Source organism: Lemur catta, chromosome 1 (assembly GCF_020740605.2).
Source record: "Lemur catta isolate mLemCat1 chromosome 1, mLemCat1.pri, whole genome shotgun sequence".
NCBI lineage: Eukaryota > Metazoa > Chordata > Mammalia > Primates > Lemuridae > Lemur > Lemur catta.
The window spans coordinates 256369604-256513782 of record NC_059128.1 but is presented as its reverse complement, the minus strand read 5'-3'; the positions used below and the strand labels follow the sequence as shown (position 1 = coordinate 256513782).

Here is a 144179-nt window from a genome sequence, read left to right as displayed (position 1 = left end):
AATTTGCATATGAATGCCAAATATTTGGAACCATACCTATATAGAAAATTAATCTTCTCATACTAAGGAAATAATTAAAATCCTTTCTCCCCATTGGGCTGTCACCTGTTACTGGGTTTGGCATGCATTGCAATCATTAATATCTTTGCTAAAAATTCCCTCACTAAAACCATCAAAGTTAATGTAGTTTGTTTTAAGTAACTAACAAATTCTTGAAAACCCATGAGTTTCCTCTGAGGAATCATCATAAAGAAAGCTATAAAATTAGAACCTAAGAATTATTTTTTACCATAAATTAAACTTAGAGGGTCAAATGATAAAATTATATCCCATCAAGCATTTATGAGCAGTTTTAATTGTGTATGGGGATCAAATTGCCAGAAAAAAATTATATTCTTAGAATGATTTTATTAAAGTTCCTTTTATTTTATTACAGATATTTAGGTGTTTTAAGTGTTGCAAATTTACTTGTGCATATTATTACTAAATAGTATTTCAGTAATCTATTATGGTGCTACACACAATCCCTCAAAATTAGTGGTTTTTATTTTATCCATGGATCTACAATTTGAGTAGGCCTTAGCAGTGACAGATTATCTGTTCAATTTGGCATCAAATTGGGTGGTTTATAGACAGAGTTTAGAATCAGCTGAAGGTTGGTTCACTCACGTAGCTGTTGGTTGCTGCTGGCTGCTTCTGGCTGTTGACTATGATAACTTAATATGGCCCCCAAAGATATCCACATCCCATTCCCCAGAACTTGTGAATACATTCGGTTACATGACAAAAGGGAATTAATATTACAGATACAAATATGGTGGCTAATCAACTGACCATGAGATGGACAGGACAGATTATCCTGGATTATTCAGGTGAGCCGAATGTAATCACAAGTCCTTCAAAGTGGAAGAAAAGATAGAAGATGTACAGTGATACAGTGTGAAAAGAACTTGACCCCCCCCCCCACCTAATTAATGGCTTTGAAGGTGGAGAAAACAAACCAAGAGACAAGGAACATGAGCAGCTTCTAGACGTCGAAAAATCAAGGAAACAGATTAAGGACATAGCCCTGCTGATACTTTGATCTTAACATCTGAATTGCATTTCAGATTTCTGACCCACAGAACTGTCAGATAATAATAATTATATATATATATATATAGTTTTAAGCCACTAAGTTTGTGATAATTTGTCAAAGCAGGAGTGGAAAAAGCACAGCTACACAGAGCCATTCCACATGACCTGGGCTTCCTCCTGATACAGCAGATGAGTTCCAAAGACAAGATTTCTGAGGGATAGGAACAAGTGGAGGTTGTATCAACTTTTATGCCCTAGCTTCCAAAACCGTGCAGTGTCTCTTCTGCCAATATACATCAAGGCAGCCATAATGTCCCACTGTCTTTGTCCATGTTGGCCACTATAAAATATAATATATACCTTACACTGGGTAATTTATGAATAATAGAAATTTATTGTGCACAGTACTGGAGACTGGGAAGTCTAAGATCAAGTTATCAGCAAAGTTGGTGTCTGGTGACTTTGATTAATAGATGGTGCTTTGTTGCCACAGCCTTACATGGCAGAAATGGGAAAAGGTCCCTCATGCCTTTTTCAAAAGGGCATTAATTCTATTCACGAGGCTCATGACCTAATCACCTCCCAATGACCCCACCTCTTAATACTATCACACTGGGTATTAGTTTCCAAATATGAATTTTGAGGGGACACTAAAATTCAGATCATAGCACCTACCAAAATTCAATAAGAGGACATTAGAATCTTCCTATTAATGAGGAAGTGGAAATGTTTTTGAAGGGTACATGGAGCTGCAAATATAACTGTCACCATTTTTGAAGTATTAACACAATATACCAAAAACAGTTCTGCTACCCATGCTCATGAACTAACTTCTAAAACCCAAGCAATCTCAAGGATATTATCTTCAGTTGTAGTCAAATAAAGTCTAATCCATTTTACAATCTGAAGTCCTCCCTATCCCCAAATTTATTTCTCTTATACCAAGTGGCATCAGCCTGAAAACTTTTGCCATGATAAATTAATCCTGTGAAGAAGTATGTGGGATGCGTGCTAGGCTAAACGATAAGGTGGTATAACCCCACTTCATCAGCAGTTATAGACTTCGTCACCATACTCAGTTTTGTTTTAGGGGAAACCCCTATGCAGCACAGGGGACATGTGAGGTCCGAAATCCTAATTACAGTACCTCTCACCTGTTTTCATTATCTACACACTCAATGTTGTTCTCAGCCCTTTGGAAGGTGACTTGATAGCCCCAAATCTTCTTTTCTCCACCTTGCTCCTGCCCTGGCGTTTCCAGTCTCTTCTCTAATTCTGAGTCCTTCTCTCCCTTCCAGAAGCCATTGTGCTACTGGGTTTTTGAACCTATCTTTTTTCTTATCATCTACTAGTTTCCTTGCATTATAAATATTTTAAAGCTACAGAAATGTACAGATATAATAAGCATCTTTGTACTACCACCTTGATGTAAAACATGAAACTTTTCTCATTCTTCTCTCAAATCATTTCAAAACTAAAGAAAATGAATATACTCAGCTAAAGCTTCTCACCCCTTCTCTACCTTCTGTGACCATTATCCTGAAGTTGATTTGCATCATTCGCATGCAATATTATTTCACTTTTGCATATTAAAAGATAGATAGATAGATAGATAGATAGATAGGTAGATAGATAGATAGATAGATAGATAGATAGATAGATAGATAGAGTCTTAGTCCATTCAGGCTACTATACAAAAATACCATAAACTGGGTTGCTTGTAAATAACAGAAGTTAATTTATCACAGTTCTGAAGATCAAAAAATTAGCAATTTTGGTGTCTGGTGAGTGCCTGCTTTTTGTTCATAAATTGTACCTTCTCATTGCATCCTTGCATGGTGGGGGGTTGAGAGGCCCTAAAGACCTCAGTCCTCTTATAAGGATCTCATTCATGAGGGATCCATCCCCATGACCTAATCACCTCCCAAAGGCTCCATTTCCTAATACTACCACATTGTGGATTAGGTTTCAACATTTGAATTTTGGGAGAATACAACTATTCAAACCATAGCCTATCTCCAAATTATTTTCTGCTTAATACATTTGTTTAAAACACAAAAGATTATTATTAGGTAAATAAAAGTATATGTGATATTTGAAGATAGCAAAAATTATGAAAGTGTTATATGAATAACTGAAGTTTGAGAAACTTTTTCTTTAATATCACTATCTTCAGGAGATTATAGGAAAACAAGGCATAGTCAGCTATCATCTTAACAGTCAGACTATCTTTGTTTTGTCCCTTTCTGTGAGCATACTGGTCACTCAGATCATGCTAATTCTAAACACAGTTTTCCTCCAACACTTGCTCCATGAAACCACTAGCATTATGCGGTATTTGATGCAAAAGTCATAATTATTTGCCACCCTTACCAGAACTTGTTTTTCAGAACCACAGCTGAGAAAAGATTTAACAGGAAGATGTAGGAATTGAAGGCACAGCAGGAGAATGGACAACAGAATAGAGTCTGCATTTATTAGCTACTGGCAGCTGGAAGGCATGGGGAGGGTGCTGGGCATACTAGGTAAAAGACTAGAAAAGGGAGGCAAACCTGATAGGTATCTGACAACAAAGTTTCTTGCTTAGGAACACCTAGAGGCTTGCTGTTTTTCCTAGAATGAAGTCCAAACTATTTAGATTGAGGTTCAAGGGCTGCATGATCTGCCATGGGCTGCTTATCCATCTATCTATCTTCAGTAGCCAGCAATGTACCTTTTCTCCCACATGCAATCTGCCTTTCCATCACTGGGCTACTCGACTGTTCCATAACATTCTGGGTATACTTATGTCTCTGTGAATTAGGAACCCTGTCCAAATATCCTACCCCTACCCATTCTATTCTCTACCTTCTATTAGTCTACTAATTATTTAAAGCTTAGCCCAGATATTAGCCCCACAGTAAATCCTCACAGCGTATGTCTGCTCCTCTGCTTTTCCATTGTAATTTGTTCATTCCTCTGGTTTGACAAGTCTTGTGTTGTGTGATGGTTACCCATGGTTGGTCCCTAGTTCAGGGAACATAACTAGCTCTGAATCTCTAGAACCTAGCATTGTACATAGAACCAAACATGTATTTGAATCAAAAATTGTCATAGTTTCATCCAGGGAAGACCCTATATTGATAGTTCCAAATGTTTTATCAATGATAAGTAAAGATTTGAATTTTAGTATTATAAGTGGACACTCCTGCTTCCTGTACAGGCTGTTCTTTCCTAGTGCAGTTGCAGAATAAAAACTAATCTTTCCACTTGGGATGTGTTGTAAGAATTCACAAGTGAGCATGTTAATTTTTACAAATAGTGAAATCATGCATAGCAAAGATATCTGAAATATGGCAGCGAATAGAGCAGATAATTTTTCATTTTAAGACAGAAGAACCATTGATTTCAGAAAGAAATGAGGCAGTCATTCAATGAGGTGAATTTATAGAGCTGTCAGATTATAATCTATTTTCTGGCACAGACAGACATCAAGTAACAATTCAAGAGGTTAACTTTTAAATTTGATTTGGGTTTGATTATGGTTTTTTTTTTTTCAATGACTAAGAACAGTTGCTTAGGATTAGAACCTATTTTGTGCTCTTAAGTTTTCTACTTTCTCAATCTGAATCATAGCATCATATCTTGTATATAATAAGTACCTAGTAAGTATTTGTTACCTAAGTGGATAAATAAACAAATGCTTTTGTTTATCTAAGTATAGTCTTTCAAAAAATCATAATGTAGTGTTCTTTAGAACTTATCTATCCTGACCAGAATTCCAGATTACAGCTATAGACCCAACAAAAAATTTCTATGCTAACTATTTTCATAAACATATAGTCATTAGCTGTTCTAAACTATATTAAGTGGGTCTAATCACAAACCATATGTAGTGTACTTTTATTTATCTTTTTTTCTCAGGAATTATTCTTGGGTACAATACATGTATATCATGATTCATTATTCATTAATTTTATATTTTCAATGTCATTTCTTTTGACAAAAATACACTTATTTACCTTAAGATATTTATAGTCTACAGTATTGAAGATGCCTGTGTCTTAGTTTGTGCAGCCTGGTACAAGGAAATACCATAAACTAATTATTTCTCACAATTCAAGAAACTGGGAAAATCAAGATCAGGGGACCAAGAGATTCCGTGTCTGAAGAGGGCCTGTTTTCTGGTTAATAAATGGAGGCTTTTAGCTGTTCCTCACACGAGCCAGCTGGCTCTCTAGGTGTCTTTTGTAAAGGCACTAATCACATATATGAGGACTCCACACTCTTGACCTAATCATCTCCCAAAGGTCCCATCTTCTAATGTATAGTCGGTTCTCCACATCCTTGAGGATTCCCATGGATACCAAATCTGCAGATGCTCAAGTCCTTTATATAAATGGTGGCAGTATAGTGAGCCCTGTCATAGCCACAGGTTTTGATCCAAGGATGTGAAACCTGTGGATATGGAGGACCAACTATAATCCTGATCTTGGGGGTTAGGATTTCAATGTATAAATTTGGAGAGGACACAAGCATTCAGACCACAGCAGCCTGACTCTGAGTTGAGGATTAGACTCAGTTCAGATAGATAGAGGCAAAAATATCTGACAAAAATAAAAATAAATGAATTAGAAAAAACTTGTATATGACTAAAGGGAAATATGTTAAAATGGTAACAGTTGCCATTGAGTTATTAAATTAAGGTCAAGTTTTTTCTTCATCTTTCATTTTTTTCTTCTTTCTAAATTTTCTAGAATGAACATGTATTAATTTTGTAATCATAAAACATTAACCTTGTTACACTAATTAATTTTAATTTACTCAGTGCAAGTCTATCCCAAGATGAATTCAATATGATGGTGGGAATAAAGTGAGCACTTTCTGTTACCCTTCATGGCAGTTTTCCCACCAAAGTGATCTCCAAAATCATTCACTGCTTCATGCGGGATTCAGATAATCTCCTACAATTTGTATCACCATTGGGACGTGACTCAGCTGTCACATAGACCATTGTAAAGTCCAGACTAAATTTTTGTTTTAGATTTTCCTAATCTAGGATTATCCTTATTAAAGACCATTTGGAAAAATCATTTGGTCTCATAATTAACAGCTCCCTTTCCTAAAATTAGGCAGATTGGACATAATCTGTACTACAATCTGCACTGGCTAACCACTTGTTCCCATGTGCATTTTTGAAAGTGATACTCTAATTCATGTAGCCATATGCTATGAGAACTCTGTTTTACTCTTCTATAAATTGCTGTTGCAAATTTTGGAGAAAAGGAAAAAAGTAATTTCCAAAAAAGGTTTATGTCAAAGATTCCTACCATCTCTGCCCAAATACATTGTTTCTTCCTTTTCTAATTATGATACATCCTCTAGGGAATCTTATGACCTTAAAAAATCAGAAAAAATGTTGTCTTTTGTAACTTTCTAAATAAGTTTAAAACTCATTTTGTACATAACTGAATAATGTAACAAAGGAACAACTATCACTTACCTTTCCTGCCAGCCTTGTTCCAGGTAGAATACAAAAATGCTTCCAAGTGTGAGAATATCACAAGGGACACAGTATAGAAATAGAAATTCTAAAATATACTTCTGAGATTTGATTTTGGCATTTATTAAGAGACTTGGAAAATCTTCTTCTATTCAACAAAATTACTTAAAGAGGGGCATACCTGATTAGCCACCTTTGGGAGTTTCATAACTTAAAAAATACTGATTCTGTATTGTTCTGCTTTTTTTTTTACCTAGAATAATCACTTCATAAAGAGCTAAAATTTCACAATATCAGAGATGATATTTGTTCTTAACTAGTGTGCATTTGAGACTGTTAATTCAGATTTGATTGTGTGTAATATTCAAGAAACTGTAGCATGCCCTCTTCCTTTTATCCCTGATGATAGACTGCATTAACAGATTTCATTTCCATGACTACAGATCAGAGAGAAGTGCTTGCATTTGTTTACATTTTATCAGTCAAACACATCTTGGAAGGTCAAGACCAAACAATGTTATTATGAGTTACCAGAATGACTAAGATCAGAAGGTGGCAATCTGTGGCCTGTGAACCAAATTCAGTCACCAACTTTTTTTTTACATGATCCGCAAACCATTACTGGTTTTTACATTTTCAAATGGTTGAAATAAAATCAAAATAATAATACTTTATGATACATGAAAATTATATTCAAATTTCAGTGTTTATAAAGGATGTCTTATTTGAACATAGCCATGCACAGTTATTTATAATTAGCTATGGCATTTATTTATATATTAGCTACAGTGCAATACAATAGAAGGATTGAGTAATTATGACAGAGACCTTGTGGCCCCCGAGCCTAAAATCGTTATTATCTGGCCTGATATGGGCTGAATTTTGTCCCTTCTTAATTCATATGCTGAACCCTTAATGCCCAATGTGACTATGTTTCAAGATATGACCGCTCAGGAGGTAATTCAGGTTAAAAGAGGTCATAAGGGTGAGTTCTTAATCCAAAATGGCTGGTATTTTTAAAATACAAGGAAGAGGTACCTGGAGTGCACACCCACAAGAGGAAAGGCCGTGTGAGGACACAGCGAGAAGGTGGCCATCCACAAGCAAACGAGGAAGGCCTCAGGAGAAACCAAACCTGTAAGCACCTTGATCTTGGACTTCCTGCCTCCAAAACTGTGAGAAAATAAATTTCTGTTGTTCAAGCCACCCAGTTTGTGGTATTTTGTTATGGCAGACTAAAACATGGCCCTGTACAAAAGGTTTACCAACCCCTGACCAAGATGAAAGGCTCAAAACTTCTTAAATTACAAAAACAATTTAAAAATTTGGGGGTAACTCATGGTATTTATTTGGTACTATACAACCCAAAGAAGGAAAACTATTCAACTCAAGCAAAGAAAAAGTTATAAATACAAGGAAAGTGCCTTTCTGCTGGCACTCTCTTAAGGAAATAACAACAAATTTGGGTGGGGAGTGCTCCTGTAATTAAGAAGTTACATTGCATATCAGGTCCACAGTCTTTTCTCCTGTGTTCCCTTGTTTTTGCCCTGAAAAAGTGTATATGTTTGTATGTGTGTGTGTGTGTATGTCTGCTAACTAGAGATTTTTGTGTTAGTTTTTAACTAAAATGACAAGTATCCTTCTGAGTAGATTTATATTGCTTTTCTCAATTATTTTGCTGCTGCTCATCTAAAAAAAAAACTTCATATTTGTTTTTGAATTATTTTGGTTCTTCTGAATTTTTTAAATTTATGTTTTAAAAAAATTGAATTTCAGATAGTTTCATTTTGCTGTGTAGCCACTTGTAATATTTTACTTTTTCTACTTTCTTCAGGAAACATTCATCTGAGCCAAAAGGACATAGAAATGTAGCCCAGAGCTGGCTGATAACAAATCAAATCAAACCTAAGCAGCTCAGTTTTCAGACAGAGTGCTCCCAAGAAGTAGGAACCTCATGATATTTCAGGATGACAAGGAAACCAGAAACTCTGCTTGTGGGGTGTGTGTGTGTGTGTGTGTGTGTGTGTGTGTGTGTGTACAGGAAGCTTCAAATGAATTCTACTATATTGTCTATGGGTGACTAGATTCTTCAGATTCTTCATATAGAAAAGATGGAATTGGCCGGGTGCGGTGGCTCATGCCTGTAATCCTAGCACTCTGGGAGGCCGAGGCGGGTGGATTGTTTGAGCTCAGGAGTTTGAGACCAGCCTGAGGAAGAGGGAGACCCCGTCTCTACTAAAAATAGAAAGAAATTATATGGACAGCTAAAAATATATAGAGAAAAAATTAGCCAGGCATGGTGGCACATGCCTGTAGTGCCAGCTACTTGGGAGGCTGAGGCAGGAGGATTGCTTGAGGCCAGGAGTTTGAGGTTGCTGTGAGCTAGAATGATAACACGGTACTCACTCTAGCCCGGGCAACAGAGTGAGACTCTGTTTCAAGAAAAAGAAAAAAGAAAAGAAAAAGAAAAGCAAAGATGGAATTATCTACTTTCTTATGCATAGATTCATATAGAATATGAGGAGTTGGAAACAACTTTGATAATTATCTAGTCTAGTTCATTCTCATAACTTTATAGATGAAAAAGGATTTTGAATAATTTGATCAATGCCATTATCAGTCATCCTGGGCTACATTATGCTACAATAAAAACCAAACCCAAAATCTCAGTATTAACAAAAAAGTTATTTTTCCCTTATTTTCCATGCTCAAGTTGGTGGTGGAGGCTGGAACTGGGGCTCTCTGTCTGAGCATAAGCTTCCATGAGCACTGTGCCAAAGAAAACACAGCACTAGCTTGCACTACTATTCAGATGATTTTTCTCAAGAGTAACATGCCACTTCTGCTCTCATATCAGTAGTCAGAGCAAGGTACAAGACTATATGACAACTGCAAAAGGAACAGAGACATGTCATCCCATTGTGCCCAGCCCAGAAAGACAACTAGAATACTTGTGAATATTCAGAGGAGGAGGAGGATGAAAAGAACCAATCCAAATAATATGAATTAAAACCTAATATATCTGCTTCTGAGTCCTCAGTTCTTTTTTGGTGTGGACTTGTGAAAATGATTGAAACAAAAAGAAATGGCTAATAAGCCATTGATAAGAAATTGATGGTAAGAACCTTCAGTGTGATAACTAGGGGTTTATTGAAGAAACCTTATTTAATTGTTAAAATATAAACTGGCTTTGTCTAACTCTGGGGATGAGTTTGAACAGAGAAGAAAATGTACAATTTTAGGATGATACTTTCCATGAATAAAGTGAATGTGAGAAAGGGCTATAAAATCTCTCTCTCCTGAGAACTTCTAAGAAAGAAAGATCCTCCTACTTTGATGGTACTGTTATTAGAATTGACACTAAAGTGGTATCTTTCTTTCCATAGAAAAGTGTAAGAGCTCAGAGCAAAATTTTAAATTCTGAATGGATTACCTATAAGACTCATTTCATCTTAGTCAAGCCTCAATTTGCCATTTGCACAATGGAGATAATATAACAATAATATTAACAACAATGGTGACAATGATAAATTCCTACTTTTTAAAACCTACATGAGATAATTGCTGCATAATATTTGTCTGTGTTAACAAAAAAATATTTAATAACTTTTTGTTATCATCATAACTGTGACACATATATGCTAAAATGCTTTTTACCAAATGATTTGACAAACTATGAAGTTAAGAACTATTAGATACCACACTAGAACCCAAATCTTTAAGGCCCTATCTGGAAATTCTTTAGCTATACTTCACTATTCACAAATGTTTTAGTGGCTTGAAGCATGCAACTAGTATTTTTAAATTGTATCTTATAATCATTAAGTCTCTAATAAGTGAAATGTAACAATGAGGCATTCAGAAAATATCAGAGAAGTATTTTCCACTACACATTTCCAGTCATTCCCACCTAGCTGTAGTTATTCAATAAAGACCTAATGTATAAACAGGTTGATTATATCTGAAAGCATTTAATTCAACAAGGCTTGAGGAGAGAGAAGCCCTTTAGGAAGAAACCATAAATCAGTAAAGTCAAATGTAATAAGCCAGTACTATGATGAAACTAAAAGAATAATTGTAAACACATTTAATAAGCAGATTAAACACAAGGAGGAAATTGTTAAGGAATTCTTAATGATTCATGTTGATGGAATGCCTAAATAACAGAGCAGACAATTAATCAAAGACAAGGGGATTAATGCTTGTGATTTGTGGCCCGGAGTTAGAGGTCTAGTAAGAAAGAAAGGTGGAATGGCCACATAAAGGAGAGAATGATAGGGAAAAAAAAGACGTAGAATAAATATTGTTGTTTTTCTTAAAACAAAGAGGTTGGTAGACTGCAGAAAATCTCTAGGTCAAAATAACTCATTACTAGCTAATAAAACCAAGGTACTTACTTAAAATTATCTAGTTGCTGAAACAACTCAATGCAAGACAGGAAAATCTTCATACAATGTCAGCAATTACATTGTAACATTTGCAACTTTCATCTGGGCCTCTATTGGGTTGAGGCTTGCATGGGCTGAAAGTTCTGCCCAGATCCTGGAACAGAATAGCTGTGATCTACTTCAAAGACTTTCTTTATGTCTTCATTTATTCTTTTCTGAATTTCTGCTCCTAAAATGAAGCATTTTATACACAAATATTTTGTGTCAACGCTCTTATTCCACTGAGATAAATTTAAATAAAAAATTAAGAATTCTCACAGAAATAATAAAATAATACATAAATTCCATCATTTCCTCAAAAATCAAAGGAAGTCTTTTGTATTCTCAGAGCAATTTTCCAGCTAAATAATTAGGCTTTATCACATATTTTGTATATATCTCTAGCTTTAAAAAAAATAACAAATAAAAAATAGGAAAAAGAAAGTTAAATTTACATAAGGAATTATGGTTAAAAAAATTCAGATAAAGTACAAAGAAACACTTCACACTTAATTAAATGACATAATGCAAAAGTTATGAGAAAACTCCCCTCTGTAATTTGTCAGTTTAGGGTCTTTGATTTCTCTCTTGTTTGTACAGATTGACTCTTTTTTGGATAGTGCACCTCCTTACTGTCGAGCTCCAATTCATTAAATGAAAAAACCTGTACCACATTTCTACAGCAACTCCTTCCCCTAGATTAGGAGTTCTAGGGTCAGGCTGCACTGGGAGTGGCAAGAGCTGTCCTTGCTTCCCTTGATGTTTCTTTTTCTTTTTTTTCCAGACATGTTTCTGGGAAGGAACTAATTAATCTTTTCCATTCCCTTACCAAACTGGCTAGTTAAGAGTTGGTACATGACCCAAACGGGAACAGTAAGATCAAAAAGAGCCAGTATTAAGACTTTTGTTTGAACAGTCACAGAGGTGGACTCCCCTTTGATGAACTGCATTTTAAAATGATGTGAAATTAAAGCTGATAGCTACTATTATAAGAAGGCTTATTATTGGGCTAACCCAGAGAAAGTAGAACTAAAATGGTGGTATCTTTGAAGATTTGGATTAAAAAAACTGGAAACACATAAATTTGGACTAGTTGGTTACATAAATCTGCTATTTATTATTATTAATATTAAGTCAGGGCTATATTTTATGATAGTTTAAATTTAAACTATCTAATTGCTATGCCCTGAGATAAAAGCATTCCTCCAGAATTGTATCTTGGTAGAGATGGGCAAAGTAAAACATGAGGGAAACGTATAGATATGATATCTAAATTTTTGCATTACAGAAAACATGTATAAAAAGAATCTCAAGGTTGTGCTAGTAATAAGTTCCAGGGTTCTAATAATAGGCATTTAATAAATGTTAGTTCTCTTTTCTCTTTTGAAATATGCCCTCTTAATGAACTATAAGTACTTAGTGATGAAGTAAAGGAAGCCTCTTCCCCCACACTCCTACTGTATTCATTTATTTAATGAATTACCTGAGAAATCTCAGGCAGAGTTTTTCAACTAAGACACAGCATTTGCTCTGTATGGGTTACAGGTAAGGTGAGATATTGATCATTTCAGTCTTTGAGGTATGTTTTAGTTAATGTATTGCAAAAAGCTATAAGAAGCCCCAACAATCTAGTGAAATAACATAGTAGTGGTTTATTTCTTGCTTATGAAAGAATCAAAATTAATGTTTCTGGTCAGAAAGTAAAATAGTTTTTCTCCATGGGATGATTTAGCCACCAAGGCTCTCCTCACCTTGGGTTCTGCCACTTACTTTTTTTAACCCCCTTCACTCAAATGTGCCACATATTATTTCTATTCACATCCCATTGGTGATAACTGGTCTCACATAGCTACGCTTAGATACAAAGAACGCTGGGACGCATAGTCCATAGCTGAGCAGCCACTTCCCCAAAACAACTAATCTATGGAAGAGAAATGCATGGTTTAAGTTAGCCAGCTTTGCTGCAAGGGCTTTAGCCATTGGTCTGTTATTTTCAGCCATGAGTAAGCACATCCATTTACCCAACTGGATGATTTAAATAGGATTTTCTATGTGTGCCATGATGTTAAGAGGGTTGAGAAGCATCAATCTAAGCCAACATTCACTGGTACCCATGGACATAAAATTTTTCTGTTTGGTGAGCTTCAATTCTCTAAATCTTTAAGTAACCAATAATTATTGATGAGGTCTAACTTCATTTCTGACACCTCATTTTGACCCTTTTACCATTTGGGTTAGCATGTGTAGGGGGAAAAAATGTCTTTTCTTCTCATCTTAGGTTAATGGCTGAGGCCCCTATGATGAAAGATTAATAAGAGAAAAAGCACACATATCTATTTAATATAATTTTTACATGACTCATAAGCCTTCATAAAAAAAATGAAGACCCGAAGAAACAGATAAGCTTGTGTATTTTTTATGTTAGATTTGGTGGAGAAGTGGACAGTCGAGCCAAGTTCTCAGGACACAAAATAAAACAAACAGGAAAGTAATAGCTGTCCCTGGGGTAGAAAGAATCAATAACTAATAAACACCCCAAAACCAAATTTAACCAGAGAGTCACAATTCAAACAGTTGTTTTTCTCCTGCTATGCTGAATTTGGAAAGGAAGAAACAGAAGTTTTTTACCTTCTCTTGAGTGAGTACTATAGACAGAGTTCCAGGAGAGCTGACCTTGGTAAGAACTCTTAACTTTCCCTGGCTTTTTGTGAGTTGTCCCGGGATCTCACCTGCAGGCTTTGGAGCAAGTGAAGTGTCTCAGTCATCCCTCCCTGAGTGCCAGAAACTGTAGGGAAAAAGAAATATCTTTCCTTCCCCTCTTAGGTTCACGGCTGAGGCCCCTATAACAAAAGTCAGATTAAAAAGAGAAAAGCATACAAATTTAATAAATAAGTTTTAAATGGCATGGCAGCCTTCAGAAATGAAAATCCAAAGAAACAGATTATCTAGTGTATTTTTTATGTTAGGTTTGATGAAGAAGCATATAGTTGCAGAGAAGTATGATTGGATGGAAAAATATGATTTAGTGGTAGTAAACTGGGGGAAACTTAGCAAGGCCTGTTCAGATAATTCTTCCTGTTCCGGTGTCTTCAGAGAGAAGATTGTTCCTTTCCTCATCTTCTCTGTCAAAGGGCATTGTCATTCATCTCATTATGGGAAATCACAGCCTCCTAACAGGGGCAAGAATGATTGTAATGCAGTTATATAGGGGAAAAAACAGAGAAATTACCACTGCAAGTTTTTAATGTCAAAAGCTATTCATCTTTTAATGTCAATAGTTACATTAGAAGAGGTAGATGAAGACATGTAAATGCCTTTAGAGAAGTATTTTTTATGATATAAAAATTAATTAATTAAAAATCTATTCGTTTCTGTTTATTTTCAATCATATCATACTCCTAAATATTTTTCTTATGCAAAAGAATAAAAATATAATCTTTTCTATTGTGTGTATTAGCTAAGTTAGCTAGTTCCTATAGCAAATAAACCCTAAATATCTGTAGCTAAGAGGAATACTTCTTGCTCAAGTTGGTGTTATATATTGTGGGTCAAGGTGAAAAATCTCCATTAACATTCATTTGGGAGTATCTTATTTTCTTCAATCCAATGCCTATAGACTTTTTAATAAGCTAGTGTTACACCTAGTCCTCTCCTGTGAAATCCCTGGGTAGGTGCTTAAGCATATAGTCCAACGCTTTGTGTCCCTTGTTATGGGAGAAGGGGTGTGATTCATATAGTTATTCAGGGACTCAGGCCTCACATACTGGATCATCTTCAACGCTTTGTTTTCAAGGTCATTTTGAGCATTATGATTCAACAGGCAAGAGGGGAAGGAGCATGGAGGATCTCACATGGGAGGATTTGAGGGGCCATTCCTGGAAGGGTCAAGTATCACTTCTGCTCTTTTTCAACTGGCCCAAACTCAGACCTTTACCTACACCTAACTACAGGGGAGACTGGAAATGTGCTTTGGCTGTGTCAACGTGTTTGGCGTACAAATAGTGAATCTGCCACACTGTGGCAATTGGCCTTTATTTTAACTTTTAAAAAATTATCCTCTTCATTTGTCTTGCATATTATAATAAATCCAAGCTTCAGCATATTCAGTCCAGCATCAATTCCCACCTCGATTTTAAGGAATTAATTTCTCATTATACCCTGCCAAGACCTTTCTTTTCATCCAAACTAATTTACTTTCTATTCACCAGTCCTATTACTATGCTTTTTCATAGGTCATTTTAATTCATTCTGTCTGGATACGCTTCCTTCATCTTCTGTCAACCCTTAATCCCTTGAAAACATGACTTAAAACTCATCTTTTCTAGAGGATTTTTCAGGACAAATAAAGCTATATTCCTATCCATACTCACACATATAGCCCTTAAACAATACACAAATTTCGTACTTTTCTCCCCTCCTATTTCTGGGAGCCTTGGAAAGGGTAATAGGTGTGTATTCATGAACAAGCTCCATAATCTATGTGGCACAAGGTAGAACCTTCTATTGACATTAATTTGATGTCATCTTATTTTCTTCATTCAATGTCGATAAACTTCATAAACTAATGCTACATCTGGACCTACCATATCGAATTCCTGGGTGATTGTTTAATCTTTCTATGGATCTGCCTATAATTCTACTCTTCCAATTTATATTATTTAGAATAGGTAGGAACAGATAAGAAACTTTGGAGGAAAAAAGGTCACAGATTTTTAAAATAAATTTAAAAATCTAGAAAAACTTTCTTTACCATGTTAAAATGCTTCAAAATCTGTATATGTGTACATAAATAAATATATAAGTACATAAATATATACAAATCTAATAAAATAAAAAAGTATATAAAATATGTATGTTATATATAAATATGTACAAATATATTTGAGATGCATACCTCTGAGATGCCTCTTTAAAACTATTCATTTAATTTTTGATTATCTATGGCTTTAAGCTACATAGCTTACTGAGAAAAAATATATTTACTTTTTTGACATTTTTAAAAGTAACTTTCTTAAAAATCAAGGGCATACCTGAATGGAACTGGAGATCATCTTCTAAGTGAAGTATCCCAAGAATGGAAAAACAAACACCATATGTACTCACTATTAAATTGGAACAAATTGATCAACACTCATGTGCACATAGGGAAATAAAACTCAACAAAAATCAAGCGAGTGGAGGGGAGGAGGGGATGGGTAAATTCACACCTACCAGGTACAGTGCACACTACCTGGGTGAAGGGCACACTTATAACTTTGACTCAAACTGTACAAAAGCGATTCATATAACCAAAACGTTTGCACCTCTATAATGTTCTGGAATTTTAAAAAAGCAAAGGCATAGGCTAGAAACTAGTTGTGTGAATTTAAGCAGAAAGTGAATAAAACTTTTAGTTCTTTGAGAAATCTCCCCTACTGGTTTCCATAGGGGTTATACTAGTTTGCAGTTCCACCAACAGTTTATAAGCGTTCCTTTCTCTGTACATCTGGGCTAGCACCTATTGGTTTTGGATTTTTTAATAAAAGCCATTCTATCAGGAATACAAGAATATCTCCTTGTGGTTTTAATCTGCATTTCCCTGATGGTTAGTGATGCTGAGCATTTTTTATGTTTTTTGGGCGTTGTCTGTCTTCTTTTGAAAAACTTCTCTTCATGTCTTTTGCCTACTTTTTAATGCTATGTGTATACCATGGTGTACTACTCAGCCATAAAAAGGATGAATTCATGCCTTTTGCAGCAATCTGAAAGGAATTGGAGACCATTATCCTAAGTGAAATATCTCAAGAATGGAAAAACAAACGCCACATTTGCTCGCTAATAAATTGGAAACAACCAGTTTGTACATAAGTGCACAGAGGGAAGTCAAAGTCATTGGAAAACAAGCAGTACAGGGTGGGGGATGGAGGGGAGGAGGATGGAGGGGAGTTGCAAAAACCCACCTAACAGGTACAATGAACACTCTTCAGGTGATGGGCACATTTATAGCCCTGACTCAAGCCATGTAACAAAAGCATTTGTACCCCCTTAATATTTTGAAATAAAAAAAGAAAGTAAATAAAACATAAAGATGATACTTAGGAAAAACAAAGGTGAAATATGCTGGAATGCTAAAATTGAAGTCTACCAATGCAACTAACTGCTTCAGGAGACTACAAGGTGTTTTGTGCAGTTCATTATAATTTTCTCTCTTCAAATTATAATTTTCATGTAGAAATATTTTCACTATTATACACATGAAACAAAGGTACTCTTTTCCCACTAGAGCTATGCACAAGTCTTCTTCAAATAAAAGCATGTAGGCAAAATTTCCCATCAAATTGGATTTCCTGACATAAATCCTGAGTCCCAAATCTATCATCTCAAAGTCAAACACCCTGTTTGTCACTTCTCATTAAAGCAAATGCCTGTTTTAATTTTTCTTGCATGGATGTTCTGGAGCTCAAATGTTTTGGCAGAGAATGGTCAGGTGCTTTTGCTGAGCTGGTAGGGAGGGACACAGCACACACTGCAGCTAAGAGCAGCTGGCTTCTGTTGTGGCCATGAAACCAGGTCTCAAACCATTCCTGTGCTAAACAAGATTTTATTTTTCCTCTCTTTCTCTCCTGAGTGATTTTCAATCCTGTTTCCCATTAGAATCACCAGGGAAGCATTTAAAATGCTTATTACCAGGCTACTCTTCAGCCCAATTGTCCAATTATATGCAATCTCCCCAGCTGGTGGCCTCACCGAGATCCCCACATGTATTAACTGAACATACTAAAATAACTTTGCTGTCTGTCCTCTGCAGCACGGCACTTTCAAAACTCAGTTGACTTCCTTTCTTCTCAAAGCTCTTTAGGCTAAAAGGAGACAGAGCTGAAAAGTAATTTTCTTAAGTCATCCCTAAAACTTGTTTTCTTTTTCATGTTCTAAAAGTGACTCTAGAAAATGGAAAAACAAATGTCCCCTTTTAAAAAGTGAGCTTCCTGAGATTAAAAAAATTATTTATCAACTTGATAATTTGCTTTAATTTTAGGAAATTCATTTTGAATACTTTAATATAGATATTTCCCTAATGGTGGGGGTAAGGGTGTTTTCTAGGAAATAAACCACATTTCCACCTTTGAATGAAGTAATTTACTTGTATTTATGGAGCACCTAGAAAGTGACAAAAATTCTCTGCTTGACCAAAATTTAATCAGGCTTCAGAACCTCCTCCTCGGGCCATGTGTGCATTTTCTTATAAAATCCAGTTTTAGCAAAGATCCCTGCTAAGTCAGTTTGGCAAGAAGCCCCTATCCTCATTATCTGATCACCTATTATATCTGTTCAGGTTTCTCATCCTCTCCCAGGTGATATCTGATCACTCTGTCTTGTCTGCAGCTAGAATCCTGTAGGGTTAGTTTAGCCAGAAGCCCTCTTACCTCTGATGTTTCCTCTTAGTAATATTCCATCCTCTGACCTCACCCTGCTCTTTGGCTGCATATTGCAGTGGTCTCTGTACCTATCTCATGATGGCCCTGAATAAAATCTTCCTTACCATGTATTCACAAGCATGCTTGAGTTATTTTTTTCTTTAAACACGTGTATATTACTTTGTACTCTGCTTTGTGGGAAATGGAACAAAAATTGAAACTAGACCTAATTCTATTTTAGAACAAAAAGGTAGATAAAACTATATAATAGTAAAGAACAATATGTTAGTAAGTACTAAAAAATAATTGACATAAAATAGGTGACTAAGAATTCTGAGAAAGGAGATATTAAGTGGCTAAGAGCAGTGAGGAAAAGCCAGGGGGAGACATCTTGCTAAAATGGGTCTATGGTATGTTCACTGATCTTGAGGAACCTAGATTTCTGGTTGGGAAGGAGTGGAGGACAAAATTTGATTATTAGAACTGGGCCATAGTTAAAGATATTTATATGCAAAACTGAGGAATTTAGACTTTATTCTGTAGAAAATAGCAAAATTGGTTAGAAGAGAGGCAGTTACTTGTGTGCAGTCCATCTGATTAAAATAACAATAGCCTGACATTTATTATGCATTGCATTTTATAGAGTGGCTGGGAATATGTACAGCAAGTGGTGGGAGGGGTGTGAACAAGTACCTGAAAACAAGTTATCTAGGGAGGATTAGACTTTAAAAAAAATTCAGAGCATCTGGGCAGATATATGCAAAGTAACCATAAATATGCAAAATGGCTCAAGTAGTCTAACTGATTCATTAACATTTCTAAAGAAAAGAAGTTCTCCACCAGCAGCATGATAAATAAAGGAAAGAGAGAGAATTGGCAGAACTTTCTCAAGCATTGCCCAGGGCCTGGTGACACTAGCTAGACCTATCTTTGAGTGGAAATTGATGTTTCTAATTGAGCTGTTGGAGCTGAGAACACTATACCCCAAAGAATGGCCCCTGGGCATGCTGAGTACTTTAAATTGAAAGACATTGGAAGGGCCTTAGAACCAAGGTCTCTCTGACTTTCTGCTGCCCTTCAGTCTCCTTCCCTTTTTTCTCCTCCTAAGTGTGTAATAGAAATCAGAATTCCTCTTCCCCAAGGCCGGCCATAGACCCCTCTCTTCCATAGCAAGCTGTAAGACCTAGAAAGGTCATTCTCCTCCTTCTCCCTTGAAGATTCTCATTCCAGAGAGGTTCCATCCCATACCCAGGAGAAAAAAGAAAGCTGAACAAACAGACCTTGCTTGGTTTCCCCCTCAGTCTATATGTTACCCTTAGATCATACCCTTTTGTACAATCATATCTCTACACAACTGTCCATTCTTCATCAAACCTAAGCACAAAAATATAGTTTTCCCTGGGTCTTTAGGCCTTCATTTCTGAAGGCTCCCATATCATGTAAACTTTTAATTAAATAAATTTGTTACGCTTTTCTCTTGTTAACCTGTTACAGGTGTATCAGCTATGACCCTTATGATGGGTGAGGAAAGATATCACACTTGTCCAACTCTACACAGCCTTGTTGACATTTGACTCACAGAACTAACTCTCTTCCCTTTTATACTACTTTCACAAGCGACCTTGTGATTGTGATTACAATTCCCATGTGATTTTCCCTATGGGAAAGAATGGTAGGCCAAAGGTTTACCAACTATTCCCAAAGATATATTAACAAGTCTATTATGATGTATAGATCTATCTCTTAGGAGATTAGTTAGTGTGAATCTGCCCCTAAAAAGTAAAACTGTCATTTATAAGGCTCTTTGGGTGTATAAGCCTTATGCTAAGGACTTCACAGATATTAATTTATTCAATCTTCCATTATTCTATAAAGTAGATACTATTATCCCCATTATCCAGATTAAAAAAAAAATCTGAGAGGTAGTCTTGATCACAATCCTGCAGTTCTTTAGCTAGTAGGCTGTGGTTTTTGGGCTTTGAACTCTCATATACTTCATTCCTATACCTGTGCCCTTAGTCAATCAATGCATTGACAAATTTAAGCTTCTGAAATTGCAAGGGTGGGTAACGTGACTGACAGGGATAAATTTGCCCTAGTGCTTGACAGTATTAGCACCTTCTTGGCAGATTGAGGCATTTTGTCATGGCATCCCAACTATGCAGTGCATCTTCTCATTTCAAAACTGTCTTCCTCATCAGCATCTTCAGAAACCAGTCTCCCCGCCAATCTCCATGTTTGAGCCACTTGGACCATTCAGTTCTTGGACAAAGTTCAATTCTCTCCTACCTGAAGACCTTAACACAAATCCTTGATTCTACAAAATTCACTCATATCACCTAAATTACTAAAATTCCATATCAGATCCTTCCCCCCCCCACCATCTTATTTAACCCCACTTCCCTTCCCTAAATACCACATTGGCTGAACTCCATCCTGATTCTTTATTTTTTATTTATTATTATTATTTTATTTCAAAATATTAAAGGGGTACAAATAAATGTTTTTGGTTACATAGATCATTTTTGTAATGCTTGAGTCATGGCTATGAGTGTGCCCATCACCCACATAGTGTTCATTGTACCCGTTAAGTAGGTTTTCACCTTTCCCCTCTCCCTGCTTGATTTTCACTGAGTTTTGGTTCCCTCTGTGCATATGTGTGCTCATTGGTTAGTTCCAATTTAATAGCAAATACAAGTGATGTTTGTTTCCCATTCTTTAGATAACTTCACTTAGGATAATGGTCACCAGTTCCATCTATATTGTTTCAAAAGACATTAATTCATCCTTTTTATGGCTGAGTAGTACTCCATGGTATACATAAATTGCATTTTGTTAATTTACTCATGAATTGTTGAACACTTGGGTTGATTCCATATCTTTGCAATTATGAATTGTGTTGCAACAAACAATTGAGTGCAGATGTCCTTTTGGATACCATAGTGGGATGGCTGGATCAAATGGTAGGTCTACTTTTAGTTCTTTGAGGAATCTGCATGCTCTTTTCTATAGAGGTTGTACTAATTTGGAATCCCACCAACAGTGTATAAACATTCCTTTCTCTCTGCAACCATGACAGCACTTATTTTTGGACTTTTTAGTAAAAGCCATTCTAATAGGGGTAAGGCAAATGTCTCATTGTGGTTTTAATTTGCATTTCCCTGATGATTAGTGATGGTGAGCATTTTTTCATGTGATTATTGGCCATCCTATTTCTTATCCCGTAGAGAAGATAAGCAACAAAACTTCCATGCCTTATAAAAAAAGAGCATGAGTCCAATGATATTCTTCCTCTTTCACTTCCTCCTCTTTCTCTTTCCTTCTCTCTTCCACTCCAGGTTAGAGTCCTTAGGACTTACATTTTTCCTAGGGCAATGGGAATAAATGTTTAATGCTTTGTTTTTTGAAGAAGTACCTGAAAACCTTCTCTTTCTACTCTTGCTAAGCCCCAGGCAACAATTCAATTAGAGTTAAAAAATAAATAAATAAAAATTATGTGAACCAATCCTTGAAGCACAGGATGTAGTAAAGTCACAAAAATGTTAAAAATTAGATTCCACTAATGTAGAAAATTACCTCTTTGATCTCTTGCTCACATACAGCTGTCTGTAATCAGGCTGATGTGATACAAACACACCTTTTAAAAAATTGCTGTAGCTATGATTCTTTGGTTAATTGTTTAGAGAATTAAAATTTCATTTCAAATTAAAAACACATACGATTACAATGTCTAACTTCTAGCTGGTTTCAACCCTCAGGTTATGTGCTTCAATATCAAGTTAAACAGGACGAGTCACAGGATGATTTAGACATGTCCATACATACAACTTAAGATAACCTTCCTCAACCCTAAAGGTAAAGTATCTAATAATTCACAAGAGAAGGTTTGTGAGTTAATATGAGTGTCAGTAATCTCATAGCCTCTGAATGTGTTTTATTCTTTCAACGTTTAACAAAAGACTTGCTATAGCCTGAAGGTGGAATATCCCTGAATGAAACCTAAATGCACTTAGGAAGGAGAGGGGAGAAGGAAGAACAAGTGAAAAACAGAGAAAGTCACTGAGACGAATACAGGAGGTCTTCATACTACAATGTAGAATGTGAACAAAACTATGTAGAACTACATGCATTCATTCATTTCAAATAGTTCCTCTTCATCTGGGATTAGTAGCTTCATTGTACATATTTTGCGTGTGAATGTAAATAAAACACTTTTTTTTCCCTTTCATTTTGGTATCTGGAAATGGGCCCACTTGGCACTATCTCCTGTAGAATACAGACAGGACTTAACAGGCTTTCTAGATGCTTTTGGCAAAGTACGGAGTATGCAACACCAGTTGCTTGCAAGTCTAAGAGTTTAATGATTAACATTCGGCTTCTTGTTTTCTCATTTACTACTGGGACTTTTTAGCCTTTGATCACCTTTCTGCTTTAACCATTGCTCTTTAGTTTCACAAATTATTCACACACACTACATTTGGTTTTCCCTTTCATCTTTCTCATTTATGTTTCTTCCTATCCACTAGCTAATGTTTATTGAATTATTGAATCATTTAGGAAGACTCCCTAAGGTGTAATGTTATCCCAATCCCATTTTTCTTCACTAAAAGCCATAAAGAAAACACTAAAATTTGCCACAAAATACCAATACCTGGTCCTAACTATTACTTTTAGATCTCTGGGGCTCCAGAGTTAGTATTTTAATATTAAAACTGTGAGAAACTCATTATTGTTACATGAAGTATTACCAGGTCAAGAGAAATGGATTTTTAAAAAAAATGTTAAGGACATTAAATATTGTGATCAATGTATATAAAGAATAACAGATGCAATATTTGGTTAAATAACTAGGAATACCAGTACTGTTTGCCTTAAAGGAGATAGTGTTATGTTTGTTTGAAAAATTATGCTTGAAAAATTAATTCCAGGGATTGACTCTAAAAACTTGCACCAGCCAGACTGTCAGGTTGTAGCTGTCTGTTCTTGGTTCTTGGTGTGCTCTTGGCCAAAGAATGACCAGACACACCAAAAACAAGGCAAACATGAAACGAAGTTTGCTGACGAAGGACAAGATAGGATTATAGGGCAAGAGCAAGATATAGTTTTACAAAGCAAGAACAAACAAGATACATTCGCCACAGAGGATGAACAGACCCCTTGTCATAACAAGAGGTCTCTGATTATGGTCTCGGATCCTGTTTTATAGTGTCTGGATTGGGCGCTCCTCATGTGATTCAGATGTCACCACTGAACCACTCTGATGGACAGTGAATGACATGATAATTAGCCTTAGGTTACTCTAGGTCACTTTCCAGATCCTACTGTGCCTGGGCTGCTGAATTTCCTGCATTCTTTTGCAGATTGGTAGGCGTTCCTCCTTCTCCCTAAAGAGGGCCTTGCCCTCCTCCTTCATCTCAGGCAGGACAATTGCTCCAGGCTGCACCAAGGCAAGGCACCCACCATTATCCCTCTGAGAGGCAAAATCCCTATCTACCTAATAAGACCTAATAAGACCTAATAATAAGACCATGAATTATTTTTAAAATATTTCATACATTTTAAGCCTCAAACAATATACCACATACTGTGCTAAATATTTTACTATGATGACAACTGTATGTGGTAGATTTTATCATTTTCTACTTTATACAACAAGAAATTGATAATCAAGGTAGTCAAATAAAAAACCCAATTGACACAACTTGGGAGAAGCACCCATTTTGGAATCTACGTACTATGGATTGCACAAGCCATATATGTGTCAGGTAACATCATGCTGCTTCCCTCAGCTAGATGTTACCTGACACAGATTTTTTTTAATTTCTCCCTTTTAAAATTATTTTTGTGTAAAATAGTACTGAGGCCAGGTGTGGTAATTCACACCTGTAATCCTAACACTTTGGGAAGCCAAGACAGGAGGATAACTTGAGCCTAGGAGTTTGAAGTTGTCGTGAGCTATGATGACACCACTGCACTCTAGCCTGGGTGACAGAGCAAGAGCCTATATCAAAAAAAAAAAAAAAAAAAAAAAAGGACACATTTCGTAGCCAATCCTTTTCCTTTTTCTCTCTCATAACCTGTCTTGCCATTAAAACCTTTTTTGCCACAATCCAAGCCCCCATTCTTTATAAACTTCTGTACCTCACTGGAGTGTTGAGTCTTCATTCTGAGGGCCCTTGTGTGTACATATTAAATAAATTTGTGCGTACTTTTCTCCTATGAGTCAATCTACATCATGGCAGTGACTTTTCAGGGAACCTTTAGGGGACCAAGGGCATTGGTCCTTACATTGGTTTCTCTTGAGATCATATAACTTTCATATTTCTCAGATCTAAATAATCAGCCATCATCTGAAAAGTCTGCTTCCCATTTTTACAGAATTGCTTCAGATCTGTGATTATAGGTCTCCATGGCTCCTTTGTTTTCTTTGCCCATATGGAGATATAGATATATATAATTCCTTTTAATTTTATTTTAGTGGAGTTTTAAAGAAAGTCAGGATAAAGGTGTTTTCAATCAGCTGTGTTTGATCACAAGTCTAATATACCCTTAATTGTCTTTAGCACATAATATAGCTCTCATCACAGCAGCATGTAATGTTGTTTTGCATAATAACATCATACCTTTTTTGGCATTTATAATATGGAGCAGGGAATTTATTTATTTTATATTATTTACTTGGAGTCTACATTTGTGCTGAGCACATCACATTTTGCAGAGCAGTCACTTTATAATTCTTATTGTTGGCAATCAATGCAGTACTCAACTGATTCTCTAGCCATTCATTAAAAATGAAATATGAGAAATAAGATGGTAGAGCCATTGTTAATAGAATAAGTGTAATCTAAATACAAAGCTTTTTATTTAAAAATTGTATTTGTTTCAAATACTTACATTTATATATTTTTAAGATAAATTTGGGAATTTTAAATGCTTCATGACAAATTGTATGGAAAAAGAAACTTTCTAATATTCTAACATAAAAGAAGTAGGCTAATTTGATATTTAGGCAATTTGCCATTGAACTGACTTTCAACAGAATAAATTATTCTGCTGTTCAGTAAAATCCCTGGCAATCATGTTAAAGGCAAAGAGAAATGATTAAATAAAAATTTCTTTACAACTTTTCTTTTGAAGAAGCAGAGTGCAGGAGTGAGAAATTAAGATATTTTTCTTACCCATAGCAAGGTTTATGTCTGAGACTCCTATAACAAAAGATAGATTAACAAGAGGAAGGAATACAAATTTCTTTAACACAAGTTTTGTTTGACAAGGGAGCCTTCAGAAGTGAAGAGCCAAAGAGACAAGGAAATCTGTGTATTTTTATGGACAGTAGTGCCTAAGTATGATGGGAGAACAACAGCTTATGATCAAATAGTAGTAAGCCAGGGGGAATTTACCAAGACTTGCTTGTTCAGATTCTTCTTGGCTTCTTTGTTTCATATTCCATCTCTGAGTATAGGGCAAGCACCTGTCTCATGAGGGTATTCAGGAGAGAAAGGAGGGAGAAGGTCAGAGAGTGACCTTCCTAGGTTTTATGGCCTGCTTTACAGAAGAAGGGTGAGGGGAAGGTGAAAGTGACCTTCTTGTTTCTTCTGTTTCCTCAAATACCAAGGTGCCATTTCTTGGACTGGTATATGCTGAACCCCATCAAGGATCAGTCTTTATTTAAAAAACAAAAAACAAAAAACGGAAGAATTTCTTTTCGTATCAATTCATGAAGCTAAAATTCTAACCTGTTTATAAAGCTTCATAGTCATGTTTGGAAGAAAATATTCTCTTTAAATACAAAAATAATTTAAGTTTAAAAAGAAAAGTATCAGGAGTGATTTACTTCATGAAGTTTCTATATTTATTTTTTGGTAGAAATACAGGCTCCCAATCACTTGCTTGTTTCATTTATTCTATGATATTCTGGCTCCAGTTAAAAGAATTTTAGAATATGAAGATGCAAGAAAATTAAAATGTCAATAAAATAGTGTTGTGTATTTTTCCACCTTTTAATCTCTCAAGATTATTTTATGATCTGATTTCATTTTCCATGGTTTTAGACTCATTACCCCAAAATGTAGAAAACCTAGTAGACTGTCTTCTTATAGTACTTCTTATAAGGAACTTGAGAAGGTTGGTATACCAAATAAAAGGTGAATCCTTCCCTTTGTATGGATTTTCTAACCTAAGAACCAATGCCCATAACAGGAAGATCCATTTTTAGAGAAAGAGACAGAGAGATAGAGTGTTGCTGATCACAGGTTCGGCTGCCCACCACCTGAGAGCCAGACAGGAGAGGCTAGTGTCGGTGAAAGAAAGGTGGTTTATTCAAATACCAGCAGCCTGAGGAGATGGCGGACTAATGTCTCAGAGTTCACCTCATCTCCTCTGCTTACTGAACTACTTATAAAGGGAAGGGGTAAAGGGGATTGGTGGCAGAAAGCAAGCTTTGTCATCATGATTTGCCTGATGGTTATCAGCAAACAATAGGTTGCCTGGTGGATCTTGTTATCAGCAGTCTTCAGTTGGCCTGTTTCAGATTCTTGATCTGCTTTTCCTAAAGGTCATTTTCTAACCTTGTTCCCAGCAGCTGTGTAAGCAAGTGGCAGGTTAATTCTAAACTTTTAAGACCAAATAAGCTGAAAACATACTGGAAGTAAAATGGCTTCCCTTTAGCTAGCCTAGCATTACAGTCCGAATGGCCCTTTGGGGTGCACTTACACGAGGAGGACACAGAGAGAAAGTGAGAGAGAGGAAATTGGATCCACCCATCATCTCCTTTGCCTACATTTAGATTAAAATTCAAAATTATTTACTTTTAAAAGTTCAAAAGAGAAAAAAAATCTTAACCACATTCAAGAAAAGTGCAATCCTGTTAAACAAATGAAATGAAATTATTATGCTTTTAAAAGGAAAGAAATATTTTAAGTGTAAAAGGCCACATAGAGCAATAGTTGAGACCATAAGCCAAGTAGACACACAGCCTTGCTTCAAATCCTTCTTCTGCTGCATCCTAGTCCCATTGTTAGGTAAATAGTGAGGGATTCTGAATCTCCTAGGGATGAAAGTGGGTGCTGTAACCCCCATCTTGGTCCTGCCCCACCCTTATCTGCCATACCAGGGGAGGAGGGAACACCCTACAAATCTACCAGTCATAACTTAGCACACCAGCTGCAAAAGAATGCAGAGGACTCTCTAGCCCATGGGCCAAGGCTCATAGGTACCATATAGTCTGGAAAATGACCTAGAACAACCCACATGTGTAGTAAGGCTCAGGTCATGTGACTCCCAACTGTCCAATCAAAGTGGTTCCATGGTGACCTCTGAACCACGAGGGAGGTCCCAATCCAGGCTCTTTGAAACAGGACACAGACCGTAACCAACCCTTTTTTTGCATCCTTCCTTTGGCTCTTTTCCTGCTGTGACAATGAGTTCAGTTCTGTGGCATATGTGTCATACTCTGTAAACCTATACCTTGCTTTTGCCCTATAATCCTATCTTTCTCTCCTCAATAAACCTCATTTTCATGATTGCCTTACTTTGGTGTGTCTGGTCATTTTTTGGCCATGAGTGTATCAAGAACCAACATTTTCACACTGAAACCTGACACTGTGACCTACTGTAATCCCCAACATCCTTAAATATCTTTCCTCATTTATAAAATATGGCAAAGTACTAGATTCATAGGACTACTCAGAGGAATCAATAAGAATACATATGAAACAGCATTCTATAGAGAACCTAGTAAACTAGGGAAGAAAAATTAACTACAACTCTTAATAATTTCACTTATTAATTTAACAAAACTTGTTGAACTCTTACTATATAACTATTCTGCATATTATGAATATAGTAGTAAATATATCAAATGTTTTACCCTCATAGAAGTTATATTTTAGTGAGAGAGGGTATATAACAGTAAGCCAGTAAATATAAAAAGTGTGAAAAGTGGTGTAGAGAAAAATAAAGCAGGATAATGATAAATATTTTTCTCATAGGTAACCACTCGAGATTACCTCTACTGAGCACAATTAGTTACTCAATTCATCCAAATGTATTTGCTGAGGGGATAAGATAGACCAGATATGTTCTAGGCACTGTGAACAAAACACAAAAATCTCTGTCCTTGACGAGCTTGCTCTAGTTGAGAAATAAGAACCAACCAATCTGTCGCCACCCACAGCTTGGAAAATATCTACTTTCCACACAGTTTATAGTCTACATTAGCATAACTGTATTATTCCATTCTGTTTATTAACCTAACATGACTATGAGAAAATATTATCACCTAGGCACATAACTTTACTGTTCATTATAGGAACTTTCTCAAAGACCCATCAGGTCGTCAATAGGAAAAATCAATAGACAGTTTACACTCTAAAACACTTTCATCTCTTTGCCACAAAAGCTGTACCTTGTTTTTGATCCTTATCCAATCCTTAGCAAGACTCTCCCTTTTGCCCTACATTGGAAGTTTGGCTTTAAACCAAACTTCAAAATCTCACTAGAAGCCAAGCTTGCTTTTCTTCTCCAAGATGCTCCAAACTTTTCTATGTGGCGTTCTTCCTATAATGGTAAGGAATTGATTCAATTCTGTTTCACCAACAGGTTTTATTGGTTTATTGGGGAGCCAGCATTCAAGGGGGTGTAAGTAGCAAGTATATATGAGTGCTGCTTTTTAATCTAGCATGGTCATTAGTAAGGAAAGACAACTAAAGGAAATGAGGCAGACGATTGTGAAGCAAAGGCTGAAGTGAGGCTGCAGAGTAGAGACCAAAGAGAGAGCAGCAGGGGGTCATACAGGAAACACATAGTGAAGAGTAGCACAAGATGCCACCCTGAAATGTGTCATTTTAGCATAAGGATTAATTTGAGCTAAAGGTAGTTGAGAAGAAGCAGATACAAGAAAATTTCTCTTCCCTCCCCTATTTGACTAAAAATATTAATAAATTTACAAAGGTGTCCGTGTCTCTCTGTCTATCAGAAAGGACAAGCGTTGATTGTTGGAGACAACTTTAGAGCCTTAGCAGCTTGGAGACAGCATCAGAGAAATCTACTAACCAACTTTACTAACAAGACTTCATCTACCATTAATTTCCTATAGGAGCAGAAAGGTTTGATACTTTTCTTCACCCATGATAAGGGTCACTGCAAACACTCCTATAACAAAAGATGGGTTAACAAGAGGAAAGAACAACATTTAATTAAAATTTGTAGGTTCACTGAAAATCACTGACATGAGGCAAGAGATTAATAGATTTACTTAACATATGTGTATGGGAGCCTTCAAAATGAAGACTCACCGCCCCCCCCTCAGTGGAGCACAAAAGCTTATACACTATCTTGAGGTTACAGAAAGAATGGGGGCTTGGATCCTGGCAAAACAGGTTATTGGAGTGGGGAGAAGAGGAATTCTGTCAAGGGATTACTGGGGAGAATTCAATAGGCTTGAAAATATATAATGGTCTGGGGCAAAGTCAGTTAGGCCTGCAGAGCAAACAATGGTGTGTGACAAATGTCTGTCCAGATTTGTTGACAGACTTTAGTCTTCCTTCACATAATAGTGGTTCAGTTAATAAAAGCTCAAGAAAGGGACTGGAGGTAATTGTTTTCTCCTTTTGTTGGTCTGGACTTTACGCAGATAAGGAACTCGACGGGACAACTTTATCCTGTGCTTTGGGAGAGCTGGTGATATAAGCGGAGAGGTCAGAGAGATCTTGAGGCTTCTCCAGTTCCAGATGTCAAAATGCCATATTTTGGAATATTGGTTTCTGAGCCCCAACACGTGACACAGGAGTCTTCAGAAATGAAGACCCAAAGACCCAAGGAAAATTGTTTATTTTTATGCTTAGCTTCAATGAAGAATGGACAGCTATGTAGAAATGTGATGGATTGGACAGAAGAGTACGCTCTAATGGTAACAGATTGAAGAGTGGAATACAGAAAGGCCTGTGTTTTCAGATTCTTCTTGTCCTCTCTGTGTAGTGTTCACAAATAGGCAGTGCCCCTCTGGAATGGGCGTCTTTATTCCAAAAGAATGAGGGAGGAGAGCGACCTTTCTAGGTTTTATGGTGTGCTTTGGGGAAGAAGAGCTCTAGTTCTTATGACTTTCCTTGGAGAAGAGGCATTTTGCTTTCTATGACTCACTTCAGGAGGGAAAGAGAGGTGGGAGATGGGAAAGCAGGAGGCAGAGAGAACTTACCTCTGAGGCCTTCTGATGTCAATCAGTTCAAAGTACTCAGCACACCAAGGTGCTACACTTGTTCTGAGCCCTGATGCTCCCATATATTTGCATTCCCACAATTTGCTGCCCTAGCAACTCAAGGTCCTTTCCCTTTGTCTTGTCACTTCTTTAAATTGAATTGTTCACTGTTAAAGATCCTATATAAGCTGGAGTTCTAAACTACATCTTTGTGAATTACCGTCTAATTTCCTGCCAATCTCCTATGTATATATGAAAAATGCATGTTGATAAATGTCTGTTTTTCTCTTATTAATCTGTCTAATCTGTTATAGGGGTCCCAGCTAAAAATTCAAAGGGGTAGAGGGAAAATTATTTTTCCCTCCCCTACAGTGGCCATAGAAGCAGGGTGGTAGATTTTTGTAATTCATTATAAGAACTTGATCTTTTACTCTGAGTGAGTTGGGAAGCCATTGTAGGTTTTTGAGTGGATATATAACAGATCTGACTTATGTATAAACATGATTACACTGGCTACTGGGGAAAGAATACATTAAGTGGAGAATAAAGGTCAAACTGGGGAGACCAATTAGGAGGCAATGGTGATAATCTAAGTGAAAGTCAAAAGTGATAGGATTTGAGGAGCATGGAGGCAAGTAGCAGTGGAAATTGAAAGAAAAGGCCAGGGTCTGGAAATATTTTAAAGATAGGACAGACAGAATTTTTCAAAAGATTGTAGGTATTTATATTTGAGAGAGAGGGGGGTTACAGATTTCCTGTGTCAATTCCTGCTTACAGGTCAAGTAAGATGAACTGAAAATTTACCATTAGATTTTGTGGCATGGAAATCTTGGTGACTATGGTAAAAACTGTTGTAGACAGTAGAAATAAAAGCCTTATGGAAGTGGATTCAAGAGATAACGGTTGGTGTTGAATTGGAGAAAGCAAGTACAGTCACGCATTGCACTAACAATGTTTTTGTTAACAGCGGATCAAGATGGTAGTCCCATTGTAACAGAGTTAAAAGGTCTGAGAAAGGCAATGAAATATTTTATGATTTGTCTCTTTAGCCCCCCCATCCTTTTATGCATTCCTTCCTGAGGGCACTAATCAAAGGGGCAGAAAAATGTTCTTTGCTCTTTGTTTTCTAGTACCTTAAACTGCAAGAGATGGCTGAATAAAATTGTCTGGATAAGGGTCATGAGATCTTCATCACCAGAAATTAGGTTGACCAAAACTACCAATTATAGTTAAACAACAACAGCCAGAAGCCATGATTTGTGACACTGGTCACGTAGACCTCAGCCCAACTGCTAAACCTGCCCCCCTTTTTAGAAGCCCTGTATTTCTTCTAAACGAAAGGATGGAGGTCTGTTGAGATGCTAGTCTACCACCCTCCTCATTTGCTGACAAATTAATAAACTTCTCTTTCCTTTTATTCCAACCACTTGTCCTCATTCTTTGTTCTCACTGATTCAGCCACAGGGACAAGTACCAAACTTTTGGTAACACCATAAGATTATAATGGAGCTGAAAAACTCCAATTGCCTAGTAACATCCTAGCCATCATACCTTTGTAGTCCAATGTTTGTGGTGAAGGTGGTATAAACAAACCTACTACACTGTCATTTGCATAAAAGTATAGCACATACACTCATGTGCAGTTCATAATACTTTATAATGATAATAAATGACTATATTACTGGTTTGTGTATTTACTACACTACAGTTTTTATTGTTCTTTTAGAGTGTACTCCTTTTACTTATAAAAAGAAAAGTTGACTGTAAAACAGCCTCAGGCAGATCTTTCAGGAGATACTCCAGAAGAGGGCACTGCTATCATGGTAGATGTCAGCTCCATGCCTGTTATTGTGTCTGAACACCTTCCAGTGGGACAAGATGTGGAGGTGAAAGACAGTGATATTGATCATCCTGACCCTACATAAGCTTAGGATAATGTGTACGTATGTATCTTAGTTTTAACAAAAAATTTAAAAAGTAAAAAATAAAGTAAAAAATAGAGAAAAGCATATTTAAGAAGAATATAAAGAAAGAAAATATTTGTACAGTTGTACAATGTTTTAAGCTATGTGTTATTACAAAAGAGTCAAAAGTTAAAAAATTAAAAAAATTATCAAGTACAAAAGTTACAGTAAGCTAAGGTTAATTTATTGCCAAAGAAAGAAACCTTTTTTAATAAATTTAGTATACAGTGTTTATAAAGTCTACTGTGGTGCACAGTGATGTCCTAGGCCCTCACAGTCACTCACCACTCACTGACTGATTCAGCTAGAACAACTTTCATTCGTGCAATCTCTATTCATGGTAAGTCCCCTGTACTGGCTTGCCATTTTTTATCTTTTATACCACATTATTTCTGTATCTTTCTATGTTTAGATATGTTTAGCTACACAAATGCTTATAATTGTATTTTAATTACCTACAGTACTCAGTACAATAGTAGGCTGTACAGGTTTGTAGCCTAGGAGCAAGAGGTACCATGAACTGTACCATCTACAATAGATTTGTGTGAGTGAACTCTATGATATCTACACAACATCAAATTTGCCTAAGGGCACACTTCTCAGAAGTATCCCTGTAGTTAAGTGACTGCATAAACAACTTATAAGGGAAGCAGAGAACTAAGGCAGTGGAGGGAGATGTGAGCCCTATAGAGAATTTTAAGAGTGAAGATATTCTAACATGTTTTTAAGCTTATATACATATGGAAAAAAATAATGAAGAGAAGAAGACAATTGCTGGATTGAAGACCTTGAGTATGTGAGAAGGGAGAGATTCTAGTGGACAAGTCAAGGGACTGGAGTAAAGTTGGAGCATGGAGAGTCCATCCATCTTTATAGGACTGAAAACAGAGTGAGTGGGGACTGATGTGGGTATCCTGGTAGTTGGCAGAAGATGTGCGAAAAATTCTCTTCTGTTGTTTTCCTTAATGAAATAAAAAGCAAGATCATTAGCTGAAGCATTGATCTCACCCTTGGGGAGGATCACTGGAAGGTTTGGGAAATAAGAAAAAGAAGAGTGAAAGGACAGTGGAAATACAGTGGGATATCCAAGAGTGATTAGAATGAATGAGAGCTCATGGAATCTAAGTGTGTAATGAAAGGGAAAAAAGATGTGAAAGGGTGAGGGTATTACTGACTTCTTATTTGAAGGAGCAGAGACTATCTCTGTTTTTTCCTTCCTACAGGGTGTTTGGGTTTTTTAAGTGTTGTCTCTTCTTTTCCCAAATCTCTTCAGAAGACTGATAACTTTTTGTATGCCCCACAGATACAGAAACTCCCTAAACCTTCACTTAAGACAATGGGTTTCTACTTACTCTGCACTGGCATAGTTAGGAGACCCACTCCAGGGATCAGTCCTAGGATAAAGATTTTTCTCCTAAATAATCTTTTGTTATTGCTTATATGAAATATAGCTGCCTTCTCCACTCAACTTATATAGTATACAGTTTATTTTTTTAAGTACTTATTTTATACTAGGCTTTGTTCTAGGCACTGTGAACAAAACAGAATAATTCTTACCCTTAAGGAGCTTTATTTTTGCTGGAGAGCAGATGATTAACAAGGAAAATGCCAAAGGGACTGCTACTATGGGAAAAATTTGGCATGGAAGGAAAAAAGGATTATGGTGGGTGAGGTACAATTTAAGATAGCGTGTTCATAGAAAATCTTATTTAGAAAGCAAAGATGACATAAGGGGCTGAGTCGGGGGCATAGCTAGAGGAAGATTGCATCAATCTCAGGGAATATCAAATGCAAATACCCAGAGGCTGGAGCTAACCAGATTTATTCTTGGAGCAGCAAAGAGGCCATGGGACTGGAGACCAATTATGAGGGGATGGAGGGCTCATGTTGCATTGCCTTTTTACCACGAGTAAGACAAGAAGCCAAGGGAACTTTGAAAGAGAGAAATGATGACCAAAAATATATTTTAAAAGAATATCTCTGGTTGCTGTGCTGAAAATGCATTTGCCTTGCATCAGAAGGTTGTGAGATATTTTTGTGAATCAGAGTAGCTCCAGACAAAAGTCAAACAACACAGGAAAATAAGACCTTGAGATTATGGGAAATTTTGGCTGGAGATGCTGGTTCAACCACTAAAGGTTCTTGGGAGTGAGCTATTCATGGCTCACTCCCAAGATGTTACTCATTCTGAAAGCTCTGGGGAATCCAGTCAAAAATATTTTCTATTTCCTTGACAATGAACATGAAAATGTACTTATATTTTGGGTAGACTCCTAGAAGGTAGTAACACCTGGTAGTTTATAAACAACTGTGCAGGACTAGTTAGAGTGCTGATACCATATGACAAGAGTGAATGTTGATGTTAAACTCTTCAGTCCCCTATTCTTTCTTTTAGAATTTCATGCTTTGGTAAATCCCCTTTGGATTTAGTGATCTCCAGTAACTTCTGGAAAATTTCAAGTGAGGAAAGACTAGCAATTCAGCATGTACAAGAGGATGGGGTTCTTGAGAAATTAATCGGGAAATATATTAAAATATATATGTTCTTTTGTTATGCGGCAAATTCAGGTGATACACTATGATGCATTTCATCACTCCATCAAAATTCTATTTTTATATGTACTAAGCATTAATAAAAGAATATCAAAATGTAAATTATAAATAGACAAATGCAGAGGTTTGATATAAAACTTATTGTAGTCAAGTCTAGAACAATGGAATTTTTGCTTGTGTTTGAGTCGTAGCCTAGTTGTATGACCTGGGCAAGACATACAGCCTCCGGCCTCCATTATCTCATATGCAAACTAATATATTTAAGGTTATGGTGAAGATGACATTTTAAAACATGCTTGAAAATATTTTTTAAACTGCAAAATTCCAGAAATATTATAAAGAAGCAAGAGTATGCTCTACAAGTTTTTAGTTTTATATTTTCCCTATTAAGCCTTTATCCCTACTATGGGGAATTAAAAATTACAATATTTTCTGTTCCTATTTTTATTCATCTTCTTTGCCTTGATGAATTTACCAATAAGGAATAAACAAAAAGATCAGAGGTAGGAAGAGAAAGTGAGAACAATTATTTCATTATTATAATCTAAGTGAATTATTTAGGTCCTGGTTATTAGCAGAAGAATTTTGCCTGAACTTCAGATTTCTCTCAAAACCCTCTTTAGCTTCTGTGACACAAACACCAGGGGAAGGAACATCACATTTCTGGTTTATAAAGTAAACCTTGAGAACCAGTGACTTGAGACACATATTAGGGGCAGCAGATTCTTTACAGCTGGACAAAGTAACACTTGGATCATTAAGGGTGATACCAGATACTTAGTACAGGATTTCGTTTATTATCATCCTGTTTCAAAAACATCATCCTCCCCTCTCAAAACATATGCTGTTGCTTAAATGCCTGGCAACTCCCTTTATTTTCAGATCTTTTCTCTTCCTGTTTTCAAGTTGATGGACTTTCTATTTACTAGAGACATTTAAGCAATTCTGGTTTTTGCTGTGTAACAAACCACCCCAAACATAGTGTTGTAAAGTATCATTAATTTTATGCTCATGGATTCTGAGGGTCAGGAATTCAAAGCACAGCTGGAATAGCTTATCTTGGGATGTCTTTACGGCTGCCCCAGGAAGTCTGGGCCCCAGCTGGGAAATTGTGAATGACTGGGGTGACTCAAATGGCTGAGGTTTGGAATCATCAAACTCCCATGACAGGCACTAAAGCTGGACTGGGTTGAGACTGTTGACCTACACGAGATCTTTCTAGGATAGGCTTTTTACAGCATAGCAACTGGATCCAAGAGCAAGCTTCTGGAGAGCAAATGGGGAATGAACCAGGTGGAAGTTCCATGGACTTTAATGACCTAAACTTAGAAGTCAATAACTTTTGTTTATTGGCTGAAGCAGTCACAATCTTACCATTATTCAAGGGAATGGGTTGTAGACCTTGCCTCCGGGTAAGAAAAATGTCAAAAACATTTATAACCATTTAAAAAAAATTACTACATAAACTATGTATAAGGGCTGAACATAGAGCACAGACTAATTGCTAAATGTATAAGTGAGTATGTGTTTTTTATTCACTGTTGGGTGCTTACCCATCATCCATTTTCCTCAACAAACAGTTCATACACTACAAGGATAAAAATCTATACATTCCAGTAGAGGACCTAATAGGTCTAAAAGAACCCAAACTTAGCCAAATAGCACACAGTATTCCTCTGGACACAGAGTTAGTCCTGGGCAAAGCATGTGTAATAATTTAGATCACTTTGAGAAGTTATCTTGCTTTTATCTCTTGTCTTCTGCATATTATCACGTGTGGTTTGAGATTTGGTCTGTTGCAAGCATCTTGATAGCAGCTTGAGAAAGAAAGCAGCATATGGAGCCAAGTGGCGCAAAGAGATTCACGGACAAATGGAGTCAGACCATTGATTGAACTATGTCTGCTCAGAGCCCCTTTGTTGTACTTTTTAGTTCCATTACATCGTTAAGTTTCTTTCATGCTTAGCTACATTGAGTTGGATTTTATGTGTTTTCTGTCTGTAAAATGTGTTCAAAAGCATCATTATTGACATAGTCTATATAAAGAGAGAAATTAAATATAAAAGAAAAAAATTTAAACCCAAATCCTCTTAATATGTTTTATCATTTAATCCTTTTATGCTTTTGTTGGTGAATTCTTTAAATTTATGTGATTCTAAAATTGTTAGTTGAAGAATGATGGAAACTGACCAGTAAAAACAAACAAATAACCCAAATCACATTTCTCAAGCAATTTATAATTGATCTTTTTGGTTCATCTAAATCTACTTTAATTCTAAAATGTATTGTACATTTTTGTTTTTTTGAGACAGAGTTTCACTCTGTCACCCAGGCTAGGATACAGTGGCGTCATCATAGCTCACTGCAACCTCAAATTCTTGGGCTCAAGTGTTCCTCCTGCCTCAGCCTCCCCAGCAGCTGGGACTACAGGTGTCCACCACCACATCTGGAAAATTTTTCTATTTTTTGTAGAAACAGGGTCTCATTCTTGCTCAGGCTGGTCTTGAACTGCTGGCCTCCTCCCACCTCGGCCTTCCAAAGTGCTAGGATTACAAGCATGAGCCATTGTGCCTGGCCAGAATATGTCTTTAATTCCTGTTTAGAGTTTCCACAAGCTCCTTTATTTCTGTGGAAATACTTCTGTTACATGGTTCATACTGTTGTGTGTTTCTGCCTCCCACTACATTGTGAGTACTTCAGAGTTTACCTTTGTTCCTAGCATATAGCAGTAGACTGCTGAATCAACGAATGATCTATATTGAAATCAGAGTAAGGGGTATGAGTAAAAGTTGATGAGTAATTTAATCAAACTGTTTGATTATCTTGCAGAGAGTGACTAATTATTTAGGATAGTTCAGTAGTCATTTTTGGCACCATACTATAGGGCAGGAAAAGAAACAGTGTTTATTCAAAATGATTGTTTAATTATGCACATTTGAAACATGTGAGGCGTAATTAAAAATTGTTGATATTAAATAATCCAGAGAAAATATATTAGTTTCCTAGTATATGCTAATCCTATGCATAGGTACGTTATTATTCTAAGCAATTTTTTTTTCCTGACTTATTTTTCTCCAAAGTATCGCAAGCATTCAAATGGTAAAGTATTATTATAAATGTCTTAGCTAATTTTAAAAAGATAGATTTTTAAAAATGCTAAAACCTCTCCAAAATATTTTACTTTCCCATAGAGAGAGGCATGGGTGGGAGCAATGGGATTGCTGGGTCAGGAAAAGCAATGAAAAATTCTGACTTAAGAAAAAATGTTCTATGACCTTGAACGACTTCTCAAGTCCTGTTCTGATAAAATGAAGGTAAGTATACTTGAAAAGTTTCATTGCTTTTAAGTCAAATTGCTAAAATCATTTAATATTGGGAATGTTAATAAGGGATTCTGTATCTTTTATGTATATAAATGCACAGTTGCAATGCTTAGAGAATATTATTTATAACTTTTTATTTTTAAAAGTGGCTTTTGGAAGTATAAGAAATATTTTAAGATTTACATGTTAATTAAAGATAAGGACACTTTTATGAAAATAGAACTACCATATGAGCCATCAGTTCCACTGCTGGGTCTATATACAAAGGATGGGAATTTAGTATATTGAAAAGATATCTGTACTTCCATGTTTATTGCAGCACTATTCATAATAGCCAGGATATGGAATCAACCTAAATGTTTATCAACAGATGAATGGATAAAGAAACTGTGGTATGTTTACACAATGGAATATTACAGAGCCACAAAAAAGAATGAAATCCTGCCATTTGCAACAAGGTAGAATCGGAGAACATTATGTTAAGTAAAATAAGCCAAGCACAGAAAGACAAATCTTGAATGTTCTCACTCATATGTGGGAGCTAAATATTAAAAACAGTTGATCTCCTGGAGACAGAGAGTAGAATGATGGTTACCAGAGCCTGGGAAGGGTAGCAGGGAGCAGCAGATAAAGTGGGGATGGTTAATGGATACAGAAGTAGAATTAGAGAATTAGATAGAAGGAACAATATTTGATAGCACAACAAAGTGACTATAAGCAACAATAAGTTTGACTTTGAAATAACTAAAACAGTAGAATTGGAATGTGCCTAACACAAAGAAATGTTAAATACCTGAGGTGATGGATACTCCAATAACCCTGATTTGATTAATTCACATTGATGCCTATATCAAAACATCACATGTATTCTATAAAGATATATAACTATTATGTACCCATAATAATTTAAAATGTAAAGCAAAAAACAATAAAAAGATAATAGCACTTTTAAATATTTGGCAAGAGCACCTTTAGTGCTCCATACATAGGCACCATTTTTTTTCACATTTCAGTTATAGTTAATTTAAGAATGAAAATTGGTTGTTGTTTTAATGTTTATTAACTTGGTTCTCACTCCTGAGAGACAGTTTTAATTTCTGCAAAAAGCACTAGACTTGAAGCTGGATTCATATCCATATTCTATTTATATCTCCCTATTGTGAATTTCAGCAAATTTCCTGGTCTTTCGAAATCTTGGTTTCCTCATCTGTCAAAAGAGATTAAGACTAGACATTCCATACCAATTTTGACTAAAATTCAATTTGATTATATGTTGAAATTATAGCAGGTACACAATAAATGACTCATTTTTTCCAGTAATCTATTTATTCATAATTTATTTCTTGTGGCATTCCTCACAGTAGCTATTCCAAATGCCTTCACTTTCCAAGCCCTTACTGACGTGTAATTTTGTCTTGTACATTTGAAAACAAAAGTTATTTAAAAAATCATTAACTTCATTTAGTCTATTATTGCCTCCCCTCTAAAATCACAGACACACACGTAAACACTGTTACACACAAAAGGAAGAGACATTTTTAGAGATGATTTGTGCATGGCCTTTATAGAGAACAGATAGATAAGGCATTGAATATATAATCAATCCCTTATTATGGAAAACATAAGGTAGACTATAAAATAGTTTATATTCCATATAAAAACTCAGGTTTTTATTAAGCTGGTTTAAAAATCTTCCACTTCCCTATGTTCAGAGCTACCGTAGCCTCGTGTCTAGGGCAAATATTTCTTCAGGGCTGCTATTTATATTACCAATTAAGTCATCCCAAATCAGGCGTATCAGCACCGTTCTGGCAGCATAAACTCACTTGATCTTATGAAAGAAATGTCAGCCAGTGTGAACAATCCACTAACAAGACCACACTTCTGCACCAGCAAGCCAGCTACAGGGCCCCAGGAGGATCCCATAGCCACTAATTCTGAATTCTGAAGCTCTTCAGTTATCATCACCCCCACAGGCATGGGGCTTGAGTCCAAAATGATCACTGTCCGGGATCCTGCACCTGGTCCTGTTGGCACTACCTGCCCAGGCCAGTCTCAGGCATCAGAAGAGGATTTGAAAGTTTAAAGGAAAGCACTGTAAAGCGCAGGAGGCCCCTGAGGTATAGGGGAGGGAAAGAAGCCCTGCTTGCCCAGGTGAATATTGTTGATCCCAGAAACTGAGCATGCTATAGAAATCACTTGAGCCAGAGCTATTAAAAGCTCTGTTTTACTCAAAGATGAAGAGCTTAGAGCTTTTCCCAAATGGAGGGAGAATTTCTAAAAGCTCAAAGATTACTTGATATGGGAGTTAGTGATTATGCCAAAGATCTGAACTTTAAAAAGTTACTTTAGCCAGTTCAAGCTGCTGTAACAAACTATCATAGACCAGGTGGCTTATGAACAACAGAAATTTGATTCTTACAGTTCTGGAGGCTGGAAGTTGGAGATCAAGGTGTCAGTGTGGTTGGGTTCTGACGAGGGCCCTCTTCCATATTGCAGACATTTTGTTTTATCATGGCAAAAAGAGCAAAGAACTCTCTGGGGTTCCTTTTATAAGGGCGCTAATCCCATTCATGGGGGCTCCACCACCACGACCTAATTACTTTCCAAAGGCCCCACCTCCTAATACCATCTCATTGGGAGTTAGGATTTCAACATACAAACTGGGATAGGATATAAACATTTGGTCTATAACAGTATTCAATTCATGTAACTATTATAAGCCCAGCTTAAGGCAATGGGCTTGTGTAAATGTTACAATATTTCATCAAATGCATGGCTCCACTGAATTTAAGAGCATTATTTTATACCACTGTGAAAATGCTACCAATTTTTATTATGAAGTAATGCCACAGTGATGGTCTTGTACAACACATAAATTGGTTACATTATCCTCAACTTTGCTTGCAATTTCTTTTATGTAATTCTGAAGTATTTGGTAATTTTGCCTGTCTTCATTTGGATTTTGTATAGTGAATGGGTGTGCAAGAAGGCACATCTTTAATTATTGTGGATATTTTTATTTCTTAGGTACTGTAAATCTTATTTTGCCAGAAAATGCACAATTGTGGTTATTTCTTCTAAGCATCATTCCCTAACCTTTTTGGCACCAGGGACTGATTTTGTGGAAGACAATTTTTCCACAGATGGCAGGGGCAGGGACGCAGAGCTCAGATGGTGATGCAAGCCATGGGAGCAGCTAGAGATACACAATGAAGCTTCGCTCACGTGCCTGCTGCTCACCTTCTTCTGTGAGGCCCAGTTCACAATAGGCCACAGACCAGTACTGGTCTGCAACCCAGGGGTGGGGTCCACAGCGTCTAAGGATCCAATTCATATCCCACTGCTTGTTTCCATACTTGTTGCTTTTGCTGTTTCAATGCTGATACTGTAAACATTTCAGAATGTCTTAAATAGCTATTAAATTCAATACTTATAGTACCAGCAACTGATAATCGATGAGAACTCTTCCAATGTGAAAATAATTTCAATACATATGACGAATTTCATATGTGCACATTATGAAGGAAAATTTATCTTAAATTTGAAAAAAGGTAAATTGACGATTTCTTAATTTTTTTATAAGATTCTAAAATATTTTCCCATAATCCTGCTAGTAGTAGATGCCTTTGATGGGCTCCCTCTGGCCAACAGTTTGCTTTGAGCCCAGACTCACCTCATCTTGGCACCTTCCCACCTCAAATATCTGCCATATGCATCCCTTCTTTCTGCCTCAGTCTTCCATTCCCACTTGGTCCTCTCACTAGTGCTCGGGAGTTAAATCCCCATCCCCACCATCAATGTGCTGTCAGTGGAGAACTGATAATGTTCTGCGCTCCTTTACTTCAGTGAAAGGCTCTGGTAGGCATTCTGTGCACTTCTCAGAAGAGCCAGGGGAGTCCCTGGCATGGCACCTTCAGCTACTTTGAAGGATCTATATTGGCTTTTTCTCTTTAATTCCCCTCCCACTCTCACTTCCTGGGATTATATCCCCAATAAACTTGCATCCAAATCTTTGTTTCAGACTCTGCTTCTGGGGAAACACAGCCAAGAATATGTCACTGTTTGACCCTTATCTGATTATCCTGGGTGAATGCAAATTATCAAAGTATATTTTTGACTAATAATTTGAACATGATAAAGGTGCAGACTTCATGCAGTCCTACAGGTGGGTGGTTAGTTAACCTAAAGGAAAAAATAGATGTTCTCTAGCCAGTAGAGATATTAATATCATGTTTATATTGCCCTAAAGAAAGTTTACTTACTCAGCAATCATATTTAAGTTCCTTCCACAGCTGTTCTTTGTCTTCCTGCTGTTTCCCTTATTAATGAGGTAAATAAAAGTTTGACACATACTACTGTTTGTATGAAACTTTTTTGTTAGCAGTAAGCAATGAAAACTACGTTAGGATTGTTGCCTGGCTGAAAGTAATTGTGAGACACTGCTGACTGTAAGATTCATTCCAGTTTCAGATATATTACAATAAAATTTATACTTAAGTTGTTGGGGTAATGGTTTCCAAACTATTTTTAATAGAAATGGGATTGTCTCCAAAATGCAATTTTTTAGGCTCCTTTCTTCAAAACTGCAGAAGTAGCTCTCACCTCCTGCCCCAACCAATACACAGTCCAAATGTGGTGAGCAGTTCAACAGAAACAGTGGTATCTTGTGAGGCACTGAGAAAGTCCCAAGTCTCTAGAGCCCCAGCACAGCACAGAAGAGCACATGAAACTCCCATTTCCTATACCTGCCCTACATCAAAGGACTTAGAAGTATCAGGAGAGGGTCAATGGATAATAAACAGCATCAAGGTTGGGAAGACGTGAGTACAGAGGATGGGTCTGACACACGGAGACCATTGGAAACCTGGACAACAGCAATGCCAGAAATCAACTCCTCCAAGTTTTTATACATGGAAACAGACTGGAATTTAGATGGTACCCTCTGGAGAGAGAAAGAAGGAGAAAATCCATATGATGTCTAAAATGATTAAGAAAGCCAGATGACCAAGTTCACTTGGAACTAAGATTATACTTTCTGTCACTAGACAGAGAACTCAAGTGACATGTTTGCACCCCTGAATTGTGAGATATGTGCTGAAAACACCATACCACCACCCATCGTGTGACCCCTGAATTCAAAAGCAACGAAGCAAACTAAAACACCAAGAATTTATTCCATGATTAGGTATTTCACAGTGAATTTTACTCACTGGAAATAAAAACACCCTCATCCTTGTATCACACTTATTCTTTGACTTTCATGCAAGTATTAGGAACAAACTATGTATGAAAAGTGGGGATTGCATGTGTAATGAATTTCAGTCCATAAATATAACAATATCTTGTATTGTTTTTGGAGTTTACAAAGTCCATATCATATACATTAACTCACTAAATCATGACAATAGCTCCATGAGGTAGGTATTATTGAAATTACAGGTGAAGTACCTGAGACTTAGAGGTTAAGTAACATGTCCAAGGAAACACAGCCATGACAAAACTAGGACTCAAACCCAGGACCTCTGATACAAATAATTTGCATGTATATCACATACTATAAATAGTGAGAGCAACTTATTTATAATCAACTCACCAAGGGAAAGAGAAAAATTAGGTCACTAAACATGTCCCTTCAGTTTTTTCTTAAAATAGCCTCTGGAAACTCACTTCTTGACCTGTGGACTTGTTCATCTCTAAGTAGATGCCGGTGATTATTTTCTTTTTATAAAATTGAATTTCAAATTACACCCCCTTTTTCAATTTTTTTCTCAGATTTTCAAAATTCTGATAAACACAAAACTTAGGTAGAAGAACAATACATACATCATAGGAAAAAACCTTCCTTAGATCCTATTGCTCTTGGTACTTCTACGACATGATGTCCACTTGTCCATCCAAAGTTGAATCTTTGAATATGCTGAATTTAATCAATAATAATGTGCAACCTGGTATATGATAGGTATTGTTAAAATTTCATGGGAATTTATAACAAGAAAGTAGATTTTTACTGATAAGCATTTTGGATTTACATAATTTTCTTGTTGACAGAATATAGGTGGCTCAAACTGCAAATCAGATTTATCATAGTTGAATGCTGATTATTTTAGAAATAGATTAACTGAAATTCAGATATACACACATAAACAAAAATAGCATACTTTTAATATTAAAGAGTTACTCTCTGATCAAATGACTTCTAGATTTTAATTCATCTTACATCTTTAAAATTTCAGAGGAGTTAAATGAGAATTTTTCCTTACAAGTTTTACTTGTAAAACTGAGAATTTTTGCTCATCTGATAATTTAGTGGTGAAATGTTAAGACAGAACAACTTTGTGATTAAATGGAATAAATTTGATCAGCACACATGGAAAAAGAAATCAACACAAGAAAGAATGATGTATTTGAGAACATTTTTAATAAATAATGTGACAAAATTACTTTTCTGATTATTGGATTTTCAGTATGCAAAATTATGGCTAAAAATAAGAGGCTTCTTACATGAACATAATGAAAACATTAATCACATGGATTATTCCCTTAGTACTGCATACCCTTTCTATGGAACTTTTCTGAATTATCTAAATGAACACATTTAGTTTTTGGTGAACACCAGCATTTTTTGTGGTTCAGTTTTGTTTGGCTTTGCTTTCCAGTGGGGCCAGGCCTGATACCTGTATATGAATAAATGTACATTTTTTTAAATAGCACCAATTATTAAGTCAAAGAAATTTCTATGATGACAAAAAAGGATCATAAAAATCTAGTCAGAGGGCATCATTTGGCAATTCAAAGCAAGTAATGCCTCCATTTGAGCTTATAAGGAAATTTTGTAAGTTTCAACATTGGCCACAACAAACTTAAACCTTTTTTTCTTTAAGTCCAGGAAAAGCAAGAACCATCTGGTTCATGGCCCACAATAAAGTATGCACATTACTTCACCATCTGTCATCGTTCAAATATTCCAAATACAAACATAGAGCATTAACAAAACAGGTTAAAAACGATTCTCAACATTTTTTTTCAATAAGACAAAAAAGGTTAATAGTTACAATGGTTTACAAATAAAGTTTAGTGATTGTGCTTTTAAAACCAAAAAAAAAAAAAAAAGTTAAAAACAGTGCATTACAAAAACAAAAATCAAATTTCCTTAAGTGGCACTTCCGAAAGTTGAACTGACACTACCAGAAGAAATTTAGGCCAGTTAAGATAGGGATGTCTTTACTCAATTGGTCATTAAAAACATCCATTTGTTTGTAATATGTATTTATAATTGTTTTTTGATTGAAAAATAGAACAAGGTTTTGCTAGGCTTACTTATGACAATGACTAGACAACCAGAGATCCAACTGGCTTAGCCCTACTTATCCAAAAGTATATTTCCAATAACAAATGATGGAAATGATTGAAATGAAGACAAAATATAGTACCACCAGGGATTGCAAAGAGTATATATTTACAATGTTTCTACCCCATTCGAATTGTTTGTAGTTCTGCATTTGCTATATTTTTAGTTTCTCCCAGCAACGGGTAGTATAAAACACTGATTTTAAAATCATGTTAAAATGAAGTATGTTTTAATTTGCATTAGCAGTTTGTTATAGAAAGATTATACTTTCAGAGCCCTTGGCGTGAGGTTGAATAATCAACTTTGCATCTCTGATCAATATTTTGCTATAAATTAGCTTGGCATATAAGCAGTGCAATGCCATATCTCAGGGTCAAAATGCAAAAGAACTGTTTTGTTCTCTCCTGCTGGCTGATGACTGAAGCAAGAAGTCAATACACTTTTTTTTTGCTGGAAGTAAGGTGTAATGGTTTGTTCCCACAGCGAGGGGAATAAGGAGGTTCTTCGTAGGGTTAGAAATCAAACAACAACAATAAAAACCCAATAAAATTTTAAAAATGATATCCCAATAAGAGGAATAAAAACGACAATTTGTACAGTCTGATTGCACTGAACATTTTATCTGGCGTCATGTGTCATCAGACATGAGGCATCTTGAGTGATGATTTTCACATTAGATCTCACAAGCCTCTCTGGTTGTCTTCAGCTTTCAGTTTCCTGTAAAAGATGTATTATTTATTGTCAAATTTGAAAATAAATCTTAAAAGTATTGTCTTTAAATGCATTTATTATTACAATGTAATGTATTTTTCCCTTATTCACTGGCATGCTTTGGAAAGTTGGTATACATTGGAAAATGCTTGTGGCAACTAATTAATTTGTCAACTTTAGTCAGTCTTGTTAGCAAATTCATCAGTTCTCCAACAAGTCCAAATTCTGTTCTGCACTTAGCCTCAGTGTCATGGGGTGGGACACGAGGCTCTGAGAGAGGAGGAGTGCTGATTCTGTACCTCCCTCAGTCTCAACTCAACCTTATAGCTCTGCTCTTATTGAATTTAAATACTGGAGTTAACAGTAATGACTGTTCCCCATAAATATTCTTCTACTTTAAAAACTAAAAACACTTGAAAGATAACTGCTGTAACGTTTGCAGGAGGAAAGTGTTTCTTATTTCAAACCTCAAAATCAAAATAGTTTATAGAACATTAATTTAGATATAATTTTTTATCTTCTATTATAAGAAGTTCTAATTTAATACTCATTTATCATCTCCATAAGGTTAAATATATTTATAAAAAATTATCCTCAACTTATTTTTTATTAAATGGAGACAACACAATCTTTTAATAAAGGGGGGGCAGATTTTATAATATGATATGACTTAACTGCCAGCTACATCTTTTCCTGTTATCTATAGATTCTAACAAGGGAGCATATCTTTGACTCAGGAAGTGGTCTCCATCTGGAAAGGTCAATGTCATACACCAAGTTCACATTTTCAGACTAGGTTCACATTTTCCGAAGAGTGAAGGTGAAAGATAATCAAATCAAATTGTCCTGGTGATCACTAGGGTGACAGACAACATAGGCTGAACATCCTCATTTATGTCATTTCACTCTGTCACCTTACTGGGTTTTTATAGCCTACGACAACACTATGACTTATAATTTAGATCAACCGTTCTTATTTCCCAACAATGTGTTTTCCATATATATTTCTTATCCGAAAATCGGCAAATGCATGTGAGCCCTAGATCTACAAAGAAACTCCAATTAAAATTTAAAACGTTGGAACACATTCCAAGAAAATTCTTAAATTCTCAAAACTTCAGTTTCTGGCATCTAGACATCAGGGTAGTGAAAAGTTTGTGATAAAATAGTAACATTTCCATGTACTTTTATGGATGTTCCTAACTTTGAGGCTGATTTAGCAACCAGAGTCTAATGCTGGTTACCTTGGGGAAAAATTATAAATACCTCTAATTCTTCATTATTATCTTCTCCTCTTTCATATCCTCCAAGTACTTGCATTTCTGCAATATTTCTTTGACCTACATTTGCTTGTTCTCTTTGTCTGCTTCCTGATCCTCTTGATGACATTGAGCTTGAGGAACTGGGATCTCTGGGATTATTTGATGTTGGAAAAGTAGGTCTACAGTAAGGTAGAATATCCTCTGTGTAATGAGATATAATGAAAACGTGAACACCAGCATACACTCACTGTAGAAAAGCATCACTTGGGTCTAACTGTAATTCTGAATAAGGAAGCATCAGTGATTCTGAGGTATAAATAAAGATACTTTATGAGCATAATGAACAATGCAGCACTGGCTTTTGAAAATGAAAATTACAAGCCTTGTTGTTTTCCTAGGAGCAGTCAGGGATTTGGATTGATTCCACTCAGATGCTTTTGTCCATCTCAAACCCACTTGAGACCAATATCACTTAAGGAGGTAAACCAAACCTGGTGTCAGACTTGGCTTCCGATTCTGTCATTCACAATAGAATCTCAGATTATTTTAGACTTTAGTTTCCACTTTTCCAAAAAAGTGATAATAGTATCTATACCTAGAGGAGCTCCTAGTTGTGATATGAAAACAGATGAGATAGCAAAATCACTATGTAACCTATACAGCACTATCGTAAGGAATTAGCAGAAACCAAGCCCAGATTCCTAGAACTACCAAAACAGAGCCAACTCTGGATTTATTCCACAGACATAAAAAAAAGAAAAAAATCAACCTCCATTTCTACATCTTATTTATATTGTGGAACTTTGAATCTCACAAGCCTACCATTATTGCTAATTTCAAAAAACAAGCCATTCCAGTCAATTGGTGTCTCCTGAATTTCTACTTCTATATTGCTTTAAATTTGGTGCTCCTGATGAATCATCAAACAGCTCACTTCTTTCCAAAGTCTGTCCATTCTGCTCTTTGGATACCAAACACATGAAAAACTAACTCTTTGACATCCTTTTTTCCACCTCCCCCAAATGCTTCCTCCACTATCCACACTGCCTGAATGAAACCTGATTTCCCCTGAAATTTCCACTGATGTTCTCTCCAGTGGAAGGGTGAGGAGGAAGGCTTGGCTCTAGCCCACCATCACGGTTCTTCTAAATCATTGCTCCTCCATCCTTGCACCAACATTCTCCTCCATGAGGCCCAGGTCATCTTTATGAAGCCAGTAGAGTCCTCCTTGATGGCACCTTGTATTATTCATCACACTCATCTCAACTTTCATCCCCAGCCCAGAGGAGCTTCACAGTCCAGGAGCATAACTGCTCTCTTCACAGCACTAGATCTCCTGTGACTATCACCTTCTGCCCCTGTTTCATCAACTTTTTTCTCTCTACTGACTTTTGTTTTGTCAAACGACAATAGGATAAAATCTTTCTCTTGCTAAAAACTCTCTCCTTAAGCCTGTGCTCTAACCAATCAATACCTTCGCTGTCTCCTCAGTACTCAGCAATGCCTCTTGAAAAGCAATTTGGATTCAATATTGGTAGTCACAACTCCCATTTACTCCGTATCCCACTGAAATCTATTTATGCTCACATTACTACTATGAAACTAAGAAAATTGGTAATGCTAACTATGTTTCCATCCTTATGCCTCTGGACTGCTCACTGCCTTTAATCAATTTAAACATTTTTATTTTCTTAGCTTCCAGTTCTCCTTCCTACCTGGCAATTTCTGTGAACTCTTTTTTATGATGCAAGTGCCTTTTGCATGTTGATGATCTACAGGTTTCTATTTTCAGCCCAATATTTATATATATATATACATACATACATATTTTCTACTCACTGTATGTGATTTCATCCACTCTCGCAGACTATAATGTTTTCTAGAAAATAACTGTCATAAGGGCAGGTATTTTTGTCTGCTTTGTGTGCTGATATACTCCTATCTTAATATATAATAGGTCATTAATAAATAGTTTTGAGGGAATGGATGAGTGGCTTTAACTACTATTTGCATCATACTGAATCATTAGTTTATATTTTCCACTCCTGCATTATACCCTGAGTCTTAGGCTGCGATAGACAGCACAACTGGACAACTCTTGGAGCATTTCCTGAAACCCAACATGTCAAACACTGACCTCATCGACTCACTTCCCTGAGATTTCTTCCCTCTCTGTTTTCCGTAATACAGCTAATGATATCACTGTTCATTAAGACACGCAAGATAGGAGAACTGAAATTATTTCACATTCTTCCTTTCCTTTCAAAAACATGCACATACACCGTTTAAGTGTACCCTTCCACATATTCAAACATATAACAAGTAAGACTGATTTTGACTTTAAAAACTTTCTTGAATTTTCCCAGTCACCCATCCCTGCTCCCATAGCCTGGTTTATATTCTCTTTCTCTCTTGTCTGGGGGTTGCACACATCTTTGAACAAGTCTCTGCCTCTTGAGCTATTCCCTTCACTCAGCCAACTTCCTTTTACATAATTTACATGTTCTTTAAGCATCACCATTGGCTACCTTTATTAATGAAGTACTGAATTTCTTACAGTTCCTCAATGAACCTTCAATCCTTTAATGCTGACTTCTACACCTGAACAATCCACTTTTCTCACCCAAACTAAATTGCACCTATCCTTAAACACTCAGTTAATGTGTCAGTTCTCCCAGGAAGGATCAAGAAATCTTTCCTTGTACCCATTAGAGGTGAATTTACCCTTCCCCTCTGGGTGAAGGGCACAATTATAACTTTGACTCAAACTGTACAAAAGCAAATTATGTAACCAAAACATGTGTACCCCTGTAGTATTCTGAAATTAAAAAAGAGAGAGAGAGATTTCCTAACATTGCATCTTCCACAAACCTGGACAAATTGTCCCTCTTCTGGACTCTCAAGTAGCATGGCACCATGAGGGTTACACTGAATATGAAAATATCTGTGAATTAATAGATTCTCTCTCTCTCTCTCTCTCTCCCTCTCTCTCTGACTACAAACCCCTTGAGGTCAAGGTTCATGCTTACACATAAATCTCAGGAATTAGTACAATGCTTAATAACATAGTAGGTGCTTGATATATATAAAAATAAATTGAACTATGAGGTAAATGTCAGCAGAAAGATCAGACATTTAAGTCTAGAAGACTACTCTCCTTAATTAAAAATAATCATTCACCATATATGTAAATCAGGGTACCTCTTTCATTACAATTAATGTAAATTGAGTTATGAAGGTGAAAATTATAGCGATGCATAGAAATGATCATTTAATGGCATATATACAAAAGGTTATGATTCAAATAAGAATTTGGAAGAGCAGAACATATAAAATAATAACTGGTCAGTGTATCTCAGTGCTTTCCATGGAATAGCGGAATAGCTTTCCTTGTTTCTAGACTAATGGTCTAATCTTAGTTCTTTAGTTACAAATACTTTCATAACATAAAATACAACTTATTACATTTCTGAAGATTGCTTTTTAAAAATTTCATCTCTTCGTTCTAATTCTGCATACAAGATCTTTCCAGGTTTGTAAAATTGTCTTCTGAAGAATCTCACCTACTTTAGAGGAAGCCTACTTACGAGCAGGAAATTGGTCCATAGTTTCTGGCCAGATATAAATCTCATAATTCACATCATCACATTCTATTTATGAATCACTACTTGGAGCATAGTCACCATGAGTCAAAAGTTCAGAGCCTGATCAACTTTGGCTTAACTGACAAAAATAAGCTAATAAGTCTTTCAAACTTTGGATAGTGGTGATGTCACCAGAGACTTTGTGGTCACAAAATAGAGGTACTCCGTCTGAAATGCACGGCTTTACTTATTAATTACTTATACTGTCCATTCCTGGATTAGGGGTTCAGGCTACAGTCACAGCACAAAGTGAAACTGCCTCCATGTTGAAAGCAAGTTAGCTAATGACCAGATGTCCATAATAAATAAAGCAATACATTGATGTCAAACCTTTCTAAAATATCTCTCTTACAATAAAGTGCCCTATAGCTTTCTAGGTTGCATTCCCCTATCATTGTTCCCTGACTCCTCCATCAACCATCTTCCTTTATTTGTATCTCTTCCTCTTAAATGCTTTCCTCTCCTTAGTCTATAATAATGTTCAAATATTTATCCTAAAACATTTATCCTAAAACACTTCCACTGATTTGGCCTTCCTGTCAAACTCTATCCCAATCTCTCCTCCTCATCCCAACCTTTTGAAAAGAGCTTATGTTCATTACCATTGGTCCAAAATTTCCATTCATTTTCCCATCCCCTACAGCCTTGCTTGTACTCTGACTACTTACTATACTAGAAATAGTTCATTGGAATACCACCCACAGACAACATACTGCAAAATCTTTTTTCCCCTGGGTTTACATCCACCTTTCACTGTTGTGGCATTTTATATGTCTTCCTATCTAAAAATTTCCCACTCCATTCTTTCTAGGATACTATTTTTAATAGCTTGGATATCTTGATTATTATATCTCTGGGCCAGACAATTTCAGTTTCCTTGATAGAATGTTGACTGCCTGCCTGTCCTCTAAGTATAAGCATCCCTAACTAGTGGTGTGCTAGAACAGGCTCAATGTTTCACAAGAACTCATCTCCTCCTACCTCCACATTCACTGACTTCACATTAGTAGCTGGAAATTAGCCATTTGGGGAGTATTTATACAACAGAAGTAAGCATATGGCTACCAATTAGGGTTTTGTTTTGTTTTCCTCCCAGAGAACTTATTGTTAACCATTTACCAGCATACCACTGCTGATATTTAGCATTTGTAATTCATACCACCTCTGTGTTGTGGGTTCTAAAATCCACTCTGTACTCACATTCTTTCTCCTAATTTTTAAACCTAGTTCTCTAAATTCTTATTGATTTTCTTTATATCTGTATTCTTGTCAGCATCTTAATCCATTCAAAATTAACATTATTTCCCCCTGAAATTTATCTTTTTCTCTGTTTTTTTCTACATAGGTTAATATAATTGTGTTTCACTAATCATATATGATCACCTAATCAATATTTGAATTTTTTTTTTGTTTACTCTATTATTTCAATTTACCTTTCTACATTCAATTAGTCACCAAGTCCTATTGGGCCTGTTTCTGAAATACCCGTTTATGTTGTTCTCTCCTTTTCATTTGCACTATTTTAATTCAGTGTTTTCATATTTTATACCTAGATTGTTATTGCAGTGTTCTGATACCTTCATCAACCTGATTCCAGTCTCTTCCTCCACTATGCAGTACCACCACTTATTTTTCTAAAACACAAACCTGATTATGTCTTTTCTCATTCAAAATTCTTTGCTGGCTTACCACTGCCTATATCATAAATCCCAATGCACTGGAATGAATGAATTGTTTCAAAATTATTTGGATACATGCCTGTCTCTTTCCTTAAAGAGCAAACTTCTTAATCTGACCACTTTTCCTGTGGTGCTGTAAGGTCTAACTGTGTGCCTTGGCAAACATATGTTCATCTATGTTTATTTGCTGCTGGAGTAAATTAGTACCTTGGATGAGATGAGTCTTTGCTGGTGGAAGGTCTCGTTTTGCTGCTTTGTTTCCTCGTCCTTTCCCATCATTTTGCTGTTCCTGTGCTTCTCTGGGATCACCTAGATTTGTTCGCATTTCAGCAACTTGTCTTCCATCCAATACTTCTCTCCCCTTGTAACTGCCTCCTTTTCTGTCTGATGACCTATCTGTTCTTGCTTCTACAGAAGGGAGTTTTGGCACCATTACAGGTCGTACCTCCAGCTGTGCCTTGGATTGAACAGTGGGTGACTTTATAGCAGGCGGTGGCACGGGAGGAGGCGGAAGATCTACAAAGAAATATTTAAAAGGCTGTAAAAGTCTGGTATTACAAAATCATCAAATATTAGGATTACTATTGGAGTCCCATTCAGCTGTAAGATATCATACCTTAAAGAACTAAAACAATTGAAGGCAACCAAGAAAGAAGAAAACCAACAATTTGAAGTACTCTCTTATCTAGCACAGAACTATTGAATGGTAGAGTTGGGACTTAAGTGATTGTCCCACTGCTGCGACAGCTAATACTGGGCATATGTACTCTAACTTCCAGTCTCCCAACCATGGAAGACCTTCCAATTGATTTCAGCATAATACTGTTGGTCCCAGATGTATATCTTTCCTCCTTCAGGCAATCACTTCAAAGTGATTGAGGTTAGCACTTGAGTTGAGACCTATTTGCCATCCCTAATCTAACCTAACCCCCTTCTCATTTTATAGATAAGGAAACTCAAACACATAGACCTTAAGCTATTGTCCAGTCTCAAAGCTAGATATAATCAGAACCTGGGCTAATGCCTTTAGATTCATAATTTCTGGTTCAGCGTTCTTCACGATACTCAATTCAATCAAATATTTGTTAATATAATCTATCATTCATTGATAAGATCTCTCCACTCTTTATATATACCCACAGGTTTTAAATTAGATAATCACTGGTATAAATATAGGTTCATTTCTTATTTATGTATAGATAGATATGTACAGTTGTAGTTATATATTAAGTAATAGACATTATATGTAATATAAATATATCATAATTTTCTTTCTTATATCATAGATATACTTAAGGATGAAAGTAGTCAGAAAATTTGACATCTAGAAAATCTATTTTCTTTAAGCAGTGTTATCTTTTAAAATGACTCCAAATATACTCTGAAGAGAAAAAAATACATGTCCTAATAATATTTGGTAAGTTTGTAGGAGAATATGAATATATATATGCTAGGTTTAGGTTGTTATGACTATAGTATGGAAGATGTATTAAAAGGAAAAGTGTCACTCCAAGAGGTCAAGAAGTTGTTATAATAGGTTACATAATTAATGATAGGACATCTAATGGTATTGATGCCTATCAGATGGGTAGCAGAAGATCTGTTTGAGAGAGATTAAGGAAGAAAAAGTCAATATTATTTCATGATCAATGGAATATAGTACAGAGGTGGGAGGAAAGAATCTAAGACGACTTTTAGGATTTTGGTCAGTGTTTACTAGGTGAATGAGAGAAACACCATTGAAGGTATGAAGTGCAGGAATGAGGAAGAGGTATTGGTAAAGGAAGGATATGAGTTCAGCTTCAGAAAAGTGTCACTAGTGAATGATTTTCCCCCTTTGTTTACAACATTCATAGGGTTTTCAAAAACAGTACATAAAAATAAGTACTATGGTGAGAGTCCTCCCTCATCTGCTACTTATTTATTAGAGATAACCACAAAGGGAGAGTTAAAAAACACACTTTGTTGAGTAGCCTGAAGCCAAGAGACCCGAGGCAGAGTGATTCTAAGTTGAGACCCACCCTGGGACTGGCTGCAAAAGGAAGAGGAAAGTCTTAATTCATAATATACCAGGAAGCGGAGGGAGTGAGTGACTGTAGGCTCATTTCTGCACTATCTGCTTGCTATAAACTTAAATTGGATTGCAAGCACAGGTTATCAGGAAGCTGATGACTGCCACCATTGTCATAAAACGTCTGGGCTTATCAGATATCAGGGCTCATAATTACTACTATCATAAGATCGTACAAAGTCTTGGGAATATATGACTCTTGAGACAAAATCTATTAACAGATATTCTAAATAGGTAAGGTGCTATCTACCACACAGATATAAAGGAAAAGAGAATACATCATAATTTTAAGAATTCTAACCTCCTGTATATAATTGTCACTGTATCTACTTGACAATTAGAGGGAAATGCTGGCAGGTTTGATTTCTTATATACACAGACTGCCAAATAAATTTTTCCTTAGGTGTTGTAAAATGATTACCAACCTAAACCAGCGATTATCACAGTATAAACAATTCTGTATTTCATATAGTGATAAATGGTGCTTTCACCCAATTCATAACACAAGTAGTACAAATTAGATTTAACAAATGGGATTGTGGACCTTTTTTTTTATAGAGAGACTTTATATAATCATATAAACACTCATTCTTTATATAAGACTTTCCGAATAACAATATAATGCATGTAAAGTAACACATAAGAACATGTGCATTCAGGCAATTCTACCAGCATTAACTCCATACAGAGATCCAGCATTCTATTTACTTAACTGCTTAGAGCCCCCAAACCATGTAATTAATGATAAATCAAGTCAAAATAACATCATTCCAAAGAGGGGGGTGCATTTATAATTTATGAAAAGTGGAGCTGGAGAAATAATATAGATTTGGTTTTTAAATCAACTATGTAAATGCATCAGAAAGGTGGAAAAGAGGGGTTGGGAAGAATCTATTAGAAGGTCCTAGAAATGCACTTATGCTTGGCTTTAACTCGGTAAGACTCTGACTGATAAATATTCATGTGTTTTAATCCTGTCCTTCATCTGGGTTAAATTTGTAAGAGGCAAATATGAAATAAATAAATAATTAGATACTGCCTGTCAGTGTGACTACAGCACGTAGCACTGCTTTGCATCGAGGACTCCCTGGGTGTTTATAAGGCTTTGTATCGGACTACCGAGCAAGGTACGGCCACAGTGCCATGCATTAGGGGCTGGTGGACTCTTATGGGCTAAATTATGTCCTCTCAAAATTCATATGTTGAAATCCTAACCCCCAGTATCTCAGAATGTGACTTTATTTGTCTTTAAAGAGGTAATTAAGTTAAAATGAGGTTCCCGAGGGTGGGCCCTAATCCAATATGACTAGTGTCATTATAAGAAGAAGAGATCAGGACACACTCATACAGTAAGGGAAGATCATGTGAAGACACAGGGAGAAAACGGCCATCTATAAGCCAAAGAGAGAGGCCCCAGAAGAAACCAATACTGCTGTGAAGAAATATATTTCTGTTATTTAAGCCACCTAGTGTGTGGTATGTTTTTATGGCAGCTCTAGCAAACTAATATAGGGGCTGACTAATAAATACCATCAAAATTATTCTTTATCAGTTCACACATAACCACTTTTTATTCTTATTTATATAGTTTACAAAAATTCTGCAAAGGAAATTGATAATTTGAACAAAATTTACAAAGCAAAGATGCTACAAACTCAACACTGATGTACCATATTCTGAACTTAGTTCATAAAAGTCTATTGACAATAATCAAACTCATCCATCGTAGTCAATACATTTTACTCATTAAAAAGAAAAAAAGTCTACAAAATCCTCCACGTCTTACTAATATGTTTAATTCACACTGTAATGATTTGGAGCTCTTTAAATTCTTTCTTCCTCTCCCTTTTTTTTTTTTTTTTAACAATTATACAAATCATGTCTGCCATTGAGCTTCTCTATGAATTGGTCTGTGAATAGTTTTTCCAAAAATGCAGTGTAGTAATTTCGGAAAATAATTTCTGTGAAATAAGTTAGGGTATACTTTAAAATAATTAGGCCCGTGTAGTGGCTCCAGCCTATAATCCTAGCATTCTGAGAGGCTGAGGCGGGAGGATTGCTTGAGTTAGAGACCAGCCTGAGCAAGAGTGAGACCCTGTCCCTGCCAAAAAGAAAGAAAGAAAAAAAAACCCAGTCCGGCATTGCAGCAGCAGGAGCTTGTAGTCCCAGCTACCCGGTGAGCTGAGGCAGGAGGATCGCTTAGAGCCCAGGAGCTGGAAATTGCAGTGAGCTACAATGATGCCACTGCACTATACCCAAAGCAAAATAAATAAATAAAAATAAAATAAAATAACTAAGAGAGTGGAATTGGAATGTTCCTAGCACAAAGAAATGTTAAATGCCTGAGGTGATAGATCCCCCAACTACCCTGATTTGATTAATTCACATTTTATGCCTATGTCAAAACACCACATGTACCCTATAAAGATATATAAATATTATGTATCTACAATAATTAAAAATAAAATTTTTTAAAAAATAATTTCTGTGAAAATGGTTTTTGTTTCTCTCATTACCACTGCTTTCAAGAATGTACGCATTTCTTGTATCTGGAGCATTAAGTTTCTGCTTTTATGATTTCAATTAATCAATGTGCATTATGGGATATGTATAAAATAATACATAGTCTTGTTATTTTTTTCTTTTATCAAGCAGTAAGCATCCATTGTAAAATTTAAGACTTGTCAGTATAATAAACATAACTTAAAGGTGGATGGTTATCAAAATGTTGAAAGGAAATGAATGCTATAATTTAAAAATAGCTTTAGTCATTTCTCCACTTTATTTTTGTTACTTAGAGAAAATAATTACTGGCTTTTATATTGCAGTATGCACTATGATAACTTTGCATAATCACTTTTGTGAAATGAGCAATTAGAAATCCAAATAATAATTCAGATTAACTTTTGGCTTTACAAATATTTCAATACATTTACTTGGTTATTTCTGAAATTAATTTAAAATAATAACTTGGGTGTTTCATCATTCAATTTAATAGTTATTATTCAAGGATTAGTTAGAATTTATATTTAATTATTAAACACACTGAAATAAGTACTGTAGAATGTGGAACAATAAATATAGATAACAATTTTCAGGCATAGTGTAATTTATAACTGTAATACAATATTCTTTATCTTGGCATGCTTATATTATTTACAACATTTTTTAAAAGCATCAGTCAATGCCAGGATCCCATCCAAACAAGTACAAATAAGAGATGGAAAGATCTACACAAAGCTTTAGGCCAGATTTTCTCCCTTATGTATTTAATTTGGATGTGTTTACATCCAGGCTTGATGTTTGGTCAGTTTTCCAGTTAGAAGCACTCTCTTCTAGATAATAAAAATTGATAAAACAGCTATAAAACTTGAAAAATGCCATTATAGAGGTCCCATAAATGTAAAATTGCCAGTAGACATTGGGGATTTACACCTAGTGTTTGTCCCTTCACAGAGGCAAACATGCACAAAGCCACTGTAATAACCCTTCAAAATCAGATAATATTCTGACAGCTCAGTTTCACTGACAAAAGAGTCCTGGGCAGAAGCCAGGAGGCCCAGGTGCGCTGTGTCATGCCAGTATTTAATGTAGTCTAATATCAGATAGATGCTAGTGAGAGAAAATACTCAGAATAAAGTACAGATAATAGCATGGACAGCCACTCACTGCAAAATTACTCTTGCTCATCATGCTGTGAGCTTTGTATTAAATTTTTCTGTCAAGTGGCAGGAATCACAGAGAGAAGTACCTCGAAAACCTTCCTTGCAACCTTGGATAAGGATCTATAATATTAGGCTTTCATATGATAATGGAAAATGATGCCCTTTTTGAAAAATTGCTGACTGGTAATGAAAGTCCTAATCAGATTGCAGTTGCAGAGGACCAGGAGGTGGGGAAACTATGCCTGTGACACCCTTCTTCCTCCACCCCTTTAGCAAATTTAGCAAACTTGACAAGATGGGCGAGTCTTAGAGAATTTATCTTACATGAATTTCCAACAAAGCCCGTGGGGTTGTTTTATAAAATGAGAAGGTGGTGGTTTAATAAATGCTGGGCCACCTGAGGCACTTTCATTAAAGGCCTGCTCTAGAAAACATCACGATGTTTGCATTACCCTCCCCTGTTCCCTCGAGAATCCAAGTGTTACCTCTTCAGTGAGAGTCGATACTGTATGTGAAGGCATGAAGGAAGATGATTCGATTTGCCTTTTCGTGTCCAAAATAAATGTTTGTAACACCGCTACAGTTAGAATTAATATTCAGACATGTTCACTGTCTTCTATTTGAATGCAGAATTGTAAGAAAAAGAAAATGAGAACACTCTGGAGGATTTATCAGTGAATCTGACGAAGGTTCATCCTATGCCATTCCTTCAACGATAGCAATGTCCATTTGTTTGAAACTATAATATAACCTTTCAAAAATATCAAAGGTATACATTCTTTTAGTGATTTAAATAACCAGCTTATTAGAAAACTGCAAGGAATAGCGGTGCCTGACGAGATGTGGAAGTAGACCACTCCTATAAGTAATATGAAGCTGACTGCTAATGAATTTTTAATGTAATTTCTAATGTCAGTGAATGCATTTTCTAGTCCTAGAGAGGCAGGTTAAATAGGCGAGATGCATAGACGTTTTCATGCGTTTCAATGGACTTACCATCTGTGTAGGCTTCTCTGCGCAGATGTCCTGGCTGGTGTTTTTGTTTCTTGGCTGGTCTGGTTTTCTGCATCACAGCAGCACTCATGTTGCTGTCTGTAGACACAGGACTTGTGGGCCTAGGGCACTGAGATGCATGAAAATGTCGGCGGCCTGAGGGGGGGGAAAAAAAAACACAGAGCCAAACACATCAATGAATTTTAATTACCACAATAACAACAACAACAAAACATTAAAGCTAGAAACAGCCCTAATTTTTTTTTTTTAAAAAAAAACTCAAACAAACTCTTCCAACAAATAATAGGCTTTTTGTCACACTGCTTGTGCTATCCGCTGGAGAAAACACCCTAAAAGCATTTTCTGGTTTTTCTTTTTTTTTTTTTCCCTAACCACAGTGCTTTTCATCTGTTAAAATTCATTACAACTACTTATTAAAGAAAACATTCCAATTATTTTGCAACTAGCTTCCCTAAAATGTTATTCTTGAACAAAAATAGTAATTAATTTTTGTGTGATATAGTCAATGTTTGTTGCTTTCTCAGGAGGAAGAGCCAGAGTCCTTAAGAAATTCATGTTCTAAGAATGAACAGTACTAATTACAACCTTATTTTAATTAAATATATATTTATGGTACTCTTTGAAGGCAGACTCCTAATGTCTTAATACATTCTAAGGTATTTTCTCTCCAGGTGGTTGGAAATTGATTTAACTCACATAGTTAGGCCTACCAAAAATTACTTACACCCCTTTTCTATCTCAAGATATGTGCCTGTTCTGGATACTTAAAGTGACCCCTCAAGACTTCTGTTTTTTGGTGGTGGCAGAGGTAGTTTTTGGTTATTTGTTTTGGTAGGAACAATATTCCCAGGATGCAGTGGGAATTAGATTGACTAATCAGATACGGTGCATTTTAGGGCTTTCAAATTCTCTCGCTGTATAACATAGATGTTGTATTACAACATATTTGACATATTTAATCCATAATGGAAATGAAGAGCTATTGGCACTATGCTTGACCTCGTCTGTTTTGGTTTCTAGAAATTCCAGGCACAAATCCGGAACTTTCTATTCTGCCACAAGAAACTTCAAACAGACCTAGCCAACATGTCTTTTGGCTCTAAACAGGAGAAGCCACATATAATGAAATCAACACATTTAAAGATGCCAACCAAAGCATATTGAATAATAGACATTACTGCAGTGAAGTGAGAAGCAACGTGATTGGATTATTCTTTCATTTTTAACTTCAAGTCACATGATAAGCACCATCTCCTGAAAAGACCAATGTAATAGGCAGAGGCCAATGCATGCTTAGTTCATTAGAATTATGAGACAAATGAAAACAAGAGTGTCACTAAGTTACAACACAATAAAATATTAAACCAAGCTCTCTTTAGCTATCATGGAGACTATTACAATTAAAGTTACATATCCATGAAAACAGAGAAATAGGGCCGAGACTGAATCCATTATTCATTCTATCGTGTAAGGCTATCTACTGCTCATGGACCCTGAGGCATAAGGTAGTTTACAGATGAATTTTCAACATAATTTTATGTTTTGTTGATTTAATGAACTGAAACACACTCTAAATGAAATCTGAAAGCAGTGGTTTGAGAGGCTTAATTTCACTTTTTTTATAGAAGATTAAAACATAAGGAGAAACAAAGCTACACATAAAGTTAGTTGTTATTTATTTATTAAAAAAGATAATTAGGTTTGCATAGTTTATTACATTCAGTAGCTACTGGGGGAATAAAAAGGATATTTGGTTGAATTTCATGACACATAGGCCTAGCTGAAATAAATATAAATTCTATAATAATAAGTGGAGAGATATTAGACATTTTTTTCTGCAACACATTCTTGATAAATAACACACAGAGATGACTTTATAATGATTTAAATTTTCTCTGAATATATTCTATGCTGATACAAAATAATGACTAATCCAATATCTGGAGAGAACATGGAAAACCACCAATTGATAGTTATTAAACTAAAAAATATAAAACAACAAAATACTAATTATCAATGTGTTGTGATAATCTTTTCTTTCTCTGACACGTATCGCTTTCTTGCTGACCATGTTATTTTACTGTACTATTCGTATTTTCTTGGCTATCAGAAATAAACACACATACAGCACACACACACACAAGCACAATGTATATATGAATGTATGTATGTATATATTTGTCCTACAGAAATGAAAGTCATGTAACAAATATATGTTTTAAATTTAAATTCTCTTCTTTCTTAAACTATACCCTTTCTAAAAGGGTTGGGAAGAGGAGGAGATGAGTAAAAATGTGTTAAAATATAAGAATGGCTATATGGTAATTAAAATCAGGCTACATAATGAAAAGAGAAAATAGAAAAAAAATGTACTAAGCCTTTGGATTAGCTTGCTTCCCCAATTATTACATTAAAAATGTTTACTTTAAGTATGGAACATTTATGCTTGAAAATTGATGCACATTGCACACATTCTTATATCTGCCCAATTAAATTAATACTCTAATTTGAAAGGACATGAAGGGAATAGGGATTAAGGAGAAATAGCCCATTTTCCAATGGGTGAGTGTCACATTTGGATATTTACTTATTTCTCCTAGAGAATTTCTAATTAAGTGGGATAAGAGCATTATAACAATAAATTTTATCTTGGTGACTTTCTACATTAAAGAATTATAGCATACATTCAAAAACACAGACTTCATTTTTAACTATGTATAGCTTAAAGAAATTATATCAATTTGTGTTTTTATATATATATATTTTTTTGCAATGACGATCCTAAAAATGAGGATTCCCAGGTAGCTTCCTATCGCTCACATTATAAAAGATTTATTAAATAAAAATAAAATAGAAAATTGAAAAAGCCTTGTCCAAAAAAAAAAAAAAAAGAATAATCCAACTAAGTCATGTTCTTGGACCTTGGTTTCCTTATGCAACATAAAAAAAAAATACGGTAATAATAGTCGTGTTTCATATGGGACACAAGATCATAGAAGAGAATCAGCCACTAACATAAACACGTCAGGTTTTCTTTTCCAGCTTGGTGAAGGGTGTATGACTTACCAGCAGCATCCTGCATTTGACGTCGTGCCACTTTCAGACCAGCATACTCTGCTGCTGCTGCGACTGCCTGGGCAAAATCAGCATCGGTGAAAAAGGAGCCGTCAGAAGAACTAACACTGGAGCGTCCACTGGAAATGTTGTCCTCCTCTGAGGCTGAGCCCCAGCCATTGATCATGGACCCCGTGACAGAACTCTCGAGGTCCCCGACACTTGAGGCAGGGGTCTGCTCAAGCCCACGTAACAAAAGCCTTCTGGTTTGCATCTTGGCTACTTCCATGTCAGCTTCGTCTTCTTCCTCTTCTGGTGCATCTGTATCCATATCTGAGACAAGGGGTCCTGAAATGTAGCCGTAGGTATGTGGCGGGGAAATCGGCCGTGGTGGTGGAGGAGGACTCACAGGCTGCCGTCTGCGTGAAGATAAGTGAATACGTCTGGCTCAACTCATTATTTAAGACAGAAAAGGACAAATTAACCAAGAAATTCGCAAGTACAGTGATTTGATCTTTGCTTCTGTTGAGCTAAATTGTTCAGAAAAAACAACTGGAAATCAAAGCATGACTAAGTTTGATTGCATTTAGAGTTGCACCTCATAACCAGAGGTTCTCCTTAGGCCACCTTTTGATTCAGGTTTAATAGAGATACACTCAGCTATCTATAAGTCTTCTTATGTTTTATTATTTGGATTATGTTCAGTTAAAAAGGAGAAGGAATACTTGTTTTGGGAGCACAGGCCTAAACGCTTTATCTTAAAGCATTTCAAATATTATCCATAGTTTATTATTAAAAAAGACAACAGATATTGCTAGTGAAACAGTTTGGTCCATAAACATCTGTTTCTTTCCCTTTCCTCCATTGCCACTCCTACTATTACATGCAAATGAAGTCATTTATCTTGACTATAAAGGGTAGAATTTCATAGGATTAAAAAATATTACACATTTAGAATATGACACAATTTCCTTTAGATTTCACTCTATTAAAGAAAAGATTATGGCAGCCAAGAACAATTTTTCTCTGATTTATTCACTTACGAGTTCCACTAAATGAATGCTATTGGCTGTTTTAAACTCAAATGTGTTTATTGCTGTTCTATCTATATGTTTAACAAAATGTTTAAAGGTATTTTTTCTTATGTCCTGGAATTAGTTAGGAACCAAACCTGAGGACAAAATAAAGTAGTTTCCACAATCTAGGTTCACAGAGTTACCGATAACTGGTTTCAACCATCTGTTCACAGACTTGAAGAACATCACAATTGAAAAGCAGTCCTTCCACTCACACCACCCAACACCGTGATCCTCAGGGAATATAAGATGACTGAGAAGGTAGAGAGCGTTTGGACTCTAGTGCAAAGCAAGGTGTGTAGAAAGAAGTTACTCCCAAGGGAGGAGAATGCCAAGAGATAATTTCTAAATTAGGAGAGTGCCTGCAAAAAAGGAAGACATGTGGTGATTTCTGATTGGAGGCCAGCTTGGTCAGGGACTTGCTCAACAGTCCCAGTGCTCTTTAAGCAATGTTAGAGAGATGACGTAATGGGGAACTATGAGGTAGAAAAGTCATGACAACACCTCATCAAATTCTGCACTATTGAGCAGTAAAGAGGGTGGATTGCACACAAGCCTGCCAACCTCAGCACTAGTGCTGGAGGGTAACTGAGGTTAAGGTCTAGTGCCATCCGGAGACCTCTGTGGCCTGGGGAATTAGAGGAGATATGGCATGAATGCCACCAACTGGTAGTCAACCTGAAGCTATGTCCGAATCATTCCAAAACTACAAATGCCTAGAGATGCTGCCCAGGATGGAGGCCTTCACCTGTGGGGTAAGGGAGTGCTGGTGCCCCTCACGTGCCAACCTTCTAATACTCATAGATTAAGATGAGATAGAATTGTTATTAGGGCTAACCAAAACGAAGATTGGATCTTCATCCAGTTTGTCCTTTTGTTGTTCCATTTTCCCTGCCTTAGCACCTAGGAGAATGCACCTGCAAGAGGCAGGAGCAGGGAGGTGGTTGAAAGCAGAATATGCCCCCTCACTCCGTGCCACTATAGCCACAGACAGGTGCATTCTGCAAAGGAGGTCTGGGAATACACGATTAAGGTTTTAAAATGAACAGAACTGGATCTTAAATTAAAAGCAAGCAAGCAAACAAACCAAAAAACTCATTTAGGATCTGCTCAAGATTCAACTTAGGTCAAAACCATAAAGGATTTGGTCAAGATCTAACTGAGGTCAAAAGCATGCAGGATCTGGTCAAGATTTCCACTATAGAGAGGGACAAGTAAGTTTGATATAGCATAGTTGTTAGGGTGGCATGGCAGTTTTTGAGAAAAATGTTTTCTGCTTTTTATTCCAATGAATTGAGACACTTCAATAAACCTGTTTTATTAATGTAAATGGAAAACATTAAAAATAAATGATTATAAAAATGCTACAATTAACTCATTTAATGAGCACTTACTTTGTAGCTAAGCACATTTTACAATGTTAACTCACATAATTCCCACAACAACTTTCTGAATTACTTTTTTAATTATCATTTTATAGAAGAGGATATTGAAATTCAGAGCAATCAAAAACCTTGCCAAAGTTGCCACAGCTAGTATATATCAAATGCAGGATTTAAAACTAAATTTTATTTCCAAGGTCATGAGCTTCCTTCCAGGAATGGTATTATTACACACACATATATATAAATGTAAATATATATTTTATATATATACACACAAGTGTGTATATATGTGTGTGTGTGTGTGTGTGTGTGTGTGTGTGTGTGTGTGTGTGTGTATAAAGGCTAGGAGAGATATTTGCTACATACAGATACATTAAAAACCCAAAAAATGAAAAATATCACATTACATTGAAAAACTATGTGTACATACACACAAAAATGTGTGTAAATATATATTATTATGTGTGTGTACATATTTATAATATATATACACATAAAAAATTCTTTAACATAATGCGTTATTTTTTATTTCTGGGTGGTTTTTAATGTGTCTGTGTGTGGCACTAGAAGAAATATGAAAAATGTGTCAAAGCTGAAGTTATTTAAGAGATTAAAATGGATAATTGTTTCAATATGGAGTGTATTATACACATAGGAGAAAAACCATTGTTTAATTTGGAATGCACTAAAATACCACACTTAAAAGTTAATTTACAGCCTTTGTCAGCATATGCATCCAAAATGCCACAAGAAACGTCTTTTTTTAAAAGACATGTAAGACTTTTTAGCACAAAGGGAACAATTTTGACCATCAATAAAAAGATGTAGAATGGCCAACCTCACTATGAAAGGATGCCAGCATTGTTGTGTTTGGATAATTCACATTCTGTAGAGCAAAAATATCTTCATGTTAAACAAGGGCTGGCTTTTAACTACAACCACCCTGTACAAATGTTGAGGGAAGACAGAAAAATTTATTCAAACCATCTGTAAATAAGGCAAGCCCGGGGAATGTGTGATAAACATGTACAGTTTGAAATATGTAATATATTCTATTTGAAAACAAAAAGCTATTTCAAGATGCTACACTCAAGTGGGACTGGTAGCAAATGAACCTCAACCCTCTAGATTTCTCCCCCTGAGGGGTTTCAATGTCTTCTAAAATAATGTACAAGTATGTGACTGCGAATCACAACACTCTAAGCTCCTGCAAAAATGATGCCTTCATAAACATGTTCAAGAGAGAAGCAGAATGATGTCATTAATTTATGAAAGTAGGTGTTTATACAGTTCACCACATTGCATTTACCAGGCAAAAGACAAAAGGGGGGAAATGCATACCTTTGAGATTTTTTCTAACACTGGTACGTAGCTTCAATGCTTTGTACAAGTATTAATAACTATTACCTCAATTTGTCTATATTAATAAAATATCAGTAAATTTCTATTACATACATGAAAATGCTTTTTATTTTTTAAGAGATTTTTGCTAAATATCGACTGCAGTAAACTTAATTGTACCACACAGTTGGAAACAATATATGTGAATAAGTTTAATTATATTACTTTCATAGTTATTGTCTAAAAAAAGAGAAGATTGATTTCTATTATATGGGTCACCTAGTTTATCCCGTTTGGACAAAAATGGAATAACCCAGAAGTTCATTAGAATGCCAAAGTTGCAATATCCACAATAATACAGGTCTTTAATATTTATTTAATGAATATATTAGTGTTATAATGGTTTTAGTTCAGTAATTTTTTATTAATATGTATTGCATTATTTATATATGCCACTGATCAATAAATTTAAAAGTATTAAATGAATTTATCCTTTAAATATTTACTGTCTGCCTACTATGATAAAGACTGCTAAATTTTTAGACCAAAGAGATCACATGTAATAAGAGCTTAGGTAAAGTATAACATGTTTTATACTTCAAGATATGTAAAGATTCAATTTTAAGGCATATATACTTAACACAAGCTGTGTACTTGGCCATGGCAGATTATATTTTGCAAAATGTCTATAACAGTATCTCCCATTCCAAATGCTCTTTTTAAATGAGAACTTGCCACTCCCCCATCAAGAGAGGGAGTTTAGTTCTACAGTCTTGAATCTGGAAGGACCTTGTGCTTTGACCAATAGGATATAGCACAAGTAAGGCTGTATTCCTATTCTGAATGTCATTCTTAACTGGCCTGGCAGCTTCCTCTTCCAGCCTTCTTGGATGCCAGCTGCCACGTAAGAAGTGCCACTATCCTGAGACCCTATGTTATGAGAAGCCTGGGCTATTTGGTGAGACCATGGAGGGTGAGACTCCATGTGGAAACAGAGGGAGGTCAAGGATCATCAGACATATGAGGGACATCATGTGTATGAGGGACACGATGCATACGAGTGACATCTGACATATGAGGGACATCAGATGTACGAGCAAAAAAACTAACTTAGAAGTAGATTTCCCAGCCCCAGCAATGCAGCTTAAGCCCACTGATAGAAGACTAATTGCCCAGCTGAATCCTTTCAGAACTCCTGACCGGTAGGACTGTGAATAAAATGAAATGGTTGTATTAGGCCACTAAGTTTTAGAATAGTTTGTTAGACAGCAATAGAAACAGAAACTCAGGTATCATGTTAGGAGTCAGCTAAATAAAATAGATATGGTCCTTGTCTGATGGGACTTGTAGTCCAGTGGAGGAGATCAACAACATTAATTAAATATGCAATGATAATGCAGTATTATGTAAGCGTCATGACAAAGGATGCACAGGGCGTTTTGGGAACACATAGAATTGGCTCCTATCCCAAAGTCGGGACATTGGGGAAAGATTCTGTGAGGAGGATCAGCAGTATCTAAAGGATTCATAGGTGTTAATTCCAAAAAGAGAGGGAATGATGGCATTCCAGGAAGATGGCACAGCATGTGCAATATCTTGAGGTGAGTGAGAACTGTGCTCAGTGTAGGAACTAGAAGAAACTTAGAGTGAAGACAACACAGACAGTGACTGCAATGGGTGAGGATGGGAGGCACACAGGGGTCAGATCACAAAGGGCCTCAATTGCTACATTAAGGAATCTTGCCTTTATTTTAAGGAAAATGGGAAGCCATTGAGAGATTTTAAGCAGGGGACAGTCTTGATCACTGTCGCATTTTAGGAAGGGGATAGACTGAAGCAGGGTGAAGGCTAAAGGCTACAAGACCACTCAGTGGAACATTACTGTAATTCGGGTGAGAGAAAATGGATGTTGAAACTAGGAAAGGGCATTTATGGCTGGAGATATGTGTATTGCCGAGAATGATATTAATATTTAGGCAGTAAAAATCTGCAGGAAGAAGTACTTGGATACATGCATCTGAAGCTCTAGAATGAGATTTGTAGAGAAATAGCTATCTATGAATGTATACCATTAGGGAAGCGGCAAGTTGACACGAATGAGAAGTCATCTACTGACGTGATGGGGCAGGCATTTGAATAGGGCAAGGGATTGAGAGAAGGCTTCATTAAAAGACAATTAAAGATGGGAGTCACACCGTTGTAAATAGTATCAAAAAGACACAATCTAAATGCCTAATATTAGGAAATTGACAAAGTAAATTATAGGACACATTTTACAAGTGTTTAAATAAAATATTATCCACATAGAAAAATATACTTTTTAGTGTAAAGAGTGACTTATAATATTGGCATATCATAAATTCAAAGCAATGTGAGCATATGTAGAGATGAAATATTGAAAGGCTCTTGCCTGAGGTCTTCATAGTGACTGTTTTTGACTACATAGATCATCAGCATCTTTATATTCTCATTTTGTTCATCTGTATTTTCAAAAATTTCCATAGTAAACATACAGAATATACATTCATCGTAAAAAAGCACTAAGGTTTTTTAATGGTCTTTCGTCTACTTTTTATTAATGCCCAGTGTTATTTCCAGCAATGAACCTAGAAATAAAATTCATTATACCTTTATAAACCAAAAATCATACCTTTTAGAAAGGCTGAATATAGTCAAATTTATTATAAGTTCAGATACTTAGTGTATTTTCCAATTATATACATCCACCTCAAGTTATACAAGACTTCATCAGCCTAAAACAGTAGAAAGTCAACTCCAAATTCTTCTGTAGTATCAGATTCCATTTATCAAATACTTACTGAAGAAAGTTCTGTGTTACTCAACAACATGAGTAAGACATAATCTGTCCTCAAAGAGCTGTTAATTAAATAGGGAAATTGAAAAACAAAGAGCAAATGCTAATGCAACCTGAAAATTGGTTGGCATGGTAAGAGAGATGTGAACAGACCCTCCGGAAGAGTAAAGAGAAGACTGGTTGATTTTTGCCAGGAAACCAGAGGAAAGCTTCACAGAGGGAGTGTCATTTGAGCTGGGCTTGGAAAGATGAAACGTACTTGCCAGGCAATAAAAAAACAGCATGTGTAAGACCTGGATGTTGGTGAGTTTAAGACAAATTAGGTTCCCCTCCCCTGTGAGGAGAACATAATTAGACTCATTGTGTGCAAAGAAGTGTAATGTGAGAGTGGAAAGAAAAAGAGAGAAAGAAGAAAAGAGATTGGTTCAATGATATGGCCATATTTTAAGGGACAGGCACTGAGGGTATGGCCTAGCAGATACATAGGAATGAAATCAAGGGTTAGTTTGTAGTTAGAATTGAAGGGACTTGAATGATTTCATTCATGGAATGGTAGAAAGAGATTAAACAGGACAATTAAGATTATTTTAGAATGACAAACGTATTTTTATGACTTTGCCTATTCCCTTGGCTATTTTACATTGGTGAATAAAGAATAGTTGATAATTCTAAACAAGACATCCATCAAAGTAGGAGAAGCAGCAAGTGTGAAAAATCCACATGGATGACGAATGTGGATTTGGCTATGTGGAGACGTCCAAGTGGAAATATCATATGGCACTTAGGAAAAAGGTCTGGGCTGGCTAAATAAATCCGACAGCCATCAGAATATAAGTCACAGTTGAATCAAGTGATGGGATGATAGCTTAAGGGTGAGCACCATTGTAGGGAACTCATATTTGTTGAATACTTTGCTTCAGACATTTTACATATATTATCTCATTGATTCTCACAACAATTTGTAAAATTGACATCATTACAGAAAGCTTTACTGTGATAACGACTGAGAAGCCTTTGGATTTGACTATCAGGAGCTTACTTTAGGCAGACTGATGGAAGCAAAACATTATAAGCCAGAGTTCAGCAGGCAGAGGTGTGAACAGGAATTGGGAAGGCAGGGGAGTTAAACAATACTAAGCGGTAGGAGAGCGTGGAAATAGAAGGGAGGCCAAGGAAAGGGAAAGATTAAAAGGAGTAGAGTTATCAGTGAGGAGAAGCAAGGACTGAATGAAGGGGAAGAGTCTGTAAAGTTAAGATAGGTAAAGGTAAAACTACTTCTGCTTATGAGGAAGGTACAAAGGATACCATAAGGAAGACAAAAAAAGAGCCAGCCAGGAAGAAGATATTGGATACCACTGGTAACACAGACAGGAATGGTAAGGAAATAGGTAATATAAGACAATAAGAAAGGAAAACTAAGGTATTTCAGAGTTAAATAGTCTCTTTTAGACTCTCATTTGCTTCTAATAAGAGTGGCAAAGATGATCTGTGACCTTAATAGGGAAAAGAGATGCCTTATTTGTTTTCAATCTTCATGAAGTTCCATGGGTTAATAACATTACTTTTAAATGTATGGCAATGCAGACTCCCCCTTGTCACATAGAAGAAGGTTTAACTACTTCCTTCTTTTTAGAAAGTATATTATTTAAATTTGATGATAATCCCTTAATGATATATAATAAGTTAATAAATGTAGCAAAATTCTGTTTTAACCTACAGAGTAAAATTCAAGCGGCATAAACCAGAATTTATTATTCATTCAAGAAGATTGAAGGAAAATCTTCTGACGCAAATAATATACTCAGTTTCAAATGATATTAGGAATACTGAAAGTAATATATATATATATAATATAATGTGTCAAAGGCAATAAAATAGTACAAACAAAATCATCAACAATGAGAGAAGAGCTAACATGATGCAGTAATAGCTTTTATGTAGTAGAAATGACAAGTGAAATCATTGTATATAACAAAAACGTATTGGTTGGGGATGCTCAATATATAGAGTTTGGAAAGTTTAAGCACATGCACACACACACACACACACACACACACACACACACATTATTTAGTAAGCTGACAAAAGAACTCCAACCTAATATCTAAACCAAAATAAAGGTATTATGAAGTCAACCAAAAATGAATATATCAAACTCATTCTTCTGAGACATTATAGCTATAAGGGAGCAAATCATTATGTGGAATTAATTTAAAGGAGCAGGAGAAAATCTATTTTCTGCCAACCAAAGAAGTGACTTACTCATGCATAAGGAAAACTAAAGTACAAAAATATCCACCATCAATAACATGTTACAGGATTAGCAAAGCATACACATGATCTCCATGTGTTTATGAATGCAGTCATCATTAGTGGGTGAGTATTAATGCACATTATTTTATGATTGCCAGTTCACTATGATCAATTAATGCAGTGGTCAACAATACTATATGCTATGTTAATTACCTAGGCTTACTGTGGGATGACACTACAAGAAAAGGCTTACTACGTGGGATAGTATTCAATAACTGCCACTGAGGAGTGGAAATTATCTGATCGTCAGCAAAAAAGGCTAGTGACAACGTACCTCCTGTCCGGTTGGTGCTGCAGGTGCCCAATCTCCTCTGGGCAATCCTGTAACATGGGCTGGAGCTCTTCCTGTGGGGAGGGAGTCAGAGTGGCAGTGGACTGATGGCTATAGGACACAGCAGCTGGAGAAGAAGCTGCTCCCCGCACAGGGGGAGTAGGGCCTCGTTCATCTTCCTCCTCTTCTAATTCATCTTGTTGCAAATACATCCTTGCTGGTGGTACAGGACATGGCATTTCTTGGTCATAGCTAAAAGAAATTATAAAGACATGTAGACGTAGTTCAGGTTATTCAAGTTTTGTATAGTAAGTGACATATCAGCTTTGAATTTTTTTTTCAAATATGAATGTTCTGGGTCACAGCAAGGAGGTTTTGTTAAAAAAAATAAATAGTTCACTAGCACATATTACTACCTATGCTTTTTTTTTTTCCTGAGAGGCTGCAATGCACATGAGGTTATTATACGGTCCGAGAAGTTGTGCAATAAAAAATCCCACTCAACACAGGTTAACTTAGCAAAGCCCAAATGTATTTGGTCCATTCTCCCCCTCCAATTCTACATGTTCTCTAAAATAAGACTCAAAGATGGTATTATAGATGATCCAAAAAATCCAGAAAAATTACTCTTGAAAATCCTTTCAGAGGAAGATATATTGGAGATCAACTCATTTAGTCCAATATCACTCATTTTTCCTCTGAAATTATAATAAATCACTATTTCTTCAGTAGAGCATAACATGAAGAAGTTGGCTTGCATTTAGCATGGTGAGTGAAAAATACAATACCATTAAACAATGAAATGCCCCTCTATTCCTCTGCTAGAGCTGTGTGGAAACCAAGATGGATGAGGGGAACATTCATGCCTTTCTCTTTTCTCTTACCCCAGGGCATATGTTTCTTGATTAGAAGGGCAGTGATATATCGCATTATATAAATTGTGTTTTCATTACTCATCTCTCATGTTCATTTTCTACCACCTGCCTTGTTTATCTGAACTCAGGAAAGTTCATGCTCAAATAACATGATTTCTTTGTATCTTCCTTCACTTTCCTAATCCCACCATCTCTCCCTTTATTAACAAACAGCATCACAATTTGCTTACTCGTCCAAAGTCCAAACTAGAAATCTTGTAGTCACCTTTGACTTCTCTCTCTCCTCCCTCAAACTATTCCCCCAATTCAATTCTATTCTATCTGTAAAAACTCTCTGGAATCTATTCTCTTATTTTTGTCTGTTGTATGTGCTACTATAACAATCTTTTAATTGATCTCTTAGCCTCCAGTCACTCCATTGCTTCCAAAATTACTTTGCTATTATATACATCACTTGAAGGCTATTCATTTGCTCTTCAAAGTAAGAAATGACTCACTAACTGCATAGGGAATAAAATATAAAAGCCTAAGTAAGACATTCAAGTATCTGCATAGTCTGGCTGCCTTGTGCCTTCCCAGTGTCCTCGCACTCCCTTCCATGTGTTCCATGTTAGTTCTGCAGGAGTTCACATCTCTGTGTGGTCCCAAGTCCGTAAACCCCTTCTCTTAACTGGGAACCTTCTCATTTGTCCAGGTCACGAATCAATACCAACAGATCAGGAAACCTTCATTCTTCTCAATTAGAATCAGTTTTTCTCTTTGAGGCACAGTTATATTTCCTGTATTTGTTTTTATTTTTTAGCTACATCCACTTATTTCATTTTAGTCCTCTTTGGGGAACTAAAATAGCAATAAATGTTGTTAAAATAACCTAGAAAATGAATTTTTTAAAATATAGTCAATCTCCATTACTTGCAGATTCCATATTTGTAAATTCACTGAACCCGTAAAATTTATTTTTAAACCTTAAGTCAATATTTGTGGCACTTACATAGTCATTCCATACTTGCACAAAGAGGACCAAAATTTGAGCTAGTTGATGTGCATGTTCCCAGCTGAGGTAAAACAAAGTGACACTTTGCTTTCTTGTGTTAGCTCTCACATTGTAAACAAGTGTACTTTTCATGGTTTATGTAGTACCATTTTTTTTGAAACTTTTTACTTTAATTGGTGATTTCCCTGCTTAAAATGAACCCCAACAGAAGTGCTGAAATGATATCGAGTGTTCTTGAGTGCTAAAAGGCTGTAATGGGCCTTACAAAGAAAATACATCTGGTTAGATAAGCTTTGCTTGGGAATGACAGTGTGCTATTGGCTGTGAGTTCCATGTTAATGAATCAACAATACATATTAAGTAAGGCATCTTCAATTAAGACGCAAATAAAACAAGTTATGCAATGTCAGTTGACAAAAACATTGTGACCGGAGGTTCAAAGGAACCTAAACCTGTATTTCTCCTATGAGTAATGTTTCAGTATTTGCTAATTCAGTGTTTACAGTAATTTTATAGAACATAACTACTGTGGATAATAAGAATCCCCTGTAAATATTTTTTTGTGTGTAAGAATTTTATTTGAAAATGCATTTTATAAGAAGATGATTGGAAAATAGAAGCACTGAGGCTTTGTTTCTGGGTATAGTTGGAACTGTAAAACTGTGGAGAATGAATGAATGTGTTTTAATTTTTCTAATAGTCACAGAAAAGGCTGTATTTTCAGGTAAATTTTTCTGGTTATTAATTCTTTATGTCAAGTGAGTTCTGGTCTTTTGATCATAATAGTGAAGCAGCTGTTTTGTTTTGTTTGGAGGCACCATGTGCAGTTCTACAGACTCTGCAATAAGAAAAAAAAGCACACTGGCCAGGCATGGTAGCTTATGCTTAAACTGCTAGCACTCTGGGAGGCTGAGGCAGGAGCATCGCTTGCGACCAGGAGTTTGAGGTTGCAGTGATGAGGCCATTGCACTCCAGTGAAGGAGACTCTTGTCTCAAAAAAAAAAAAAAAAGAAGAAGAAGAAAAAGAAAAAAAAAGGACACTCACCTTCTAATTGCTGTCATGTGAATTATTTACACTTGTTAAATCCTTGTATGAAAAAAATCAGTAAATCTAACTCTTCTGGTGGGGATAAAAAATATTCAATAAAGTTTAAATTTCTGCAGTTTCCAGCATAATGTGATAATTTCTAAAATCAAAAAGTTTTCAGGATACAACTGTGGTATAAATCCATACAATAATTTTATGAAAACTTACAAATGTGCCACAGAAGTTCTAATACTGTATTTGAAAATCACAAAATCATATATTTATATATACTTATACATGATATATACAGGAGAGCATTATATTTCTGTGATTATACATATATGCATGTACGTGAATGCACACACACACACACACACACACACACACACATACATATATATTTCTTAGTTCCAAAAGAAACTTCCAAAGCACAAATTCCTTTTTTTGGTATCATTGAGGAGGGTTTTCAACTCCTGTTAACCAACAATGTTTTCTTTAGAGACCTTTTTGTGGACCTTAGGAATTAGTCTCTTAATAATTACTTAATATAGGTTTAAGCAATCATATTACACCACTTACATCTGTTCTGAAGTTCTTACCTTTCATCTACAGAAATACTATACTCTTCACTATTGCTATGGGGAGGAGGATGTGCTGGGGGAGGAGGAAGCAGGTCTGCCCAGTTCATGCCGCCCTGTTTTGGTACCTTGGGTGTTCGTGCCCCTTTCTTGTGCCCTTGACTCCCTAGAAAGGAAAAAAAATACAAACCTTTTTATCTGTGGCCTTTACATTTTTTTTCTATTATTCACAAGTTAATTATTTTCTGTACATATGATCTTATAATTTATATATGTCTAGAGAGATAAACACATTTTTCTTCATTAATTTTAAATAGAACTTTGCACAATAGAAGAAGCAAAGTTCTGCCACACTTAACTGCAAAATAAATAGCAAAAGAGCAATAAAATCATAAATGAATTTTATAAGTCATATCATTAATAGTGATTTTCCTATAGCAATTAGTTGCATTATGGATTATCATCTCAAACAAATGAGCTGTAGACATATTTTCTGGAGTGCCTTTCCATTATTTAATTGCTGGAACCTAAAATACAATATGATACAGATACGATCTATTAGAGTTCCACTGTTGCATTAAATCACTGAATATATATAATTTGTACTTGTCCATTGAAATGTTTTAGGCACAATGAAATTATTAGTTTTCTTCAGAAAGGCAGGTGCAGATGAAAATAATTGCTGGAATAGCTAATATAACAAATGACAAAAGAAGCAGGAAAATTATTTTAAAAAAGGGATAGAAGTATTTTCAGCCACTGTTTCTATAAAATTATGGCAGATAATAAAATGATGTTGTTTGAACATTCTTAGTAGTTTAAAATAGCACAATTATTCAAGTACTCCAGTGTTCTGATTTTAGATTTGGCATATTCTTTAAACATAGGTAGCTGTACATTTTATAGTATTTATTTTAGAAAAACTTTGGGTCAAAAGGTATTTAGGAATAAAATATTCCCCCTTCCAAATATGATACATTTTAGATTCATATGTGAATTATAGACAAAGAGCCTATAATTATTTTTGTCATATGATCCCTTAATATCAGTGAATTATCTTGGTCTTACTCTTTTTAACCCTATCTGAAACAGCTCCAAGTCACATGGTGCATGAAACAGGTCTTAACATATTCAATGAGCCTTTTTTTGTAAGTCACTTGGGAATTTTCAGTTACATGGCAGTGTTTGTTAAGCCAGATGTTCTTGCACTGGTATGTTACTGCACCAAGTGTGGGCTAAGGAATAGGCTGTTATTAACAAACTATGATTGTCAGTGCAATGCCAATGTGTCTCTATTTTATTCCACCACTCAGTTGTCCTATATTGGGATGGCTGTGCCTGTGTTGTGAAGTTGACATTAACTAGCACCTTGCTCTTTATTTCCTGACATACATCTACTGTAACAACTCCATCAGTCCTGAAAAACCTAACAATACAAATCTCTCCTATGTCTTATTTACTTGCTTTGTTCTCTTCCCTAATTATCACCAGATTTCACATCTTTATATCATTTTTTCCATATATTCACAGAATACCAAATGATAAATAGCAGCAGAACAACAAAATCTAGGTATCTAAGCTGAAGGATGGAGAACGTCAATTGAATATTAATAACTTCGAATCATAATTTTTCCCACTAAGATATAATTTTCTCCATAAGAGACTAAGGATTCAAAGATGAAATAATATGAGATAATAAAATATTAAGATATTTTATATGGTTTTGACAAAAGTAGATCCTTGCAACTTTTCTCTTAACTCAGGGTTAAGTTAATTTAAAAAAGAAAGCAAGTCATTTAATAAGATTTAAATTGTTAAGAAAAACCCCAAACAACATATAATAGAATCGGAATAGATCTACAAAGGTAAAGGGCCATTTCTAAACTCCTTTAATTCAAATAGGAACCATTTCAACACAGTCTAGAAAATGCCAAACCAACATGCCTTAGTGAATTGTAAAACACAAATGCTATATTCTTTACAAAAGAGGAGTAAAGACTCTTGGCTAAAAGCCCCTAGCAACAACTTCAGTCCAGTTGCTGGGAGGTGCCATTTCTACCCTCTCCTGGAGAAATATGCTAGAATCAGGATCAATTGTTTTTGTTCTCATTGTGGTGTGACTGGTCACATGTTAGTTCTAATAATGAATCGCCTTTAATTAGAAAAACAGGACTTAAGTACCAGGAAGCTCCTACCAGGAAAACAGCTGGCAAACAGCTGCAACAGCATGCAGACCACAGGGAAAAGGGCTCAGCGTGGCATTGCTTTATGAGGTTTTAGAGCAAGAACTGAGGGATGGTACAGAGATTATAAACTGAGACAGGTTCCTATTGTATACCAGGATCTCACGTTATTGTCTCTTAGGTTGTTTTTTTTTTTTTTTTTTTTTTAAGACAGAGTCTCACTTTGTTGCCCAGGCTAGAGTGAGTGCTGTGGCATCAGCCTAGCTCACAGCAACCTCAAACTCCTGGGCTTAAGCGATCCTCCTGCCTCAGCCTCCCGAGTAACTGGGACTACAGGCATGCGCCACCATGCCCGGCTAATTTTTTCTATATATATATTTTTTTAGTTGTCCAGATAATTTTTATTTCTATTTTTAGTAGAGACGGGGTCTCGCTCAGGCTGGTCTCAAACTCCTGACCTCGAGCGATCCACCCGCCTTGGCCTCCCAGAGTGCTAGGATTACAGGAGTGAGCCACCCTGCCCGGCCATGTTGTCTCTTAGGTTTTTGATTCTGCTCAAGTGTACTCAAATGTTATGTGCTTTTATAGCCTAGATTCAAATGACAACATATTTAGCAAATGAACTATATGTGTGACAATTTTCGCTATATTTTGTCTAAAGGGGAAAAAAAAGAAGTTTCAACAGCCTATAAAGTTAAGAGCACTAAAGTTCATTAATAGGGAGGAAAATAGGAAACTCAGACTTTGGCTACCAAATAGAACATAAAATGGTTTCGTGAGGGCACAGTCCCTCAAATGTCAGAGACAAGACCCATCCTTGGTATTCAAATTACATAAAGTGATTAGACATGATACCTGCATACAGTGGTCCATTAGCACTCAATTCATAATCTTGGAATGCATCATCCTAAACAGGAGAGGTTGATTTTTTCTTTGGTTCTCCTTACTTACCAGATGTACTACTGCCCCGGTCTGAACTATTGTAGGATCCTCCAGTATTCTGGTCATATGATTGGTTGTATGGGATAGTTGGAGGAATTGTATCATTTGTTCGATAATCTGGACATTTCAGATGGAAAAAAATTAAACATTTATTTTCTCTTTGTGAGTTATCCACATCTCTTTGCTTTGTCTATATTTCTCAGTAAAGAAACTAATTGAATCATTTAATTGCCTTGTTTTTTCTTTCATTTTTATATTCAGATTGTCAGAATATAAAAAGGTTAATAGGCTGAGCACAGTGGCTCAGGCCCATAATCCCAGCATTTTGGGAGGCTGAGGCAGGAGGATTGCTTGAGGCCAGGAGTTCAAGGCCAGCAAGGCAACATAGCAAGACCCCATCTCTACAAGAAATAAAAATTTTAAAAATTCATCAGGCATGGTGTTGTGAGCCTATAGTTCCAGCTACTCGGGAAGCTGAGGCAAGAGGATCACTTGAGTTTAAGAATTTGACGTTATTGTGAGCCATGACTGGGTCACTTGAACTCCAGCCTGGATGACAGGGCAAGACCCTGTCTTTAAAAATAAATAAATAAATAAAGGTTTATTTTCCAAATGTATATACATACATATAATTTTAATAATATATTAATAGTAACAAATAATTTTAAAAATAAGAAATCATGAAAACATGCCTGCAAATCATAAAAAATAAATTATAATAAACTAAAAAATAAAACTGAAACTTGTCAGCAAGATTATATCTAATGAAAAAATATATCCATGATAAGAAAACAAAATATCTTAATTTGCCCCAGAAATGCTTCTGCTTACTTGGGCAAAGGTGAAAATCCAAATGAAAAGCTTGTCACTGGAATGTGGTCAGTAATAATCTGTCATCTAGTTGCATTCCAGGTTCTTTATTATAGCCTGACATACCAAATCTGCTTACAAGCAGTATAAACAATAAATCAGAGTTCTGAAATATTTGTATGGAGGCTGTCAGAGCTTTCCGAAGTCCACAGTAAAACCATACACTGTGGAGAAATAATGTGACAATAGTTTGAATCACCATTGCAAACTCCATGATTGCAGAAGCTGTCCTATTTATCTTTGTCGTTCTTTGTCACAAACTTATCCAGGAGTCCTGATAAATATTTATTAAACTGGCATAGTACACCAATCAAGTGCTTTCTTAAACTTGGGAAAAGGCTAGATGTACTTTATTATCAAATTAAAACATATAATGTTACCTTAATTAAACGAAATGTTTAAGTTATATTTTTGTAATTTCTAAGTGCAATAAGGTTTATTCTTGAAGAAAATGTTCCCAACTCAAGCCCAAAGAAAATAAATCTATGTCTCTAATTTAATCTACCAAAACAAAGTATTCTTTACCTGGACACTTGCACAGCATTACCCCAACTATTCAAATGAAAGCAATCCTTTTTTTTTCCTAGAGGTATAACTTTGCAAACCATGCTATTAAAGCCATAGACTGAAGGGCTACATAGAAATCAAATATCTATCTTTCCAACTCACACACATTACAATGGAGAAACATTCCCCTCAGGCCATAAAATACTATTCTGCTGCTTCAGGATAATACTAAACTCAATTTACTTTAAGTTCTATACTGACAGACTTCAGTCAGGTCAACCACAGAAATTTAGGTTCTAAAATTATACACTGAAGCAGTCTTATTAACCACATGAGGTAGGAGAAATACAACAAATTGAACCACTTCTCCAGTTCAAGTATAATTTAATTATTTTTCTTCAGGTTGATATAAAAATGCCATTCGTTTATAGGACCATGTAGAAGCAATTATCTTCCATCCTCAAGTGGAAAGAATGGGATAGTCTATTTATTGAAAATGTGAGATATTGTGAGGGTTGTACATCTGCCTTATGAATAAAAGATGGTCTGTCCTAAGCAATCCCTCACCTACTATTAAATTTAAATTAATCTCAAAACCGTTTGAAAATACTTATATATTATTATGAAATGAATTTTTCAAGGTCATTGTTGTGCTAATTAACTCTTTGACACTGGAAATTCCGAAACCAAAGAAATAAGAAAAATCTTAGTAACAAAAGAAAAGATTTTACTTGCTAGTCTCAGACGAGTTTCAGCATCTAGTGCTGAAGTCTTTAGAGTATCAGTACAGAAAAAGATGGGAAGACAAGCAAAGCTCTTCACCTTTGTTCAGTTTGTTTTGTTCCATGATGTTGTACTGAATTGGTGCCACTTCTTGTTTCTGCTGTCCCGGTGGTTTCCAGTGCTTCTCGCTGGAGTCCCCGCTGCCGTTGTTCATGTTGTTGCTGAGGTTTGACTGGATGAGCTGAGTGGTGGCGTAAGGAGTAGGCTGCCCTGATGGATTGACAAAACGCCCATCCTTCAGATTTGGGCTATTGAAGGTTTTCATCTCATTGATTTTGTTACTAAGGTCCACATCACCATAAACAGTTGACTCAGGGAGCATCAGATTTGTTTGTTTGTTATCCAGTTGGTTGTTATAATTTGCTATACAATCAGCTATGTGCAATGGAGAGGAAAAGGAGAAAGTCATTCTGCATGGTTATTCGTTTCACATTTCTTTCTAAGAAGCTTTGCGAGTCACAAGAAAATTGTTGTGTGAAGTACAAACAAGCTCAAATAAGACGAATAGGGTGAATAAAAAGGGCCAAATATCCATATGTATGTTCTAAAGAAAACAATTAAAATTGAGAGAATAGGAGAGGATATACAGAATTTGTATAGAGATAATAATTTTGAATTTTTGCTAGTCCTGAAGTAAATAATTCCTCCAATTTAACATAATTTTCCTTTGACAACCCCATTAATAGAAATTCCTAAAATAATATATATATATATATATGTGAATATCTTTATGTGTCAACCATAGATTTTCTAGTCTTTGGTTACTGTATTGATTGAGGCTACTAGTTAGCTGCTGAAGCAACAAAGCATATCAGTTGAAAATTCAGAAAAAGGGAAAAAATTCTATCCACAGATCAAAAACTTGAGAATTCAATATTTTATAAAGTACTTCTACTCAAAAGATATGGAGAACGAGGATAAAAGAAGAGTAAATAGCACTCAGGAGAATTTTATTAGTTCTTATCTTGGTCATGTAGGATAACCATTATCAGGGAAAGATGCTATGTAATCAATTCCTGATGGTTTCATAATGACATCCCAAGAAATACAGAATGGCAATGATGATGACAAAATGAATCATAGTATCCTGGATCATTGAATCAAATAAAGCCTAAAATCATAATTTTCCCTGCACTGAAATATTTGGAAATTAAATAATACATATAGATATATTTACTATCTGTAGTTGAAAATATTAAAACCATAGGAAAAACTAAAATCATATTTTAAAATTAAAATATTTAAAAATAAAAAATTGGTCAAGGTACAATGGTAAAAATACCTTTATTTTATTCATGTAGTTCAAAAGTGGCACCAATGTTGATAGAACACCTTAATGTTAGTTTTTAACTTGATATCTTTTAAAAATGATAAATTAACGTGCTAACTCTGCATTGACATGTGGCTATTGAGCACTTGAAATGTGGCTAGTGCAAATGAGGAACTGAATGTTGAATTTTATATTATTTAATTAATTTAAATTTAAATAGTCATATGTGGCCAGTGGCTACCATATTGGACCACATAGCTCTACATATTAATTTAAATGGATATGACCATTTTTTTTCTCCTATGGGTCTCAGCACAGCCTTTCTTTTATTTACAGTTACTCTCTCTGTCTAGCAACTAGAATATGGAGCTCAGGAGGACATAGACTTGGTCACACGGATATGTCGCATCCATATCCAGTGGAAACTCAGGCTTATTTTAAGGGTAGACATACATATTGCCCTATGATTTGTTCCTTACAGTGCATATCATCTTTACTTAAATGCTACCCAGTCTTTCTCTTTTCTTTAATTTCATGTATTATTTTACTTTTATTGTCATATAGATTCTTTACAATTCTTTTAATGTTCCCTATATTGTGAATATTTGGGTTGTTTTGTGAAAAATTATTTGTGATTTTTATTCCTCTAAATCTTGAATCCTCCACATCCATTTTTTTACTGTTATGTTTTAACATGAGACTAAGCAAAGTAATTTACTCACCCATTTTTCTGAACCAAAAATACACAATAGAAAATGTATGTATACACACCTGAGAAAGATAAATATATGTATGTTTATATACATATTTATATGTATGTTGTGTTCTCAGGATTTATTTTTATACTATAAAATCTGATTTAAAATTTCAGTTAATTTTCATTTAAAATTTTTTGTTATTGTTGTATGATTATAATTATTGGTGCTATTAAAGTATTTGGCTCACTCTAAGTATGGATTTATTGATCTTTTGATCTGTGTTATTCCTAAAAATCTTGAAAATAATTATTATAGTTACTTATTTTCAAGATTTTATTTTAAAAATTATAATTCAATGTATTCTTATAAAGATAAACACTTTCACATTATTTCATTTTTCCTTATTTGCTATCTATCCTGTAATTTATATTCTTAATTCTCTTGGAAAATTTTCTTGGTGGGTGAGAAATGGAGGTTTAAGGATGGAGAAAATACTTGAATCAGGTTAGTTTGCTATACAATAGTCAATATTTCATCCAAATGCTCATCAATTTTTCTCTTTCCATGTAGAGAGAGGAAAAGAAAACTTATCCTCCTTCTGGCTAGGTGCTTTTTAAGAAGTTTTTTATTTTTAATTACTATGGGTAAGCGTGTACATGTCAAGCTCTCTCTGTGTCCCTAACCTGGGCGACTGTAGGTAGTCAGGTTGCTGTCACTGTTCCCGTTGCCTGCCGTGCAGCAGTTGATGGAGCAGTCATTGTGATTGTTGCCAGTGTTTGGCCACGTGTCTGCCAACCACGGCTGTGTGGCAGGCTCACTGATGTTGAGAAGTCCTGGCCTAAAGAACAAAATATATAAAAGCAAATGTTATATGAACAGAAAATAATATTTTCTACTCAAAATTACAACAAATTTCTCATCTCATTATTTTCATAAATAATTTGTTGAACTATTCTAAATGATAGTATTATCCCTTTTATTTTACAGACAAGGCAACTGTGATCTAAGGTTCTGGGGTGTACCTCAGTTTCCATAGCCATAACTCTATAAACTGGCAGACCTAAAATCAATGTTCTACTCTGCTTTAAGTCTTAGTGATTAAAAATCAAACATGGAATCTGAAAATATGGATAGATGTATTTTCCAGTCTTTTAGTAGCTTAAAAATACCCTAGTTAAGATAGTTTGCATTTCTTCATTTTTGATCCATTCAAAAAGTATGACTCTTACAACTTCATTAAAAAATGGAACAAGCTCCTTTACTTAGACAATGTGTCCCTCAAATGAAACATATTTGCATATTTTTCTTCAAAACCATATTTCAAAAATAGTGAGTTCGGGACTCAGTGACGTTTTGAACAGAGCCTCATCGATGTTTCAGTGCATAGTTCTGTAAGCTTGTCAACATTTTCTGATGGTGACAATGTAAAATGTCCTAAGTCCCTACATAAACAAAGAAAAGTTAATGAATTAAGTCTAGTAAAAGAAAGATGCCCACTAAAAGGAATATTAGTGTTCATGTTTTTTTTTGGCACAACAGACGTTAATCCTCTTTCACTGCGCATTGGGATTGCAAAGTACATTTGCAATTATTAATGGGAGCCCTGAACCACCAGTGCCAGGGACTCAGACTGGAGTCCAAGAGTGGCATTTCTCATGTCCTTTTTGAACATTGACTCCATGTGATAATTCAGCAAAAGAGGTGATGATGTATGCTGTGCTGTCTGGCCCACAATAAACAGACTGGCACACTACGGACTCTGCAAAGATTTTCCTTGTGGTTTCATTTCCTGTGTGAAAGTGCAATGCTATACTTCCCGTTTACTTGGGGAGCAAGAACCTGACATTTCACACTCCATGGTTCCTATTCTTCTGCCACATAGGTAGTCAACTGAGGAAACTTATTATGCGAATGATGGTTATTTGAGGAATAATAATTCAATTCAAATGAAGAATATGGATTTATGATTCCTATATTTGTATATGTATATATATTGACGTAAAAAATAAATATCTGCTCTTTGCTTACAATATCCAAAGCATTATTCTGAGTTCTTTACATGTAGGAACTCATTTAATCATCACAACAATTTTACAAGGTGAGTACTATTATTATCTACATTTTAACAATAAGGAAATGGGGATACCTAACAGAGGTTATGAAACTTATGCACAGTTATATAAAGTGAGTGAGTGGCACAGCTGGGGGTCAGCCTCAAGCAGTCTGGCCCTAGAGTTCACATTCTGATCTAAGAGGCTATAAACCCATATACTGGAGAGTGCTGAAATTTCCTAAAGTCCCCAAATATTCTCAATAAAAGGAAGAGTGAAGAAAATGTCTAAAGTCTTGAAATTCAGGATAAAGCTCTTAAAACGGAGTCAATTAACTATTAAAATTGTTGATGAAAACATGCTTTGAAGAGCAATGTTGCTTAATTGTTGAAATGTTAAACATTTAAATGCAAGCTGTACCACAGATATCTGACACCTTTGAAATAGATGTTAGTTACAGGAATCCTGCATCTAGTAATCTTTAGTTTCCTATTTTATTTCCCTTGAACTTCAACCATGAATGTTATCATTGTGGAAGTTACTAAAAATAAAATCTATATTTGACACTGTAAAGATGTTATGGGATCAAGTTTGAAGTATGGGTCAAGAGGAACTTTTACACAGTCTGACTTACATGTTTCAAAAGGAATAAACAATATGTTTATACTATTTATACTATATATTTTATACTATGATTCCCTCTGAAAAATACTTTTTCAGTGAAAGCTTTGATATCATCATAGGCTGAGGGAACTTTTCATACACATGGGTGATTTCCAACAGGAAGTAGAAGGAACGATTTACATCCTAGTTTTCTGTTTAGATTGGAGTTTGGAATGCCAATTATTTAAGGAAGAAGTTGAGCCATGATTACTAGTCCATAATGAACCTTAAAATACCATGTGTGTATTTCAGAGGCTTTCGAGGAACTCAAGGTCATTTGCATGTACTCTGACAAGGACGTTAGGGTCTTTTTAAACTAACAATTTCACAGGCTGCCTTGATACATTTAACCTTAAGGTATGGAGCAGAAGCAAAATACATGGTTGTTACAGTGATTAACATGTGCCTAAGATATTAGTATATTAATAATGTTATCATATAATGTATTAAGGGGATAGATCTGTGTCTTGAAGGAAAAGAGGGCAAATGCACCTTAATAATTATATGGCAGTTACCTTCAATTCCTCCTCTTCTCTTCAGATATTCTAATCACTCACCCCAAGAAAGCCTATTTGAACTGCAAAATCACAAAATAAAACACTGTGGGGTCCAAGAGTTGGTAAAAATGGTGAAGGAGCTTAGCATTAAGAGTTGTCAGGCTGTAGGCTGTCTTCTCTTTCCACAGATAGGTTTAAAGGCCAGAGATAGGTCTAGGAATTGTCAATAATTTAGAGAAGCAAGGCTTGAGCTCTATTTCTTTTTCACCTCCCACTGACAAGAAAGGCGGTATTGTCATATTGTCATTCTCTACCAGGTTAGCCTGACTTTCCCACCCACTTTTTTAGGCTTTCTCTGCTTTTCCCTGATTTATGCTTTTGTTTGGATTTTAAGTAGGTTTTTGGATTTTGAGTAGGTTTTTTGGAAGAGGTGACTGGGGTGTTTCAGGTACGGAAAACAAATGAATACAAACAGCAGCTTAATATTTCTGAGATCTTCCCCTGGATTATCACACAAGTTCCTTATCCTTTTCAAGTTGGGAAAAAGTCTCTTTGCTTATCACAATCCTCCTTCTCTCCTTTCTTGGAATAATTAAATTTACAATTTGGAGAACTAGAAGAATTCTAGATAACCTTCTTTTTTATTAGAGGAAATAATCCAACTCAATATATTTTCATCAAGGACTGAACTCAGGTCTTCTGACATTGATTTATTCAATAACTCATTAAGTCCTTTCTTAGATACTTATTAATGACATCTTTCAAAGGTAAAATTCATGTAATTTATTAAACTTATTAAATGTAATGCAATAAATTACATTTATTACATTACACAATTTTCACTTATTGAGAAATAAACCAAATAATCTCTATACTCCAGGATCTCACATTCTATTGTCAGAGGCAATCATATACACCAGGGGTTGACAAACTTTTTCTGTAAAGGACCAGACAGTCATTATTTAAGGCTTTGCAAGCCGTAATTTCTGTGGTAACTATTCCACTCTGCCATTGTAGCTCAAAAGCAGGCACAGACAATGTATAAACAAATACTCATGGCTGTATTCTTATAAAACTTTATTTACAAAAACAAGTGGCAGGCTGGCTTTGGCCCAAGAGCCATAATTTGCTGATCTCTGATATAAACAGATCACTGCAGTACCTCACGTTAGGTGCTTAATGGTAGTTCCACAGCACAGAGCTGGTGGAGAACGCAACAGGTGAAATCCAGTACATCAACCAGGGGCAGTGGAGGGGGAGACACTCCAGGCTAATGCAATACATGTGCAACGTAGCAAGAACATATAAGAAAGTACAATATTGGTGAATGGCAGGTGAGTTGACAGAGTGGATAGTGGGGTATGGAACATAGTGGCTTTTTTTTTTTTTTGAGACAGGGTCTTGTTTTGCCCCCCAGGCTGGAGTACAGTGGCTTGATCATAGCTCACTGTAACCTTGAACTATTGGGCTCAAGGGATCTTCCCACCTCAGCCTCCCAAGTAGCTAGGACAAGTATGCATCATCACACCTGGGTAATTTTTTATTTCTATAGAGACAAGGATCTTGCTATGTTGCCTAGGCTAGTCTCAAACTCCTGGCCTCAAGCAATCCTCCTGCCTCAGCCTGCCTGCCAAAGCTCTGGGATTACAGGCTTAAGCCACCACACCCTGCCTGGCACATAGAGTTTTGAAATGAGTCTACAAAGGCCTAGAGTTTGTGGGCTTCACATACTATGCTGAGTTTGGATCTGATATTCTATACGTGGTTGGTCCTGTTGAAAATGGGATTTTCAGCGGCTCAGAGACATGATCCACAAGCGTTTCAAAACATCATTCTGTCTCTAGTGGGCAAAGGGAATTAGCAGGAAATTGTGCTGATGAAGGCAGATGAAGGGAGGACTGCTGGGAGCTTTGGGGGTAGATTAGGCAAAGGAGAGCAAGTGCTTGAAATGAAACAATATTGTCAGAGTGAAAGGGGCAAGAGAGGATCAACAAATGCAGTAATGGATGCAGGAGGTGAAAGAGGATGACTAGAAGGTTTTGGTTTAGGTGTCATCAACCTAGTGAGGTGGGAGGTCCAGTGAGGACTCAGAGAGTCTGAGATTCATGGGGGAAACCAGTGCTTAAGGAATGGATACAAGAGAAGTCAGTACAGCAGTTTGGTTTGCTATTCATTCTCTTATTCCACTGGATCACAAAACACAGACACACACAAATTCTCACACATGCACACATGGCTTAGAATGAGTCCTCTTACTAAGGCAGCCCTAATTTTCTTATCGTGCTTTATGTTTTCATAGCAGTTGTCAACTGCTGATACTGAACAGTTGACTTTTTAAAAAATGTTTATTATTCATCTTGTATCTTCTGCAGTATAATGTAAAGTCCACAAGGGCAGGAATTTTTATGCACCTGGCTCACTGATGCAGTCTAAGCAACTAAAACAATGCCTGCCACATACTAGGTGTTCAATATATTGAATGAATAAATAAATTTCAAATTGTTTATATAACTATCATGTTGAGCACGGACTCTATGATCTTTATTCAACTGTTGCCTCTGTAACGTTCCCGCACCTCTTATCATTTCATTTAGGAAAATGATCACCTCTATTTAGTATTCAAAATAAGTCAGTTTCTCTGCCAGGGAGTCCATTTTTAAATTTAAAAGGCTATGTCTGTACTATGATATAATGAGATTTCCAAATAGATTGTTCAGGAACTTTGTAATTTTTCAGTCCTGTTGTAGAAACTAGCATTTGCTACCTATGCATTCCTGACATTGTTTCCCATGTGATAATTTGGTCTGTGCAGGGGTAAATTCCTTTAGACTAGGACCCACATGTGCCCAAGCACAGAAGCTAATGCAAAACCTATAGAAGATGCTCAGGAAAACTTTCATATGCTCTGATTAATGAGAAAGTTGAGTCTACGGTAATGAATATACACATGTAATGAGGTGGATATATAATCAAGCACTCCAGATTCACTCAAGAGAAAACGTTCTTTCATGAATGTCTGCTTGGACTGTGATTTAGATGGAATTTCCCTGAATGCAAAAACATGACCTTGTTTAACTCGTGAATCAAGTGTCTTTATTCCCTATGAAGACCTCCCTAGTTCTTGGGTCTTTCAGTGGCTGGCTTTGTTTCACAGGTATGAAAACAGGAAGTTAGCAGTAAACAGGAAACAAAAGGCCAGTGCTTGTTGCCAAATTTGTACAGCATTGGCTAAAGGTCAACATTTTTTTTAACTGCTCTTTGTTACAAACTAAATTATTAGATGGTATGTTCTTTGGACTGAGGAATAATATCTTACTCATTTTTGTTTTTCTAGGAACAACCACATTATCCAACTGAAGAAAGAAGGGAATTTAATAAGTTCATTGAATTTGAATTATAAAATGGTTTGGATGGAAGTATTTTTTTGTTTTTTTCCTTTTAAACCTTAAGCTAAACGTTACTTTTCTTTTTTTAATCATCATATTGTGGAAAATCCTGATGCTTGGTTCATGTAACTTATACCTTATTTCAGCCCCTTTAAGCTGCCTGTCACATTAATTTGTGATTTCTCTGTGAATACCTTAAAGTTCACTGGATAATAATTACCAAAAATCATAGCTATCGGATTGAGGCTTATTTTAATTAGAGGGGAAGAAAAACTTCTTTGTTAACCAGCTACTAAGATTTCTTCTTTTAGTTTAACATATTTCCCTGCAAATGGGGATGTGAAGTCGAATTCATAACAAGAACAAACAAACATAACCTATAACAACTTATGGGCAACTGCTGTGTTCAGCAGGTTTTCAGATGAACACTTTTTTCTTTGACAGTATCTGTTAACTAGCTATATTTCTTAATCTTCATAAGTGCCACAGCTTAATCACTTTAACTCCTTTTAATCATCTGCTAAATCAGCAAGTCAGTCTTTTTCGGTTAAAGTCCTCCCTCTGGTGGCCATTGACGAAGATGCACCCGCTCCAGTCAACTGCATTTGTGCTAAATAGCTTGGTTCAACAGCACAGCTGAATGGAATCTTTCTGAAGGATTTAAACACATTTCACCTTTAAGTTAAACCTTTTAAACAAAGAAAGTGGTGTCACTGAGGAAGACAAGAAGAAATATTTGGAATTCCCTTTAGGATTTACAAAACAAGCAAGATAATTACCTCCCTCCACTGCTCACGGCTTCGCCTCCTCTCTGATAAGTTACTAGAATATTACAAAAAAAAAAAAACACACAATTAACAGGCACATTTATATATCAAAAGCTATTATATCCATGAGCATCTTTCTAAAATGGAATTATTTCTCCCTTCCTACCTAAAAGCATTGCAAAAATCATCACAAGATGTACCAGATTTCTGATACAACTAGTAATTTTTTAAAAGATTGTACAGGATTAAATATATATCACTCTTATTTTCCTAATGTTTCAACAAGGTAGAGAAACAAGCAAAAGAAAAACATTCGTACACTTTTATTAAATGTAACTATTACCCATTTGTACATTAGGATTCCCATATATTTCTATTTTAAATTTATTATAGCATATAATTTCATGATTTCATACGTGTGTAATCTTAAATTCAGGGAAAAAAACCCATACTAGAATATTCTTCCGGAAATATGAGTACCAGTAAGACAAAGATAAATGTTAAACCTTCTTTCCACACACAAAGATACATGCCAACTTGTGACTATTAATTAATGCAACTTATTTTTTATTGTGGTTTCTGGAAACCCTTTCTCATTATATTTTCATCAGACATGTACATGTGATAAAAAATATATTTTAAAGCTCTTGAAAGCCTTCTCAGCTTAATAAATTTGGGATATAAAAATTTACCCATAACAAAAACAGATTTGCACATAGTTAGGCAAGGGGTTAAGAAGATTAGCCTTTCTGTAAATACAGACACATTTTCTAAGTAGAAATATGTTTTTTAAAGCTGCCAAATTCTGTTTCTTAGAAGAACTCCAAACTGGGAGTCTGTCAGACAGAGATAACTGTTCCCAGTGATTACAATAACTGGATTAAGACTGAGGAGGCATAACTACAGGTACACCTTTTACTAGAGGTGAGGTGACAGAAGAGGACCCACTTTGAAAGAAACTGAATAGAACAGAATATTAGGATTCTGACTTAGGGAAAATGAAAAGTTTTATCTTTCCCATGTGCTAGATATTTTGGTTCCCTTTAACAACATTGATTCTATAAACAGGGAATTAGAATGGAGAGAAATTTTTGTTGGAAAACTTGAAAGCTTAAGTTAAGAGAAAAAAATGCACTGCCAAGTATGAAATAATTAATGAGATCATTAGCATGTTAAATCATGTCGAGGGTAGAAACAGTGTGTCTATTTAATGAAACACATGCAAACACGGCTAAGATGCCATGTGGAGTTGTGAATAAATAACACCAACCATTTCTACTTCACATACATGCCTGGCGTAAGTAAACGAAGTATTATATTCTGTTTTAAGTCCTTTCCCCCAACTCACTGAAGAAAATGAAATAAAAACAGAAACAGTACAACCCATGCCAAACTAACAAAGGAAAGGAGGAGGGTAAGTGCAAATATATACCTGTTGGTGTGAAGGTAAAAGACGGGACTGAAAAATCAAAACAAAATATAAACCAGTTATTAAGCTGAAGAGAGAAAGGGAACATATCACATTAGTATAAATCAAGCAGACAGCTGAACATAAAACAAATGTAAATAACTAAGCCAGTAGTTCTGACACTGATATATGAATAAAACCAAATCTGAGGTTAAGAAAAAGAAGCTTGTCTCTACAGGTTCCATTCTGAAGTGTCTGACATTCTAGTACACTCAGGAGGGGAATTGTGCTAGCTTAGCCTGTGAATGACCCTGCATTTAGTAACACAGACTGAGCTCACGGCTTTAGCACAAACAGGAATTCTCCACTATTAATCATTTCCAAACACTGGATGATGGATTCTTAAACAAGAATTATCACTGTCTTGCTGGAGTCCTATCTAGAAATCTGAAAGTAAATGCTTATTAAAGTGGACTACTAGGTGCACTTAAGTATTCATCATTGAGAGAGAAAGAGAGAGAGAAAGAAGCAAGGGAAGGAAAAAGGAAGAAAGAAAAGAGAGACAGGAGAAAAGGAGAGGAAAGGAAAGAACACACTGAAACAAAGAGAACCGTAAAATTAAACTGTTTCACTGAGCAGAAATGCCTGATATCATATAAACTACACTCTTAACATCATAAAGATTTGTGAATGTACAGAAAAAATGTGGAGTTTTAGGCTTTAATTTTCCTTTTAGAGTTTACATTTAGAAGCTTTCTAGGAGTGGGCTGAACTGAACATTTTTTTAATGCCACAGTAGAAGCTAAACAATAGAACAATAAAACCCCTCTGAAAACCTTCACTCTCTCTGCAGTTATAAATCTTAATCTAATCAATAATGCCTGAAATTGAACTGCAGCCCTCAAAAGTAGCAGCTTTGCCTCCCCCACTTTTCCTATCTTCTCCCATTCCTAGGTGTTGGATACACCAGAGCAATTTCCATGTCATTTCATAGAGGGAGGAGATTGACTTATTTTCCAATCTCTTCACGTTAATTTAAACTAAACGCTGCCCTGGTAAAGAAAGCAAGGAAATCTACATTACTCCCTCTAAGATTAAAGTTTGCTTTAAAAAAAAATCTTTAATACAAACAAACTAGAATATTGATTGCTTATCATGTATCAAAAAACTGCCAAAATGTATTTTCTATATCACATCTGAACACTGTTCAAGAAATTTACTGTGGGATCAGAGCCTTTGGGGCTGCAAACTAGGACGCTATAGCATCCCCTACAACTGTCATCTCTTACGAAGCCACTCTATCTCTGAGCATACTAGAAAGAACAAAAGCAAAAACCTCAATCTGTGTCCCTAATTTATACCCTGGCCTTCATTTGCAGCATAGCAGTCCCTGTCTTAAGAATTCTATTGTGTTTTCTTTCAGACAGGTCTTTTCAGAAAGTCAATGTAATTTAGCTACATTCAAAAATTCAGAGCCATAGTAACAAGTCTTTTTAAAAAAAAAAAAAAGAAAAAATAGAAAGGTACATTTGAAACTAAAGCTATTCATGTGAGAATGGAGTGCCTGAACATTAATTTGCAATCACAAGGACACCAGGGAGATATGAAAGGTCCTTGCCATTACTTCTCCTAGCTAACTGCTAACCCCACTTTGAGGAATTGAAGAAGAGATGAAAAGAGGTCAGTCTAAATGAAATTTTCACTGCTAGCACACCAAAGAACAACTTAATTCTCAAAGCTTCCAATAATATAATAAACTCTCTGTGTACTCAAGTGATGCTGATGCAATATGTGAGTCTATGTGGACAGGGGTACTGAGTGAACTAGCAGATGTCACACTGATAGCTAAATGTAAGGGGGAAATGTTAAAAATGCTCACTATTTTCCAAAGTGACACTCTGGCTTGATGTGTTATAAGTCAATAAGCTCTTTTACTTTTTTTTTTTTTTTTTACAATATTTCACGTCCCTTTTTTTAAAAAAATCACCGGCACTGTTTTTTGGCATAGAAAATTTAAGATCCCAAAATGCACTTTTTGAAATAAATTGCATAGAAACAGAATTATGAAAAAGTGCCAACAGGACAAAGTGAGGAAAGCAGAATCAAATGCTCATCAAATTACATTTGTAATTATGTTCTATGATTTCTGCTTAAACACAAGCTAGTTGAAAGGACAATGATATTAGTTTAATAGGTTTTGCAGAAAGAGCACATGGGCATTTGTCAGCATGCTCACAGTACATTAGTAAAGGAAAAGGAACATCTCAGAAAAGAAGAATAGTTTCATGTCACATTTTTGTATTTTAAGACAATGTCGAGCATTAAATTGCTACAATCACACAGGTATGGCACTTTGTCATCAAAAGAAACATTGGATTCCACTGACTCGCTGTTCACAAAACGGAGTTGATGATGGAGGTCTTCTGATTGGAGAATACAAGAGACTCCACATCTATATGTTAATTAGTCACTTTTCCTCATTCAAATCAGATTTCAAAACAAAGACAACCTCCCTACTCTTTCCCCACTCCACCACACGCAGACACCCACAAACCCCGTCTCTGCATTCATTTTTTAGTCAAAGGTTTTATACAGTAACACATGTGCCTGACATTGTTCTACTTTGTATACATAATGAGCACCAGTTCTCTTTGCAGTAACCTCCAAGCCCTCATTTTCCATTTCACAGGCAGGGATATTGACATAGTGCTTCATCTCTAGATAGAACACATATCTGAAAAAAACATATTTAAGGATGATGATGCTAAGGCAAATGTATGTACATGAAAAGATTGTTGCTCAGCCACAGGCAGGAGGCACAGACATTTATTTGTATAGTATTAGTGATGAATTTGTGTTGACTCTTTCTTGCCAAGACTCCTTGTGACTGAGAGCTCCACTATTTCTGCCGTCCCAGACTATTTTATAAATGTATAAGGACATTCAAGTTCTGGCTAGCATTAAAACTTCTAAATTTTCCATAAAGTGGGTAAAAGAATTTTCCTGGCCAAGACGTATACGAAATGCTAATTTGTATTGACAATTAAATAGAAAAAAGGTGGTGATGGTAGGAGAAAAGATGATTTTATTGGTAATCCTCTTTAAATTTGCTTTTCAGCAAAGCAAAACTGTTGTATTAGACTCAAGTATAGACCCTATAATTTGTATAATTTGTCATCTAAACCAGGACAATTTTGAGAGCAAAAAAGGAGGACCAGAAATAATTTTGAGAGCAAAAAGGAAGACCAGAAATAATAAATTGGACTGTCCCCTGAAAACTAGGACTTACAGCCACCCAACCTCCAGCTCAGACCTGAGGCCCAGAGTTGATGCATGTATTTGGGGGCCAGGGGGGATTATCTATCTGATACTGCTAACAATCTCCTCAGAGAATGAAAAATACAAATCATCATATTTGATGATATGTAGCAAAGGTGTGAAAAATCTTGGCATATTTAGTTCATCCTGAAAATTGTAAATAACAGCAGCCAAGTAAACTTTCTTTTATAAAATAATAAACATATTTGTAAAAAATCACCATCACTAATTAACAACATACACATATTCAATTCTACAATTTTAAATATCACAATAAAAAGGTGCTAAACCTCTCTGTAAGCAAAAGTGCATCACTCAATCATGCATTCCATATTCACCAAGAAAGGACTATTTTATAAGTAATCGAATGGTAGTATTGCCTTTTTTGCTTCACAAAGGGCAACAATGCTCCCCCTACCTTAAAACTGTGTGAGACAGTTCAAGGCATGTATTTATAATTTCTATAACAAGGAAATCCAAAATTTCCCTCAAGAATAAAAAGCAATAAATTAATTCCTAACAAAACAGGGCCAAGTCTAGACCTACCTTGGTAAAATATATTTTAAAGGAACAGGGCCCTAAGAAACCGGTAAGCCCTAATTGTAATGTTGCTACACAAGAGAAGTTAATATGTAGATACCACAATAAAATAAAAGTCTTTTTGAAAATCTTTATATACAAAAATAATTTAAGATGGGATATATATGATCTTAAATAATTTGAAGTAAAACATTAAACTCAAGAGTTTTACAAATATTAAAATATGAAAAACTTAGGAAAGGGAATACCTTTTCTGATACCCGCGTAAGTACTAGTGAGTCCATTCCTCTTTTTCCGGTGTCGATACAGCCAGATGCTGAAGACCATGAGGATGATCCAGCAGGCTGCCCCGATCCCTGCTATGAACGCGGGCTGCTTCACCACGTCTGAGATCTGCTGAGCAAGGCTCACTTGGTCCTCGGGTGACACTGGGTTTCCATGAGAATCTGAAAAGCCATCTTATGATTAATTTGGATTTAAAACTTATAATAATGCAAGCATATGTTTGTGATATAAAACGGCTGTCATTACTTTATTAATTTGGGGATAATGATTTCTGTTTTTCATTCTGCACCACCAGATATCATTAAATAAAACATTTCATGAGGGTTTCAACAAAACTATATTTATTTTGTATATTTCCATTCAAAACAAGTATGGCATCATTTTACAGGATCATACCTATCATACTTATAAAACTGATATAAATACAAAAATATGACACCAAAAAATGAAATACTTGAATGCATGTACAAATGACACATATACAAATAAATAAGGGGTATTGAATAAGATATAATAAGGGGTATAGAAAAGATATAAACTTCCTCAGACTCCTATAGGAAGCTTTAGATATACACTGTAAGACCCTCAACTGTCTTAGAAACACATTCAGAATGGCCTATAAAACTCAGGATCATTAAAACACAATGAGAAATTAAGATAATATTACCATTGAAAGGGTTATGAATGATCTTTCTTTTAAAATAATAACCACAGGCAGCAATAGATATAAGAAAAAAACATTAAATATGCATAAGAATTATCAAATGTTATGAATAGTCAAAAAGGCTTATATATTCTGTTAGCCATTTTGATTCAAGAATTAAAAATTAATGGGATATATGGCTAATAAAATTTACTTATTTTACATTTGCGCTTTAAGCCTCCTAAGCCCACCATTACATCAAGTCACACAGAGCAGTCAGCAAAGTCTCTGTAGAGAACTGGAGGCTGCTGCTCTGTCATCAAAGCAATATCCCATTTTGGTGGCACCAAGTGATGCTAACCCCGAGAATGTCCAATGTGCAGAATTCCCACTACTTTCTGCAGTTTTAATGTTCTTCCCCCACAACATCTGCTGAAACAAGAAGATATTTACCCATTTTGATAGGATTGGTGATTTCTTAAAATTGTTAAATCATTTGACTGTGAAAAATATTCTTGTTTTGAATTCTCATCATTTTATGCTGTCTCATCATCCATTTTGAATTTAAGTTTAACTTTCTCATACCAGAGGATAGTTCTTCTCACCCTGACAGTTTCCAGTCCTCTGTCTCCTTCCCAGTTCCTCAATGTGGTCAATCCAGATATCTGTCTTACACACCTGCATCCCGGTGACCATCTCGCTGTGAGGTATATAGATGCCACCCACTTGGCTTACCCACTGACCCTGCACCCCACACGGACAGTGCAGATATGCCACAGTGACCATTATCAGTCATGGTGTGACCCCATGGAACTTGAGCCATTTGCTCTAAGAACCTACCAATTAGAACTCCCCAAAGCAAACCTGCTTGGGAATTGCCATGAACACCAAAAAGACCTCAGCCCAAAGGTCCTCTCTCTCTGGCTCCCCACCTGCTGGTTGAGCATGTTGCCCCCGTGGTCTCATTGGCCCTTGCTGGCACAACACGCCCTCTTCTCTAATGGATCTGTGAGTAATATGTTGTTCTGTTATTTCACGTGTTTTTGTTGTGTTGCATCCTCTGTGTCTCATCTGACTAATACACCCGGTCCTAACTTTCCTCCCAGTTAAGGCTCTCCTAGAGAGGGGCCATATTGACAGGAATAAACTAGACACAGGTCAGATAAGAGCCGTAAGGGCATCTGCCAGTATAAACAAGTTTCCTGTGACAGGGACATCTGGTCATGGGTTGGACACTTAGGCATTATGCTGTCTGCAAAGATAAAGAAAGATCCTGTGAAAGGCCCAATGTAACCATCTACAACCAAATCCCCTGAAGCCCTGTCAGGGCAGGACTAGAGTTTATGGCCACTTTGCAAAGAGAGACCTCAAGACCAAATTAGAGAGAAATATAACAATTCTGCTCATACAATCTGCTTTAAGATAGAGAAACATTTTCCAGTCAAAAAATACATTTTTTCCAGAAAAATAATTGGTATAGCTCATCATATGCAAATAATATTTCTTAAACAGAAAAAATACCCACAAAATATTTTTTCTTATTAGGTGATATTGCATCTTGATAAGACAACTAGCAGGAAACATCAGCAGCATTCAATGGCTAAGGAAACAGCACTCTTTCCACTACAAAATGGCTAAATTCCTTCTTGTGTTGCATGTGTGTGTGTGTGTGTGTGTGTGTGTGTGTGTGTGGTTTTTCAATTTGCTTTTTTTTTTTTTAACAGAATTTCAGATTTCATTCTATAGAAGGTCAAGGCTGAAAAACCTATTTTCACAAGCAGTCACGTGCCTTCAACTGTTTGTTGACTGAAAGTTGTATTTCATGTTCCAGACCCTTTTGTCTCTGGTTATCCTAAGAGCACTTCATCCACTGAAAGTTCACCAAGCAGACCTATTCTTTTTATTCCGAATACACCCTTTGTATCTGTTAGGTTTATAGATTTCATGACTATTTGTGCAAGGTTACGTTGGGTAGCTTCAGATTTTATGGAAACGGCCAAGAGAGATTCCATGCAAGCAACCAGATGGGCTTAATAGAATAAAGTGCAGTGTGACTAATGAATTAAAACAACTCCTCTTTATCTCAATCTTTGTCTCATTGCAGCTGAGGCTATATTAAGATAGGGAGAACTGAACACATTTATAATCTCAAGAACACCAATTTGACCCTTAAATCCCATGATTTAAATCTTAAATAAATAAAATCACATGTAGTCCTTTTTCCAATTTATCTTCCAAAAATCAGGACTAAAAGTCATGTTATAAAAAATAGGGAAACAACATCAACAGTTTATGGGGTCATCACAATGTAACTTATAATTTCAATTTTAATGAAGTGGGCAAATATTTGAATATAAACTATTTCCTCAATATAAACTTTGTATCTTCCTTTATATCTCATATAACATTGTAACAAATGCATCAAGCAACTTTTTATAGTTTCCTGTATTGTATCAAATAAACCATGAAGTTATTTTTGTTTAAAAGTTGTGTATATAATCATTGTTTTAAAATGTGCTAAATGTATAAGATAAATACAAAAATCAAATTTTGACCCATGGCTTTGAAGAGACTGCAAGCTCTCCCCTAAAGGTTTCATTGGGACTCTCCTAGAATAGAGTTGTTGGGAAGTAGCTTCCTAGTCAGTGACTTAGTTTCGTGGTGACCCCATTCATCTATTTGCAGTCACCATGGGCAGGAGTAACATGCACCATTTCCAGACCTGTACCATTTAAACCCTCCCATAGTCTATGTCTTTCCTTTCCTCCTTTCTGAAGGTCCAGGGTCAACCTTGGAAGCCTCCTGTTAAGGAGGCCAAGAGTCGTCAGCCTATGGTTCTCAAGGCCTATATGGAACAAGTCCCACCCACAATTAGACTTCTGGTAGAATTTATTGTGTTATATGACAGATATTCTGCAAGTATATCTGTTAAAGCAGCTGGCATTGTATTAACAACAGAACATCAATAATACTTTTCCAAATAAATGTGAAGTTCTTTGTGTATCATAACGAAGTTTATCAAAGCCAAATGTTTCTTAATTTTGTTTTAAAATAATTTCTAGGATGTCATCAATATTATTAACATGCAAAAATAGTATGTAACTGCTTGTGAAGTATAAAGATTCATATATCTAGTCCTTTTTCATAATTTAGCAACTGATAAAATATTACTAATGTTTAACTTCTGATCTGGAATGCACAGACATAAAGTTGACTATATACTTCTCGGCACCATTCATAATTTAAATGTCACTTCTTAATATCTGATGCTTTTCTCTCTACTTTTAAGTTGCAATAGTATTTTGTTGCTGTTTTTGTTGTTTGTTTTAGATTTTACTAGTAATCACTTACTAATTTCTATCTTATGTTCATGCCATATTGCCTATTGTGAATTGTGGTAATGAAGGCTTCTATGCCAGGTTTATTTTATTTTTTAAGTTCATCTAACCACTTTTGAAGCACAAATTGTATTCAGCTTTCTAAGTAATCAGCATATAAACGTATTTCAATGCTCTTGGACCTCTCAATCTATCTTCTGTTATAAAAAGCGATCGCCATTTTAAATAAATACTAAATGTGAATATAAATTGCATATTATTGTAAACTTCCAATACTTAGTTTAAGTTTTGCATGAAAGTTTGTTTTTGTTTTAAACCCAAACAACTGCATTCCATGAGAATGCAGACTGTGTCTATTTTCTTCACTGTAGTAACATTGGAACTTAATTAAAAGTACTTGCTGAATAGACAAAAAAATATATTCTATAGGACACGATTAGGAAACCCTGAATACTGATAGACTTTTGCTTCAAATGTCATCTAAAACATGTGCTTGGATAAGTTGAAGTTTAGTTAAGACATCTCTATCTAGTCTACCTATGTTTTAAATAAAGCTAGTATCTTGTTGTAGCTCTAACCCACATGTCATATTTTATTAAACTTTGCAACGGTGGCTCAGCCACATACCGAAGAATCAAAGCAGGACACGGGGTACAATGATAGACCATCAGGGGGGATCTGCACTGGCACTCACCCAACTGGATAAACTGAGGGTCGCTCCTCACTCCTGGCCCGGCACCGGTGCTGGCTGCCACTTCCACACTGTATCGAATCCCAGGAACAAGAGAGGGAATGACCACAGAAAAGGTGGAACCATCTACCGTCTTATTTATATGATATCGAGTTTCATTGCCCAGACACCAAACCTGTAAGAAGTACGCAAGGAATGTCAAGCTGGTATATTATCTCCGCTAATGCGAAGGTTCACAGAAGATTGTGGTTTTAGAGCCAGAGTTCAGACTGATCATGAACCTACCATAAGAAGTTTCTAGAGTCATTTTTCCCTATGATCTTGTTCTGAGAAGACTCTTCTAGTCAAACCCAGTGTTAGTAGTAGCGTCAAGACTTCTTTATACTTTCTCATATACTTTTAAAGGATTATTTCTATCAGGTACATCTTCAAACTTTCACTTGAAGACCCCGGTTCCTAACAGTTCGCATCATTAGATTCTATATCATCCTATATCATTAGGTTTTTGTTCTTTTTTTTCTTAACACAAAGAAATTATTTGCTAGAAAAAAGAAAAGCCATGTATTTCCAGATAAAGAACAGTAACTTTTCTATCATCATTCAACATTTGCATCCTAGGTGTGATGCAAGATGATTAGATATCATAAAACAAAAGGAGTAGGAAACTCTTGAGTCTAGTACCTTACTTACTTCAGCAGTTCTCTGGGATAAAACTACCTGGCACTGTCATTGTCACCTTACATTTTACAAGAAGTACCTTTAGGAGAAGGAGGGAGAGCTTCTGAATAATCAAAAATAATTTGCATAAATATCCTTATTAAAAATAAAACTGCACACAAGGAGTAAGGATCATCCTAGGATTTTATTCAGCCTATGGCATGTTGATCTATTATCAATGAAAGAAAATCAGCACTCTGATCTTATATTTAAGTGGAAATATTAATTCATTTGTCATTATATGAGATCATAAAAAATGACAATACATATTTTATGTGAAAGAAGGACATTCTTATAGTAAGAAAGTTATTATAGTTTACCTCATTGAATTTCATAATGATATTTGTAATAGGAAACTATTTTTAAGAAGTTAAGATTTTTACACTATACTCTAATTCTTATTTTAAATTTCACTAAGTGATTCACCATAGAGCGATTCCTGCAATATTCAAGAACTTGGATAGGTTGCATGACAATATTCGAATTCAGTTTCCATAAGAAAATGATCCATAGAGTAATAAAACATGCTCTATATTCTTTGTTATGTCCTCAAACATTATGTAGGATTAGTTTCAAGTAGGCTATTGTCTAACCTGTAACAGGGAAAGGGATTTAAAATAAATCTAAGAATATCAGTGTCCTCTATCATTTGGGCAATAACCTCTCTTTGAACCTTTTCTTTGAAAGTTAATATTATTTTAATATAATTTCAATATTTAACACCAACAAATGGTCAGACACTATACCAGAATTTGATCATTTCAAAATAAAGACTGTTGTGAACTTTTTTCCCCCAATTACATTATGCAGCTGAACCGAAGCCGCAGACTGATTTTGTACCAGTCAATCAAGTTCTGAAAGGCATTTTATTATTTTAAATTGACCATGAAGTTAAGTGAAATCCACCCTTTTGCATTTCTTCAGGAGAGAAATGAGTTTTGACTCTTAGGGGAAAATGCCTACATTACACAATTCCGCTTGAGAGCTGAGACATCACCTCACTTTAAATCCTTAAAAATCTTCTATAACAGTCTATTTTTCTGGACTGAAACATAGTATCCTGTCACTCCCAGTATTGAAATAACCTTGAAACTCATAAGAAAGCACTTAAAAGTATAGAGACTTTTACCTCTTAATGACTCAATTACCCTAGAAAATCTTATCTGAAATACCTTAAAGGCTTAAAGCATCCACAATACATTTATGGTAGTATTTTAAATACTTTTTAAAAAATGTACTGTTAATGTACACAAATTCCATAAAGAGGTTTTCAATCTGCTTTTAAAAATTATTTTAAAATAAAATATTATATTTAAAATTAAGCTCAGGACACCTGGTTATTGTACAAATTAATTTGCTGCACAAAAGAGCATTTTAGTCTTTATTTGGGCCTTCACTAAGGATGTACATCAGAATCACTCAGACAGATTTACCAAAATATATATGCAAAGACTCTTGTCAGACCAACTTGATCAGAATCTCTGAGGGTGGTGACCAAGCATCTGTATTTGGAAAATAATTCCACAAGTGATTCTGCTGTCAGCATATAATTAAAAATAGCTGATCTAACTGGAGAAGGTACCTACCTTCCTAATAGCAGTTTCATATCAATGAGCGCAGTTTATTTATTTATTTATTTATTTTTTTTGAGACAGAGTCTCACTTTGTTGCCCGGGCTAGAGTGAGTGCCGTGGCATCAGCCTAGCTCACAGCAACCTCAGACTCCTGGGCTTAAGCGATCCTACTGCCTCAGCCTCCCGAGTAGCTGGGACTACAGGCATGAGCCACCATGCCCGGCTAATTTTTTTTTGTATATATATTTTTAGTTGGCCAGATAATTTCTTTCTATTTTTAGTAGAGACGGGGTCTCACTCTTGCTCAGGCTGGTCTTGAACTCCTGACCTCGAGCGATCCACCCGCCTCGGCCTCCCAGAGTGCTAGGATTACAGGCGTGAGCCACCGCGCCCGGCCTAATGAGTGCAGTTTAAAGTACTTGCACCTAAGAGATAATCTAAGTATCATAATTTAGCTAGTAACTAGAAAAATACTCAGGCATTAAGAAAAATATAAATCAGTGTCTAGAGAAGTACATGCATTGAAGTTAAAATTTTTCTAGTATGTGGTATGCTTTTATATGTGTTAAAAAAAAAAAATACAAATGAGGCCAGGTGCAGTGGCTCACATCTGCTATCCTAGCACTTTGGGAGTACAAGGCAGGAGGATCATTTGCTTGAGGCCAGGAGTTCAAGACCAGCCTGGGCAACACAGCAAGACCCCCATCCCTACAAAAAAATGAAAAATTTAGCTGGGTGTGGTGGCACTTGCCTATAGTCCTAGCTACTCAGCAGGCTAAGGGGGAAGTATTGCTTGAATCCAAAAGCTTGAGGCTGCAATGAAATATGATTGCACCACTGCACTCCAGCGCGGGTGACAGAGTGAGACCTTGTCTTTAAAATAAAATAAAATGAAAGCCAAAAATAAAACAGAGAGAGAGAGAGAGAAAATACACATGAAATCCGTTTTCTACTGAGGTTTTCCTGATTCAACTTATCAATTATTCATTTACCATAGCTCATTAAGACTATCTTATAATACAGATTCATTTATCAGATAAGGTCAAATACATTCTTTTGACGAAGTCTCATTTCTCTTAATTAGTTTTTGATGCACCATGGCATGTCTGAAAATATTTGCTTAAAATAAATCTAGGTGAGACTGTCTATATTCATTAAATAGAGCTAATAAATTCACAGGTAAAAATAATTATTCAGAATTATTAGATTAAATCACTTGACAACACATTACATATTTTAAAAATTCACATGAACATGCAGAAATGTATAATTGAATTTCCTCTGAGACATGAAATTTTGTTTAGAGACTAAAGGTTTATAGAAAAAATGATTTTCATACACACTGAAATAATTTTTACAACTCAGCTCTAAAGTTATATAATTTCAAAGATGTAGAAAAATAAAGTAAACCATTTCTGACACAATGTGACTCATGGCCAATTCCATAGGGCAATCCAATCCTGCAAAATATGTTTAAGCTATTTTTGGGGGGAAAAAGATATTTTTAAAATTTAAATTTGTTGTTTGTGCGAATTAGAAAGAGCTGTGTATTTTGTGGCCACTTAGATTTTCTATTGTTTAAATTTTTTTTTCAAATAATTTTCAACTAGTTTTCTAGCACACAAAAAATTACTCCACTATCACTGAATAAACAGGAAAAATGTTTTAGAAATAATTTTACATGTTGCTATTGGGACCAGCAGATGGCGCCAAATATCCATAAACAATTTAACCAGCTTTCTTTTACTTTGTGGATGGACGGGGGTATTCACCTGTAAATTAATATACATGTATTACCTTATATTCTTGGACCATTCCATTTTGAGTGTCTTCTGGAGGTGGCTGCCAGCTAACAAGAATTGCAGTTCCATTGCCATCATTCTTTGATACAGTTACACTTTGGGGTGGGGCACTGGGGGCTATTAAATTGTTTTAAAAAGTAGATTATATTAGAATGTGCAAAAGAATGTTGAAAGCAGGCAATTAATATTTAAAACCCAAGAATAACTATATTAATATTATATCAATATATGCATGTGTTTTAAAGATGTATCTCATCCAGGTCTAAATACTCCCAAACTACTCAAGTTTTTTCTCAATATTGCTAACCTACTGTTATTATGAATTTTCCATAAACAAAGTTAGATACATTATTTCCATGTAATATCCCAGGATAATTCCTATTTCTCTGACCTTGTAACCCTAGTCTCATGTTCTCTCTAAAATTGCTCAAAACTATGAAGATGAATGCTTATTAGTCACGGTAATCATTTATATAGTCAAAGTGACAAAGACATATTAGGAAAAATTCTGTTTTTTTAAGAGTACAGTTGTCACATGTAACTTTTTACCTTAACATATATATTAATGTTTAATTTCCAGTTGTAGGGTGGCCTGCCATACTGGTTTGCCTACAATTACAGGGTTTCCAGAGACATGAGGCATAAGGAGAAAATGCTAACCCCAGGAAGTCCTGAGCAAACCAAAACATTATTCACGTTATTTACAAATTATGGATCAAAATAGCATTCTATAAATGAATGGAAAATAATGAATTGAAAGCAAATTGAAAACAATTCCATCTTTAAATGTGAATCTTAGTTCCAAATAATTAAATATTCTCTGTATATGCCACTAAGTAATGTAATGTTCACATTTACACAATGTTATATAGGCCACCATTGAAGCAAGTCAATTGTCACCGCATTTCGTTTTTTCTACTTCTAATTAAACAAATTCTCTTAGCAAAATATATGTTCAATATCAAGACTGGTAATAATTAATACTGCTATTACCATTTTAGCAATGTCAATTAAGTTAATAAAAGTCTAACAAATATACTGCAATGCACAGAAATCACACACTTCATCATACTTGCCTTCTTCTAGGGTTTTGGCAAACTTGATTTCACTATCTGCTCCTTGAAATTCATTAAAAAAAGGGCGAGCCTTAATTTCATAGTTGACTCCCTTTTTGAGATCAGGGATAACCACACTATTTTTGGTTGGGGTCCTCACTTCAAACACTAACCACTCCGATTCACCATGGTTTGCTCCAGATGGCCGATAGAGAATCTTATATCCTTGAATATACTGAGATTGTTGGTCCACCTATTAAAATGACAAAAAAAGATGCAATCATTTATATCTTTTTATTGGTTCATTGGAAAACAATGAAAATTCAATATGATAAAATGCAAAAAAGTCTATCTGGCTTCACCCCACGTTTTTCTCATTCACATAAATAGAATACTAAAAAATAATCCACTATCTTTTGTAAGGTGACATCAATTTCTATGAAATTAATTTCTATGCTTCATGCAGAAATGTGAGGCATCATGGCAGTTCTGAGACACACCTAGAGGCATGCCACAGTCAAGGGGATGGATGAGGAAGCACAATGTGTTTTTACTATTTTCTAATTTTAAAAGCCTACTTCATACTACGTGAGAATACGTCTAAGTTTTAAAAAATCCATGTGATAATGGTCCTATCATAAGTTAAATACTCATAGTTAATCCTTGGTGTTTCTTCACCCTGAGAATGGTAAAGTTCACTATTATAGCATGATAGAAAAAAATATGCACACGATGGAACTTTCGTCTGTTTAAAGCCAGACCACTGCTACCATAGCAAACGGTACTCACATTATAAAGTTATTACTGTAGAAGGAGGAAACAGTTAAATTACATATATGATTCTTTATATATAATGACTTCACGGAAGTCACATTTATTAAAAGTGAGGTCAAATATTGCAACAACAACTCACTGTCCAGTGCACTTCAATTGAAGAGGAAGAAAGGATGGTAGGGTTGTGGAGGTGCAGGACAACATTTCCCAGTTCTCTCTGGACCTGCTTGTGGTCTACCCCCTGACTTGTTGGTGGAACATCTGCAACGATTCAAGAAGACTGTGTCAGGTCCTACACAATGTTACCACATGGAATGAAACCACGGTGAAACAATCCTTTCATTCAGCGTAACTCTCAGAAAAGGAGAAGCCAGTCTGTGATACGGAATAAAATAGGAACAAGTTAACCTTTTTATTAGGATGAGAGAGAGAGATAAAGAGCGCAGGCACCCATGAGCATGTAGAAAGCCAAAAAGAGTAGGAAGCAAAGATAACAATGGCAAATAGCAACGTTTAACAGCTCCTCCTACCATGTAATGATCAGTTTCTTGCAAAGAATGAGGACACTAGTGCAAGCCCTCTGAGTTTGTTTTAACCTTCTGTAGTGATCCTAACTACACAAGAGAGAAAAGAGTCGGAAATTACAGCAGAGTGGCTGGGCAGTGAAAAAAATGGAGAAGTGCTAAGTGAAAAGCAAGCACAAAAAGAAGTCAGACACCTCACATCATATAAAATAAACTTGGATATTTTCCCAAATATGATATATGGTAAGTTAGTGACTACAATGGGGGATACAGAAGCCAGCAATTAATAAAATAAATCTAATTAGATTCATGAGAAAAGAGCACTTAATAGATGATGGTTTAGTTATTGTATCAGAGTAAAGAAAGTTTAATAAGGATTTCTTAATCTCAAAAACCTCCGAATTTTAGAAAGGAGAACACAGTAAGAATTAAAGTGGTACTAGAGTTAATTTATGTTGCACTTTTTTTTTTTTCTGACAATAAGTGGGTTTGTTAAACTTATTGAAGTCTGTACTCAACAAAAACTGCCCATTTCTAAAGAGGTATTCTAAATACATATGTTTTGCTTTTTTTAAAATTATAAAAGAGAATACAGGATGAAGAAGAGAAGAAAGCAGAGATTTTTTTGCCTCTAGATTTCTCCTTCTCTGAGTATTGTACTTTTGTACATGTTGTAGGTTATTTGCCATCCCATAAAAAATGTAAATGAGAAGTTAGTTTTCTGAATGATTAAACACCTTCAAAGAACTGACCATGGACAGAAAGCAAAACCTTGAATATTACAAATGAGATTGGCAAGTATCTCTGATGGAGTCCAGAGAAGCCAGGCAAGTGGAAGAGATGAAAGATCAAAGGTGATATGGATAGCAGTCACCAACCAGTTTCATGGAAGACAATTTTTCCATGGACTGGGGTTGAGGGGCTGGTTTTGGGATGAATCAAACACATTACATTTATTGCGCAGTCAAACCTCTTTGCTACTGATGATCTGTGTTTGCAGCTGGCCCCTGATGCTAGCATCACAGCCTCAACTCCACCCCTGATCATCAAGCATTAAATTCTCATAAGGAGCGCACAACTTAGATTCCTCATATGTGCAGTTTGCAATAGAGCTTGCACTTCTATGCGAATCTAATGCTGCAGCTGATCTGAGAGGAGGTGGAGCTTATGCAGTGATGTGAGCATGGGGAGCAGCTATAAATACAGATAAAGCTTCGCTCACCTCCGGCTATGTGCCTGGTTCCTAACAGGCACAGACCAGTGGGGACCGCAACTCTTACATATTATTTGATTGTGTGTGTGTGTGTGTGTGTGTGTGTGTGTGTATACATACGCATGTCTATACATACATATGTATGTATGTGTGTATATATAATATATAAATTAAGTTTATAAATAAGCAAAATGAGAAAAACAACTGAGATAATTCAGACATCTCATACTCTATTATACCTTACCAATGTTGTTGGCTAATACGGGCCCTCAGGTTAACTATCATCACAGCCTACAGCTAGAAAATGCTGGACTGTCACCTTTCCATCTCTTCCTTACTTACTGGTTTCAATAGCTCCTATGACAAGCTACCATTTATCTCTAGGGTAAGAGTGAAGTACTTGGAATAAAACAGATGTGGGTTGGCACTCCACCCACCTTGGCCACTTAAAAACCAGTGACATTGGGAAGATTTCTCAACCTCAGTATTCTTCAGTTTCCCAGTGGTGAGAGCACATGCAGTTACTCCTGAAGACTGTTGCAAGAACTGCCTTGTGGTAAGGAATAAAAAGACGTTTTCTTTTTTTCTTTTTATTTTTCACTGTTAACTAATTTTTCCGGTAAATCTATTATCATGACAGAAGTATAAGCTAGAATTGTAACCACATTAACTTCTGTCCAATGTTTCACATTGAAGTAATAATATCACAGAATCATAAATATGAATTATTAAGATAAACCTCTGGCATCCCAAGAGACAACTTAGCTTTAAGTTAATGCAGCTTTGCAAATGACAAGCACATTGAACAGGCACTGATTCCAAGTCTCTGTATCTATCGAAACAGTTCTCTTCACAATGGTAATTCTAATCCCTATAATTTATTCATCTCAGGATACACTCCAAATAGTGCCTTTCTTGAGGGCAAGGGTCAGGCCAATTTTTGTGGAGCCATAGTACCTAGCACAGTGCCATATATGGAGGAGGTACTTAATAAACACAAGTTGGATTAAAATGTATTAGTGTATGGAAAGCACACATTATATCAGCTTCCAAACATTTCCCTCATCTGTAAGCTCTCATCCTCAGGGACTCATTTGTCTTTTAGGAAGTATCTTCAAATGCAGAAATAACCATTTTATAGGTAATTACCATAATTACCATCTTAATCCTTAATTTCTTTGGTTTGGGAGTAACCTGCTAGTCAATCTCTTCATGAAAATTCCTAGATTCCCACACCAGTGTAACAATTTTGGCAATAGCAGTTTATATTATTTTAGAAAATTTTACATTGGAGAGAATAATGGAAAGTAAGGCATTTATGAATGGATCCATTTATTGTTCTTGTTCTCCTCCTCCTGAAAAAAATCTATTGTGATATACAAGGTCTTTACCAACATTTAGCCTTAGACTTAAAGGAAACCTTAGATATTGCTCTATACAAATGCTTCCCCAATATTAAAACTCCCTATACACAGGCTCTGAGGGGAGATTATCTAGGCCCTGCTCATTTATAATAACTGGTATCTTCTTATACATATTACATATATACTGTTACATTTTATGTGTGCACACACATATTCTTTAAAAAATAGAGCTCAGGAATGCTGCATGGATAGGACACGTGGGTGAATAACAGTAACAGTGGCAGCAACCACTACATCCAGGTAATCATCCTTACCTGCCAGCTACTTGTCTCATCTTCCTCGCATTATCAAAGCTTACCTTTGGGAAAGCACATCTTGATTACCCTGTGACAAGGCTCTAACTCCAACTGTGCACCTTTAACTTTTGACCCCAGCACTTTCATAGATCTCTCTACTTGGGGAAGACTCTTTTGTAACCATGTTTCAGAAATGGTTATAGAAATCATACCTACTCCCTTATGAATTAACTTCCAACAAGTCATTCCTGAACTTCCTCCTCGCCCTGGCTTTTCTCCTTACTGCGTATGCATTTTGTACCCTCCAATGGGATTTTTTGCAGGTTCTTCTCCAGGTTCCTACTATGGCTATCATCCCAGGCTTACAGTGTCTCACAAGAAGTCCAAGAATTAAACAATATAATCTGCCTCAGTGTTAACTTCTACTCACTGGTTCTTTTCTGTTGCCTGGAGCTAGAAGATGTATACCTCTTCCACCTGGCAGTCTCTTAAAATGTTAAGGAAAGAATGTCATGCTTACTCTGACTTTATTACTTTCTGAACTAACCATGTCCAGATCCTTGAATTTCTTTTCCTATGATGTGATTTTTAGCTTTTCATGCAGCCTCCTCAACTGTCTTCATTGTGTTCTTCTTAAAAGTGTTAAAAGTCTCTCTGAAAATGTAGTGCTTAGAACAAACACGTTATTACATTCATGATCTGACCAGTTTTGAGTAAAGGGGCGAGGGGGTAGGGGGAAGATTACAAGATCCAAACATAATTCTGCTAATGCCAGCTAAGACCACATTTGTTTATTTGGTAACTACATTTCTCAGTTGGTTCAGATGGGTGTTAATAATTGACTTCAGACTGCCCAGCCCCGATACTCTGACACACTCACATATATTCCCCTTAAACCTCTGTCTTCAGGCTATCCTTTCACAACTAATTTTTTAAACCTAAATCAAGTACCAGGCTTTTTAATTTGCCCTATTAATTTTCATTTTGTTAGCTCTGGCCCATCATTTCAGTCTGTTGAGACATATTTAATTCTGATTCTCTCATTTGGCACCCTAGCTGTCTTTCTCAGTTTTATGATGTTCACCAATTTTATGAACTTTCTTTATTTTCAGTCCAGACACTGAAAGAAATATAAGTCCGATAACAGAATCTTATGGCACAAAACAGGAAAAAAAATATTGAATCTTGTATATGTACATATTGCTTAGTTAATTTAATCTTTGTCCAATCCTGAGGAGTGGGTGTATACTGAAGCTCAGAAAAACTGACTAACTTGCTCTAGGCCACACAGTTAGTAGATTGAGGAGCTGAGATGAAAATGTTTTCGATTTCAAAATTGTACACCTGTTTTCCTATATTTCCAGTCTTACAGTTGACATCGATTCATTGCACTTAGGTTGTTCCATGCGCTATGGATATATGAAGGCAAGTTGTTTAAAATCCTTAAAAGACTCAAAATAATGTTCAGATAAAATGCTAACTACCTCCTCACTTACAAATGAGTATATATATTACAAATTCATAAGAGTATATGACAGAATAGCATTAAGCAGTAGTCAATCAAACACTTTCAGTTAGAGTCTACTGGATAGAGACCACTGTACTGGGGACAAAAGTTTAAATTCATTTTACAGATGTCATAATTTCTGCATTCTTTTCAAATGCATATCTAATATTGAAAACCTCAAACTGCCTCCAGGCGGGCTCCAAGTAGAATAAAGCTCTTGGTGAGGTGACTCATAATAGCAAATATAGGCATTTGGGTGCGTTAAATTCACACAACAAGAGACAGACATGGGCATGTCCTACGACTTGGTTTGCTTTCTCTGTGATTTCTGAAACAAAAGTCCTTCCAAAACGATTGTTTACATACAGCCCAGAAAAGATAAAACATGAAACATGGCTGGCAGACCCACTTCCAAACTAGGAAAAAAGTTGTTTAAGTTCTTTCACTCATCTTATGTATGACTTGTTTCTATTATTAAAACAAAGTTACAATTTTTTCCTTTGGAAATGTATACCTCAAGATAGAGACATGATATCTCTGGATGTTGAGAAAAGAAGTGTTCATTTCTAATCACTCCCCTCTAAAATTATCTTCCTTTACTTACATAAAAACAAGTACATTTCACTGCAATGACAGTTATGTTTTTTTTTAAAAAAGGTAAATGTTGATTCAAATTCATCTCTTTTTTTCCCCAATGTATCATTTTTACTCCTATTAGAGCATTAAAATAATAGGATGAACAAGAGGGCAGATAGGAGGAAATAATCTGTTGAAAGCTAAAAATAATTTGTATTCACAAAAGATAAAAAGCAGTATATCTAAAATGTGGTCTGAATGAGCAAAATCTCTAGTTTCAGATGTTTTTTAAAGCAGCTTTAAACATGCCCGTTTTTCTTTTAATCTGTTTCTTTAACCCACTTTGACCAAACTATAGGTGTTTTCCATTTAAAACTTTCATATATCATGGCTCATGTAATTGACAATGGAATACAAGACAAATAACATAAAGACCTAAAATATGTTTTCCATGCATGGTAGGAGATTAACTGGGAAGAGAGACTAAGAACTAATTTCCAAATATCTCTTACATCTGTGTGATTTCAAGAGAGTTTTTTACTTGATTAGGGTTGCAATTCCAAAAATTCATCCAGAAGGTTATGAGTACTGAATTTAAACATAAATAAAATGTATTCAATTTTAAATGCAATGATAATATGATTAAGATTTTATACCCACAAGTAACTATATGTTAAGAAACCAAATAGAATATTTATATTTTAGTGGATTTGTATTTTTATGAGAAACAGTTCTCATCAATCTTATCTTGGTATGCTTAGTCCAGAAAATAATAAAGTTTGTAGATACTGTGTTTGTGTATTAAAGATTAATTAAGCAACTTGGACAACAGATTGTAAATACACAATCTTAGCATGTAATACAAATGATTTGGCTGTGCAATTATAACACGTAAGGATAAGTATGTGTCATAAGGTTAAGTAAATCAATACTTACCTTGTGTTTTCACTGGATCTGATATTTGGCTTGGATCACTAATTCCATATGCATTAGCTGCCCTCACAAGGAAGAGGTAAATTGCATTAGGTTTGAGTCCTTTAATGGCAAATGTTTCTGTTTTCACATTCTCTGCTACGGTCTGCCAGCTGCTACCAGAAGCATGGCTAAGGATAGACACACAAATTAGAACATGCATATTTAACGGTAAATTAAAAAAAAAAAAAAAAACAACTAGGAGACATCCTCTTCACTCTACCTGAAGGCTTCTATGATATAAGACGTTGGAGTTGCTCCCGAATTCAAATTTGGTTGCCATGACAATGTTACAGTATTTCTGCTGACATCTGTAACTTCAGGTTTTGAGGGGGCACTAGGGATTAAATTTGGGTCAGTGGGTCTTGGAGGTTGGACTGGAACTCCAAATTCTAACATGCGAGAGAAAGATAAAGATGTTTACACAAATACAGATAAGCATATATATGTAGATGACATATCCATACATAGACCTATTCTGGGACCAGGACATTTAATTCATCAATTTACCAGTAAGTAAACAACTGCATTTTAAGCTTTATTTTAAGGCAGAAGTACTATCTACTTTACCTTGAACTTCAATGTAAGCGCTCCATGTCGCTTCGCCACTGGGGGTTGATGCAATGCAGGTGTACCGACCAGTGTCGCCCAGCTGAGAAGGCAGACAGAAAATAAATATTTGGAACAATCAAGAGCTCACTGGGCTGGAAAAGCAATTACAGATTTGTATATGGTCCTTGAACATGGATAACTACATTAAAATGTGCTAACCAGAAACTTCCTCTGAATATATTTTTATTGAATGTGAAGGAAAATATTTCATGAAGACAGAAAAAAAAAGAGATCTTATGTGATTATTCTAATTGTATAATAAACACATAATTTTTATTTGCATTAACATATCATTATCAGTGTCAGGAACAATAAGTAATTACTAAGGTATATAACTTCAAAAGGTTAATATTTATTGCTAAATTATATCTTTATGTTTGATAAGTCACATAATAAGTCTCATAAGGTTTAGCCAGTGACTATTCTTGCTTTTTCCTATTTTATCAAAGATATACCTATACGGATATATGAGATCAACAGATATTTATAGAAGCAAGATAGGCAAAAAAGGATTTTCTCTTAAAGTATTCAAGTCCTTTTGTTTCCCCCCATTTTTTTTTAACCTATAACTTAAGGCAGTTTAAGAAGTATAAAGCCAAACTCTAGCTAGAATGAACATTCTCTCTTTCTTCTAAAGACTGAATGACAGGAAACAAAACACTGGTCACACATCTAATTTAAAATCAGCATCAGCATAATAAACACATACACCTTTGCTTAAGCTAATAACTCTATCTGCAAGTAACATTTGATAAAGCAAGAATGCTGTCATCTTGCTCTGGCAATTTTAACAACAAAGTCACAATCATTGTCACAAATAAGTACAACATGTTAACATTTGTGGCACATAAAGTGAACTGTGATGCTGATCCAAAATTCCGAAGGAGCCACCTACAACAGGCAATAAAGTAATTGAAAGTTATGTTTATTGCTATAAAGATTATTCTTTCACATGCCTCGCTTGGGAACTTGTCTGATCTTGACCTAAAAAGTAAAAGGAGAATCAAAACAAAACAACACAGTGCTGAAATAATAGGCATGGGATATGATGTCCTGGGAAGGTAAATCCCTAAATTGTTCCCACAAACCTGTAGGCTTTCAATCATCTAATATTCTGATTTGAAATGTGCACTCAGAGTGTACATTGCTTTATAGCTTTTGTTTGCATGTATAGTAGTTTGTACTTGCAAAATGCTGATCCAATTGCTTACAATAGACGAACTGTTTAAGTACATTGCATACAAAATGGTACTGGAAAATATCTTGAAAATTACTTTATGGAATGACTGCATCATACCACTACTTGGAAGGTATTTATTCTCCCACAAATCCCCATCTGCTTTCCTCAGTTGGTTCTTAGAAATCTTTTTTTCTCCTCCAAATCACCTTAAATTACTTGCTGTGGGCTAAATTATGAATCAAATAATATCAAATATACACAATGAAATGTCTGCAAAAATAAAGCATCAAATTTAAAAAATCTATTGATACTTATAATTCAGCATTTTATTACATCCAAAATTTGAAATTTCAACACAAATTATTAGAGGCAAAAACAAAGTGGAACAAAACAGGAAGCCCAGGGTGTTATTCCAAGTTACCTTAGCATATCGGATCTGCAGCATTCCGTTCTCCACCTGTTTGATTCGAGAATCCTGGGTTGAAACAAGGACTCCATCCTTTCTCCACAGAATTGTGGGCAGTGGACTGCCTGTGGCCACACAGCTGAGGACTAAAGTGCCATCTACTGCTACAGTCTGATTCACAGGACCTTGTCGAATAACTGGGGGAGGCCGGTCTGCAATCACTGCCAGAAGAAACAGCAGAAAATAGATTTCTACAACTGGAAGCAATTTTCTAATCATTCAAGCAACAGCAGTTGCTCTAGGCTTCGAAACAAACTAAAGATAATTAAACAAGTAATTAAAGTAGGAGACATGCATTAATCAGAATGCATTTATATGATGCACTGATTCAGAATATAAAAATGAGATACAATGTACTCCTTTCAAATGACCAACCAGTGATTGAGTTTGTTACATTGTCAAGGGACATATTTAATTTAAGAGCTCAGGAACTAAATTAGGATTGTGAATGGGGAAGTAGATGTATAGTTGTGAAAATGGAATGCTATAGTATTTAAACTTTAAAATTACAAAAAAAAAATGCCTTGGTCTAACAACTGAGCTAGCCAGCCATCCACTAAAACAGCGGAATTGGAATTTTCCTAACACAAAGAAATGTTAAATGCTTGAGATGATGGATACCCCAATTACCCTGATTTGATTAATCCACATTGTATGCCTGTATCAAAACATCACATGTACCCTATAAAGATACACAATAGTTATGTACCCATAATAATTAAAGATAAAAAATATTTAAAAAATTAAAAAAACAAAACACAACCAAAACCCCACTTATACCAAGGAAACATATGAGATGAACTTTAATACATTAAACAAAGCCAACTTGACATTTCATAACTGTTTTGCATCTAACAGAAAAAAATGATGGTACCATACCAGCATGTTTGACAATTTTGGAATCAGAAGGGTGCTTTAGATTTTCATAATTTACAAATCAATATGATTGAGCTCCCTGTGGTTTCTTAATCTTGTAATTCTTTCTATTAAAATACACATGGGTGAAAATTACCCAACTATAATGAATTCAATGAAACTGAAAAATTGCTTAAATACATTGTTGGTAGGCTGATCCAAAAAGACAAGTCAAGATGATGTCCAAAATTGGCAAATATTAATACTATACTTCCCTATTGAGATTAACAGGAATGGGAAAATAATTCTGTTACCTTAAATAACAGTTTTAATGTACTATGGACAGCAACAATGACACATTATTATTCCTATTACATGAGAAATTTAAAAGCTAAAAACTATCTGAGATAAATTCATTTTTTAATGGAAAAAATCTGAACAACTGTGGTGGAAGTAGGATAAATTCTGCATCAGAGAGATGTTCCCATCCTCTGACTTAGGCAATTTATGTGAAACTCTGTAGTTATATTTTAATAATAATCTAATAAAAAGAAAAAATAAAATTTCATAATTTTTCTTTAATTATTAAGATTTAAAATTCTGGATATTAATTCAAGTTTTTAAAAAAGGACACAGAGAAGATTCTAAGAAGGTGCCTGATTAAAGGAAACTGGTTGTCAGAGTAACTAAATTTTGGATGCAATAATTTTCAAAGACAGATGTGTCATGTTCAAAGTTTTATGCACCAAAGATTTTCACAAGATGGAGTCACACTTCAATTTGTCCCTCATTTATCATGCAATAATTATTAGTTTTGTGCATTCAAAAAAACCCAAGAAAGCAATGGAGTGAAATCAGCAACTGTGCATTTCCATTCTACCCTTCCAATTCTCTTCTATGCCTTAGTTACTAGTGTGAAATTTGCTAATACCTGGGGGTATAAGAGAAGCCTGGAGTTTGAAACTTGGCAGGATTGTCTTAGATACTCCATGGTCGAAAAATGTAGGCCAATAATTCCTTTGCTTAGAATTTTTAAATCTTTTGTACGTTATCTGTTGAGATTGGCTAAAATAAAATTAGAGGTCCCTCCTGATAAGTATGATAAAAGAATGAAAGTATTTTATTGCATTGGGGTTTTTATAAGACCGCCTGTATTCCCTTGATTATAAGAATGAATGAATATGTATTTCCAGACATTAAATAAATTGGTAACAGAGTGCTTCTCTATAACTGATTATCATTAAGTCCAGTAAAAGCACAGACACAAATAATACAATATCTGGGGATTTATTCAATTTTCTCTATCTTCATGGTTCTTTGATAGTTGCATCACATTTAGCATCATTCACATCTCCCCAATCCATCCCAACCCAGTTTATTGATGCTATTTCTCTGTTATTTATTTCTGCATAATATACAATTTATAGGTAACAAAAATAAAGCAGAAAAAGGAACAGCTCCATCATCTGCCATATGTCTTTGGACAAGTTCCTTAAAGTTTCTAAGCCTCAGTTTTTATATGGAAAATGAGGATAACAGCTCAGGGGATTGGTATGAAGATTTAAATGGAATAATAGACATGAGATTGCTTTGCTAATTGCAAAAGGTTAGACATATATACGTGTGTGTGTGTGTATACACACACATATGTACTGTTATATTTCCAATTGTCCTTTTTGGTAAAACACTAATATATAAATCAGAGATGAAAGATTTAAAAGTTAATTAAAGCAATCTCATGTTTCTAGGTTAAAAAAAATTAAACCTTTTGCTGTTGTCACAGATTAGAATAAAATACTGATGAAATGTTTAAACTTACACACCCCAAAGAATATAATACATTTATGAGACAAATGTCAAATTAAGGTCTAGGATCTTACACTGGTTATTAGAATATATTATCAAATAGTAAAATAGAAAGTTTAAGAAACAGAAGTGTTTAACAATGTGAGTAAGCACATGGACCATGAAGTCAGAAAGATGCAGCAGAAATGTTCCACATCTATTCTATGCAATACAGTAGCCAATACCTACAAGTGGCCACTGAACACTTGAGTGTGGCTAGTGTGATTGAGGAACTAGATGTGTAATGTTATTTAATTTTAATTAATTTAAATTCAAATTTAAATAGCCACATGTGGTATGTAGACATCATACTGGACAGTGAAGACTTATGTTGTAAATCTCAGTTCTGGTACTTATTATCAGTGTGATTTGGATATAGCTCTGCACTATTCACTGCCTCAGTTTCTTTGTCAGTAAAATGAGGTATAGTTAGATTTGAAATTGTTCATGTGTGAAAAGTTCTTAGTATATAGTGCCTGGTACTAAGTAAGCACTGAATAATTGTAGCTTATTATTAAGTATTAGTCTAATAGTAATAGTGGTGTTAGTAGTGACAGTATGACAGGTGTAACAGGTGGTGTTACTGTGTTATAGTAAGGTTCATAAAAGTTTGCCTATCTTTTCCCCAAATTAAATGAAAGATTTCAAGACTCCTGAAATGAGGATATATATCAGAATGTAATATTTTGGCACCTCCCAGTTAATGATCATGAAGGGTGTTAATACATATAAATATATTAATGAAATACTTTTAAGTGAAAAAGAACACAAAATAAGATAGACATGCTGGTTCATGCATGAAAAATTTACACATATACCAACAAATGTCACAGTTATAAATCACAATTATCATCCATTTACAAAGTGATTTCAAACATCGTATTTTGAAAATCTATGAGTTAGGCTGTGAAATATTACTATCCCAGGGAACTGAAACTCTGGAAGTGCAAGTGACTTGTCCAAATCAAATAGTTAGTAACTGGCAAATCTTCCTTTTCTAAATGTAAGATAGCACACTTTGCACTGTCATCTATAACTTTTACAAGATGAATACAAGTGATTGTAAGTTTTATAGACCATGTAATGATCATTAAACTATTTTTTTTACATTTTAATAATAAAGAGGAGAATGATTTTCAATTAAATAGGAGACATGAATTTGTATGATCCTAAGTCAAATGCGGTTAGGGATAGTTCACAGCTACAGAGAAGCACCATTTTAAAGACAGCTACTATTAAATACTTTTGTGACTCGTTTTATTCTGCCATTGTCTTTGTTCAGTTTGCAAACAATAAAAAGGTCCAGAAGCTAAAGTCAAATAGTCTCTAGAAAGTACTCTGACTACTAGCCATCGTCTTGACCTGATTTTGTAGTGTATAAATATTGATATTGCCAGCACTCACAATAATTACAGTTTTACCTATGAAGAATGATTCTACAGTTTTAAGTTGTTTGTATAATATCAATGAACTCCAAAATAAAGAAACACAACTTAAAAAAGAATACCAAAAGAGCAAACACAAAACTACCTTAATGTCTCTCCCCAGAAGTGGTAGGGTGAACCAGGACATTTAGTGTTGGGAGTGAATTGGCTACTAGGAAGAAATTTCAAATTCACAAATTTAGGGTTTGTTTGGTTTTTTAAAAAGTTTAGTAAAAATTCTATGCATGATCTAGTCTTACAAATTAAGCAATTCATGATAATGTCATGTCAGCTGACACACAGAAATCTGTGCTTTCAATTCTAATTATATGAATAGGAGATACTTGAGAATATTTTAGAGTAGTTTTTTGAGGTCTTTTTCATGTATATCTATATACAAATTGCTTTACAAAGTTGCAATCATAATGTATGTGCACTTCTATGTTCTACTTTTTCTACATATTGGTTATACTAATCATAATCAAACTCATTACGTGGTGTTCACAATCATGATTTAATAGCTGTAGTACACTTAAGACACTGTAAAAACATTTTAAGTCATTCAAATTTATTGGCACTAGTACATGTATATGAATCATAGACAGGAATAAGAATTTGAGCTTTTTATTTCCCATTTCAGAATATTATGGGGGTACAAATGTTTTGGTTACATGAATTGCTTTTGTACTGCTTGAGTCAAGTTATAAGTGTGCCCCTCTCCCAGACAGTGTACACTGTACACATTAGGTATGATTTCACCCACCCCCACCTCACCCTTCCACCTACATGATTTCCTTTGAGTTTTATTCCAACTGTGCACGTAGGTGATGAATGGTTAGTTTCAATTTAATAGTGTGTACATGTGGTGTTTTTTTTTCCATTCTTGCAATACCTCACTTAGGAGGATGGTCTCCAGTTCCATCCACATTGCTGCAAAAGGTATTAATTCACTTTTTGTGGCTGAATAGTACTACATGGTATACATATACCACATTTTATTAATCCATTCATGAATTGATGGCTACTTGGGCTGATTTCACATCTTTATGATTGTGAATTGGGCTCCAATAAACATTCTAGTACCTTTTTGATAAAATGACCTTTTTTCTTTTGGGTAAATACCCAGTAGTAGAATTGCTGTATCGAATGGTAGGTCTACCTTAAGTTCTTTGAGGAATCTCCATATTATTTTCCATAGAAGTTGCACTAGTTTGCAGTCCCACCAACAGTGTATAAGTGTTCCTTTCTCTTCGCATTTGTGCCAGTATCTATTGTTTTGGGACTTTTTGACAAAAGCCATTCTTAGTGGGGTCAGGTGATATCTCATTGTGGTTTTGATTTGCATTTATCTGATAATTAGTGATGCTGGGCATTTTTTCATATGTTTTTTGGACATTAGTCTATCTTCTTTAGGGAAGCTTCTGTATAATTGAGTCAGTAAATGCTATAAAGGGCATGCAAATTTACCTCTCTGTGAGTAGGTGGTGCTTGCCAGAAGGAACAAGTTACAATATTGTTTTTAGGTCCTATGACTGGCTCTAATCCCTCTAGAGAAGCACTCAAATGCTCCAGGTGGTGGGTAGGGCCCTGGAACTTCAGTTGAGTTCTTATTCTCTACCACAGCAGAGGTGGGTGGGAGAGTATGGCTGGGTGAAGCTGGGTTGGGTGAGCTTGTCCTCAGTCTCCATAAAAGCTGGCAAGGTACCTGTTACAGTAGGGTCTGCTCCCACCATCTGGACTAAGCTGTTAGGGAGGGGCTGAAGTGCCTCCACCTGACCAGAAAGTCTGCTTATGGGGGAGGAGCCATCTGAGATTCACAGTCTGGCAATCTGGAGTGGGTCTCGCTCCTCTCTGTCCTTCCCTGCTCTGCAGTTTCCCCTTGGCATCTGCTGGCTGTCACATGCTGAAGCCAGCCAAGCTCCCCCATGACTATGATGTGGGCCAGGAAGTTCCCTGCCCAGGTTCCCAGCTGAGCTGAGAGCACTGCCCTCCTGTGGGGGAAGGGGGTCCCCTGAGAGCACACTGCAGCTAAGACCCACACTGCACTCTCCCCCTGATCTGCCTATGTGGGCTCCCTTGCCTCCCAAGACTAATTCACAAATGTTCCCTCTGTGCCTGCATGGAACATGATCAAGACTTAGGGGTACAGGATCTGGCCTGTGGGCCAGTCCCTGGGTCCCTGAAGATCAATCCCTGACCATGCCATAAAGAAGCATGCTGGTCCTGAGCTGCTCACAGCGTGCCTAAGCAGGTTTGTTGTCCCCCTGCCTTGGGGCATGTGCCACTCTGATGGAGTCACAGAGCAAGAAGCACCAGGGGGGGCCAGTAGTCAGGGAGCCACCAGTCTGGGCACCCTTACTCTGCTGCAAGACCCTAAGAGGTAAGGTCTGAGCCCCACTCTCTGTGGAAGCCTTGGTGTGGTGGCTCAATTATCTCTCTTGGCAGCCACAGATGGGGGAGGGGAAGGGAACAAAATGGGTCTGGATGGAGGAAAGCTAGTACTCTGGTCATGTCCATCCCTCACTTTGGGAAGCCACCCGCCCAGAATGTCCAGGCACTGGAGTCACACAGAGATCACTCAGGATCCACTGGACCCTCGTGGCTCCTGTAGTTTGGGCCAGAGTTGGGAAATGTCTGTGTGGGAATGAGTAAGACAAAACCTGAGGAGTTGAAGCCTACTGGGGAGGACAAAGGCACATGGTGGATACAGAAGCAATATGGTGCCTGCTGTCCCAGCTGAGGTCTGTGAAGACAGGGGGCACCTCAAGGGGGCTGGCAGCCCGGTGCCCTATCTACAAGAAGGTCCTAGGTCACTGGAAGCAGCATCCTTTGGACTCCTGTGGTCAGAAAGTCTTTCCAGCAGCTTGGGAATCCACCAACTGTCAGATACGCGAGGAAGGGAAAAAAAAAAACACTACACCTACCCTTCTAACTACCCTTCCAATCCTCTCAGGGTTTGATTGCCACTGACACTTTGCTTCTTCCTGTTTTGCTCCACAACTTCTTCCCATGGAGTCTCCTAAAGGTTCTGGCACCCTTCCCTCAGACCCACACCCAATCTCTGTTTCTCCGTTCATTTTTTCTCTTTCATCTAAAACAACTTCTTACTGAGACATTCTGGCAGCTGGGGTCTCTGGTCAGCCTTCTTGCCTCCCTTTCAAGCTTGAGCTTTTGAGTGAGACAATCCTTAGTGTTGAATTCTCACTTAACCAAGAGCTAGTTGCTTTTTCTTTCCTTCTTTGTTTCATCCTCTCATTCAACAAATTACTATTGAGCATTTATCCCATGTCTGATTCTGGCTGGATACTGGGGAGATATTTGATTTGACTAGGCAGACACGGTCCCTGCTCTCATGGAACTTAATATCTAATGAAGAATATAGGAAAATAAACAGAGAAGACAAAAAGGTGTATGATGCAATCTATGAATATATGACAGAGATGAGGGTACAGAACCTATATTTGAAGAATTAGAGAATGCTTTTTAAAGGAAACGGAATTTCAAGTTAATGGAAACACGTGCAGACATTTTGAGACAAATGAAAAACATGGCAAGCAAAGTGTTAAATACATTGAGGGCATGTGAGCAACAATGTGTTCACAGCTGAGCCTGTAGGGGGTCAGATAATGAATTATAAAGCACATTAAGAAATACAAACTTTATCCTGAGAACACTAGGAAGCCCAATAATGAAATTAATGTTTTTAAAAAATTCTTCCAGAATTACTTTAAATTCAAAAGTATTTATGAAAATCCTGGCAAATATCATACTTGGTAGTGAAATATTAAATGCTTTCTCCTTGAAGTTAGGATTAAGAAAAAATATGCCCACTGTCACTAGTTCTACTCATTTTATCAGAGGTCACAGACAATGCAGAACAAGTAAAATAAATAAAGTGTACAAATATTGAGAGGAAAAAGTAAAGCTACCATTTTTTGCAGTTGACACATTCTGTACATAAAAACTTCAAATAATCTACCTACAAACTATTACAAATAATGAGTGGATTTAGCACAGTTTCTCGACACAAGGTTAATATACAAAGTCAATTGTATAAGTAGGCACTTGCCTCATAAAATTCAATAATAAAATTTAAAATATAAACATATAGTCACAACAAAAATCATAAAATACATTAGATACACATCTACCAATATATATGCAAGACCTCTACCCTGAAAAGAAAATACTATTGAGGGAATTTAAAGAAGACCTAACTAATTAAGAGATATATGTGAAATATATACTATTTTCCTTAATTGAAAGATTCAGATTGTTAAGATGTTAATTCTCCTAAATTAGTCAATAATTTAAATAAAATCAAAATTTAAAACTCAGATGCTTTTCTTTATTTAGGTGGTTGGTATTTGTGTGTATCAAATTTTGACAAGTTTATTTTACCCAAAACAAGAAAAACAAAGTTGGAGACCTACACTACCAGTTTTTAAGGCTTACTATAAAGCTACAATAATGAAGACAATATGTAGTGGCATATATAGATAATTGGAACAGGCTAGAGAGACCAGAAATAGACCCACATATGTATATTTACTTGAATTATAATAAAATGCCACTGTAATTCAGAGGAGAAAGGGTGGTCTTTTCAATAAATGATATTATAAAAATTAGTTTCCATATGGGGGAAATAAAAAGAATTTTGATCCCTAACTCACACCATACAGCAAAATTAATTCAAGATGGATCAAAAATGTGAATATCAAAGGTATAAATAATAAAGCTTCTAGAATAAGACATAGAAGAACATCTTCATGGCCTCAAGGTAGGAGACGACACTAAAAGCACTAACCATAAAATAAAAAATAATACATTGGTCCTCATTAAAATTAATTACTTAATCTTTAAAATGATCACTAAGAGAATGACTGGGAAGAAATATATATATAATATTTATAATACATAGACTCATATCTCAAATATATGAGAAAATAAAAAGAAGATAAATTAGTATATATGTCCAATTTGTCTTGGCAAACCAAGATAAATTGAGTTCACATGCCCACCAACAGACATGTACAGATATATTTAACTTTATTAATAAAAATCCTAAACTGAAAACAACCCATTAAGAGGAGATTACATAAATAAATTACATTCTATTTATGTAATAGAATACTACATAGAAATAAAAAAACGAACTACTGATATAAACAGAGGTGAATTTTACTGACACTATTTTGAATCAAAGTTGTCATACATAAAAGATTATCTACTGTATGATTTCACTTAGCTGAGTTTCAAGAACAGACAAAACTAATTGATGATGATCAAAGTCAGAAAAGTGATGATCTCTGTGAGAGAAAAGCTTATCGACTACAAAGGGGTCAATAGAAGCCTTCTATGGTCCAGGAAATGTTCCATATCTTGACTTGAGTGGTCATTTCATAAATAAATTTATCAAGCTGTCTTAGTTTACTCTAATTACTTTACAGTATGTCAGTGTACATAGTCTGGAAGAAAAGAAGAGTCTTGGGAAAAAATTCACAACAACAAGGAAATGTAATTTGGGGGGAAGACAAGAAACAGGGATGGAGTTAGCAGACTGTTACAGTTTCAGATTACAGATGACTAGGACTGGGAGTAGAAACAGATAAAGACAACTTGATGGATTCAAAGGTTACTGAACCGATACAGAGATAAGGAAACATGAGGACTCAAATACGACTTCACAGTTTCTAATTAAAGAAGAAACTGCCATTACATTGAATATTTAAGTCATTATCTGAAGTTTAAAAAAAATTAAGCAGGATGAATGCATAGAGTAGGCATCTTTTATTCCTGCTTCTCTTCTTTTAATCCTGTTCCATTTTTCTCCTTGTGAGAGGATGTTTCTTTATATGTTGTTTCACCTACTTATTGGAATTGAAAGTAAAAAAATAATTCTGATTGTTCCAATGAATTTGGTTTTAGAAACAAGCCTCTCACCACTATAATGTTTTTAGCTTTATTTTTAATTTGGAAGAATTCTTTACTTGTAAAACTTTCTTGATTACATGCACACACATTATATATAACATATATAATGTATACACACACATACAAAAATAAAGAAAAATACATAAAATATTTAAAAATATTTAAAAACACATAAAATGTTTCTACATTTTTTCAAATTTTTCTTCTTTGCCAACTTCTCAAATTATCATTACTCTTCATCTTATGGTTTGTAGGTTTTTCCTATCACTGTGACTTTACAATATGTTTGGCATTACTTGATCAATTTTAGGGAACTGATAGAATAAATTCACATTAAGAAAAACTTGTTTATTATCATAAGTTAGGAGTTGTTAGATTCTGGATTTATAACCAATTCATCTTATCTCCTTAAGTTAGAGGCTAGAGAAGAGATGATAATTTACACTAGAAGATTATAAAATAACTTAGTTTTCTGAAACATGGAAACATTCCTATGTACAGCTATTTAGTATAAACTTCTCTTTGGAAAATTGCTATGCTTTTACGAATCTGATTTGATGCTAGAAATTTACAGTACAGTTAAATTAAAATAAGAATAACTTTGAACTTCTCATTGTATCCACCTTTGGTTTTATACCAAAATAGCTATAAGAAAATTTATAAAATTGCAAATAATTATCCACTGGCACTCTCTTTAGATCCTAAGCCAAAATTGCACGTTTTAAAATAAAATGCTTTACTTTACCATCTGTAACTTCCAAATATGCTTTTGTGATGATACTTCCAGCAACATTTAAGGTCTGGCAGATATAATAACCAACATCAGATCGCTGGACATTAGTGATAGTGAGGTCACCAGTCTGGGAGACCGAAAATCGGCTGGATGACTGTGGTGGCTGATAGGAGAAAAGCAGATTCTAGAACCCAGAATTTGGGGAAGAGAGGGAGAACAAAAGTAAGTTAATTGCTAGATTCCAATATTTTGACATATACAAATATACATTTAAAAATATATATATTATATATAAGTATACACATATATACATATATATATGCATGCACATAGATAAGCTAAATATTCTTTCATCACATACCCACATATATAGATATGTATGCACATAAATATCTACATATATACATATACACACAGGGTTTAATAATATAATATCAAATAGAGTCATTTAAAATTTAAATAATTCTCAATATTGATATATATTTTTATAACCATCAGTTTTCAAACAATTATTAGGTCTCATTAGAGTAAAAGCATATTTAACAGAACAAAGACAAAAGCATTACTTTACATATATATGACTATTAAGAATATAAATACTAAAACTTTTCACATATAAACAAAACTAAAATTTAAATAATTTTGACAAATTAAATTCAAGGATACCAGTTTGGCAGACAACAAGCAGCTCTGTTAGCCAGCCATTATAAATATTCACTAACCTATACCAAACTTTTAACATTTCCATATCTTGTCTCTCCTTTTAAATGGTGAGAATATGTTATGTATTTTTTAAAATTTATATATTGAATTTAATCAAAAGACCATGCTTGTTAGAGGAAGTGTATATTTCACATAAAATAATATATTATGTCACTGAATTTCATGAAATAAAGAGTATAAACTATTTTTTCATAATCAAAAAAGTCACTTTTTAAAAAAAGTTTTGGTGCCTTTTAACATATACCATTTTATAAAAGTTTAATTACTGTTCCATGTATATATTCCCAATGCCAAAATTTTATTAAAAATGAGTTGTATTATTAAATTAAATGAAAATTCCTTGAAAATTGGATCTAAAGTTTAAATAACTTTAATGAATTACCTAAATATTACTCTGTTAAGAAGATCTAGTAGATTTACTATTATTGCTACATAGATGTTCCTACATAATGTATAGACAATTATTCCTCCTCTATTTTGTTTTTTCTTGTCTTTAACTTGCTTTCAGTAAATTTAGTTCTTTGAGGCCAAATGGAATGTGTTAGACTCCACCAAGATACTAGAACAAAAATGAGGGCCTATCTACCATAAACAAGTCACTATTTGGCTACCAAAGGGAAAACAGAATCATACTGATAGCCATGATTCAAGTATTACAAAAGTGATCCATGTAACTAAAAACATTTGTACCCCCCAATATTTTGAAATTAAAAAAAAAGTGAACTTGATTGTATTGCCTATGAAAGATTATTGAGTGCAGTTAGTTAACTACCTGATGTTAGTGATAAGAGTGCCTCAAAAGCAAGACCATGAAACAAAACACCTAAGATGACTTAAACAAAGATAAAATAGGTCAGAAATAACTGTGTTATAAATGAATAAGAATCATTTTTACAAATATTAGAAACAAGTTAAGTGAAATCTTTTGCTTTATTAAAGTCAGTCATTAAGAGATGAGAGAAAATACATTTTAAACTATTTTAAAATTTCCTGTTTATTAAACTGAAATCCAGTAGTGAACTCAGAGATTGAAAGAGTATAAATCTTTATATTCTAGTTTCAATGTATTTAGACAATTCTGGTTTATAAAATGCTTAAAGAGTAGGATTTGATACCAAATGGTGATCATACATGATAGTTTTTAAAGAATTAGAAGAGGCTGAACTATATTGAACATGACATGTATTTTAAAGACAATTTCATATAGTTTAATGATTCAGAAGGCTCTTAGTCTTGTACTTTAGGGATTCTGGATGCTTTCAGAGAAATCATACTGAATAATTATCATCTCTGTTGTTAACGTATGTAAATCTCTTTTAATATATAATTCCAGATCCTTGAATAATAGAAATGATAATTAATCGAATTATGCTGAGAAAAAAGTGTAGTTTCTTTTTAATGTGGCTGAATTAGAAATAAAGATAAAATTTATAGGATAAAACAATGACTGTTCTATATTTCACTTTGAGAAATAAAACAATGAAGACAATTTTGTCTTCTATCTCATTGCTGAAATTTTCTGGGGCACTCAGAGATTTCTAAGGTTTCTTACTAAGTAATATATTGATTTTTCTTCTGATATACCTGGGACCCACCTTTGCTGATTAAAAGATTAGAAAAAGGTTGTACCTGACTCCCCTCTCTCCTCCAAAAAATAGCTGGTTGTGGGTTTCCAGTTGCTTCACATTGAAACGTTACAGTTCGTCCCAAGGCAACAACCTGGTCACGGGGTTTCACAACAAAATGTGGAGGTTCTAAAGGAGATGAAACAAATTACTCTAAATCAAAAGCATGTGGTTATTGTCTTAATTGAGACAATTTCCTGATATTTCAAATACTGCCTTTATTTTATGTGTATTATGTACAATAGTAATAACATACCGATTCCATCCTTAATTTGACACTGAATTGTTAAGTACATATTTATAGAATGAAATAGAGTTGTATGAAGAGGTTTTTTATTTCCTGACCTTCTAAGATGCACCTCCATATTAAAAAGAATTCTCAAGCTACAATTTGACCATTTATGTCCAAAGTATACCTGAAATTTGTATGAATAAATTATTTTTTCTCATTTAGATCTGCTTAAAGGTGAATGAACTTTAATCATATACACACAAGGACCTCCTGATGTAAGCAGGTCCTAAAATTACTTTAACTCAAAAGCTCCTGAAATGCTACCATGCAAATTATGACCATTTAATATCTTCAGTCCAATTACTTGAATAGAAATGAATTTAAGGCAACAGTGGAGTCAAATGCCTCCTTCATTTACATAGGCAAGGGCATGATCAAACAGAATATATATGGAAATGAGGGCAAATTTGAAACATCTGCTCATCCTGACATTATAAATACTGCCAGCTTTGTCCAAACTGTTTGATTTATACAGACTGAAATGGCCATTTCACCCCGCAATAAATAGAGTGTCAGAAAATTGTGTCAGTTACATGGAGTGCAATGGCAGCTGAAAACATTAGGTGTGTTGATGGAGTCACCCCTGGAAAAAAAGATGCTTGTTTTTGGGCTGAGACGTGTGCTTGGAAAAATGTACACTGAATTTAAGTCTTTTTACCTACTGTTTACACAGTACAAATTCATTTCTTATCAGCTGTCTGAAACACCTAATTATTCTCCTCTCTTGCCTCAGTTCAGATTGAAGGAAAAGAACATTTCAAGCCAGACATTGTAACAGTTTATAAAGGACAGCGTTCTTCTACTCCATTTTTAAGACTTTCTCATTATTTCTAACCCTTTACTTCAAAGCATTTTCAGTTATTCATATCAGTCACTCAGGGTAACTCCTTAAAGAGAATATGAATCAAAAATTATATTCAGATTATGTCTACAGATATCACTACTGTGCTCACAAGAGCATGATTTCTTTGTTAATGAAGGTCAGTATTTGAAAGGATACTTTTGGTTAAGATTTTCTGGTCAAATATATTAAATATATATGCATAATATATATTACATAATATATAAATTTACAGATTTTATAAATTTATAAATTTTAATAAAATATTTGAAATGTACTTTAATCTGGGTACTTGAATATATAGGTCAAAAAGGAACATTAAAGGTTTTTTAATATGTACATTATATATATATAACTCTCTCTATAAACCTATTTTATATATATATATATATATAACCTATAAAACCTCTTAAGTATATGTAAAATGACTTGTTGATGATTGCTTGGTGGCAAAACTGAAGAAACTAATTAGATCTCCTAACTTTGAGATTAGTATTCTTTCTTCTATACCCTTTTTTTTAAATTGAGGTTTAGTAGAAATTATACCATTTGACTACAAAATTACAGGAGACCTGAAAAATCAGGTCAAATGCTTTCAAATGTCCTCTAACTTATAGGGAAGAAAATACGAAGTTAGGAAATATAGTTTAAGTTTAATTTGGTAACGCTGGAGTTCTAGGTTATAATTTTTTTTAGAAACACTGTGATTGTAATTGAGTGGCTTACTCATGAATTTAGCAAACACTATCATTACCCAGGTATTATAATAGGCATGTGCATCATTGCTTGGGGATTTTCCTCCAGTACAAATACATACAGAAGCATTCTATTCTTTAAGGGTTGGAATAATTGATGTAGAAATCAGACCAAGAAATTGAAAGGATTGACTGGATAATAAACTAAATCCAGACTAGAGTTTGGTTTGCTTCAATGAAAGAAATCCAAATGATTAATTAGATAAGTGGGAGAATATGACTTTCCAATATGCAGGGAATTTGAGTAGGAAAATATAAATGTTCAAACCACTTAGTCAAGTAAAAACTTCGGGTGGTCTCTTTCCTAAATCTCAGAAGCATGTCTAAGAATGCGTGCCAGAATCTATGTTTCTTTTATAAAGTTCCAGTTCTCCTTAAACCTCAAAGACTTACTGGGAACAAGGAATACAAACCCTTATGCTAACTACATTTATCCTGAAGCAATCCTTCCATGCAGGATATTTGCCTGGAAATGAATTTACTGTATTTTGTAGGCATATTCTCAAGCCAACATCAACAGTGACATCAGCCACAAGGTATGTCTTAGAAATATAAGTTTAAAAAATCCCCTTCAACATGTATATTAAATATAAGATGTAGATATATCTCTAAGAAAAAAAATTTAATGGAATAAATATGCTTCTATCAATTGATCATCATTATATACCTATTTAGATTGAAAAGTCCATTAATCATATGTACCTACTTGATGTTTATAATGAAATATTGAAATTTTTTTGAAAGCTACATATTTAAACTTGGTATAATCAAAAATGTATAATCATGTTACCAATATCACTTATATTCAGGGTTGAAAATTTGGAAAATTGGATAAACAGTAAAAAAAAGAAAAGCTATCTATAAGTCTACCATGCAAACTGGATCATATACATTAAACTATTCTTCTATAAAATAATTTTAATGACAGTTTAATAATCAATATACAAATTTTCTTAAATTATTGAACCAATCTCAATTGTTTTTAGAATATTTCTAATTATCATTATTAAAAACAATGGTAAAGTTAATATCCTTCTCACAAGTATATTCAAGATTATTTCCAGAGATTATTCCAGAGATTCAAAGATTATTACTGGGTCTGAAAAGATCTAGAGTATATTAACAAGTATAGTTAAATTGTGCTCAGGGAATCTTTATTAATCAACTGATACTTTCCTTAGTGGCACCCAAATTGCCTTTTCTCCCAAACCTCACAAATACTGAGCACTAACACCTTTGCTGAACTAAGAATATTCTTTTCTTAACATTTTTGTATTAGTGAAGTTGAACATTTTTCTTCACATTACCTTGTCATTCATACACTATTTGTTGTGGATATTATGTTCATGGGTTTGTGTTTTCCTTTTGATTTCCAAGAACTGTTGATAGGCTGAAATTTTGGCATTTCTCATAAATGTTATAAATATATTTTCCATCTTGTAAATAGTCTTTCTAAATCTCTTTAGGCATTTTTGTTATTGTATTAATAAAATTATGTAATTTAGATTATGTAATATATAATAAATTACATAGATAGTCAACTCGATTTCCATTCTGTACTTTTATGTTTAAATTTAATCATCTGTATTTTCATACGGTATCATGTAGTAAGCTATTTTTTGAAATAGCCAATTATTGCATTGTTAATTATTGAACAATCCATCCTATCTGTATTAATATGAAATGTCACTTTTGTAATATTTGTCTAACTTTTTAACTTAAAGAATCGTGAGAGAGATTCTTTTAGCATATTCATGTAAAATTCTCTAACAATGGTTTTTTAGCAAACAGAGAATGGTTGGACCTTCCCCTAAGGTAAGTTCTTAGAAACCTGAAGGCTCATTATTTATATGAGGACAGATGTTTTTCAAAGCAAATTTTGATAAACTTTGGACACATCATGTGGTCATTTCTTATACAGAATGAAATGAATCCGACACATAGAGATGAAAATGAATGCAAACGTTCCTAAGTATGAGACTATTAACCAACAGAATTTTTAAAGACTATTATTGAACAATAGTTATAAAAACTCAGATAGACATGAATTTGTAAACATATTGTGAACCAAAAGAACCCCAAATCATTCTCTCAGCACATATTTTTGTTTACTTTTATGACATGTAAATTAAAATAGTACTTAACCAAGATACTATCACTTATGTTATTATTTCAGGAAAGAAGAAACAACAGGATGCAGATCATATATCATTTAATAAGACATAAAGTTAGCAACCCCATTACCTTCACTCTTTGTCACAGTTACCCATACTTCCTGCAGACTTTATTCTGTGCAGTCTGTCTTTGTGGCCAATGACAAGTAAAACATGGAGGCTGATTGGTTGAAGGACATGGAAGGGTATGGATGGAAAGGGGAAGAGAAGTTCCAGTCACAGTGACACGGTGATTAGAAGATGGCCAATAAAATGTCAACTTACCAGACCCAACTAAAACAAAACAAAAAAGAAAACATGGAATAAATAAAAATAAGGAAACAGAAAATGAAACAGAAAAAGTAATAAGATTTGACTCAACAATGATCTTTCTTTTAACACAAAGAGCACATTAATATTTGGATATATGGCTCACATTACCCATGAATGAATATTTGTTAGCATTTTAAGTATAATCATGAATAATTTAACAAAAATAAAAATGAGTCTTAAAATCTCTACTATGATAAATGGTAGAGCTACAGTGGATGATTGTTATAAAATTATAAAACATTTTTCAATGACTTTACATTTTGCTACCAGTTGACAGATTAGATAACTACATATGTAATGGGGTTAAAGACATTATAAATCTTAACTGCAAAGGCTAAATAGAAATCAAAACTGAGCATCTTAATCAACGATAAAGAAGTGTTAAATCTCATAACTCCATCATCAGTTTAACTTTTAAAAGGTTTCTGCTGCCAGTGATACTCTATTAGACCCACGCTTCTCATACATTGATAAGCATATGAATCACCCCAGATCTGGTTAAAGCACAGATTTTATAGGTCAAGAGTGTGACCTCAGATTTTGCATTTCTAACAAGCACTTAGGTGCTGCTGGTCCATGACCATAAGTTGAGTAGGAAGGCTATTAAAAGGTGTCACATTTAAATTGTTGCATATTTTTAATTGAGAAGATGCATAGAAAAATGTGAATAAATTATAAGAACAGAGAAAATTTTATAGCTCCATCTATAAGTCATAATCATCTTACCTGTTTTCAATGCTGAAACATTGGTCATTTTAATATAAGAAACTCAAGTGATATATGTTTAAAGTACTGGAAAACAATTATTTTGTTTATTTTAGAAGCAAATGTAATTATTATTATACTAGAAACCCACAACACATTTTACTCAGATAAATAACTCCCATATCTTTCAGCAAGTCAAAATTGATTAGACTTGATACACACTCCTGTAGATTAAATAAATGCTAAAAACTGCTTCTGGTACAGTTATAAATTAGAGAGAAAAGTTCTCTTGCATATTTTTGCCACATATGCAAAATTTAAAGATAATTAAAAAACACATTTTAACTCACATGGCCCCTTCAACATGAGTGAAATAATTTGTCTTTAGTTTTCATTCTAAAAAAAAAATTTAAGAACAATTTTCACTCACTCAAGTTATGAAATTAAAAAAAAAAACACCTCTCATTTATGAAGATTTAATGCTTATTATAGCATCACCAGCTCTGCTATCCAGACTCAAAAGCACAGAGTGGATAGTAGGTGGTTACATTTCTTGGTACCTTAAAGATGATCTCTTTTAAATCACAAGAAGAAATATTTAGGAAATACAAGAGAGATCACCTGAAAGACTGTAGCAATAGAATTTTGCTTTGAAACAACAAAAAGTTGTGGAATTGTCGTTTGGATTAATCTGTGAAGACAAATTTGATCTTATTAGATTGAAGAAGTTAAAATAGAGCCTTGTTTAAAGTCAGGAGAGTATAGAAATGATTCCTAAATATTTTCATATATTTTCAGTAATTTAAAATTCCTTAAACATTTCAAAAATATGCAATATATTAAAAATAAGAAAATTACTGGGAAGCAGCTCATTTAAAATTTTAAAAACATCCTTTTCTTGATTATAGTTTTATCATGCTATAGGAGTAGAATCCTTTCATCAATTAAAATCCAATATGTTTAAGAACTTCAGGCTAATGCATTTGTATATCACATGGAAGACAAATAATAATTGAAAAAATACCTTATAGTCCTTTAAGGACCTTAAAAGTTATCTAAGAACATCATCTAAGATAGAAGCTTTTAAAACATCTGAGGTTTTTGAGAGGACTATGGTTTGAATGATCATCTAAACTTTTAACAACCATGATTATCAGGAAAAGATCCTCTTATCTAAATGAAAATCTGTTTGTTCACAACTTAACCCCCCCTTTCATTTGTTCTAGTTTCACTACGCAAATAAAAGCCAGTAATAGCACCCACATAAAATCTTTTTACTCACTTAAAGAAAATTACCATCCTTAATTTTCTTTGCTAAATAACAAATTATAGAAATTTCTTTAAGTTTTCCCCATATTTCCCATTTCCCTACATTTCTTCAGCTGTAAAAGGAGCACCTCTATCCCAAGTACTTTTTCTTGCTAAAAAGAGGAAAAGCCTGTCTCTGTCTCTCATAAAACAATAAAACTATAAAATGTTGCTGGAAGTGACCTTAGAACTTATCAGTCTAACCTTTTTGCACAAGAAAACAGAGAAACCAAATCGTTAAATAACTTTCTCAGAGTCACAGATGGTTAACCAAAGATTGGCTTCTAAGCCTCCTGTTTAAATCCAGGTCTCTGTACAAATTTTCTACGGTAAATCAGTTAGTGGAGAACTATAAACAACAGGATACAAAGTATATTTTATTTTACATTTAAATTATCATAACCAGTTCTGTAACCTAAAATCATTACTATATACCTATGTGAAAATAATTTAAAGAATTCCTCACGATGTTAAAAATCTTTTAAGGATATTTAGCTATAGTTTTAAAAAGGCATGAATACTAACAGGTGATAACAAAGCAGACTTAAAGCTGTTGGAAGTTTAATTGTTGCAGTAAAGAGTATTGCAATCATTTTTTAAGGGCGAACCAATTTTAATCATTTCATCACTTGAAATTATTAAAACATGAATAAAATAGTCATCTTTTTGAAACATGAAAACAATGTATTTTGACAAGAATACTTTTTACAGTAAATACAGCAAGTAGGAAGATAAAATAACTTTTATAAGTGAATATATTTTTAACAGACTTGCTGTTTTATTTAGTTAACATAGCAACATTAGTGGTATCTCCAGTGACAGCTCTAAATTTTTTTTATTTTGGAGGGATTTTGGAAAGGTATGAGGAATTAGGAAACTTTCCATGAGGCTGAGTTTGTATGGAAAGCAACTGTTTTTACCAGTTTGTATTTTGGGTGGATGAAGGGGAATGATGCAAAGTTTAAAATATAGATTATATATACATTCATATAATACATATAAATTTCATAATTATAAAACTTTCTGGTGCCTTTTGAGTGTAAGATAAAAAGGACAGCTATCTTTAAAAATATAGGAAGATATAAAAATATTACATAATTGACAAATAGCTTTTTAAAAGAAAAACTGTTTAAAAGTGTGTTAGAATTTAGCCTCTCTCTGTCTCTCTCTCACGCTCCCCCTCCCCGCCCCCCACACACAAACAGCCACTACCACTTAGGAAAAAAGATATCCTTACTTTTTGGAATGTGGCATCAAAGTCCTCCAAATTATTTATTCATTTTAAAATCTTATGTATTCTAAGAGTGTACATTGCTCAGACAATAGTTTTTGAGTATAAATAAGAAGCTAAGAGAGAAAGGAGGCAGAAGGAAGGAAGGAAGGAAGGAAGGAAGGGAGGGAGGGAAGGAAGCAAGGAAGGAAGGGAGGGAGGGAGGGAAGGAAAGAAGGATGGATGGATGGAAGGGAGGAGACAGGGAGGGAGGGAGAAAGAAGATTCCTTTTATTTCTTTTATCTGCTTGTCACATTCAGGAGACATGCATGAGTCAGAAGAACAATAAATGTTTGGAAAAAAAAACTATATGGAAGCTGGAGGAAAAGGCTTTGTTGGTCTAAAGAAAATAAGTTAGCTGAACAGACACTTAAGAAGTCTTCAGATTGGGTCTAATAAATACAGAGACTAGCCAATCTTGATAACTACTTAGGCCAGAAGAGAAGATGATAATGGGCCTAAAAAATAGCATGAATAACTTAAACTGTAGAAAAGAAGCAGTTAACAGTAAAGGTCACTGAACCATGAATTGGTTGCCAACTGTGATGTCTTCAGAGGTCTTTAAAAATGGGATTTATTTCCATTTGGCCACAACAGTTTAGATACTACCCTGTCTGGCAAAGGAAAACAGAAGTTTAATCTTAAAGTGCTTTCTATACCATAATTTTAAGAGTATGTAACATTCAGAGGCATTTAATATTTACAAAATGTAATGACAGAATGCCACAGTATTTCTGTCTAAAATAATTTAAGTATTCTAAACTTCTAGAATGACTCTATAGATGTTTTAGTTAAACAAATGTATCTGTGATAGGATCAATCTATTAACAAATATCAGAGAAAAGCAGCTTTCTTGATGGGCTAAAATGAAATAATTTTGACTATGGAATCTTTATGCTAATTCATAGATATTAGTTTTCACTGTAAATAGCTAAATTCTAATGAATCCTTAAATTGATGTGATTTTTTTATTCTCATCTATAATGCCTTTTGAATGTAGAGCCCAATTAACATATCTAACAGACTGTAATTGTAAATACCACATTCCAGAAGAAGATGAATGGAGTGGTTACAAAATTTTTTGGAATAAATACATTTTTATCATTTTTCTTAAGCAGAGAAAAAATTAAATTCTCAAGTAGCAAAGCAACCTATATTTGAACTGACAAAACCCAGTCACTGGTATGCTGGAGAAATTATATGCATAGATACTCATGAATGATAATATCTCTAACAATTAAAAAACCCTTAGGATATTTTAATATGAGCTTTGATTTCTTTTTGGGAAAAAGACTGAGTTTAACATAAAAGCCTGTCATTATGTCTTTCAATTTTTCAGACGTAAAGATAGGGCAATGGGGGCGGGGGCGCATTTTTAGAATATACTTAATGGATACGTAAAATACTATGAACTTTTGGCCTCCACTCAAATATCTCACATTATTCTGTAGAACAATGATTCTGAAGACAATTTTGGTTACTATAACTGAAGTAGGGAGGAAGATGGAGGGAGGGAGCTACTGGCATCTAGTGGACAAACCCAGGGATACTGACAAACATCCTATAATACACAATACAGCCTCCTAAAGTAAAAAATGAACTGGCCCAAAATGTCAATAGTCCCAGGACTGAGAAATCTTGCTGTAGATTATCTATTCAATTTAAAGCTTATCAGAATATTAATAAATATTAATGCCCCCAATATATACAAAGTATTAATACCTTGCACAAAGCCTGACATAGTGTAGGTACACAGAAAAGGTTAGTACTCTTCTGCCTTTTCTTCCTCCTCTAAAAATGTTCCCATTTTCCCCAAACGCACAGTTATTAAATCTTGCTGTTTACTTATTTGCCTACTAATAAATCCAAGATTCAAATGCTTCTATCAAGCAATCTGTGACAATGTGTATCCCACCTGACACAGGTGATCTCAGGATCATAATTTTGATGGTGATATTTTCTAGATAAGTTTAGGGAATAGTCAGAAACCTAGATCTTCCTCTTCCTCCTCTTTAAAATACATCACTCACTACCAAATTTCATAGTTTTCATTAATATTTTGTAACTATTTGTCCATTCCATCTACCTCTTTCATCTCTATTGCCACCATTGTGTTCCAAGCTATCCAACAGTGCTCACCTGAGCTACTATCTTGCTTTATGCCAGTTCAATCTCACAATGCAACCAGAGTTATTACAATAAAACTAATCTGATTATAGTATATTTTTGGTTAAACTCCTTCAATATAGTCCCATTGCTCTTAAAATAGAGAGTTAAATCCTTATCATGGCCTTGCTGTGTAACATTTAGTGTCTTCTCTTACCACCTCTTTTCCTCTATCTCCCTAGCTTAGCCCCATCAGCCATTTTTTGGTCCTTGAGTACACCACGCACCATCTTATCTCCAGTCCTGTTTATGCTGTACCCCAGGATCTTCCTTTACCTATTTAATTCCTACACACCCTTTAGATCTCAGCTCAAAAAAAATACTTCTTCAAGAAGCTACCTCTAAGGCTGGGCGTGGTGGCTCATGCCTGTAATCCTAGCACTCTGGGAGGCCGATGCTGGCGGATTGTTTGAGTTCAGGAGTTCGAGACCAGCCTGAGCAAGAGCGAGACCCTGTCTCTACTAAAAATAGAAAGAAATGATCTGGACAGCTAAAAATATATATAGAAAAAATTAGCCGGGCATAGTGGCACATGCCTGTAGTCCCAGCTACTCGGGAGGCTGAGGCAGGAGGATTGCTTGAGCCCAGGAGTGTGAGGTTGCTGTGAGCTAGGCTGACGCCACGGCTCTCTAGCCCGGACAACAGAGTGAGACTCTGTCTCAAAAAAAAAAAAAAAAGAAGCTACCTCTAGATACTAAATCATATCAGAATGCTACATATTCTTACAGCAACCTTAATTTTCCTTCCAGAGCACTTGTTATAGTTTAAAATTATACATTTGTGTGATTATTTTATAAATGTCTGTCTCCCAAACTAGCTTGCATGTTCCATGAGAGCAATTATTTTAACTATTTTATTTGTCATTATTTCTCTAGAACTTATCAAGGTAAGGATGTTAGTCATATTGAAAGGTTGAATAAATGACAATGATGTTCCTGTAGCTCAGTTGAAAGCACTTGCTCCTATAACTTTATGAATCCATCTTTCATATTCTACTGATGCTGTAGATACTGTAGACGTTTGTGTATCTCTCTCTTCTTCACCAGGCTATAATAAGCTCTGTAAAGACAGCATTCATGTCTTATATATCTGTACATCCTTCATAGTACCCACCATACAGCTTTGTAATTAGAAGGTGTGCAAGAATTTGTTTATTTGAAAAATTAGAATGCCTATTTCTAAATGGTATATTTCATGGAGACTCTAGAGTTTAGGCACATGATGGTATAATGATAACATTACTCAACTGAAAGTTGAACAACTTTGGATCAAGATCCTCTCCAAAAGTAATCAGGTCTGTGATCCTGCATACATTACATAAACCGCCTACACCTCAGTTTAATAACAAAAAGTCACTGATGTCAGCTAACTGTTTGTCAGATCATGTATTAGAAACCCCCTCAGCAACTCTGTAAGGAAGAATTCAATGACCCAGTTTTGCAAAGGGAGGAAATCGAAGATTAAGTAACTCTCTTAAAGTCGCCGGTCAGTTAAGAAAAGGTGGATTGGATTCAGGTCTCTCCAGCTCTTTGCTCTTTTCACTACATTGTATGACATTTTTGTTATTTTTAAGAGAAAGAGAGAGAGATAGAAAAAAGAGTTAAACTTTACTATAATGTAATTTTGTTTCTGAAATGTTTTGGCTCCATGATCTAAACAAAATAACTTTCAATAAGAAATGATTTATATGCATAATGTATATATTAGTATATTAAATAAACATAGATACATAATTATTCTTCTCATATATGGCCAAGTTTCATTTAAAAAGGTTTGGGGGAAAGAAATAACTTATGCTGCACTGATTTTCCCATAGAAACAATGCTAAAATATTCAAATCCATCTCTGAAAGTGATGTGATGCAACATTTTAGGACAATCACCGTAAATGTCAAAGGTAGTGCCAAAGTAAATGATTTGTAAGCCCCATTTATGTCTAACATTCAAAGTTTCAACAGTACAGCACAGAATTATATGTTTATTCCCAAGAAACCTAAATCAGGCCAGAATTATTTATTATCAATTGTATTTGGTGATTAAGTATATTTTGGAAGAGTAAAAAGCTTTAGAAAAAGCACAAAAACACGTCTCATCTCTTTACTAATGACCTAAAAAGTACTTTTTGAAATGACTATTCCATCATCCACAAAACAACTTTTTAAAAGCACCTTTGTAAAATGGCCTATCTATCAAGTTTAATTGTGCAATGCTCTAAATTCTCTCCTAATAACATCGACCACACAAAATAAATGTCCTAAAGCTAACTTTAACAACCATTTATGGATTTTCCTACCCTTATAAATCTGTTATAAAGCAATTACTCAGCTATATTTTGTCTTATACTTATTTTAGTATTTTCTGCAGGTGTGTTTATACTGGCACATTATTTATCAAGTCCTGAGAGTAACAGTTTAAAAGCAAATTAATGTGCTCATGGTATTTTAATCCGTTTTGCAAACTTTAGGTATGATATTACAAAATGTTAACTTTCAATTTATTCAGAAGCTTTTTAAAAAAATAAAATAGAAAGAATTACTTTATATTTTTAAATTATCAAAATAAAGCCAAAGCATACCAGCTGCTACAAAATTGTAAAGTGTAACTATTTTAATGATGACCCTGATGTTTGGAATTTGCTGAAATGATTTGTGTATCTATAACCAATGAATACTGTGCAGCCTAATTATTAATGCTGTGTATATCTATCAAGCTATTTAAAATAATGGCAAGCAAGTAATAAAAAGAATCAATATGTATGGATGCATAAAAAGTCAAATTCTTAATTATCTTGCATATTTATTCTGTGTTCATCATAAGCAAAATGTGTTCTTAATGTACATAGTCTACAATTGTCCTCTTTACCGTTATTCTCTTTTAAACAATAAAATATCTCAATCACTTTATGTTCAAACCAGTCTGGATAAAATACAGTACAACAATGTGAATTAACTTAGAATTATTTTACATTGATGATATGCCATCTGACAAACTCATTCTAAGTCTTAAAATTATGTGAGATTGTTAGCAATAAACATTTTAAATGAGGTATCTGTCAATGACCAGAGCAAAAAGTAGTTTATTTCTCCAAATTTCATTCTGAGGCTGAGTAATTTCGACTTTATAGATCCACACAGCTGAATTACATATTTCTATGCTGATGCCATTATTTCAGAATGTTGGTTGCTAAACACAGTTGTTCAGTTATACATCTATATGACTGGCCTATGAGAAAACCTTACCCACTGTTATGCAGATAAATAAGTCGCAGTAAAGCTCAAACCATAATGGAAGGCTTATGATGTGCTACTTACTAGCATGGTGCTGTGTCATTATTTGCCACAGAATTATCTTACGTACCAATTATGTCTTGTACCAGATTGCTCTACTTATTTCATTTAATATTTGTCTAGTGCACACATTAAGAGAGTGTTTCAGATTCTCTGTAGGAAGGCCATGTCGTGAATGCTTTCCCTTTTGATTAACTTTTATGATTTATATCAGTGAGTTTGAACTAACTGAAAGCAACCAAAAACCTTTATGGGTGAAGGAAAGAAATTTAAGAGAATGTCACATCTTCAGCAATTGCTATGGTTAGAATGGCTATTTCTTTAAGCTATAAGAACACAAGAAGTCCTTTACTTTATGCTTCTTGGAAAAAAAAAAAGGCAAAGAATCATAGGCCAAAATTCTGCCAGTCCTCAATCAAATCAAATAGCATAAAAACCCAGCAGGAGTGGTGCTCAACATCCTGTTTACACCACTGGATCAGAACAGTTAGGGAGGGAGCTATTCTCACAAATCATTCTCTTGTTAAATTCTGCAGTGGGACTTCATTAAACCTCTTGTCTTGGCCCATGGCATTTTACTTTCAGCCTGCTCACAAAGGGCTCAGCTGGCAATACTGATTCTTTAAAAGTTTCCGTAAAATATTGTCTTTTTTAGATTTTTTTTTTTTACAGTCACAAATCTTTCATCCCCATCAGCCTCTGTAGTCTTCAGTTGAATTTTTTCAAATCATTATTTTACCTACAAATAAAAACAAGAAGAGGAAGAAGAGAAGGAGGAGGAGGAAAAGGAAGAGGAGGAGGAAGAGGAAGAGGAGAAGCAGCAGCAGTAGCAACACAAGCAAAAAAACCCACAATAAATTCTGTAAGGGTAGCATTTTGAATAAGACTCTTGAGTTCAGTATTAAGACCAGTCATATATACAGAAGGTGGTAAATATATATTCTCCCCAACCCCTGCAGCACTATTTAGTGTAGCACTATTGACTTTATTGGGCCTCTGTGGACTGCTGCCACACGCCATTAAAAATCATTCCCCAAAGAATCAGCCTGCTATGTCTTGTCAGAGCCTGGCAAAAGCGTCACACACGTATCAAGGTTCTTAAAGTCATCAAGTTAAGCTTTGGGGGTCTCATAATATGTGTTCCATCAAAATGTTGATGAACTCACAGTTCTTGACCAGGATCTTGGATTATAGTAAACCTAACTTGAACCTGCAAAAAGGCCTCTTGACACTATTAATTTTGGCTTTGACTCAAATAACGACGTTAATGGTCAGAAACAATGCACTATTATGCCGCCAGCTTTTCTCAAATCAGCAATTCAAAAAAACTGTTCCAACAAATGATTTAAATTAAGTCTACATCAAAGAAAGGAAATTCAGAACTGAAAGACCCAGGTTTTTTCTTTCATTACTTCTTTATGCCTAGCTATCATACAAGCTCCAAAAAGTCATATGATTCTTACACGAAGATCTCATATGCTGATAGAAAGTTAAACATAGTGAACCCTATTTATGGAAACCACAAATTTACAAAATAGGCCTTCTTTTCCCTAGTGTTTGTTTTTAAATGCATGTTTTAAAAGTTTATCCCCTGCTACTGGCAATAAAATCTACAGTAAGCTATATTGTTTTAGTTTTACCTAAAATTTTAATGTTACATTGGGAAATAATTATCTAATGGTCCATTAAAAAAGCCACACATGCACACAGCATGTTACATTAATACAATTGACATATATCTTGATTATTTTCAAAGTTGTTATTTCACATGTTAGAAAATGGTCAAATGCACTGATGTGCATTTCTTTGAATAGATTATGTTTTCTGATCTATTTTTATCTTTTCAAGACTAAATTATATTGAAGCTATTGGTGAAAATAATCTATCCCAATGAATTTTTATTTTAAGTTAATTAAATGGTTTCAATATATGGACTATATTTATGGAATGAGCAGTGGAGAGATTTAATATTATTCATCCTATCAGGAAATTTAGCAGCATGGAACATACCAATAAGAATAATAATTATGTTAAAGATTAAGAGGAATCATGTTAATGATAAATCTGTTTAATGAAAAAAGTGAATTTATTATTTGAGTCTCGAATGCATATGATGTGCACAAAATTAACACAAGCAAAAATATTTTTAAGTAAATGCACAATTTTTATTAGACTTTACTTATCTACTATTATCTAAAGCAACTAAAATAAATATTGACATTTTTAGAGCTTTGATACTATTTATTGAAAAATATTTCTTATATGTCTATGTAAAGCATTTTGGTAGATGCACACAACTCACGCCTTAATCTTTTCATACAGCTAATGACAGGTAGTTAAGCATACCAAAGGTACACAAAATAATGATTCTGACACATGGAAGACACATCACTAAAATGATGATTTAAATGATTCATACAATGTGGTAAGCATTTCGTGTTCATCAACTCATAAATATCCACAACAATTCTATGAAAGAAGCATTTTCACCGCTATTTTATGGATGAGAAATCTGAGACTCAGACATTTAATAACTTGCATATTCAGTATTTGAATCCAAGTATGTCTGTCAGAAAAGGCTGTGCTAATTAACTTCTGCCCTGTAGAATGTTTCCTAACAGCAGGGGGGAAAAAAGATGTCTTCCCAACCACTTTCCAAAAATTTAAAACTCTATGGACAAAATAACAATTACCAGAATTTGATGGATTTTGAATTCTGTTTTGGAAGAAGCTTATGAGAAAAATAATCATAACAAAAACGACAATTGTGTCTACATAAGCACTCCATAATCCACAACACACTTTTATGGAAATTTAATTATTTTATTAATTATCTTAATTTATCTTCCTATTAGCTTATTGATATTTATAATACATGTACACTAATTTTTTTTAACAGGTAAGAACAGTGAATCTCAG

The 144179-nt window shown here is 35.1% G+C and overlaps 1 protein-coding gene across 1 annotated transcript; it reads right to left on the bottom strand.

Moving 5' to 3' along the window:
* Window positions 1-44815: 44815 nt before the first annotated feature.
* On the bottom strand, window positions 44816-115230 carry ROBO1 (roundabout guidance receptor 1). Its single transcript, XM_045540454.1, has 21 exons — window positions 114967-115230; window positions 113324-113405; window positions 112977-113145; window positions 112718-112884; window positions 106441-106562; window positions 105549-105780; window positions 104468-104589; window positions 100383-100554; window positions 95671-95868; window positions 91589-91615; window positions 90169-90211; window positions 83476-83630; window positions 80864-81199; window positions 78674-78781; window positions 75561-75705; window positions 72069-72317; window positions 62877-63283; window positions 59793-59945; window positions 53268-53576; window positions 47742-47938; window positions 44816-46481 (listed from the first exon to the last, which is right to left on the bottom strand). The coding sequence occupies exons 1-21, from the start codon at window positions 115228-115230 to the stop codon at window positions 46467-46469; spliced, it is 3672 nt and encodes a 1223-aa protein (XP_045396410.1). The 3' UTR covers window positions 44816-46466.
* Between the last annotated feature and the right edge of the window lie 28949 nt (window positions 115231-144179).

Excerpts from the sequence above, each read along its gene's own strand:
- ROBO1 (XM_045540454.1), bottom strand. The coding sequence starts at position 115,230 with ATGATTAGAAAATTGCTTCCAGTTGTAGAAATCTATTTTCTGCTGTTT. Across the intron at positions 112,885-112,976 it reads TATATCATAGAAGCCTTCAG|CCATGCTTCTGGTAGCAGCT; the intron begins GTAGAGTGAAGA and ends GTCTATCCTTAG. Across the intron at positions 59,946-62,876 it reads TCAAATGCAGGATGCTGCTG|GCCGCCGACATTTTCATGCA; the intron begins GTAAGTCATACA and ends CCCCCCCCTCAG.